At 32.7% G+C, this 144,179-nt stretch overlaps 6 protein-coding genes, 1 long non-coding RNA gene, 1 other non-coding gene and 2 pseudogenes across 12 annotated transcripts; 4 read left to right on the top strand and 6 right to left on the bottom strand.

Moving 5' to 3' along the window:
* Window positions 1-2,543: 2,543 nt before the first annotated feature.
* LOC114397798 lies at window positions 2,544-2,634 on the top strand. The gene has a single exon (XR_003663422.1). It is a non-coding gene; the product is annotated as a small nucleolar RNA R24 (small nucleolar RNA).
* A 10,299-nt stretch (window positions 2,635-12,933) lies between these two features.
* On the bottom strand, window positions 12,934-17,480 carry LOC114397308 (disease resistance protein RPM1-like). Its single transcript, XM_028359378.1, has 2 exons — window positions 14,859-17,480; window positions 12,934-13,089 (listed from the first exon to the last, which is right to left on the bottom strand). The coding sequence occupies exons 1-2, from the start codon at window positions 17,478-17,480 to the stop codon at window positions 12,934-12,936; spliced, it is 2,778 nt and encodes a 925-aa protein (XP_028215179.1).
* A 17,152-nt stretch (window positions 17,481-34,632) lies between these two features.
* Window positions 34,633-36,221, top strand: LOC114396447 (universal stress protein PHOS32-like). The gene is made up of 4 exons (XM_028358422.1): window positions 34,633-34,949; window positions 35,045-35,154; window positions 35,269-35,387; window positions 35,961-36,221. The coding sequence occupies exons 1-4, from the start codon at window positions 34,778-34,780 to the stop codon at window positions 36,031-36,033; spliced, it is 474 nt and encodes a 157-aa protein (XP_028214223.1). The 5' UTR covers window positions 34,633-34,777; the 3' UTR covers window positions 36,034-36,221.
* Window positions 36,222-38,002: 1,781 nt separating this feature from the next.
* LOC114396446 lies at window positions 38,003-43,625 on the bottom strand (annotated as a pseudogene).
* Window positions 43,626-69,069: 25,444 nt separating this feature from the next.
* On the bottom strand, window positions 69,070-106,406 carry LOC114396743 (annotated as a pseudogene).
* LOC114396745 lies at window positions 73,472-75,210 on the top strand. 3 transcript variants are annotated; one of them, XR_003663329.1, is made up of 3 exons: window positions 73,472-73,756; window positions 74,726-74,946; window positions 75,075-75,210. It is a non-coding gene; the product is annotated as an uncharacterized LOC114396745 (long non-coding RNA). The 3 variants fall into 3 exon arrangements; XR_003663328.1 differs by having other exon boundaries at window positions 73,482-73,773; window positions 74,726-74,825; XR_003663327.1 differs by having other exon boundaries at window positions 73,486-73,756; window positions 74,726-74,825.
* LOC114396740 lies at window positions 75,930-85,047 on the top strand. 3 transcript variants are annotated; one of them, XM_028358882.1, is made up of 7 exons: window positions 75,930-75,997; window positions 78,527-78,604; window positions 82,349-82,658; window positions 84,257-84,396; window positions 84,478-84,645; window positions 84,764-84,796; window positions 84,874-85,047. In XM_028358882.1, exons 3-7 carry the CDS (start codon window positions 82,353-82,355, stop codon window positions 85,007-85,009), a joined length of 783 nt encoding a protein of 260 aa, XP_028214683.1. In that variant the 5' UTR covers window positions 75,930-75,997; window positions 78,527-78,604; window positions 82,349-82,352; the 3' UTR covers window positions 85,010-85,047. The 3 variants fall into 3 exon arrangements, 2 of the variants coding, with proteins under 2 accessions (XP_028214683.1, XP_028214685.1); XM_028358884.1 differs by lacking the exons at window positions 75,930-75,997; window positions 78,527-78,604 and having other exon boundaries at window positions 82,139-82,658; XR_003663326.1 differs by lacking the exons at window positions 75,930-75,997; window positions 78,527-78,604; window positions 84,478-84,645; window positions 84,764-84,796; window positions 84,874-85,047 and adding exons at window positions 82,743-82,961; window positions 83,057-83,318; window positions 83,398-84,069 and having other exon boundaries at window positions 82,546-82,658; window positions 84,158-84,371.
* Window positions 86,616-94,217, bottom strand: LOC114396744 (cyclin-dependent kinase B2-2-like). Its single transcript, XM_028358885.1, has 5 exons — window positions 94,137-94,217; window positions 92,319-92,409; window positions 92,156-92,225; window positions 86,919-87,213; window positions 86,616-86,834 (listed from the first exon to the last, which is right to left on the bottom strand). Exons 1-4 carry the CDS (start codon window positions 94,173-94,175, stop codon window positions 87,165-87,167), a joined length of 249 nt encoding a protein of 82 aa, XP_028214686.1. The 5' UTR covers window positions 94,176-94,217; the 3' UTR covers window positions 86,616-86,834; window positions 86,919-87,164.
* An 11,035-nt stretch (window positions 106,407-117,441) lies between the features above and the next one.
* On the bottom strand, window positions 117,442-118,329 carry LOC114397306. The gene has a single exon (XM_028359377.1). It carries the CDS (start codon window positions 118,327-118,329, stop codon window positions 117,442-117,444), a length of 888 nt encoding a protein of 295 aa, XP_028215178.1.
* Window positions 118,330-127,437: 9,108 nt separating this feature from the next.
* Window positions 127,438-128,961, bottom strand: LOC114395080 (probable glutathione S-transferase). Its single transcript, XM_028356780.1, has 2 exons — window positions 128,536-128,961; window positions 127,438-127,947 (listed from the first exon to the last, which is right to left on the bottom strand). Exons 1-2 carry the CDS (start codon window positions 128,854-128,856, stop codon window positions 127,600-127,602), a joined length of 669 nt encoding a protein of 222 aa, XP_028212581.1. The 5' UTR covers window positions 128,857-128,961; the 3' UTR covers window positions 127,438-127,599.
* Between the last annotated feature and the right edge of the window lie 15,218 nt (window positions 128,962-144,179).

Here is a 144,179-nt window from a genome sequence, read left to right as displayed (position 1 = left end):
CAGGGTTTAGGACTTTAGGGTTCATCCCCTAAATATAGATTTCAATTTAATTCTAAACAACATTCGCAGTACTATAGTGTTGTGCAGTAAGGTTTTGGGCTTCAAACCCTAATTTTAAAATATTTTTCCGCAAGGATAAGAAATGATTTCCATTCACTCATTAGTTTTTGTTTTGTAATAAAAAAATATGAATAATTATTATAAGACTTGCGTTGTTTTTGGATAAGATATAATAAAACTTGCTTACGCGGGATTTATTAAGTTTATTATTGTTTTTTTGTTTTGTTATAGTAATATTATGAAGAAGATTTCACACAGAAAAAATGTTTTTGAGAAGATCTACCTCTCTTGTTTTTCTAAAACTACATAACTCGAAATTAATGTACAAGAAAAACAGAGGTTAAACCAATGAGTTCTTTTTTCAGAAACCGATGAGATTTTTTTTTTATCAGTGAAAAAGATTTATATTTGAAACGGTACAAGGGGTATAGAAACGTGCAAAAAGGAAAATATATGCTGCAGTTACACTCTTGTACTGCATATACAAAAGACCAGAGTATATTTGGTTGAATTGATTATTTCAGTTAGTTGAGCAAGATAAATTTAAATTGCAGACATATTATAAAGTCCTCCCATTTCAGTAAATTAGTTGGGTTTGGTCACGACTGGTATAAATTTAGGGCAGTGGATATGCGGTAAGGAAGGTACATTGTTGATTAATTAATCAAAGAATTCCAGTAAAAAATATTAATTATATAAATTAGTATCATAAAAAATTATATATATATATATATATATATATATATATATATATTATTTTTAAAGTATAAAAAAATTAAAGACACTCAGTAATAAATAATGAGTCTTAATCGAAAGGAAATATTGGTACAAAAACTAAGAATTTAATTAAATTACACTCACACTATAAAGATTTTTTTTTTTTTACCTAGGGTAAGTCTCTTGACATTTTACACTATTAGGACTAACATGTAAGATGATGAAAGCAAACTCACAAATTGTACAAGTAATGCCATGTATTAATAGAAACATTTTTTATTCGTGCAAATTGAATTAAGTATTCGGAGGTTAATTTAGAACAACTAACGCACATTGTTTAATAAATGAAAGATAAAATTAGCATTAATTGATGTAATTCATAGATTTATATTTTAACCAATGCAATAATCAAACAAGCTACTTACCATTGACGTCAAAGAACAGGTTGACAAGTAGTATTGATTAGTGATGTCTTTGCAAATGCAAACAGGAAACACTATTAGAAAAATGTAATTTAGCAATCAAAATTAGTGACCGAAAAATTTTGGTCTCTATTAGTGCCTGAATTAGCGATCACAGAGCTAATGTTGCAACTTGCGACTGAAGTTACGACCGAATTTGATCATTATGTTTAACTTATGTTTGCGACTGAATTAGCGACCGAAATGTAAGGTCGCTGAGAAATTCAATGGCTATTTTAGTTGCTATTTATGTAAAAACACAAAAGTATTTTAGCCACCGAAATAGCGATCGATATGTAACTAAAGATAGCAACCAAAGAGGTTTCGGTGGTTATATCAAGATTTTAGCGACCGAAAACATTTCGGTTGCTAACCTTATTTCTACTTTGAGATTAGCGACCGAAATATCCTTTTCTATATAAGTGAAGTAACAATTTTTTTTTATAAATCGTAATAAATATATAATATAATTAAATATATTTTATACTAGAAAAATATTGAATTAGTGTATTAGTAATATTTTTCAATTAAGAAAATAATATTTATATTATTTGATTAGGATAAATAAGTCATGCTTAACATTAGTCTTTTAATTTGTGTTTTTTTACAAAATAAATATTTAAAATGATAATAAATACCCTTTATATTCTGAAAATATATGATAATAAAAATTTATAAAATTAAGTAATTCAAAAAATAAGGTATAAGTGTAACACCAATGATTCATTAAGTTTTAATATGACATAAGTAAAATTTATGCATTGATGAAGATCCAATTTGACTTTAGTATAACATGTGCATTGAAATGGGCCCAATAAGATGCAATGCGTAACATATGCATTCACTAAAATCCTAAATTTACTTTAGTTTAAGGTTTAATTGCAAAATCTTTCCCCCTATTTTACTTATTTCACCAAATTGATCCTCCTATTTTTTTAATTTACTATTTGAGTCACTGATTTTAACTACGGGTGAGTAAACAGGCTCAGTCCCATGGATCGGATAGCAGGGCCTGTGATTCACGCAGGCCACAAATCATTTACTTGTTACGCTTGGCTTCTGAGATTTTAAAATTCAGAAGTTATTTCATGAATTCAATTCTTTTTGTAGGGTGGCATCTGTGTTATATGTTAATATCATGGAGTAAATAGTGTATAATTTCACAAAGCTGATTCCATTCTTACATTTTTTTATATATTTTATGAGTTGGCTTATTGATAAATGTGACAGTCGAAAACTTGTTCTGGTATATCAGGTTTTAAATGGAAACCATTTTTAACCTCTGCCAACATGAATGAGTTTCCAACAGCAGTGATGAGCCTCTAACATGTAAGAAGGAATCCCTAGTAGGATTACTTCAATGAAATTTACCTGTTACGCTTGGCTTTTGAGCTTTAATAATTTGTTAATATGATTCTGACCTCTCTTTCCTTTGTAAATTAACTATTTTCTCTTAATGCTACCGCCTGCCCTACAAATTACATAACAATACCCTCTCAATCTTCATTTGGTGTTTAATACGAAATTAGTTGTTTGGCTGCCACAAATATTTTACTCATTCTCGTAAATTTCTTTGCTGTGAATAAACATAATTTTCTTTCTCTGCTCTTTGAATGTTTGCTGCTTAATCTTGCAATGCCTATTAATTTTTTAAATTTACGCTATTAATTTTCTTGCCTTTTCCTCCTGCCTTGTGATCTGCTTTGCAGGTAGTAGATAACTACTACAGGCCTGATCTAAAAAAGGCAGCTCTGGCAAGGTTGAGTGCTGTCAATAAGAGCCTCAGAGTTGCTAAGTCTGGTGTGAAGAAGAGGAACAGACAGGCTGTGAAGGTCCCTATTCTACATTACTACCATCCTTTTCCTCCAAAACTAAAAGTTAGATTTTCGTGTTTTCAATATACAACAACTGGAACTATGTTATAGCTTTCAACTGAGTTGGCTTTTTTTTTTCAAGAGATGATTTAAGTAAGAAGGATGAATGCTCATATTATCGTATATCATCTGAAAAGGAAGGTGGAATCGCCACAACTAGACACAAATTTTATTCCTTAAACAGAAAAGGGTCGAAAATTGTTCTAGTTTAATTATGTCATCTTAGTTATGGATTTAAATTATATTAAACTTTCACATTTTGCACTTTATCAATATTTAATTAGAACTTTTTAATTAGATGTATTTATAGATTATGAATGTTCATTTTTATATATAAGTTTGATTATATAGTTTAATTAAAAATTATATTTACAGCTGGTACAGGTTAAAATCTAATAAATAAAAAAAAAAAATAATGGCATATTTTTTTTGAACAATTGAGTTGTTTTTTAATTTATTTTAAATTTAAAAATTAATTATTAAATTAGACCAAAAATATATAAAATATATTTTAAAATGTAAAATTAGTGACCGAATTAGCAACCAAAATTATTATAATTTTTTAACTTAATTATTTAGTAGTAGTCACTGAATTAGCGACCAATCTTTATTTTAATTTATTTTATAATTAAAATTTAATTTTTTATTAGCGACCGAATTAGCCACCGCGACTTATTTTAATTTATTTTATATTTAAAATGTAATTACTTGTTAGCGACCGAATTAGCTACCCCACCTTCGGTTGCTGATTTGGTCCTAAGCAAAATAACAACCAAATATCTAGCGACCGAAATTTGTGTGCTTGCGACTCAATAGTTTTGTGGCGAAATAGCAACCGAATAAAATTCGATCGCTGAGGGTTTAGCACTTAGATTTTTGCAACGTACATGATTCGGTCGCTATTTTGGTGGCTAAGAATTTTAGCGACCGAATTTAGGGATTTAGCGACCGAATATGTCGGTCGCTAAATCATGTTTTTTTTGTTGTGAAATAAGAAACACAAGTAAATTTGCAACAAATTAACTAGTATGAAAGAAAAAACCGAATTAAGAAATATTTGGAATAAAAAACGAGCTTAACATAGATTGTGAAGAGTTTAATTAACCACTATATATGGCAATAATGAAAAGGAGAATTGTTAGAAAACTATATATAAAAGTTCCTTAAATTAGAAAATCTTATGTTTTTTCTCTCTCGAATCTAAGATAGTTAAATTAATCAGCATGTTTTCATATTTTTACAAAATTTTTAATTAGGTCTTTGAAACTTTTAATTGGATCTCAAAACTCTTATTTTTTTAATTGGATCTTTTCGTCTAATTATCATTATGCAAAATTAATCACAAATATCAAATAAGTGTAGATAGTGGATTGATTTTGATGGAGATCCAACTAGCAAACCTAAGGACACGTTGTGTGACATTGGAGCTCCCATGATTAGGTCAAAGACTAAGAGAATGAAGCAAGCTTTGCAAGGCCTAATAATGGAGATCAAATCTCCTCAAGGTGAATTAGATGCTACATCACATTGGATCACTTTTCTACAAGTGGATGAAAATTTAAGTCCAAATTGAAGACAACAAAAAAAAGTCCAAACTCCCAACGCAAGAAACATTGGTGGATTGAAGTTTAATAAGTTTTGGTGTTGAGTAGTTAGTTATTTAAAATCTATTTTCTTATTTTCCATGTAATTTTTATGCTTATTTGTAAAGGAATAAGTTCAAATGTCTTTTAAGCTCTTCTAGGTCTGATTTGAGTGTTTTTTATGATATTTAGTGGGTTAGTGAGAAGTAACTTATGGCTAAAAATAAAAGCTTAGTAGGAAACAATTGTTATTAGGTAATTAAGGTCTAGTGGAAGTGTTAGTGGGAATTCACTACATGTGTATTAAGAAGGGTTGTTATGATTAGCCTATAAATAGGAACCTCTTGTAAGCTTCAAATGCAAAATATTCAAATTAATCAAATTTAATGTTTCTTTTTATGAGAGTTTTTCCTTTGTTATTGGGTTAAAACTTTAAAGCATTGGTTCTATCAGCTGGTCGCGATTAGGATCTTGCTTTCTTTTATAACTTTGGTTCTATTAGTAGATCACGATAAAGATTAGGGGTGGGTAAACGGGCTGCTCGCCTCGCGTAAGGCCCGCCTGCATAAGTCCGCATTGGTAGAGGACCGGATCAGCCCGCCCTGCATTCTTATATGGACCTAATACATTGGTCCGCCCCCGCCCTGCGGATCCCGCGGGTCAAACGGGCCGGTCCATGGGCCTAGTTTTAAAAGAATTTTAATTTCAATAAAAATGCAACACAATCAAATTAAGTTCACCACAAATGTAAATAAAATATCAACAATTAGTCAATTACATCAATAAAATAAATAATGTCTTAACAAAATAAAATCCAAGCAATAAATCTAAAATATGAAACTTAAACATCTCCAACAATAAATGATTCCATATTTGAAGTAGCTTGAACCTTCTCCATCTACACATCTTCATATTCTTTTCCTAAAACTCAAAACGATAATAAATATTAGAATCAACTCAAGTTAAGTGATTAAAAGACAACAATTATTACACATTATTTACCTTGCTCATCAAATCCTAGTAACCAATTTTTAGTACATATCAAGGCTTGCACATTTTCACCAAGAAGCCTAGATCGATATTTGTTAAGCATCCGTGAGCCAATACTAAATACCGATTTGGAAGCCATAGTTGTAATTTAGATGCTCAAAATATCATAAACCAAAATGAAAGATCTGGATTAAGCGGGATTCTTAAGGTGCTGTAGTTGGTGAGACTCTCAAACCATGGATTAAGCGGGTTTACGGGCAACCCGTGGACCCTGCGGGCCAAACCCGCATAGTCCGCGGGTTAAGCGGGACGGGCCAAAAAATATTACATAACCATGGACTGTTTAAAAAAATTGGTCCGCTACCCGCGCGGACCGCGGGCCCCGCAAGCCAGTCCATGGACCTGGGCTCGTTTACCCACCCCTATAATTTACATATATAATTTAATATGATTTTTACAAAGAAGGGTCAACATTCGATCTATTGTTTTCGAAGTGCTTAAAACAATGGACCAAAATTGTATCCATGAGACTCCAAACTAAAAGGCTTGCAATTCTCTTCAACTTAGGTGATTACTAGTCAGACTTTTACAATGAGGGTTTACTTGAAAATAAGAGAACAAAAAAGTGACGATAATTGAGAATTGGTTAAAGCATTTGCAGAATGAGTCATTGATCATTAAAGGATTGGTGAAGACTATAGAGAGTGTTATTCCTTTCAGAATTTGAGTATAACCAAAAAGACATCTTTATAGAATAAAATGATCGACATCCTGGAATTGGAAACAATATCTATACCATAGTCACATTAGGAAAATGTTGTCTTGTTAATTTTGTTACAATGATTTTAGTGTAGTGAATGGAAGCATACACGAGAAAACACTAGCAGAGGAAATTTTATCAAAATTAAAAAAAAAAATTCTCCTTATCTAGAAGTTATACAATGACAAATATTAGAATTAAAGACATTAATTATATTATGATATCATATCTAGTTATATTTTTGTGAAATGTTTTTCTTTCCATTTGTCAACTAAGAATGTGGGTGATATATATCAAGAGGAAATTTCAAAAGCTCCTGTACCACTTGTTGAACATTTTGCCATGGTATTAGGAAGAAAGTCAAACCATTCTTTAGGTGTTGGTAGTGCACCAATAACAAAGAAGTTTTCACACAAACAAAATATTCAAAATCAACTTGAAAATACATAAAATCGAGCAAATAATTTGGAGTTAGAAGTGCAAATGTTGACAAATATTACAAAAAAGCAAGAGGATGTCATTACTCAACTTCATATTGAAGTACAATCCCAACGAGAGTTGATTGAAACTAACCGAGAACAAATGAAGCAAAATCTTAAAAATGAAGTGAAGCGCCAAATTGTAGGTATATTGAAAGAATTGTTGACCTCTGAATCACCTACTAACTCAAGTGCTCATGTTAGTAATACGAAGCTCTTTTATTGAATATTTTCTTTTAGACTTATTATGTGGTCATTTTTCTAAAACCAAAATATCAATATTTTTTATTTTTATCTGATTTATTTTTTTATTTATTTGCAGGATTGAAACGTACGAAGATACTACTTAATATAGTTTTGGGATTGAAACTTATGAATATACTATTTTTTTATTGTGATGTCTACACTTCTATAGGTTCTGCACTTGGCTTTATTATTTTTATGAGAATCTAAATATTATATTAATGTATTTGATTTACGTATTTTTGGATACTATTGTTTTAGTTTATTGTTCAACATGTAATGACTTTGTTATATTTTAATGTAAACTTTGATTTATTTGATTGTTTTACCTTTCTTTCAAAATTATTTCAGCATTTAAAAATAATTTTCAATGCATTATTGATATATTTAAAAATAATAGTGATAATAAAACAATATTTTATTTAAAAATAGTAATAAAAATCATACTAATTACAATTAGTAACTAGTTGTCACGAAAAATTGACACTAATAATAATATTTTATCATTAATTATTTTGTCATTATAAACTCTTATAGGACATTGGTGACGATTACATAAAAATATTAGTGACAATATTTGTTTTCACAATAAAATAATATTTGTGTGACAACAAAAAATATCATCACTCCTACAACAGTGACTTTCATATTAGTGACGAATGATAACAAATCAAAATATTGTCATTAAATATTCCTAGTGATGATTTTTTAAGTTTTTGGTCACAACTTTTTTCATCACAAAAGATATATTTTCTTGTAGTGTTAAAGTAATACATCTAATATTAAATTAATTTTTTCTTTTAATACTTCCTTGGTTAAATTTATTATTAAAGTAAACAAACTAGAGAAATTTTGTTTGTTGTTTTAAGCTTTTATCATAATAAGACACCATTTATTAAAAATATTGTAATAATTTCACTTGTAAATCTAAATATTTTTATTAATTTATTTTTTTAAAAAGTAAATACTTGACTCCTTATCTGATTTGTAGACTAGCATTATTGAAAGTAAAAATTAATTCACATACCAAATTTTGTTTTGTCTAACTTTGTAAATTTCTCTCAGTCTCTCTCTTTATCTATGTATTCCTAAAATTAAATTTATGTTGAATGCACATCTAAGAAGGATTTTTTAAGAAAGAATTTGAGTCATTTAAATTTTAGCGAGTTCATATTTAATAGGAAATAAGGATGTTAACTATTGAAAGAAAAGGAAGTAATTTAATAACTTTACTATATATATATATATATATATATATATATATATATATTAATATCATGTTGTATAATGCTAAAATATTACTTATTTATTTTTCTAAGATCACAAAAGTGATTTTCTTTTTACTATATATTGGGGTTGATGGTTAAAAGTAAATAGAGGTTGAAATAGGTGAGATTTTTTTAGGGCGGAGTTTGCCTTAGGCTATAAAAGCATAGCATATTTTACTTATCATATGCCTTTTTTAAATGTCTAGTAATTAAAATAAAAGGTTTACATAGTGTATTCATTTGAAGGTAATTACTAATAAAAATATATTTTTATCATTTTTTATTAATTAAGATAAAATTTAGTTAAATTAGAAGATATCTTTCTATCGACGGTGAAGGATGGTCAAGGGAGTTAACTTTTTTTAAAAAATATTTTTTCGGTCAAGGAAATCTTTTTAAAATTATTAGACAATTGCCTTATAATAATAATAATAATACTTATTCCTTTCATTAAATTTAATTAATATAATATTAAAAAATTAGTTTTGTCCTTTAATGAAGAAAAATGTCGACAAAAGTTAAAGAAAAATGGATTTGAAAAATAAATTGGGAAAAAAGCAAATATAGAAGAAGTTGTTTGATTTGGTTGGAATTACTAAAGTCCCATTTATTTTACAATTAAAGTTCATTTTTTATATAAAAAATTGATAGTGAAATTGTTATTATAAGCAAAGATTGTTGTGTGTTGTTGAAACTTATACCTAAGTATTATGATTTATTTGATTTGGAATTTCATGTGTACTTTGAATGTTAAAAATATTTTTTAGTTTCTAGTTTGTGTAAAGTTATGATATTATGCTTCTTTAATATTATTTTATGTATTATTAAATTTTTATTATACATTAATTTATTAAGACTAATTACACATAATAGTTTAATGACCAATGAACCTTAAATTAATTGTAAAATAAGTATAATACTTTAGTTTCCATTTAACCAAATACCATGTTCTATATTTCCTTTTTTCCTGTAATTTATTTTTCAAATTCATTCTTCTTTTACTTTTGTAGAATTTTTTTCTTCATTAAAGGACAACTAAAAAAGTATGATAATCATATTAATTACATTTAATAATACTAATACTACTACTAGTCTACTAATTATTATTATTATTATTATTATTATTATTATTATTATTATTATTATTATTATTATATGGCAATTGTTTAATGTTTAATTTCAAATACCTTTTTTAAAAAGAAAAAAAACCTCTTGACAAAAAAAATGCTTTTTTGAAAAGGTATTCTTCCTTGACCCTTCTTCATCAATGATAGGAAATATATATTCTGAATTGAATAATATTTATATCCTTAATTAATGAAAAATATAATAAAGATGATACTTTCACTAGTAATTACCTTGGTATGAATACAATATGTGAAAAATTAAATTTAATTGTTAAACAAATGAGACTTTAACATCTATATAACCAAACACCTCATTTCATTTTTTTTCGCGTTTCTTTTAAATTCATTATTTTTTACTTTTTGTTGAGTCACTTACATTCCACCACTCTCCCTAATAGTAAAAGTGAAATCATTTCCATGATCTTAGAAAAAAAATTAAGTAGTTAGTCTTCAGTGTTATAAAACAACATGATATTATAATAATAAAAATATGTATATATATATATATATATATATATATATATATAATAGTACAGTTATTAAATTACCTTCTTTTCTTTGCAATAGTTAAAATTTTCTTTATTCCTTTAGAAAATAACCCCACATATTAAAAAAAAAAAATCGATTCTTTCTTCAAAAATAATATAAAAAAATTCATCTTAGATGTACATTTAACATTAAATTAAATTAAATTTAAGAATACATCTACATATAAAAATTTACAAATTTAGACAAATTAAAATTTAGTATGTCAATTAATCTTTGTTTTTAATAATGCTAATCTACAAAACAGATAAACAATTAATTATTTACTTTTTTTAAAATAAATTAATGAAAATATTTATATTTATAAGTGAAATTATTACAATATTTTTAATAAATGTTAGCTAATTGTGATAAAAGCTAAAAAAAAACAGGCAAAAAAAAGTACCTCTAGTTTAATAAAGCAAAATTGTTACTTTAGTAGTAAATTTAACAAAAAAAAAAAGCAGTGGAAGAGAAAATAAATTTAATATTAAATGTGTTACTTTAATCACCAAAAGCAGCAAATTTCCCAATTTGGAGTTCTTTTACAAAGAATTTCCCAAACTAGGGCTGTTTTGTAACTTATTCCCAACAGGTGTTGTTTTTTACGTACAAGGCCATGCATGGCGCCATTACCACTGGCGCCTTCGGGGAGGAGATGAGACGTGGCATGTCGCCACTGCAACTGGCGACACAGGCACTGGTATTGGCGCGTCGAGGAGGCTGCATGGAAGCGCTGGTTTGACCAGCGACTTCAACTTTGCAGAGCTGCAGGGAGGGTGTCGCCATCCGTGGTAGCGCGTTCAGCTTCAGCTTGGTGGATTTAAATATCCCCAAGTGCAAAGAGCGTGGTTGCGTTTCCTTGTGAAATACTTGTGTCGTGAAGGTGAAAAAAGAAGGTGCTTGCTTGTGTCGAGAGAGGTAGCTGGTGGTGCTGAAACTTTGTGTTCTTCCATTTTCTAAAAAGCTTGCAAGTTATATATTGAATATATTTTGTATGTTTTATTTATGTAGATGTTTATATTTTGATAAATGAATAGTTTTAGGTACTATAAGATAATAATTTTGTATAGTTTAGTTTGAATTCTTAATGTTATATGCTAGATTAGATTTAGGTTTATATGATAAATTAGGAATAGTTTTACATACTCTAAGTTATTTATTTTATATGGTAGATTAGGAATAGTTTAAATTCTTATTAATTTTATATTAGCTTTAGTTTAAATTTTGTATATGGTAGATTACATTTAGTTTAAATATTTGATATGATAGGTTAAGAAAATTTTTATGCACTGGAAATTATTAATTTTAAATTAGGTTAGAATGAAATTTTTTATATTACGTTAGTTTTAGTTATTATTAGTTTCATATGTTATGTTTAAATTATAATCGTTTTACGTATTTAAAATTATTGATTTTGTATGTTAAATTATTTTACTCGTAATTATTTAAAGTTATTAATTTTGTATATGGTAAATTATATTTAATTTAAATATTTGATATGATAGATTAAGAATAATTTTATGTAGTGTAAATTATTAATTTTAAATTAGGTTAGAATTAAATTTTTTATTTTACGGTAGTTGTAGATATTAATGAAATTATTTTACTCACTTTTTTACTGCCTTCAAATATTACACCATCATTATCTTCATATACCCTTTCATTGAAATACAACACTGTTATAACCGAATTCATCGTGTACCTACAAAAATAATATTTTAACACGTCAAATAAATTATAAAATAGGTATCACAAAAAATCATTACTGGAACTTCAAAATAAAACTTTATTTAAAAAAAAATAACTTCAAATCAATTTCACATTTAGACACTTTAAAAAAATTAACGATTTCAATGCAGTAATTTTAAACTAATCAAGATGTAATTAAAATTATAAAATTTCACATCAACACACTTAAATAACACAAACGATTTTATAAAACTTTAAATCAAAACTAATAAAATGTAATCACAAAATATCTCTTTATTGGAACTTCACATTCAATTTCTCTTTTAAAAAAAATTTAATTAACTTCAAATTAATTTCATGGGACAAACTTAAAAAAAATGAACAATTTCAAGATAGTCATTTTTAACACAAAATAAAATAATTCATGAACGAAGTTAGTAGTATAAATAATTAATCTTAACATTAATAACTTCAAAATGGAAAAAGGCAAATATAGTAAAATATTTGTAGTGCGAGAAAAAACAAGGCATCAAATAACACTTTCAAGTTCAATGTTTGTAAATTTTTAACACACCAACAAACCAACCTAATCTAATTAAAAAAATACTACAACTTCATATAAAAAAAATTCGTACTCAAAATACTTACTTCAAATAAATATCATCTATAAATTTTTTATTAAAAGTTCAAACATTCATCAACACCAACCTAATTTAATTAAAAAAATAATACAAATTTCATATTCAAAATATTTTATTTTGACTGAAAATATTTTCTTCAAATAAACATTCTTACACAATTTTTCTTTTTATTTTTGACATTTAAACACACACTAACAAGCCTATCAAACATAAAAGCTAATATAATTTTTTAAAAAATAAATACTTCATACCACAGAAATTTCCAAAACCACGAAAATGCCAAAGCCACAAAAAGGAAAGCAAAAAGTTTAAAGGGAAAGCACTGAAGAAATGAAGAAGAGGATGGGTATTTAAACACCCTCAAACGCCATCAACATTGACGTTTTCAGGTAAGTCGCAGGAACCAATGGCGCCTCCCTCTTGCAAATCACAACCACCAATGGCGCCTCCCTGAGCAACTATGCAGGCCAGTCTGCAACGCTGCAACCTAGGGCTAGGCGTTTGACTGAGCCATCACCAAATCGCCACTAGTGCTGGCGCTTCCAAAGCCACCTCAACAAAAGGGGACGCGCTAGTGGGAATGGCGCTTCCACAGCCACGTGGCTCGTCCCTATCGAAGGCGCCAGTGGTGGTGGCGCCATGCATGACCTTGTACGTAAGAAACAACACCTGTGGGGAATAAGTTACAAAACAGCCCTAGTTTGGGAAATTCTTTGTAAAAGAACCCCAAACTGAGAAATTTGCCCACCAAAAGCTACTAAGTGACTCTTAAGCCAACCAAATTTTGTGTATCTCAGTACTATGCACCTAAATTCCATCATTCTCCTCAATTCTTCACCTACTATGGTTAGATATAGTCATATGGACACATTCAAATGTCATATTCAAGAATCCAACTTCAAAAATTTGAGTTATTTTTATAGTCTTCAAGGAAAAAAAACGTATCTAGTTGTGAGTGTCACCATATATTTATATTTACAATCATATTTATGGCTCATTGATTTGTACAATTTTTGTTTTCAGATGGTCAATGATGAATGTATATATTATCAGCTATACCTATTTAAATAATTAATGTTTGCACTTTTTTTTTGAGAGGATGTTTGCACTTGTTAGTTTCTAATTTTTAGTATTTGTTCAACTATATGCAATGGTATATAGTTAACAAATCACAATTTTCATGTTATTAATTTACCGTATAATTTTCCTGGTAAATGAAGCTCCTAGTAATGCTTTCATTTCAGGTTTTCTTTTTTATTTCTTTTCAGAATAGTTTTAACCATCTGTGGAAATTTGTTTTATTGACAATTTACATATATAATTAATATAATTTTTACAGAAAAAGGGTCAACATTCGATCTATTGTCTTCGAAGTGCTTAAAACAATGAACCAAAATTGTATCCATGAGACTCCAAACTAAAAGGCTTACAATTCTCTCTTCAACTTAGGTGATTATTGGTTAAACTTTTACAATGAGGGTTTACTTGAAAATAAGAAAATAAAAAAGTGATGGTAATTAAGAATTAATTGGTAAAAACATTTGCAGAATGAGTCATTGATCATTAACGGATTGATAAAGATTAGAGAGTGTTATTCCTTTCAGAATTTGAGTATAACCACAAAGACATCTTTATAGAATAAAATGATGCACATTCTCGAATTGGACACAATATCTATACTATAGTCGCTTTAGGAAAATGTTGCATTGTTAATTTTGTTACAATGATTTTAGTGTAGTGAACAAGAAAACACTAGCAGAGGAACTTTTATCAAAATTAAAAAAAATAAAATTCTCCTCATCCAGAAGTTATACAATGACAAATTGATTCTCTCCTCATTCACAAATAGAAAACAAATTTCAATGAATAAGGTCTTACAATATGTGAAAGAGAAATTCTCATAGCATGGTGCAAACATGATGTATCTAAGAAGACACTGAATCGAAAAGTCAAATGTCTTACATCACTGCCAAATAAAACCTATATGTTGAAAGCTAATAGTATCTGCAACGGGAATTTTTTAAAGGGGTTTGTTAAGTGAAGCCGTTTCTTGTTGTTTCTCTTCTAGGAGTAAATCTACCGGACACAGTTTATTTAAAAAAATAAGATTTATATTTTTTTACAAGAAATTTGTTCTTAATAATAAAAAAAGTAATATTTATATGACACAGAAATAACAATAACAAATAACATCATAATTAATTGAATATTTTTTTTTATAAAAGTGAGTTACTTATATTAAAATAAAATTCAGTATAAATTTTTAACAATAACATAACATTTATATTCAGCATAAGAATAAAAAAAACACCTAGACTTTGAAAGACGGACCTCTTTTTCATTTCCCACTATCATTGTATTATCCATTGACGACGTTGTCCTATGTTGAGATGAAAGTTTTCTTTAAATTCAGCTGACATACCAAAACAATGGAAAACCTTAAGCTTTGGTAACTTGTCAATACCACGAGGCACCTCTGTCAGTTCTAAAATACGGACTAACTTGAGCTTTTCGAGAGAAGGCAATGCTCCATCTTCAATAACGATGGATTTCAATCTAATCAACTCTTCCAGTAGTATTTGCTTTAGGTTCGGAAACCCCCTGTTTGGAAACTGCAAAACTTCACCATAGTTTTCAAAATTGATACTAAGGTGCGTCAAAATTGGTAGATCTTTAAGCAGTGGCAACGGATCATGTGTCAACTGGGTGCATGACAAGTACAACGTAACAAGATTTTGGAGCTTGGCAACCCAGTTTGGGAACTCATTTAACATCCCCACAAGACGAACCTTCTGAAGTACAGGTGCAAATACATCAAAATGCAAATCCATGTCCATACCATAACTTGCAGTTGCAGTAATGGATAACTTCTCCAGGAGTTGCATCTTGTTTATCAAGGAGCACAGAAAACTTTTGAATCTTGGCTCAACTTCTGTCAAGCCCAACACCCTTAATTGTGTAAGTTTTTCCAACCCTTTTACTACTTCTTCTGTATTATGGCTTATGTCCACTTCACGTAGTGTTTGTAGGGATGTTAGATCTCCAATGCCACTATCCATTTGAAACCCGCCATATCCATCATTCAGAAGGTGTCTTAACTTTTTAAGCTTGTAGATCTCTCTTGGCATCTTACGCACACAAGTTTGTCTTAGATCCAATGTTTCTAGGTTGTGCAGCTCACCAATTAATTTTTGAAGATGGACTATGTTTAAACTTCTGAAGCTTAAGTGCCTCAAAAATGATAAGTCCCCCAAACTTTCAATGCGCCGAACATAATCAAACATTGGAGCACCTTCCAATTGAAGTACCCTTAATAACCTGTACTTTGTAGGCATACTCTTCACCAAGGATTCTGACAATTCTTGATCACCGAAAACATGAAGTGATCGAATGTTCGAGCTTTCGACACTTCCCGTCACATTGTTGGAACCAGATGCTATTGTTAGGTGACGAATCATCCCACTTTTGGACAAGTTCCCTCGCTCACTAGCAGAATGGCAAAAGCTTAAATCTTGATTCTTCTCGCGGATCATTTCACGTACTACATCATGAACACGACAACTTTTAATTTTGCCACACTTTGTAAATGAAGATACTTGAACCAAACTTCTTTGGATCAACTCATTCAAATATTTTTCTGCCACTTCTTCTAAAGTTTGTGCCGCTTCATCAGATTTGACAAACCCCTCAGCTACCCATTGTAGAATCAATCTCCCACACTCAACTTCATAATCTTCCGGATATATTCCGAAATACAAGAAGCATGGTTTGAGATGGTAAGGCAAATCATAATAACTTAAACCCAAAATCTTTGTCACGGGAATTAATTTGGGATGCTTTCCTAATTCTGAACTTAGATTCTCACTAAATCTTTGCCATTCACGTGCATCTCTACTTTTGCGAGATAAAAGGCCACCAGTGGCCACAATAGCTAGTGGTAAACCTTCACACTTTCTAACAATTTCAGTTGATATGTCCTTAAGATTGTTTGGACAATGCCCATCTAATTCAGATCCAAATGCCGTTTTACAAAACAATTCGAAAGATTTGTCATCACTTAAAGGTTGCAACTCATGCACTTGAACAAGAGAAGATGTCCTACAAGACTCTGCAACCTCACGGTACCTGGTTGTGATTATTATCCTACTTCCATTTTCAACATCAACTAAAGCAAATTTCATTTCCTCCCAAAAATTTTCATTCCACACGTCATCAAACACGACAACATACCTATTGCGGCTCAAGTGATTTCTCACCTCACTTATCAACGATGCTTTATCCATTGTAGAATAAACACTCTGAGAAGGATCCTTTCTTTTTTTTGCTTCTAGAAACTTAAGCAACAATCCTTCTATGGTGTATGACTGAGACACTGTGATCCAGACATGGCGAGTGAAGTGTGTCTGGACTTTATCAAAAACTTTCTTTGCAAGAGTAGTTTTTCCAAGTCCTCCCATTCCTACCACAGAGACAACAGTGAGCTTTTCCCGCCCCTCTATCAACCATCTTTCCAATGTATCTCTAGGGCTGTCAAAGCCCACAACCTCAGCCTCCTTAAGAAACAGAGGAGCCATTCGAAGGTTGTCAAACGTGATGTTTTGGTTTCCTCTAGAAGATTGAATTTGGGAGCAATCCTCACTCTTGTTCCTCTCCTTGATCCCTCGAAATTCTGATTTCACGTCCTGGTTCATGTATGCAAATTGAAGACGAGAGGCCCTAGTTTTGACGAAATCAATAGCCTTACAAGGTAAAGATGCACATCCAGGATCATCACCAAGCTGCCTTTCCTCATGGATAATGTATTCATCAACGATATCTTCCATGCAAAAAGATGTTTCCACCAGCAGCTTCACCTTTGCTTTGAGACCATCACGTGAGTTGCCTTCTTCAGTTGCTGCCATCTTGTCCACATCATGAATCATGGCTTGAATCCCATCAAGTTTGTCTTTCATGTCTGCAGCATCTTTTGGAACCTCCATGACTGAATTCACTGCTTTCTTTAAGGGTGGAAGCAAATAATCAACAGCCAAGGACACTGCAATTTCTTGCAATTTCTCCATCTTAGTCTAACTCTAGTTTCTGCTATTGTTAGGTGTTGAGATTGAGATGAGAAGAAAGTCAACTGTGTCGTTCAAGAGGAAGACTTTCACTTTCCCTTGTCATTCTTTAGTGTTCAATTATTGAGCAAGTAGCACGGGCATAGTCAGTGAGACTGTTAATGTAATTAAACAAATAAAAGAATTAATGAGGAGCAAGTTGCACGAGGAGCGTACCCAATGAGATTGTCATTGTAATTTACCAATAGAAAAAAAAATGTCAAACTTTTGCAAATATATGTAATTATTTTGCTTTCTTTATGGGTTTTATTTTACACTGGCCAAAACTTAGGAAGAACGGAACTAAAATCATTTTATGACTTTTATTTTTTTTCTTTTCTACTTTACGAGTTCTTAAATTATTTAAAAATTATTACAACTTGTCAAATTATTAAGTCGTAAATTTTTTTATAACTTTAAATTTAAAATTGATGAGATATCCTACGACTTACTCATTTTCAGTATTTATTTAAAATTTACCCATTTATAATTTTAAAAAAAGATTACCTTAAAGGTTCGTTTGCCCCAAAACTTGTATATAATTTCACATTTTTGGTATTGTCCTTTAATTAGAATTAAAGTTTTAGTTTGATAATCTATGTTAACTTTTAATGCAAACTTTTATTATGTTAATTATTGAAATAAATTATAATTTTGATTGGAAGAGAATACCACAAGTATCTATAGACTGCATCAACTTGTCCTTTTGCTGAATTGGTATATAGTATGAAATTATTACATTTGTGTAGTCCTAAGCCTAATTAATATCTAGGTGACTTTCATAAATTGAAAATCTTTAGCTGCATTTGTATATATTGGCCAGAATCATAGACATGTGACATCAGAATGTATAATAATTTTATTATTTTCAAAGATAAAATTGAACATTTATCCTTAAAAATATCTCCACTAGTGTCTCGTTATCTTAAATATATGCATAACCAATAATCATAACTAATATTAATTCCACGATAAACATCACACATTATACCATTCAGGTGACACATAAACAATTTTGTACAAATGGTCAGAGTGATAGTGCTGCTTATTATGAAGTGCATCTCAAAATTTTACCACTTAATGCTTATGATCAAATTCGAACTCCTATGCCTTCCTTCAACAAATGCTCTTTTACCAACTGAAATGTCCGTTTGGTTTGGGGAAACGTTTTGTTTTCATTTTTTGAAATGTGACCTTGCTTTCACTTTGTTCATTTTTAAAAAAAAACAAATTGTATAGAAAATAGTGAAAACAGGAAATAATAAGTTGTTTTTACTGTTTACCGTACAAACTTTTAAAATCAACAAAACAAAGTGAAAATAAAATAGCATTTTTGTAATTCAAAGTGAAAGCAAAAACTGAAATAAAAAACATTTTCTCAAACCAAATCATCCCATTTCTTTGTGGTATTTTTTAAAGATAAAGGGCTCTTTAAAACCGAAAATTGCCTAAATTTTTTTTAGATAATTAGACAAGTTATTAAAAAAGTAAAGTTTTGGTACTTTCAAAAAAAGAAAACAGTATCTTCTCAAAGAAGTTCTAAAAAATCCATATCATAAAATTTTTTGTTTCAGAACTTATCCAAACACAAACATGATAATAATAAATGAAAATAATTGATCCGTAACATAACATAGTTAACAAATCAAAATCATTCCCATCAGCATTAAGAAATTACCAAAACGGAAGCAATACCGCTTTCCTGTGAAAAAAATGCCGGCAGCAAGTGCTACTGTTTCATTTGTTTTATAGAACACCTCAGAGAAGTGTTGAGGAGCACCAGCACCGCTACTTGCAATAACAGGGATACTTACAGCATCTGATATCAACTTAATTAAATCTACATTAAATCCTTTTCCTTGACCTGAAACATTGACAAAAGTAAAAAGAAATTAGAATAAAAGATACATTTTATTAAATATATAATCAAATTACCCCAAAAAGTCTTACATTTTTTCAAATAAAAAAATGTTTATAAGAATAAAAAGAGGGAAAGTATAAATAGGAGGAAGAATAAAAGATCATACAGAAATAGGAAAATTTAGGCAAAAACATAACAAAGAATAAGAAAAAATTCATGAATGCAACAAGACACCCCAATCTCATTGCACATAAGAAATAATTAAAACAGCCTTAAGAATGAATCAAATAGAGGACATATCCATACCTATACTGATAATTAATCCTTATAACAAGTTGACGGTCAAGGTAGAGGACATATATCTTATTTTACTCCCCCTCAATTGGGAAGACTGGACTAGTAATGAGTCATGACACCTTTGAAAAGAGGTCAAGAAAAGAGAAAGTCATTTTTATCCACGTCAATTGTAATAATTTCACTTATAAATCTAAATATTTTTATTAATTTATTTTTTAAAAAAGGTAAATACTTGACTCTTTATCTGATTTGTAGATTAGCATTATTGAAAGTAAAAATTAATTCACATACCAAATTTTGTTTTGTCTAACTTTGTAAATTTCTCTTTGTCTCTTTCTCTACCTATGTATTCCTAAAATTAAATTTATATTGAATACACATCTAAGAAGGATTTTTTAGGAAATAATTTGAGTCATTTAAAGTTTAACGAGTTAATATTTAATAGAAAAAAAGATGCTAACTATTGAAAGAAAAGGAAGTAATTTAATAACTTTACTATATATATTAATATCATGTTGTACAATGCTAAAAAATTACTTATTTAATAAAAAAATACTTATTTATTTTATAAGATCACAAAAGTGATTTTCTTTTTACTATATATTGGGGTTGATGGTTAAAAGTAAATAGAGGTTAAAATGGGTAAGATTTTTTTAGGGCGGAGTTTGCCTTAGGTTATAAAAGCATAACATATTTTATTTATCATATGCCTTTTTTAAACGTCTAGTAATTAAAATAAAATGTTCATAGTGTATTCATTTGAAGGTAATTACTAATAAAAATATATTTTTATCATTTTTTATTAATTAAGATAAAATTTAGTTAAATTAGAAGATATCTTTCTATCAGCAAAATGATGTAGATGGGTCACTTTTACAAATTTTTTACCAAAGGAGATATGTTTTCAAACATTTTCTTGAGAGGGTCTGTTTGAAGGTGTTCCGCCATTCCTGTTGGCGAAACCCTTATTTCGCCATTCCCTCCAGCGAGACTCGCCCAAAGGATTCCCCCAATGCCACTAGCGAAATATCCATGCACCCATGCTTCCCACCATGTTTCCAGCACATGCATCATGCCATCCTATCCACAGCATGGGTTTCGCCATCTCCATTGGCAAAACACACATGCATGTGGTGTTTCGGGCTCCCCCTCCCCTTATATATATGAGGAAAGTTGAAGAGGAAAACACTACTACATTACTAACAACTACTACTTGTGTATTTTGTATTCCGAGTTTAGAAATTTGCTCTGAAAATTTATTCTGAAAATTGGTCCGCCCTTCAAGTTTTGTTATTTTCAGGTATGTTTTGTCATTTTAATATACATGCTATCTTTATTTTTAAATTCCTCACATCATTTATAATTTTTTTTAGAATTAAGATTTAATCTTTAGTATTTTTTTAGATTTAGATTATTTAATTTTGAAGGGATGAAAATTCGTACCAGTTAATGTTTTGTTAATTTTCGGTATGTCTCACATTTTAATATTGGTTGTATATTTTACTTTTAAATCCTCATATGATTTACAAATAGCGGAATGATTTATAATTTGGTGTATATTCTACTTGCAAAACAGCCTTATTTAAAGGGAAAGGGGAGAGGTTCAAATTTTCTTCTTTTCCTATTACGTTAAAAAAAAAATTAAAGCTGCTATTTGAAAACTGAAACCCTGAAAAAAAAAACCTGAGAATGCCAGTACCCAAACCCTCCAACGTTCAAATTTTTCTTCATTTATTTTCTCTGCAAAGCTGAAACCCTATACAACAAAAGCTGAAACCTAGCAAGAGGACAAACGCCTCCTGCATGCATCTCACCAGCTGGACTGGCGGTTCCTTCATTGCACACATCTCACCAGTGTTGCTGGCGGAACCCTCACGGGTTGCATCTCGCTAGTGATGCTGGCAGAACCTACATCATGCATGTTGGATGGATGACGCATGGATGGCGTATGGATGCATGGGAAGCAAGGGTATCTCGCCAGTGGTATTAGCGAAACCCTTTGGGTTGCTTTATGGATGGAGTTGACATGCAGGTGAGTCTCGCCAACAGGAATGGCGAAATAAGGGGAATAAGGGTTTCGTCAACAGGAATGACGGAACACCTTTAAAAAATAGACCCCCTCATGAAAATGTATGAAAACAGACCCCCATAGGTAAATTGTTAGTAAAAGTGACCCCTCTACGTCATTTTGCCTTTTTCTATCGATGGTGAAGGATGGTCAAGGGAGTTGACTTTTTAAAAAAATATTTTTTTTGGTCAAGGAAGTTTTTTTTTGAATTATTAAACAATTGCCTTATAATAATAATAATAATAATAATAATATTTATTCCTTTCATTAAATTTAATTAATATAATATTAAAAAAAATAGTTTTGTCCTTTAATGAGGAAAAATGTCCACAAAAGTTAAAGAAGAATGGATTTGAAAAATAAATTGGGTAAAAAGAAAATATGGAAGAAGTTGTTTGATTAGGTTGGAATTACTAAAGTCCCATTTATTTTACAATCAAAGTTAATTTTTTTATATAAAAAATTGATATTGAATTTGTTATTATTAGCAAAAATTGTTGTGTGTTGTTGAAACTTATACTTAAGTATTATGATTTATTTGATTTGGAATTTCATGTGTACTTTGAATTTTTAAAATATTTTTTAGTTTCTAGTTTGTGTAAAGTTATGATATTATGATTCTATAATATTATATTATGTATTATTAAATTGTTATTATATATTAATTTACTAAGACTAAGTACACATAATAGTTTAATCACCATTGAACCTTAAATTAATGTCTAGAGTAGTTCAATAACTGGTCCAATTTTAAAAAACATTTATTTTAATTGTAAAATAAGTATAATACTTTAGTTTCCATTTAATCAAATACCATGTTTTATATTTCCTTTTTTCCTGTAATTTATTTTTCAAATTCATTCTTCTTTTACTTTTATAGAATTTTTTTCTTCATTAAAGGACAACTAAAAAAGTATGATAATCATATTAATTACATTTAATAATACTAATACTACTACTACTAGTCTACTAACTATTATTATTATTATATGGCAACTGTTTAATGTTTAATTTCAAATACCTTTTTTAAAAAGAAAAAAAAACTCTTGACAAAAAAATGCTTTTTTGAAAAGTTATTCTCCCTTGCCCCTTCTTCATCAATGATAGGAAAGATATATTCTGAATTAACTAATATTTATATCCGTAATTAATGAAAAATATAATAAAGATGATACTTTAACTAGTAATTACCTTGGTATGAAAGAAGTCGTGGTGGGATCAAAGAGGAGTCGTGGACGGCCACCAAAATCGGTGTCTCCGGTACCTATTAATCCTCCATCGCCGGTGGCTCCACCGGAAATGGAATCAGAAATTCATGACGAAGACGAAGATGGTGATTTGGCTAATAGTAAACAAGGACCTGCTAATGGAAGTGAAACGGTGGCTCAAGAAACCCTAATCGAAGACCAAGATGGAATTGGGCGTAAACTCTGGGTTGACGTAATTAGTGGAAACAGAAATCTAGCTAAGGGTAGAGTTATGCAGTATGTGGCTCCCAAGGTGGTAGATGGTGAAATAGATGTGAAAATTGAGGATGAGGATGTTGCCCCAGAATTGAAATTTTGGGAAACTACTTTGATCTTGTATGTCTTAGGTGGAGATATCAATATGCATATGCTGAAGAATTTCATGGAGAAGGCTTGGAACTTTGTCTCCCTGCCGGATATGTACTATCACGATGATGGATATTTCATGCTTTGCTTCAAATCTCATGCGGATATGGATGCTGTTTTGATGAAAGGGCCTTATACAATCAGGAATATGCCTTTGATTTTGCAAGAATGGAGGCCGGATTTTGATCTCAAGAAAGACATGTTGAGCACCATCCCTATATGGGTGAAATTGCCAAAACTTCCTTTGCATCTATGGGGAGAAACTAGCCTAAACAAAATCGGTAGTGCCATTGGAATTCCTCTGGTGACAGATGAATGCACTACACATAGGCTTAGAGTTTCATATGCCAGAATATTGGTGGAAGTTGATATTACCCAGAAGATGCTTGATGAAATTACTATTACAGATAATAAGGGTTTAAAAAGAAAGCAACCTATTGAATACGAGTAGAGGCCAAAATTTTGTGAGAAGTGCCAGACAATTGGGCATCAATGTGATGGAGCTGCTAAGCATAAGTTTTGGAAGCCTAAGCCGAAGAAAGTTGATCCTGATAAACAGCCGAAAGCAGAAAAGAATAGCACTCTGGTGAAGACTCCAATTAGAGACAAAGGTCCCAATATCATTGATGTTGAAGACAGTGGTTGTTGGACAGTTGTTAACAAATCTAGAGATAAAAGAAAAGGTAAAGATGCTGCTGAATCATCCTCTACATTACAATGTCTGAATGGCTTTGAGGCTTTAGGGGCTTTGAATGGTCCACAAGGCCCTTATGACAGAGGCCCATGTTAGTCTCTTGGAATGTAAGGGGGCTTAATAAAGCTGGCAAGCTAAGGGAGATAAGCTCCCATCTCCTTAAGCTTCAGCCTACTATTGTTGTTTTGATTGAAACTAGGGTTAAACAAGAAAAAGCTCAAAAAATTCGAGATAAACTCGGCTTGAAGGGTAGATACCTGGATAATTACAATCATCATGAAAATGGTAGATTGTGGATAGAATGGAATGATAACAAGGTAGATGTTAGATATGTTAGGAGTACTAGTCAATTTATTCACTGTGGGGTTTATGATTTGGCTGGCACTTTTAAGTTTTGGTTGACAGCAATATATGCCCACAACCAACTTAATGAGAGGAAAAAGCTTAGGAAAGATTTGGAGGAAATTCATGATATGCAACAGGGGCCTTGGTGTGCTGTTGGAGATTATAACAATGTGGCTAAAAGTCAAGACAGGGTTGGAGGTAAACTGGTTACTGAGGCGGAATATGAAGATCTTCAAGTTATGATGGATGCAACCGGTTTGAGTGAAATGGACAGCTCTGGGGAATTTTTTACCTGGACTAATAAACAGGCAGACAATCCTATCTATTCTAGGATAGATAGAATATTGGCTAACATAGACTGGTTCCAAACTCATAGTGATGCTAATCTAACTATTCTCCCCCCCCCCCATGTATCTGATCATAGCATCCTTTATTTGTCTGAGCCTCTTCATGTTAGAAAAAGAAATTAGTTCAGATTCAACAACTGCTGGGTGGATGCAGTGGGTTTCTATAATATTGTGGAAAGAAGCTAGAACCAACCTGCTAGAGGCACTCCAATGCAGAGGCTGTGGTATAAACTTCATAGGCTTAGACCTCATCTCTTGAAACTTAATAAATTTACTAATGATATTCAAAAGAATAAACTTGCAGCAAGAGAAAAGTTGGACCAGGCTCAACAGGACCTTAGAAATAACATCATGGATGCCTCCAGAATTGAGGAGGTGAAAAGGTTGACTGATGAAGTGATCCACTGGAATGAAATGGAGGAAAAAATGTTGATGCAAAGATCCAAAATTGACTGGATTCGGGCTGAAGATGGCAATAATGCATTTTTTCATGCATATCTGAAATCCAGACAAAATGCTAAAAGAATTAAAGTTATCCACAAAGATGATGGCACTATCCTCACTACTCAGAAGGAAATTACTCAAGAAGTGCTAGCTTTTTATGGGAAGCTCATGGATCATGATAGTAGAAGCCTCCAACATGTTGATATTGATGCTTTAAGAAGAGGAGATCATCTCACCATGGTTCAAAGAGAGGATTTAGTGAGACCTGTCACTGTTAAAGAGATTGAAGATGCTCTAAATGGAATTAGTGACTTAAAATCGCCTGGAGTTGATGGCTATAGCTCTAAGTTTTTTAAGTCATGCTGGAACATAGTGAAAGAGGATGTGGTCAATGCTGCTCAGGAATTTTTTGCTCAAGATCAATTATTCTTGCCCTTTAATCAAACTATGGTGACATTGGTTCCAAAGAGTGATAATGCAAGTACTGTTAAGGAGTACAGACCAATTGCAGTTTGTACAACTTTCTACAAAATCCTGTCCAAGATTCTCACTGCTAGACTGAATAAGGTGCTCCCTAGTGTGGTTAGCCTTTCTCAGGCAACTTTTATCCCAGGTCAGGTTATTCATAACCATATAATGCTTGCTTATGAACTATTATATGGTTATGCTAGAAAAGGAGGTACCCCTAGGACAATGATCCAACTTGATTTACAAAAAGCATATGATATGATAGACTGGTTTTCTTTAGAGACTGTCCTTAGGGAGTTAGGTATTCCTGGCAGATTTAGTAGTTGGCTCTTGATCATGGTGAAGACTCTTACCTATATTTTCAATATCAATGGTGATCTCTCTGATGTGATGCAGGCCAAAAGAGGCATTAGGCAAGGGGATCCTATTTCCCCCTTGCTTTTTGTAGTGATGATGGAATATCTTAACAGGCTGTTGGTTAAATTACAGCTGGACCCTAATTTTAATCACCATGCTAAGTGTGAGAAATTGGGGATCATTCATCTTACTTTTGCAGATGATGTACTCCTGTTCTGTAGAGGTGATGTTATGTCTGTGGAAATGATGCTTCATGTGATAAATAAGTTCTCTGCCACTACAGGCTTTGTGGTTAATCCTAACAAATGCAGGATTTATTTTGGGGGGGTAGATGGTACTACCAAGAGTAAAATCCAGCAGATTTCTTCTTATGAGGAGGGCCAGCTGCCAGTTCGTTATCTTGGGGTGCCACTAACTAGTAAAAAGCTCAATATAAAATACTACCTGCCGCTGATTGATAAGATTACGACTCGAATTTGACACTGGACTTCAAAGCTGCTCAGTATAGCAGGGAGAGTTCAGATGGTGAATTGCACCATTACTGCTATCGTTCAGTTTTGGATGCAGTGTCTACCTATTCCTATGAGTGTCATAAAAAAGATTGATAGCATGTGTAGAAGTTTTGTTTGGTCAGGGAGCACTGAAATTACTAGAAAAAGTCTTATTGCCTGGAATTTTGTCTGCAGACCTAAAGGCCAAGGGGGTCTGAATATTTTCAATCTGAAGGTTTGGAATCATATTGCCATGCTCAAGTGTCTATGGAACCTGTGTAAAAAGGCTGATAATCTATGGGTGAAATGGATCCATGCTCACTATATAAAAAACTCCTCTGTTATGAATACTATGATTACAAATAATTTTTCCTGGGTGCTGAAGAATGTGTTAAGTCAAAGAGAGTACATTCACACATTGCAGCCTGTGTGGGATGAGTTGCTGAATAGTGAAAGATTTAAAATGAAAAAGGCTTATGATAAAATGATGGAGGCTGATAGAGTGCATTGGAGCGGTCTGGTGAGGAAAAACTGTGCTAGACCTAGAGCAATTCACACAACATGGCTTGCTTGCCATGGTAGATTAGGGACCAAGGATAGGTTGGTCAGATTTGGTATGATCACTGATAAGATTTGCAGCTTGTGTAAGGAGGTAGAGGAAACTCAAAACCATATTCTTTTTTCTTGTAAAATTGCTACTGATATTTGGAGTAATGTTCTAAACTGGATAGGAATTGATCATGTCCCTCAGGAGTGGCCGTTAGAACTTGACTGGTTGCTGAACTTGACTAATAGGAAAGGTTGGAGAGCTTATTTGCTAAAACTTTCAGTCACGGAGACAATTTATGGCATATGGATCCACAGAAATAGTAAGATTTTTGGAGATAATACTTATAGGAATACTAGCAAAGATGTTAGTGATGGGATTATAGAAAACATAGTGTATAAAGGCTGGGGATCAAAGAAGCTGAGAAAGCATATAGCTTCTTTGATGATATAGTTTTTTTTGTCTCTTGGGTAGGTTGGATCATTGGATCACCTTGTACTCACTTGGCTTTTGAGAAGTAATAATATCTTTAGTTAAAAAAAAAAAAAACAAATTACCTTGGTATGAATACAGTATGTGAAAAATTAAATTTAATTGTTAAACAAATGAGACTTTAACTTCTATATAACCAAACACCTTATTTCATATTTTTTTTTTCTCGTTTCTTTCAAATTCATTGTTTTTTACTTTTTTTTGAATCACTTACATTCGACCACTCTCCCCAATAGTAAAAGTGAAATCATTTCCATGACCTTAGAAAAAAAAAATTAAGTAGTTAGTCTTTAGTGTTATAAAACAACATGATATTATAATATATATATATATAGTAAAGTTATTAAATTACCTTCTTTTCTTTGCAATAGTTAAAATTTTCTTTATTCCTTTAAAAAATAACCCCACATATTAAAAAAAAACTTGATTCTTTCTTCAAAAATAGTATAAAAAATTCATCTTAGATGTTCATTTAAAATTAAATTAAATTAAATTTAGGATTACATCTACATATAAAAATTTACAAATTTAGACAAAGTAAAATTTAGTATTTCAATTAATCTTTGTTTTTAATAATACTAATCTACAAAACAGATAAGCAATTAATTATTTACTTTTTTAAAAAAAATAAATTAATGAAAATATTTATATTTATAAGTGAAATTATTACAATATTTTTAATAAATGTTAGCTAATTGTGATAAAAGCTGAAAAAAGAAACAGGAAAAAAAGTACCTCTAATTTAATAAAGCAAAATTGTTACTTTAATAGTAAATTTTTAAAAAAAAGCATTGGAAGAGAAAATAAATTTAATATTAAATGTGTTACTTTAATCACTAAAATCTACTAAGTGACTCTTAAGCCAACCAAATTTTGTTTGTGTATCTTATTACTATGCACTTAAATTTCATCATTCTCCTCAATTCTTTACCTTCTATGGTTAGATATAGTCATATGGACACATTCAAATGTCATATTCAAGAATCCAACTTAAAAAATTTGAGTTATTTTTATAGTCTTCAAGGAAAAAAAATGTATCTAGTTGTGTCTGTCACCATATATTTATATTTACAATCATATTTATGACCCATTGATTTGTACAATTTTTGTTTTCCCGTGGTCGATGATGAATGTATATATGATCAGATATACCTATTTAAATAATTAATGTTTACACTTTTTTTTTTTTTTGAGGATGTTTGCACTTGTTAGTTTCTAACTTTTAGCATTTGTTCAACTATATGCAATGGTATACAATTACAAAAATCACAATTTTCTCATTATTAATTTACCCTATAATTTTCCTAGTAAATGAAGCTCCTAGTAATGCTTTCATTTCAAGTTTCCCTTTTTTTCTTTTCAGAATAGTTTTAACCATATGTGAAAATTTTTGTTTTATTGACAATTTATTTAAAATCAAATTTTTCCTTTTGTCCTTTACCTGTTTTCAAGACTATCCGTTTGTAGATTTATATCATATGCTTCTAGAGTGTTTTGTAAGAACAATTGAGATAATTGTGAGAGTTCCCACAGAATTTCAACCTTCTATATAGCCAAACAATTGTGAGAAGCTTGTGAAACAATATGAATTAACTTGTAGAAATTGAAAATCTAGAAAAATCGTCCACAATTAACTCAATTGCGCTTAAAACATGTCTTAGAAATAGCAATCCACTATTTGTACCTCTAGTTAACTGTCTATGATTAAATTTTCATAACAACAATTAGAAGGAAAGACCAAATTAAAAATAAATAAAAGCATGGGATCCAATTAAAAGAAAAAAAATTCAGGAATCTAATTAAAATTTTAATAAAAATATGGAGACATGTAAAATAATTAAACAATTTGAGACACTTTTATTTTTTGTGCCCCAAATTTTAAATTTTTTTTATCCGTCCAATTCGGAAAATGCTATTTCTAGTTTCTCTTCATGGACGCTGTTAGAGGCAAGGCACACGTGTCAAACGATATGCAATTTGTAGCAAATTTTAATCATTAAAATTTCATTTTATAATTTAATTTTTAGAGACAACCAGAATAAGTAAGGAAAAAAATAATTTTTAGCTACAAAGAAGAATCTATTAAATTATAATTATGTAATAAATTAGAACTAAAATAAATATTAAAATATTATTGAAAGTATTTTATTAAAATAAATGCTGTAATATCAAAGCAGTTGCAATTAATGAGAATTTTCGTTAAAGTAATGGGACCTGAGAGTAAAAATGAAAAAGAAAATTATAAGTTCAAACGCTATTTTAAGTAGCATATAAAAAAAGTGGTATAGGTTAATGATATAAATTTATTTAGCATCTACTTTTCTCACAGTAAATTTAAAAACTAATCAAATAAGTTATAAGTTATCTCTATTATAATTAGTAGCATATGAAAAAAGGTTATAATTTAATGAGATAAATTTAATTAGTTAATATCTATTTTTTCAAATAAATTTATAAACTAATCAAATATGTTATAAACTAGTTCAAATCACTTGTCAAACATTTTTTTTATATTATTTTAATATATACTTATAAGAAAAATGTAAACCTACACGATGGCTAAAATTTAAATCTCAATATGAACTAATTCAGATGAACACTTTAACAAGCAATTATGGGAACACTTGTTAAAACTCTTGTTAACTTTTAAATAAAACTCTAAACTATCAAAAGTAGCTAGGATAAGTGATTTGATAATTAGATTCTTTAATTAAGATCTGAAGTTCAATTCTTGATTTGGATATCAATGATGAATCCAGATCTTTAAGCTAGTAGGGATAATTTGTTTTAAAAATATTTTTATTACTATCATATATATAAAAATATAAACATAAAAAGTGAAATAAAGTGTAATGAGCTAAAAAAAAATGAGATGTCTGGAGTTGCAAAATTAAGAGCATTTATCCCTATTCTATAAATCACATTTATTACAAAAAAATACAATAAATGGGTTGTTTTTTTTATTCTTACTTTTTTTAATATATATTGTTATATACTGATATTCATATATAATTGAACGGTAAATTAGATAGATCTAATTCAAATTATAAAAATAGGAGATGCAAAGAGATAATAATAAAAAGTATTACTTTATCCCAAATATGGGCTAATTTGGTGGGAGTAGCATTACACCTCCTAGTTATAAAAAAAAACTTTATAAAGTTATCAAAGTTTTTTTTTTTTTATAAAAAAAAACATATTTATGTTAATTGAAAAGTTCTTACAAACTGAGAGGTAATAACCCAAAGTGTATCCGTATATAAGAACGTAAAAAAAAACATTTGCTTCCATACTAAGTATCCAGTCTCAATGCTCATGTTCAATTGTGCTGGAATTTGATTGGGTTTTGGACCAACCTTTTGTAAGTGCAAAGGTCAATATCTTGGAAAGGATATTGAAAGACATCATTAAGATTTTGGCTTCGTGATAGAGATTATATCCTTCATTTTTTGGTGCAGAACATTCTTGATACAATTGGGGCCCCTTAATTTTATTATTATTATTATTAATTGATGTGCTAGCTCACAAGCCTTGATATCCTTTTCTCTCTAGCTCTATACTATATGTGATAAATTCCATGCATCATTTTCAGAATAGAAGAATCAATTCCACCACCTAATGTTAATTGCTAACCACCCTAAATTGTGCATTCCAGTTAGGGGATAATACATTGACATTTCAACCAACGTTACTAACCTCAAACGAAGAGAATGGCCTTTGCATCTACTTTGATAAATGGGTTATTCCTCTAAAAGATTATGACTGATTTTGTAGATGCAAAGTTATACCACATTATAGGTATATCGGTTAAAGATGCAAAATCTACTCAACTGAATATGTGTTCTTTGACTCGGTACTACACACTTGTTTTAGCACGTACCTTTCCACGTGTGGAAGTGGTTCACTTCCTAACGCACTACTACAGAAAAGAAATTCAACAAGGCTCACGAGTTTTACTAATAAATTTCTTTTGCTTATAAAAAAAGAAGTAAAGCTCACGAGTTTGGTCTCTAGGTTGTTCGGCTATTTAATTTTTTATTTGGTCTACCTAGGTTGATAAATCCATACACAAAGTGAGCCCATTTAATCTGGGTATGGCCCAACATGACAATGATTACCCGAAGAAAATAATTAGGAGCTTGCCATTCCCACCTACTTTTTTTTTCTTTTTTTCATCCCACACTTCAAAAAAAGAGTGAAAACTACCTCTATCCCTATTCTAATTTTCTACACCCCTCCCCTCCCTTCCCTTGGTGATGATTTGTTTTTCTTTTTATTTTATAACTTTTAGATTCTATGGAATTGTGATTCTATTGTGTATTCACACACAAGAGAATCACAAATATGTTACCTATCTAGACCCAAATTATAATAGAGTTGTGATTCCTTTATACTTTTTTAATTATTTAATATGGGGTTTTCGTTTACTATTAAAAAGATAATTCATATTATAATTAGTTTGATTACTATTACAAATGGTAATTTTTATATTAATTAATAATTCAATTTCATAAAAAGGTGATATGTATTATCCTTAATTTGACTACAATTTAAAAGGGTAAATTGTATCATAATTAATTTAATTTTAATTAAAAATATAATTTATATTACTATAAAATGGAAATAGGTTCCAAATTAATTATGATACAAGTTTGTATTATAATTAATTTCATTTATATTAAAAATAAATTTCTATAATATTTAATTTGATTACTATTATAAATAGTAATTTTTGTCATAATTTTTTAAAATTCAATTCAAAACTTAACCATATTATACGTAATTTGACTAACATTAAAAAGATAAATTGTATCTTAATTAATTTACTTTCTATATAAAAAAGATAATATATAACATCATCATTTGATTACTTTAAAAAATAACTTATGTCTAAAATATAGTATAAATTACATAATGGGAACGCATTTTCATTTTTTTAGAATTTAACACAGTGAAAACACACACTTCTGTTGAAAAAAAATTCACAATGCAAATGTGTGTTTATGATGTTAATGGGTTGCAAACTTATTTCATAACGAAAATATGTTTTTATTGAGTAAAATACATAAAGAAATGCATTTTTGTTTTGGATTGTGTTTGCACCCCATTAAGATAACATATATGTGTTTCCGGTTGTTAATTTTTCTGAACAAAAATTCATTTCTGTCAGGGATATTTTTTGAAATTAAAGATTACCATACAAAAACTAGGGTGAGAAGAGTAAAAAGTTGGGGAAAGAACAGAGAAGCCCAAATCTAAGCGGAAATTGAGTCCATATTACAGGTCTACCTAGGTTAATGATCCATACACAAAAATCCCATCTACTCTGGGTAAGGCTTAAGATGACAATGATTACACGCACACACATTGAGAATAATTCCGTTTAAAAATGCATAACAATTACATATAAATATTCAAAATTAGTAAGTGATTATATAATTATTTTAAAAATCATTTATTATATAATTATTTTAAAAATCATCCATCTATTTATCTTGTCAGTTTGATCATGAAATAAGATCTTATGTAATTGGATATCATAGAATGACTTTCAGAGCTACTCGGAGAACAGATTTTATGGGAAAGAGGGGCCGATACTATGAACGACTATTATTGTCTTTTTTAAAATAAAATGTTTGGTCCTATAAAATTTTAAAATTCCATTCTCATAATTTTTTTAATTAATTTAATCCATCTACAAATAAAACATATTTTGGTTAGTTCTCACTCATTTGACGTTAGCTTCGTTAGATAACCGTTTAACAAAATTAACACTAAGAAGTAAAAAAAATATATTTTATTTTTAAAAAGATTAAATTAATAAAAAATGTATGAAAACAAAATTAATATTTTTTAAATTTGTTAGACAAATATTTTACTTAAAAAATATCTTCTTGTGTATTTGATTTCGGAGATGAGAGTGCTTCAATCAACTTATCAATATTTTTTAAGTCTTTTATATTATTAGGGATCATTTAATAGTTAGAATAAGATATAAAAATTAATACAATAGGATATAATAATCAAATAAAATTATTTTATTAAACTTTTAACAAATCAAATTTCCTATAAAAAATCAAATTAATATATTATTTTAAATTTGAAATAGTATGAGAAACTCTTATAATATTTAATGTATGAGCTATTGAACTCCATCCGAGCTATTGAAGAATAAGAGATTTATAGGATGTCACATGTCCAACTTGAGTACCTTCTCGTTTCAGTCGAGAAGCTTGACATCCTGGATCGGCTTATAATGTTCTTGAAAGCGATCAACTTGGATATGAATAAACACCCGATTTCATGGTCCATGTTATATGAATATCTCAGTTTGCTTGATACTGAGATTCTACTTCCAAAATAGTTGCGCTCAAGTTAGTGGCTTCTTTATAGAAGTTGCTAACTTATGCTTTACTCCATCCGAACTACTAGGGCATCTTGATTCTTATGGGATGTCACACGTCCAACATAAGTTCCTTTCAGCCTAGAAGCTTGACGTCTTAAACTGAGTTATAATTAACCTTCTCTGAAGCGACCAATCTAGATAGGGATAAACATCACATGATGTCGAGATTTTACTTCCATAACAATAAATTTGTTGATTATTAAGTGAATCTATTTCAGTTGATTAAAAAATGTATGTTTTGTTATAAATTTTTAGTATTGAAGTTCGATCATCCCTTTAAATAAAAAATAATTTATTTATTTTTACAACAATTAACTTAAAAATCATACTAATAAACATCTAATTGATTGATAATATAAATATATATTTTACTTTCTCAACTTTATTTTCTTTTTGAATAGTAATAGCGGCAACCATATACACACATATATTTCTCTGCCCACCTTTAACATATTTGTGCCGATGTTGTTTAGGAGTAAGTGAGAAGCAAGAAATTCGATAGGAGAAGTATTGGAATATAATTATCTTCCGATATAAATATATCAGGTCAAATTTCTTAACTTCCATAAAATTATTTTTCTTACTATATGTCATTATCTGCCACACACACATGCACCAACTTTATACTTAACCTTTGACAAAAAAAAAAAAAAAAAAAAGACCAAGATAGTCTACAATTGTTAATAAATGGCATAAATCTGATCCTTTGGGGGATCTATTCCTGCCCACAATCATTATTCTGTTTTGAGTGTTTTCTTTTTAGCATCAAATTCTTCATTCTTCATATTTGACTCTTCAAACTCACACCAAAAAAAAGAAGAGCTAGAAACCATGGTAAAGGATAGGAACGTTGGCGTTGCATTGGACTTCTCCAAGAGCAGCAAGATTGCTCTCAAATGGGCCATCGAAAACTTGGCTGATAAAGGCCAGACCTTGTACATCATCCACGTCAACCCTAATTCTTCTGATGATCGTAACCAGTTGTGGGTCAAATCTGGTTCTCGTGAGTGTTTTTCTTTTTCTATGCTTTTATGTCATCCTCTGTTTCCCCCTGTTTTGCTATGATGTTCTTAGATTTGATTTTGGTTCTCTTTGCAGCTCTTGTTCCTTTGACAGAGTTCAGAGATGCAGAGGTTACGAAGCACTATGGCGTGCAAACTGATGCAGAGGTTCTTGATTTGCTTGACACTGCTGCCAGGCAAAAAGAGGTTTCTTACTTTCTTTTGTTTCCTCCGTTTCTATCTGTTTGAGTATAGATTCTTGGTTTTGCTTTTGCCCATGCTCTTCTTTTTGTGAACATTATTTTGGTTGTGGTTTTGTAGGTCAACGTTGTGGTGAAATTGTACTGGGGTGATGTAAGAGAGAAACTTCTAGATTCCATTGAAGATCTGAAGCTAAACTCTTTGGTCTTGGGAAGCAGAGGTCTTGGAACAATTCAAAGGTGACTGTTTCTTCTGTTCTCTTGCTTTTACTTTTCTCGCAGATGTCACTGAGTATTTTTTTATTTATAAAAAAAAAACTAATTTGATTTATGTTTGAAAAACAAAACAATGAAAGACAAGTTACACTGACATTTTTTCTGACACACTTAATTAAAATTTATTAAAAACTATAAAATCATAAATGAGGCTGATTACATAAAGAAGAAACTCATAATTTTAGGATTTTATCAAATTTTAGCTAACAATAAAGAATTAAAAAATATATTAACAAGAGTGAATTTTCTAATATTTTCTTCGTGATACTTTCCCTTAAAAACGCAGAAGTTTTCCCCTTAATTTTAATCTAGTCTTTATTTTTTGTGATATGGATCTCTTTAATATTTTTCTGTGTAATTGTGCTTAATCGTCAAAAAACTAGTTTATTTTATGTAAATATCAGATTGCTCTCAGTAAATATCCTTTTAATATATCATTACTTGTTGGGGGGAGTGAGGGAACTTTTTCTTAATCTATCCGTCTTTGTTAATTATGATTTGAGTATCATGAAGATGGTGTTTGTGTTGAAAACACAGGATGATATTGGGAAGTGTTAGCAACTTCGTGATGACTCATGCTCCATGCCCAGTGACCATTGTCAAGGAGTAGCAGTAAGTAGAGTAGAAGATCAATTTGGGAGAACATTCACGTCTATTATACTTTTTCATGCAGTGTACTTGGGCTATATTAAATAATGATCTTTATTTTCATAAAAGACAGTGATATTTTATATTCAGTGTGACTTATCAATGAGTTCTATTTCAATTAGTTAAATAAAATGAGTGAATTATTATAAATTTTTTGATATTTTTTTTTATTTCTGCTCATAAAAAAATATGAATTGTGACTTAGAAATTGTGAAGTGGTGTAATCTTTCTATGAAAACTTTCTCATGCAAGAAGAAGAGAGTCTTATTTCTTCGAATAATTTTTCTTTTATTATAATAAAATAATCATCTTATTTTTTATTAAATTATTTATTGTGATAAAGATATTGTGTAATTTTTTTATTTTTAGAAAATTTATCTTAAAAATCCAGTGACCAGAATTCATGATTTTCAGAAATTATAATTATCCGACATGAAAAACTCTCTCCCTACAAACATCCTCTAAAATAATTCTGTTTCATGTAATAGAATCGTCCTTGAATTTATGATGCCCCTAGAACCTTAACGACACAAAGTAGCTCATTTATGTGGATACAGCCAATTAAAAAACAACCACGCCTTATGTGCTGCATAAAGCAAATTTGTTTTTATCAGCACAACATTGTGTAATCTCCACATGCTAACTGCACAAGGATCAGCGCTACACATAGTGTAACATTTGAATGACAATCTGCTGAGATAAATACTGCTATGCTGCCCAACTAACACCAGTAACATATTTCTAGCCAATTGCCTACTGCTCACCAACTATTTGATAAATTTGTTCACTGACTATGATCCTCTAAACTGACAAATTTGTGTAGTAAGTATCTTCCTCTTCTCCGCCACTACCTCGCATAAGAGATTGTGTCCATTTTCCACATCCTTAAACCCATCAGATCATCATGTCGTTGTATCCGATCCACCCCAAGCTTTCGAAACTCTATATCAAACAATCCCTTGGGAAATCTAACCAACATTGTAAAGGATATTGGGAATCACAATTAGCTTTTATCCATTACCAATATAACAGTTTCGCCTCCTCCATAGCTTTGAGCATGTTGAGAATCCGTTGGCATTGGATTTGGATTGAACGTACATTGGCAAACGGATATCTCCCTCCCTTCTCCGTTCATCCGTTGGATCTGCCACGGAACGCACATTGCAGCAAAACAAACTGGGAAACAAACATGCACTTCACGTGTCTCCTTCCGACATGCTGAAAAAACAAGATCATTTCTATTTTTACATATTGCACAAACAAAAGTGAGCCAGACTAGCTGCCAAACTCTGGTATTTTTTGAATTCCCAGCAACCAGCCACCTAAACTGCAAAAAAATTATTTTGGCATCATTGTGCAGAGCCCCTTTTATCCCCCATCATAAAGGGTTATTAAAATTGTATATCTTGTTTGGCAATGGCAATTGTCTTATGTTTAATGTACGGTAAAGAAGAATACGCTGCCCTAATTTGATTTTCAATATGAGAATCTTGACCTAAAGCAAAGCCAAACCAGTTCCATGGCATGAGTTTACAGCATCAATTTCCATACGACATTGTCCTTCATAATCTGGCAAATAAATTCCGACGATTGCAAAACACCAGCTTGCTACAAGTTTCTAAAGCATCGGGAGTAAGAACCTTGAGAAATAGAAAGATGTTATATAATTTATTGGTTTAATTATTCATTTAGTCCTGTAATTTTAACACTTATTTTTTTAATTTTTATTATTAATAAGTAAATTTTTTAGTTTATAAATTTTTTTAAAATTTTCAGAAGATTCTTACTGTTAAAATTCTTTAACTAACTAAGTTAAAAAAATTTAACGGTTGAGATCTTTTAAAAATTAAAATATAAACATCAAGGACTAAAAAATTTACTTATTAAGTATAAGGATTAAAAAAAATAAATTTATAAACCACAGGAATAAATGAATAATTAAACTTAATTTATTTATTGAAATAACAAATGTCAAGAACAACCTTGGATTTCTTTGACATGGAGAAATCCTATATTACAACTTACTAGCATCATTTTGAAATGAAATCTTAACAGCAATAATTAATTGATAAACAAGTAGTCCACACCACACACAATTTTCCTCGGAAATTCTAAGTCTCACAAACATGATTCTATTTTGAAGCAGTGAGACTTTCATAGAATCCTTTGAAAAATGCAAAAACTGGGTCTCTAGGGGGCAGACATTCTTTTGGCAACTGGATGGTTCAGAATTTGTTGGCTCCACTTGTAGAGCTTAGGAAATTTCTCACTTGTAAATAACTCCAACCCCGCAATTTCTTGAAACATAGGAATCCAAAATGCTAAGTAGACAGCAGCAATATCTACCAATCCAACCTCCTCTCCTCCAAAGAACTTCTTGTCCTTTATCTCATTCTCAAGAAACTGCAGAGCCTCATGTTCTTCCTCAACATTCTTCTCACGCTCTTTCTCATCAGCTGTGAAAACAGCTTTTTGTGCAGCACCAAAAACCTGATTTCATAAATCACAGCATTTATTAGTGCTTATTTTATAAAATAATTAGGACAAACTTAACTGAGTTATATGTAGCATAAAGGGTAGTGCTAACAAAACAATCTCTACACTCTTTCTAACAACAAAACCATTAAATAAAATTAATAAAATTTATTGAAAATTACAAGATTCAGAGAGATTTAAAAGTGTAATTCATTAAAAAAAAATTTATGAATTTCAGCTAATAATAGAATGGGTTTAAAAGAACATGTTAAAGATTGTGTTGCTAATATTTCTGGTACAATAAAATATGACACGCAATACCCCACCCCATTAAATTTTTTCCATAATCCTATAGATAAAGATTACAAATCATGATAATCTGAAGTAGTTCTTAAATGAACTTGATGAATCATTAGTATGATTTTAGACAAATTTGGTACAATTAATGAATGGAGTATATTCAATTATTTTCATGCTTCTCACTTTCTCTAACTTATTCCGAGATTTCACATATAGATCTCATGAAAGGTGATGTTTTGGAGACAAATAAGCACAGTCAAGAAAAACTAAGGAGATATTTGACAAGTTGAGTTACCTTGTCATCAATGAGTTTGGACCTAAAACGAGCCAAGGCTATTTGGTAAGGATCAGAAGGCAAGATAGGGTTGTTTTTTCATGTCTCATCAATATACTCAACAATCACAAGGTACTATGGGCTTCTCATTGTGAATAAACACTGGAACCTTCTTGTGAACTGGGTTGGATTTGTGAAGCAGTTCACTCTTGTTGACCAAATTTTCTTCCACATATTTGTATTCAACTCCTTTCAACTTGAGGGCAATCTTCACCCTGCAAGCAAACGGGCTTCCAATAACTCCCAAAAGCGTTACCTCTTCCTGACTTGAAGCCATTGTAGCACTTTATTCCCAAAGACTTAAGACAATCAATTCCAAAGACTTGTTTTGCTCTCAAATTGCTAAGGCTTCTGGCTTTATAGAGCTAGAAAGATTTGTCTTGATCAGCAAATAGAAATTTTATTAAATCACTAAATTCAGTACAAGGCGTGCCAAACTTAGTTTATAGAGCTAGAAAGATTAATTGAGTTCTATAATACTATAATACTCAGTGTAGGCGTTGTTGACTAAAAGAAAGCGGAAAAGAGAAGTTAATAATTGAGAATTATTTTTTTCTACAACTTTTTATAACACTTCCTGTGATATTATTCACACACGACATCGTCAAATTTATGGGTTATAAGTTAGAAGTGATGTAAGGGATTATATTAGCAACATCGTAATAATAGAATTGAGCCGTACAAAATGAAAATAGTACACAGTAACGTTGCTTCACGTGATATACGTGGGCAGGTAATTGTTACAAATTTTCCTTTCTCCTCTTCTCTCTTCAATTATGAAACCAACCTTATAACTTATGAGATCATGCAACACCTTATCTACTCTTGTTTTTTTTCCATGGGAGGGACCGAGGGTTGAGTGTAAATCTTTAATTATTTATCACTTTTATTCGAGTGACACTAAATTTAATTTTTTTAAATAAGATTTTAAGTTTGAGTTTCTGGATGAAAAAAACATAATTAAGAGGAAAGATTTCGTTAAAGATTATCAGTCAAATTTTATGATGAAGACTAATTATCAGCAAATCAATAAATATTGGATACCAATGACATGTTAAAAAAAATTGCTTTTAGTGGGATTAGTTTTTTTTGTGGCTGATGATTGTGATGTGGGGTTTCTGGTGCTCTCGGTTGGCAGTGGCGTGGTGTGTTGGTTGTGGGGTTCGAACTGCGAAGGGGTCTGAAGCCTGAAGGTGCTTGTGGGATTACTGTTTTCATTTTAATTTCTGGATTAGCATTCTAATTTCTCATTCCAAGTTCTGGTTAGAGATAAAATTCTGGTATCAGATTGGCCTCAAGGTCTGTTAGTTTAATTTCTTTTTTCATTTTTATTTCTGAATTAGTTTGTTGGTTTCTCATTTCAAGTTCTGGTTTGAGAATAATTTTGGGTTTCACATTGATCTTAAGTGCTGTTATTTGACATTTTTGTCGTCATTTTAGTGTCTGCATAAATTACACAAATTAGAGGAGAATTGTATTTATGCTTATTTGCTCGGGAAAAATTGTATTGATGATCTTTGATTTGTAACGTTCCCCCTCAAAAATTCTGAACCAAATATGAAAATTTAGAAAAATGTCTTCCTTTCCCTCTAACGAAACCATAGAGAGATGACAAATAATTAGACCACTTTAGTTAGGAACATTTGATATTCCACCATTTTCTGATATTCTCATCCAGGTAATAGGAAGATTACATTAAAAAAAGAAAACGAAATCAATATGAAGAGTTTCATAGGCTTGAATCAAGGATTAATAGACTGTGGTTTGCACATGAAACAAGAAAATGAACTTTACTTCCATGTAAAAACCATCATACAGGGTTTTTAAACAAAGGTAGAGAAGTAGGGGTTTTTAAGTAAAATATTAATGACTTGTAAGTTGAAATAAATGAAGCGGAGAAGAATGAATTAAGTGTGTAATCTCTTATTTCATTCTTTATATTTGTATAAAATATCAAATTAATTTTATGTTAACGGGTTCTAGTTAAATTTTTAGAGTTGTTTGATTTAACTTTAAATACGGTTAACATTGAGACTCCAAGTATTGGAATTATGTTAAGACTACTCCTGGTAGAATTTTGTTAATGTATTAATTCATTGTTATTTATTTTACCTTTTTTATATTTATTTTTTTTGCCATATTTATCATATCAATGGATCATATTTTATTCGTTTTTTTCAATAAATCTGAGTGTAACAAATCTGATTACAACAAAATTTATGGTAAAAAATTAATTTATAGAAAATAGCTGTAATTTAGACTGTTATAATACGTCTAGTTAGAGAATAATTTGTTTTAATTTCTATTAGTCTATTTTAAAATATTATGTTGATGATATTAAATGAATCAATTTTATTATTTTTGTACATTTGATAATATTGTATTAACTCTATTTAATATTTGGATGAATCATGATATAAAAAAGTAGTTGTAAGACAAAATCAAATTTAAATGAATAACCTGTTAGCCCGAACTGTTCATTAATGGGTTCGGTTGAATTGTTTTCAAAAAAAAATTATAAAAACTAAACCGATTCAAACCGATCAAATTTGATTTGATTAAGTTCTAAATTTGATTAAAATCAATGCAAACCTGTCCACAAACACTTCTATGGAGAAGGGTGAAGAAAAATCAGAGAGATCACCCTCACTAACATTTTTAACAAAATTAACAAACTAACCGATAAATAAAAAGTCTCATCTCTGGTTTGGCGATGACAAATTATGTTTAATGCACGGTAAAGAAAATAAATGTAACCTCTGTCCTAATCTGATTTTCAATATGCGGATATTGACCTAAAGCAAAGCCAAATCAGTTTCATGGCAAGCAAGAGTTACAGCTGCAATTTTCAAACTAACCTGTTCATAATCTGGCGAAGAAATTCCAATCATTGTAAAACACCAACTTGCAAAACAAGTATCTAAATCATCAGGAGTAAGAACTTTGAGTAATAGAAAGATGCCACATAATTTATTTATCGAAACAGCGAAATGTCAGGAACAACCTTGGATTTCTTTGACATGGAGAAATCCTGGATTACAACTTACAAGCATATCCTTTTGAAACGAAATCCTAACAGCAACAACTCAATGATAAACAAGTAGTGCACATAATTTTCCTTTAGAAATTCTGAGAGTCTCACACTACATCAAATCTATCTTGAAGCAGAAAGGCTTTCATAGCGTCCTTTGAAAAAGGCAAAAACTGGGTCTCTAGGGGGAAGACCTTCTTTGACAATTGGATGGTTCACAAATTCTTGGCTCCACTTGTAAAGCTTAGGAAATTTCTCACTGCTTAATAGCTCCAACCCTGCAATTTCTTGAATCAAAGGGACCCAAAATGCTATGTAGACACCAGCTATATCTACCAACCCAACCTCTTCTCCTCCAAAGAATTTCTTGTCCTTGATCTCATTCTCAAGAAACTGCAGAGCCTCATATGTTTCTACAACATTCTTCTCACGCTCTTTCTCATCAACCGTGAAAACAGCATTCCATGCAGCACCCACAATCTGATTTCATAAATCATACTATTTATTAATGATTTTTTTTTTTATAAAATTATGAGGACAAGCGTAATCGAGTTACCAACGCACTCTCTAGCATATTCTTTTTAACACATGCTATACTAATATTACAAAATCTGGCGAGCCACCTTAAAGTAAAAAGTGTGATCTATCAAAATTTGTAATTTTAAATTAATTTCAGTCAATACTAAACAGTGTATTGCCATCATTTTTGCTATAAACAAATATGTCACCTAATACCTTCTAAGTTCTAACTCACCCCCAAAATACCGAGTCCATAAGGATTACACAAATCATAATAATCGGAGGTAGTTGTTTAATGAACTTGACCAATCATTGGTATGATTTTAGACAAAGTTGATACAATTAATGAAATTTTTTTTTTTAACTTTTTTCAGGGTTCTCTAAACTTATTCAAAGATTTCACATCTAGATGGCATGAAAGGTGATGTTTTGGAGACAAATCAAATCAGCACAAATCAAGAAAAGTAAGAAGAAGATATTTGAAAAGCTGAGTTACCTTGTCATCAATGAATTTGGACCAGAAACGAGCCAAGGCTCTTTGGTAAGGATCAGAAGGCAAGATGGGGTTGTTCTTCCATGTCTCATCAATGTACTCAACAATCACAAGAGACTCTGCTATGGGCTTCTCATTGTGAATAAAAACTGGAACTTTCTTGTGAACTGGGTTGGATTTGAGAAGCAAATCACTCTTGTTGGCCAAATTTTCTTCCACATATTTGTATTCAACTCCCTTCAACTTAAGGGCAATCTTCACCCTGCAAGCAAATGGGCTTCCAATTACTCCCAAAAGAGTCACCTCTTCCTGACTTGAAGCCATTGCAGCACCTCAATTACAAAGTCTTACAACAATCAATTCAAAAGATTTATTTTGGTCTCAGAATCCTATCGCTTCTGACTTTATAGAGCTAGCATGATTAATATAAATATAATATAATATTCAGTCCACGCGTATAAAAGAAAGTTGTAATGGGGCGTTAATAAATTAAAATTATTATATTCTAGAACCTTTTATAATACATTCTGTAAGTATTATTTTTTAGTGTTTCCACACACTAATGTCATATCACAAACTTCACTTTTTTCTTTTCATTTCTTTTGTGTTAAAATTTGTTGTACTGAAAGTACTTTTTTGAATAAATTAATGCTTACAGATATGCAAATACTATATATAGATATCGCGCATGAGAATAATCCGCAAAAAGAAAAAAAGAGAGGAAAAAGCAGTGTCGAGATGACTCCATTTTACACAGTAACAATGGTTCACATTATATAAGTGGGAACGTTATCTTGTGGTACAATTCTATTGTTTTCACGTGTCGGCAGAATTGTGATAAAATATTCTACCTATTAGAAAGAAATTATAATTACCAAATTAAATCCTTTAAAAAAACACCAAATTAGACTAAATGATTTGTTTTATCTTTCATTTTGTTTCGATCATTTTAATTTCATTTTTTATCTTTTTTTATTTAATTTAGTTCTTTATCTTTTAAAAAATTTCTTTTAATCATTTTTTTTCAATTTAATATTTCAATCTATTTAGATTACTTTAAAAATAAACTTCTTTCACTAAAAAATGAAGTGGATGGAAAGGAGAAAAACAAAAAAAAAAAGTTCATTTTTTAATGATTAACAACACCACTCTTAAATAAATTGAAAGGTCAAACTAAAAAAAATCAATTGAACTAAAAAATAAAACAAAAAAATTAATTATTCGGAGATGTTGAAGGCGGTGGTGGACTTACTTACAAGTAAGGGTGCATTTTTTGTTGTTGGTGTAATTAGAAAAGTGCACTCTCTCTGGCTTTGATAAAATATATAAATAAATTATTTTTTTTGTATTTTATCTCCTTTATTTTTATATATTTGAATTCATTGATACAATTTTTCATTCTTTTTTAAGGTTTTTCTCTTGTAAAATACCCTCTCTCACTATCATATGAAAGTTAACCTTTTATAGGCAAGTGAAAGGAAAGGAAAAATGAAGTTTGAAAACCAGTTGCAATAATTTGAAACATGTTTAATTGATTTTTTTTAATTATAATTTATTACTTTGATCTTCAGAAGGTGTATGTTAATAAATTATAATTACAATTAATCTTAAATTATATCAAGTGTTACTTGTTAACCTATTTCTTCTAAGAAATAAATGAGTATACATTAACAAATAATTATGGAGTTTGCTAAAGTAGACTCATTTTTCAAAAGGTATACAGTACATTAGTAAACTATAAGTACAATCGTTCTAAAATTATACCCGGATTTAAGTTGTTAACATAGCTTCTAAAAAACAAGTGAGTCTACATTTTCCTATGTGCGAGAGAGTTTTCTTATTTCTTGGATTAAATTTTTTTTATTCTTATCAAAGAAACATTTTCTTTTGAATGAATTCTCATTCGACTTATCAATCGAGTTTTGACAGGGACGTCGTTTTCATTTCTATCTGTTTGGATTTTTTCTCTTCACCTCTTTGATTCCGTTTATTTGAGTATTGATGCTGAATTTCTGATCCTACAAGGGATTTCATCAACAACAAATAGGTAAATCCATGATTTGCTTCAAAATATTTCACAGCGCAGTTGGATTTTTTATTTTGGTTTGATCTTTTGTGTATTATTTGTTGCTATTGATTTTTTTTTTCTTTTCAATATCTTTTTAATTGATTGGAATGTTCTGAATATGTAGTTTTAGCTGGTTTCCATGGCAAGATGCTGGTAATAGAAGGGGTGATTTTGATGGTAGTGTGATTGATAACTACAAATAATTAATTTGAATCATCAAATATTACATTAATAAATTTAATCAATAACTCGTTGATTCGAGTGATCATAGGCTTGATTCTTTTAAGTAAGATCTCGAATTCGAGTTTTGTGGATGAAAAAAAAATAATTGAGAGAATAAATTTCAACTAAAAATAGCTAATCAAGTTCCCAAGATAGATATTAATCATAAATAAAATTGATAGATATTCCATGCCGATATTGTGGTGATAAAAAAATTTTAATAAATCTTTTTGTCTTAAAATACAGGTTCATTATACACCATATAATTTAGGAGTTCACTTTAGTCGTGGTCATAAACTTTACTTCCATGTGAATAAAACTACTAATATACATATCATACACATTTACCAATATATAATGTATGTTTTTAGTCATCAAATTTGAGGTTGTATCTTTTTTAGTTCCAAATTCAAATATTTATTTTTTAAGTCTCTTAAATTGTTGTTTTTAGTCATTCATAGAGTAAAAATCCAACACAAATTGCAAAAAAAAATTGTTAGGAGAGACTAGAAAAGTATTTTATAAATTTGAACTAGAAATACAAATTTTAACTTGAAGAATTAAAAAAAGATTGAATATGTTTGAGAACCATGTAAATTTGAAAAATATTAATTTCATTCTCATAAAATTTTCTATATTAATTTTATCCTTGTAAAAATAAAACATATTTTTCCCATTTTTTAGTGGTAATTTTGTTACACATAGTTGGAAAAGAACTACAATGTGCCTTTTGATGCTTATAAAAATAGAAATAAGAACCGGAAAGAGAATTCATAACAAAGATCCTCCTCCTTGTGCCGTCAATCTTTGTGATGTAAATAAGAATTTGGGAGATCAAAGAAAGAGTGGTTGCTTCTTAAGCAAGTAGGGAATTAGTGAGTGCTTTCCTAGAACCCTAAGTGTTTTGAATTCCAAGAAAAACCATAATTTCTTTGTTAGTCCAGCCACATTACAAGCTTAATAAAATCCTTAGTGACCCATGTTGTGAATGTGTAATTGCATTTAATGAGATGATGTGCAAAGTCGGGATTTGTGATTCCAATCGGGTTTGAATGAAAGACACATAACTGAAATACTTGTATACTCAAGAGAAACATTGGCCTTGAGAGGAGAGAAGCATGGTTTGCTCTTTCCTTGATAATTGTCATGATTTCTAACCTCTCTAAACTCTGAGTACATTCTTTGTATGATGTCATCATGTAAACCATAACAAGTGTGATCTTGAGGGTTGGGAATTGAAATTGTTTTGGAAAGTATGTAATTATCTCAGTTGTTGTGATTAAGTTTCATCCCTGATGTTGTCATTAATCTAACCTAGCTTAGTATTAGTTTACTTTTTCTTGAGGACAAACAAAACTTTAAATTTGGGGGAGTTTGATAATTGATATGCATACTTAGTTTGTACATTTAAATTACATAGCAATTATCTAATTTCTTCTCTTTTAATGCTTCTTTTGACTTAAAAAGATAAGACTTTAGCTTCTAAGTTTTTATCCCAAGAATGTTAAACTTAGTGAATTTACAGTGTTTTGATTCTATTTTATTTTATTTTTTGTAAAATTTTGACACAACAGAAGTTTGGAAGATGTTGAAGAATTAGAGCAGCACGCTAGTGCATGCTTAGCAGGTGAAGCCAAGCTGGAAGCCAACTGTATCGAGTATGAGCGCTAAGCGCACGCTTGGAGGCTTAGTGCGTGGGCACTTAAGACCGCTGAACTTTGCATGTGTGCTCAATATGCACATGTAGGCTTAGCGCACATTCATTTTCGAAAAGCATGACTGTCTAGTGTTTTGAAGATTATAAAATGGTGGCACTATGCTTTTGGAGGGGTTAGTCATCAAGGGCACAAAATAGAGCAAAATACTTACTTTGAAGCTCTTCTTCTTCCATTTCCTTTGTTTCATCTTTTGGTTTTGAGTCTTTCATGACTATGAGAGACTAAATTATCCATTGCTGGGGCTTGGATATCAAACACTCTTTGATATAATGATCTTTACTATCCATTTAATATTATTTCAATATTATTACTTCCTTTCTAAGTTTATTGTCTTGTTTATGGTTTAATCATTCATTCACATGTATGTTATAGGGTTTTAATCATTGGAAAATGTTTTTACCCTAAGAATTTCAAGGTACTTCTAGGTAACCCATGTCTAAGGATAAAATTGTGTTATTTAGCCATGTTTATGCATTTTTATTCTTAATACAAATTATTCGATTTAGCTCTTAAGGGATTAGGAGTAAAATTAGATGATTTAGACTCTTTCATATGAGGGATCATGATTAAAGTAATTTAGTTAATGAAGGTAATAGTTGAAATAATTTTAAATAGTGACAAATCCTTAACATTGCATCAAAAATAATTTTTGTAGGTCAAATACCCAACATTTCCCCAAATATCTGCACCAAATATCATTTTTCACTTTAATTGTTGTTATGGTTGAAATTTATGTTTTGGCAATATCACTTTAAAAAATATTTAGTTTAGTAATTTATTCGCTTTAGATTAAACATATACAAACTCTAAGGATAATCGAAGTCTTTCTAAATTTGATATTCAATCTTATCATTTAAATATTACTTTAACAAATTGGTACACGACACAAATGGGTTTCATGAGCTCCCAAAAGGGTCACCTCCTCCTGACTTGAAGCCATTGCAGCACTATTCCCAAAGACTTAGGAGAATCAATTCCAAAGACTTTTTTGCACTCAAATTGCTAAGGATTGAGACTATAGTGTTAGAAAGATTATTTTAATATAATATAATATTCAGCCTAAGCGTTGTTGACTAAGAATTATTTTCTTTTTCTTTACCTGTACAGTGTGGAAAGAGGCAAATTTACTGTACAGGGCTTGTTTTACAAACAATTTACCAAAGGGGGTTCGTTTTAAAACAAATAACATGCAGGGTCTGTACAGGGCTTGTTTTAAAACAAATTTACTGTACAGGGCTTGAACCGCCAGTGCCAATGGCGGTAAGGTGGGTACCGCTAGTCACAGTTGCGGGACATGTGCTGAGCAGGAGAGAGGGGTGAGGGTGTGCCGCTGTTGCTGCTGGCGGGAGAGGATGAGTAGGAGAGAGAGGGTGGGTGCCGCTGATGGCGTCTGCGGGACAGGGTGGTGCCGCCAATGCCAGTTGCGGGACACCTTCAGCTAGCAGTCCCGCAATTAGAGCTGGCGGGACAGGCTTGATGGGACGCGTGAGAAGCCTGCACACCTAGGGTTCACATGACTGAAACATGCACTGCACCTAGGGTTCACATGGGTTTACGTTGAAGGCTTTGCAGATTTGCATTCTGAAAAGCATGTGAACGTTAAAAAATTTTGAACGTTGGGTTTAAGTTTTCAGCTATAAAAAAAATGTTGAACTCATTCTTTACTTACATTTTTCCCTTACTGAGTTTGCTTTGTCTTTCTTTCTTCTTCACTTGAGAGATTATTGTACTGTGTTGTGGTTGTTGTGCTGTGTTCGTCGTGGTTCAAATTTCTCTAAAATTTAGTGCTTGTTGCTGTGCTTTCATCCTTCCTTAAAGTGCCCTTAGCCTTATCTTGGACATAAATTCCTGGTAAGTAAATATGTTAATATATATTATAAGTTTAAGTTAGTTAGTATTAGTATTAACAAATATTCTAAGTTAAGTTAGTATTTAAATAGTAGCTTAGTTATTATTAACAAAAGTTCTAAGTTTAAATTAGTTGGTATGAGTAGCTATTCTGTTATTATTTTTTAAGTATTAATAGATATTTCAATGTTAGGTTAGTTAGTATGAAAATATTATTTGGTTAGGTTAATTAGTATAAAAATTTTATTTGGTTAGTTAGAATTAAAATTTTATTTAGTTATTGTTATTGTATATATTGTTAGATGTTATTTGGTTATTGTATATAATATTTTAGTATTAGTAGTAATTACAGCATAGCATAGAATATTATTATTAATTTTTTTTTATCAAAGAATGAGAATTTTATTATGAATTCTAGAAATATCTGTAAAATAAAATATATTCTAACTCAAGAAATATAAAGTTTTCTAAAATAATTATTCTTTCTTATCAACTTGTTTCAATTATTTTTCTAAATTTATTTTATTTGTATACTACATATGTTGTATAGAATCTAAATTAATTGTATTCTTAATTATTGGTAGAATTAAAATATATGATGTACTTTTGCATGGGGTTGACAAACTAATTATTCTTATGAGTTTTAAATAAGAAATTATTTTATAACTTAATCTCTCGTAAAAAAATTGTATAAATAAGTATAATTGAAAAGAATATTATATATTTGTTTAGTTAGTATAAAAATATTACGTGTATATATATTTAGTTGTTGTGTATATTCTTAAATTTTATACATGTCATATTAGCTTTGTAGTATTAGACATATATTTAGACGGATGATAGTTTAGTCTAATAAATATATATACATGCATGATACACATACGTAATATTAGATTTTTTAGTATTAGGCACAAGTTAATATTAGCTTTAGGTATATATTTATAAATTTTAGACACACGTAAATTTTTAGTTTTTGTAATATTAAATATTTGACACTTAAATAAATAATTGTAATATTAGACACTTGACACACGTAAATTTATCTTTTTAGTATTATAATTTTGTATTTTAAATAAATGAGTTGATAATTTAATATTATTTGAGTTAATTATTTTTTAGTTAGAATGTTATATATATTATTTGTTAGTTTTAATTTGTACATTAATATTATTTGTTTTAGAAAATTTAAGTGATTGAATATATGATACATTGTATATTATTATTATTTTTGTATATATATTATTGAAATGATTTTTTGCATTTCAATATTTGTTTGTATTATAAATAATTTGTTAGTCCATATTTTATTCAATTATTTATTTGTTAATTGTAGAAAAAAATTACTAATAAATCAAAGTTTTCTTCACATGTATTTTAATTTATGTATAGAATATATTAAAAATTGACCAGTTTGATTTTTTACAAATTTATTGTTATATATTTAAAGTTTACTAATAAATTAAACTTTTCTTCACATGTATTATATTTTATTTTGCAGTAGCAATGACATCTTCATCATCATCTTCATCACATATTAACATTAAATCTGGCCCCATCGATACTGATGTTTCAGAACATGTTTGGAATGGGGAAGAAGAAAGGAAATTACATATCAGACGAGCTGTCCCCACGTATCAAGGGGAAGAACAAATTCCAGAACAAATTTTTCATTTTCTTCAACAATCTGGTTTCGGGTGGATTATGAAGATGGGTTTCTTAAAAATAAATGCCTCACTAATTAGTGCTCTGATAGAAAGATGGAGGCCGGAAACACATACGTTTCACATGAGATGCGGAGAGTGTACTATCACTCTACAAGACGTCTCTGTGTTGTTAGGTATAAGTGTGGATGGTTTACCATTAATCGGCCTAACAAATCTTGATTGAGCTGATTTATGTGAGGAATTATTGGAAGTCAGACCACAAGAAGGTGAAATTAAAGGTAGTGTAGTTAAATTAAGTTGGTTGGCTCACCATTTTGATCAAATTAATAATGACGACGACGAAGAACAAGTACGAAGGTTTGCCCGTGCATGGATACTGAGATTTATTGGAGGTGTCTTGTTCGTTGACAAAACCAGTAACAGAGTTTCGGTAAGGTACCTTCAATTTTTACGTGACTTTGAAGAATGTGGCAGATATGCATGGGGAGCTGCCGTACTTAGTTTTCTATACAGAGAGATGTGCAGTGCCACCGATTATAAAACTAAATCAATCGGAGGTATGTGCATCTTACTACAATTGTGGGCATGGGAACGATGTCCCACGTTGGCTCCAAAGAGGACTCCTTCCCACATAGAAAATACACCACTAGGGCACAGGTCAGTCATTTTTAACAGCGTCTTTCATTTTAATAGAATAAATGGTTTTAGGGTATATTAAATTTTATTCTTTGTAGGTGGCTGCGACGTGGAAACCAACATATCGGCAATGATGATGTGAAAGTTTTTCGTCGCAAGTTTGATATTATGAAACGTCATGAGGTAAGAACCATGCTATTGTATTTGTAAAATAAAAAATTATATGTCTTATTTTACTACAATGTTCACAACTATGTTGTTATATGCAGTTTGTGTGGGAGCCTTACCCATCAACCGTTATGTCATTGTTGTCTCCCGTTTGTTTAGTCGGAAGTCTCGCGTGGTACGCGGTGGTGCCACTAATTTGTTTCCAAGTTATTGAGTGGCACCAACCGGACAGAGTCTTGAGACAATTTGGGATGCAACAACCAGTTCTAGAGTCTCCTTCACAACCCCTAAACATTCATGGCATAACATTAAAGGGGAAACATGACGAAAATTGGGGGCAATTGTTCGCCCCAATGATTCAGCAGTGGAATAATCGCCATGCATTTAGGGTCGACGCTTATCCCCGACAAGAAGGCCTATTGAGTTTTAACTCGGACTACATGGTCTGGTATAGGCGAAAGACAAAGATGTTTGTTGACCCAGAAAATGCAAAGACGACTACATTGGTATTTTTTAATTTTTTTTCAAATTTTAACTTGAACTTTTATTTAATGATGGCCATTAATTTTGTTACCGTTACAAATGCAGGGTGAAGTTGCGGAGGCATTACAATACATGGTGTCTCCTCAAGGGAGGAAAACATGCACATTTGATGATCTCGTGCCTTATGTGGAAAAAATTACAATTTTATCCGAAGAGCAAGAGAGAGTCACTGAGCCAGTGTCACATGGTCCCGCATCAGAGCGTCAATTTCCCGCACAACAGTTTCACATGCTTCAGTCAAGTATTGAAACTCAGGGGATAGCCAGAAGAAGGGACACTGTTGAAGCGGAAGAATATTCCCAACAAATGGTGGAGCGTGGCCATGGAATGTATTACACGCCACAAACATTTGCTGAGTATCCGACACAGATGTATCAGTATCCTTTTCAGGGTCATGACACTGATACTTCTGCAACCCAGCAATCGTTCGGTGGTTTTGCGGAAACACAAGCTCAATTTTCATGGCCCACAATGACCCCTTCACAGCAATATCATAGGCCAATTCCAACACCTAATGCCCCGTTAGAAACACAATGGAATGTACCGGGACAAATACCTAATACGGGTGACTTATTCGGTGTTGATTTGCGTAACGCATTTTCTGCGGAGGCTGACGAAGAAGAAGCGGGGAGGCATTGGGGCAGAAGAAATCCTGATCGCCAAGCACGAAGATGGGATCGACCATGTGGCACATCCTCATGGCATCACGGACACCAAAGTGAATGATTTGCATGTCTCCGTTGATTAAGGCTTTGTTGTATATTTGTAATTTGACATTCATGGCGTAATGTATGATATTCAGTTTATTAAGACTTACTTATGGATAGAATTTATGTCGCGTAGCAAACTATAATAATCAATGAACCCTAAACCAAATAACAAAGGTAGCCAAAGGGAAAAAACTAATGTTTCTAAGTAACGATGAACTTCAATGTGAACTAAACCCTAACCCATAAAACATAAAAAGTATCCCATAACCCTTAAAGATGAAACACTAACCCTAACCTATAAAATATAAGCACTTAGCCCTTAACTGTTCCGAACTAAACCCTAATCCTAAAATAAAAACCTAACCCTAACCCCTAAAAATTAGCCCTAACCCAAAAATGTTCAGCACTAAACCCTAACCCAAAAATAAAAATAACCTAAACCTCACCCATAAAAATTAGTCCTAAACCCTGAAATTTTCATAACTAAACCCTAACCCTAAAATAAAATAACTAAGCCTAACCCTATAAAATAAAAACTAAACCCTAACACTAAAATAAAAACCTAACCCTAACCCCCTAAACATTAGTCATAACCCTAAAATGTTCATAACTAAACCCTAACACTAAAATAAAAAACCTAACCCTAACCCCCTAAACATTAGTCATAACCCTAAAATGTTCATAACTAAACCCTAACACTAAAATAAAAAACGTAACCCTAACCCCCTAAACATTAGTCATAACCCTAAAATGTTCATAACTAAACCCTAGCCCTAAAATAAAAAACCTAACCCTAACCCATAAAAATTAGTCCTAGCTCCAAAATTTCATAACTAAACCCTAACCCTAAAATAAAAAAACTAAGCCTAACCCTAAAAAATAAGAACAAAACCCTTACCCTTAAAAAAAGTAATTTTATTTCAACTTCTAAATGTAATTTTATTTCATTAGAAGTACACATTAAAAAAAAAGAAATTTTATTTCAACTTCTAAATGTAATTGTATTTCCCTAAAAAATAAGAATTAAACCCTTACCCTTAAAAAAAATAATTTTATTTCAACTTCTAAATGTAATTTTATTTCATTAGAAGTACACATTCAAAAAAAAGTAATTTTATTTCAACTTCTAAATGTAATTGTATTTCCCTAAAAAATAAGAATTAAACCCTTACCCTTAAAAAAAAGTAATTTTATTTCAACTTCTAAATGTAATTTTATTTCATTAGAAGTACACATTCAAAAAAAAGTAATTTTATTTCAACTTCTAAATGTAATTGTATTTCCCTCAAAAATAAGAATTAAACCCTTACCCTTAAAAAAAAGTAATTTTATTTCAACTTCTAAATGTAATTTTATTTCATTAGAAGTACACATTCAAAAAAAAGTAATTTTATTTCAACTTCTAAATGTAATTGTATTTCCCTAAAAAACAAGAACTAAACCCTAACCCTTCAAATAAAAAACTTTGCCCTAACCCTAAAATGTTCAGAACTAAACCCTAACCCTAACCCCTAAAAATTAGTCCTAACTCTAAGATTTTCACAACTAAACCCTAACCCTAAAAACAAAAAACCTAACCCTAACACGTAAAAATTAGTCCTAACTCTAAGATTTTCATAACTAAACCCTAACCCTAAAATAAAAAACTAAACCCTAACCGTTATACATGAGTTAGCCCTAACCACTAAAATAAAAAAAGTAACCCTAAAACCTAACATAAAAAGAACTTAACACGAACCCCTAAAAAATAAGCACTAAACCCTAAAATAAAAAATAAGAACTAAACCCTAACCCCTAACATATAAGAACTAAACCCTAACGCTTAAACAAAAAAACTAACCCTATCCCTAAAATATTAGAACTAAACCCTAACCCCTAACAAATAAGAAGTAACCCCTAACCCCTAAAAAAATAAGAAATAACCATAACCCTTCAAATTAAAAAAATTAACCCTAGACCTAAAATAAAAAAAATTAGCCCTAACCCATAACATATAAGAAGTAACCCCTAACCCCTAAAAATAAATAAGAAGTAACCCTAACCCTTCAAATTTAAAAATTGACCCTAGACCTAAAATAAAAAAAATTAGCCCTAACCCATAACATATAAGAAGTAACCCCTAACCCCTAAAAATAAATAAGAAGTAACCCTAACCCTTCAAATTTAAAAATTGACCCTAGACCTAAAATAAAAAAAATTAGCCCTAACCCATAACATATAAGAAGTAACCCCTAACCCCTAAAAAAATAAGAAGTAACCCTAACCCTTCAAATTTAAAAATTGACCCTAGACCTAAAATAAAAAAAATTAGCCCTAACCCATAACATATAAGAAGTAACCCCTAACCCCTAAAAATAAATAAGAAGTAACCCTAACTCTTCAAATTTAAAAATTGACCCTAGACCTAAAATAAAAAAAATTAGCCCTAACCCATAACATATAAGAAGTAACCCCCAACCCCTAAAAAAAATAAGAAGTAACCCTAACCCTTCAAATTTAAAAATTGACCCTAGACCTAAAATAAAAAAAATTAGCCCTAACCCATAACATATAAGAAGTAACCCCTAACCCCTAAAAAAATAAGAAGTAACCCTAACCCTTCAAATTTAAAAATTGACCCTAGACCTAAAATAAAAAAACTTAGCCCTAACCCATAACATATAAGAAGTAACCCCTAACCCCTAAAAAAATAAGAAGTAACCCTAACCCTTCAAATTTAAAAATTGACCCTAGACCTAAAATAAAAAAACTTAGCCCTAACCCATAACATATAAGAAGTAACCCCTAACCCCTAAAAAATAAGAAGTAACCCTAACCCTTCAAATTAAAAAAGTTAACCCTAGACCTAAAATAAAAAAACTTAGCCCTAACCCATAACATATAAGAAGTAGCCCCTGGCCCCTAAAAAAATAAGAACTAACCCTAACCCTTCAAATAAAAAAACTTAGCCCTAATCACATAGTTCTAAACACTAAAACCTAAGGCTTAGACCCTAAACACTAAACCAAAATACTTAGACACTAAACCATAATGACTAAGTCCATAGTTTGTCATTGTAGATAGTTAAAAAAACTAAGGTAGACAAAATACTTACACACTAACGTTTCTAACTAACGATCAACACCAATGTCACTCAACCTCGATTGATCCACTCCATTTATTTAAACTTCTAAATGTAATTTTATTTCATTAGAAGCACACATTCAACCAAAAGTAACTGACGATTTCATTGAAGACCAACAAGTAAATACATTGAACAAAAACCTAAAGCAATACAAGTCAGTCATGTAACATACATAAATCAATTAAATGAATTACTCCCACGGTCAGATTGCATTGGACATCGGTGCCTATTGTGCCCTTCAACTCCACATCTACTACATTTTTTTCGGTGGTCAGATGGTTCGACCCAATCCATCTCATTCCTTATCCTTGTTGATTTTGGCCGACCTTTCGCACGAATTGTAGTTGGGTCAGGGATTAGTGTCCATGCCTCATCAGAAGGAGGAATTGCCGCTTCATTCCCAAGAGGCCACCACTGTGCGGAGTATGCTTTTAAGATGTGTTCATTGGTGTAAACAACATCTATATATTGGTAGTAGTTCATGCTCACGTAACCACAAGCTGCAATAATGTGTGAACATGGATAGTGAAGCGCAGAATACCTTCCGCATTGACAATAATGGCCATTCAAGTTAACTGCCCATTTTTGTCCGCCACGTTGCGTGATAGGATTGAAGGTCTCCTCTACTTCAAACCTTGTCGAGTGGATATCGTACACACGAACGATGTGCGAACAAGCTTGTTCTTGATTTTTCCTAAGTTCTGTAACAAGCTTAGAACAATAAACTTGGCCTTCTCTTAATTGTCTTTGGGCTTGGCGACCACGATCAACAAAGTACTTTCGGCACCTACTATATGTTGACTTGACCAACGCTGTTATTGGAATGCTGCGACAATCTTTCAACACCTTATTCACACATTCTGATAGGTTGGTTGTCATGTGACCATATCGTCGTCCAGATGTATCGTAAGCCATGCTCCATTTTTCCTTTGAAATGCGATCAATCCATCTTGCTATGGCTGGACTCAGTTGACGAAATTTTTCTAAGTTTTGATCAAACACATGCTTGCAAGGAGTGTATGCTGCATCAAATTTGTTATCATCAAAAGTTGTACGTAGACATCAAACTCAAATTAAATTAATGTATAAAATCAACCTTACCCAATTTCTTGAACATCTCTTTTTGTTTCGCGTTGTTGAATTTGCGATTGAAATTGTTGGCTATGTGTCGGACGCAGTACACATGATAACCGTGGGGAGGTTGCCAACCAAGATGTTCGTTAGCGACAGCAGACTTTATACTCGCGTGACGATCATATATTAGACAAATTCCATTCTTATTTGTGACGTGTTCACGCAAGTGGGCCAAAAACCATGACCATGCTGTTAGCGTCTCGCCTTCGACCACGGCGAATGCTAGAGGAAGAACACCACCATTTCCATCTTGCGATGTGGCCATTAACAGGGTCCCACGGTATTTGCCGTATAAATGTGTGCCGTCAACTTGTATGATTGGCTTACAGTACTTAAAAGCCTCTTTGCATTGACCAAATGTCCAAAATACTCGATGAAACTGACGATGTTCGCGACTTACCCTATTACCAACAATAAAATCGTCATGTAGTATTTGAAAGTAAGAGCCAGGAGAATGATTTTGCATGTGTGTTAGCCATGACGAGAGTTTCGCATACGACTCTTCCCAATCGCCATATTCAATTGCAATCGCCTTTTGTTTGGCCATCCATGCTTTTCTGTATGAAACCTTATAGGAAAATTCACTATTTATCCTTTCTTGAATCAAAGAAATTTTTATTGATGGATCTTCTCTGATCATGCCTGTAATTCAAATACTAAAATAAAATTACAAATTAAAATAACAAATAACACAAAAGTAGGATAATATGAACATAAAAAACGTACCTACTACGCAAGTCGCAATTAAATTTGAATCAAGCTTCTCATGGTCTTGTGTCATAGTCATATTTAGACATGTGTGCGGTCCACCCCATTGTGTCACTTTCCATGCATCAGTTTTTTTGGATAAAATTGCCCTCATATAAAAAGGGCAAGGAGACTCTTCGGTGTTGTTGGGGCAACAAACGATATATTTGTGTGATTTCGTTTCAACAACCTTAAAAGTTTGATGCACCTTCATCACATATTGTTTCAGTGCATTTTTTACCGCATCTTTACTGTCAAAATCCATGCCAACATATAATTCTTGTCCAACATTAAAAGTCGTTGGCATGTCCAGACCACAAATGTCCTCCTCGTCCGGATGACTCCAATTGATATTATTATAATGCATAGCATCATTCCAAAATGGATTTTGAATTTGTGGTACACCTAATAATTTTAAAAAAAATCATGTCAACAAACTACTCCTATTTAGTTACCATTAAATACAATTCTCATAAAAAGATAGATGTATTCAACTAATTTTGTATTTCACAAACATTTACCTTCGGTTGGGTGAACAATTGAAACTGGTTCAACGATGTCAGTGACATCATCGTCTGTATCAGATATTCCATCATCACTATCATCTTCATTGAAAGACTCTTCAACGTATGAGTTAGATGCAAGGTAATCGTCATCATCATCATCTTCATCATCATGTAAATTACTTATATTTCTTGGCAGTTCCGATTCATGATGAGATACATTACGTCCACATGACGTAACAGAATTTGCAGCATGAAACATCGAACCACCAGCAACATCCTTTTCTACGTACAATTCTAGAACTGACATTTGTTGTTGTTGTTGAAAACTTTCGATCATAGTTTCAACATCTTCGTCATCACAAATTTGCAATGCAACATATTTTCCTGAAACTAAAAATCTACAACTTATAGTAGAAATAATTTCATTATTTTCTAACTTTACCTTATCTCCAATTTTTTTTTTTCAAAGCATTGAAACTAATTTCGCGTTTAATCTGAATGGCCTTTTTACTGCCTTCAAATATTACACCATCATTGTCTTCATATACTCTTCCATTGAAATACAACACTGTAATAATTGAATTCATGATATACCTACATCATCAAAATTAATAATAATTAATCATAACAATAGGAGTTTTAAAATAAATAATTACTCATACTAATTTTATAATAAAAATTCTAATTAAAAAAATTAATTCACTTAAACTTTGCCTTCAAATATTAGTCTAACAAATAAAATCATTACTTCAATTAAATATCAAATATTTATTTGCTTCCTCTATTAAACTTAGACTTCACATTCATACTTTATTCTAAAAAAAAGTACTCTAATTAAATAATTTATGAAAAATTCCTCAACTTCAAAAAAATTCCAGACAAACACAAAATGGAAGGGTTATAAATGAAAGGATTACACTTAAAAAAATTTCAGACGGAACATGGCCAACACGCCTAGGCGCCCCCATATTTGTATCTTCGAAGTCGTTTTTCAGTACTAATTAACGAGAACAACTTACTTAACTCAAATGACATATATTCGGTAATGAAGGATATATCATATATATATACATATGACAAAATTAGTAGGAAAGTATACTATCTATATATAGGAATGGAGGACACAGACAAATAAGGCGTAATTTTTCCTCCATCTCTACTTAATAGTCTCAATGGTTAATTAATTAAATTACATGCGCGTATATGTAAGGCAAAAAATACTCGGTGAACAACTAATTTGAAACTTAGTGAGACAAGGAGATAAAAGAAATATATACAATCCAACTAAACTTCTTTTATGATTATTAAAAATCAATAAATTACTAATAAATATAGTAACAAAAAATTGTTATTCCCATGTTAGTAAATTTAAATGACGGGACTTTTAAAATTGGTAATATTTTTTTAATTGTTTTTATAATTAAAATTAAAATTTCTTTTTGTTAACTTATACTAAATTTCATTACAAGTAAAATAAAACTTCGTACTCAGAACAAACAACAAAATACTTAAGAAATAGCATGTAATTATTTTTTGTCTTAAATTAAATTATATGTCAAATAATAATTCAGACGCAAAAACCATTAACAAAAAGGCTTACAAATAATTACTACTAATATTTTTTAAATTTAAAATGTAATTTACAAAATTAATACACTTAAAGTTGAGCTTCAAATTTCATTCTAACCATAATATTTGTTACTTCAAAATAAAAAATTTGTACATCATAAATAAACAAAATGAAAGAAAACTTTAATTAAATAAATATAAAACATCCTTACTTACTATAGAATCAAACTTCAAAACTCTTTCTTCCTCTTTCACAATACTCTGGTCTCAAATTTATGCAAGTGTGCAGAGTGTGATTGAAATTTGCTCTATTTAAAGAATTTTTTTAGCAAAAAGCTACGTACGCAAATTTATACACCATTATTAAAGTAACTCTGTATAGAAGTCACCTCCTAGATGCCTAGCTCTTTAAGCTGCCATACATGCATGTGATTTCTGATTTCCCTATCCAATACAGTGCCCTATTCTCCTCCCTAGCCTGCATAAAAAAAATTTCAATGCATGTGAACCGTAGCTGCATCAGGCTTGAGTCTCATCATTCAAGATCACTCTCCAAGCTTCAGTCCCATCAAACCTATCACGTGGAGTGGTTTAAAATTATTATTATTATATACAAAACTGTATGGTTGATTTATGGGAAAAAAGTGTAAGAAGAGAAAAATAAGGAAGGAAAAGGAATATAAAATATATAAATGATATTTTTTTTTCAAATTGTATGATAAAAAAGAAATAAAAGATAACAAAATTAATAAGAACTGTGTTTAAAATTATAAAAAAATTTAAAACAAAAAAGATAAAAAAAATGAGAAAAAATTTGTTTAATTTGTGCCTTGAACCCTAGCTTCAGTCCCATCACGTCAGTGCATGAGAAGCCTGTCCCGCCAGCTCTAATGGCGGGACTGCTAGCTGAAGGTGTCCCGCAAGCAGTATTGGCGGCACCACCCTGTACCGCAAACAGCATTGGCGGCACCAACCTGTCCCGCAGATGCCATCAGCGGCACCACCCTCTCTCACCTGTCCCGCAGATGCCATCAGCAGCACCCACCCTCTCTCACCTCTCTCCTATTCAGCACATGTCCCGCAACTGTTACTAGCGGTACCCACCTTACCGCCATTGGCACTGGCGGTTCAAGCTTCCCGCCAGTGTCAATGGCGGCACCCACGTCGGAAACAGACCCTGCATGTTATTTGTTTTAAAACGAACCCCCTTTGGTAAATTGTTTGTAAAACAAGCCCTGAACAGTAAATTTGCTGTGGAAAGACGAATTGTTTTATTTTACAACTTTTATAACACTTCCTGTGATGTTATTTTTTTAGTCTTTTCGACACATCAATAACCTTGTAACAAAATAATAATAAATAAATAACACCACCAACCTTGTAAAAAACATTTTTTTTATTTCTTTTGTGTTTTAATTTATTTTGCACTAATTTAAAATACGAGAACAATCTAGAAACAAATAGCAAAAAAACAACCTTCGTTGTCGATAAGATTTCGTTGTTAATTAATGGCAATATCGAAATAATAGAATTGAACTATACAAAATGGATGTTGGACAATGGCAAACTGAAGCCACAATTGTTTCATTGTGATGTCCCACATCGGAAATATAATATTCCTTTTCTTTATTCCCAAATTTCCTAACTGATTTTAATCAGTTTTGATTGTTATTCTTTTAACAAATATTTCCTTTTTTTTTTAAATGCTCTTGATTAGCTATAAACCAAATAGCATAACCTCCACTTTATTAGCAATTCTCTAACGGTCATTTTGTTAAATGTGTAGCTAATAAATATGATTTGTGGACAGGAAAAGAAAAAGACGTTTTTCATGGTTTTGCTATTAAAAAGAGGACTGTCATAGTCTTGCACGGTTGGGCACAGGCAGAAAATAATTTTCAATTCTTTTCTTATTATCTACTTCTAAAATTCTGGGCAATTGTTCTGTGATTTCCATAGCCTAAGGCCACGAGTGCACGTGTTCATAGGCTCGTTGTGTTAACCTTGGGGAGCAGTCGGCAAGGTCTAGCCGAATTTTGCTTTCAAGGCAGTGATTTTTCACAGCACAACAAACCTCAAATCTGTGTTATATTTTTCTGTTTTGTACTTCTGACTTCTAGTTTTTTCCAACATTTTGAAAGCAAAAAGGTTTATTATTTCCTTGCATCAAGTACTAAACAGAAATGGCTGGAAGTCTATCAAAAATCATTCCGGATATGTCGAAAATAGAACCTCTAGACGGCTCAAATTATAGGAGATGGTCTCAAAAACTGTTGATTTTGTTTGAAGCCTTAGAGGTTGATTATGTGCTATTTGAAGATCCTCCCGCTGATGTCAACGCTTCTGAATCATCTACTCCTGAAACTCCTGCTACCCCTGTCGTCACACCGCTTCCTGCGGAAACACAAGAAGAGGGACTTGTCACTTCAAGAATTAATAAATCATATGAAGACAGAGGAGGCCAACCGACTTAAAGATAAGCATGTTTTACATTCTGTAAATTCAGTTAATGCTAATGTTGTTGAGTTTGCTGATCAACACAGGTCAAAAGGAAAAGAAAAACGATTTCAGAAAAAAAAAGGACAAAAGAAAACACTCACTAATATCAACAAAGGTGATAACAAGATTCAGAAAAGAAAGGGTGAGTGCTATGTTTGTGGCAAAACAGGTCATAAAGCTTATGAGTGCAACCTGAGGAAGGGACAACAATCTAACAACTCGAAACCTGCTGCACCACATGCTCCTCATGCACATCTAGCAGAAAAATAGCTGCTGTGGTAGTGGAGGCAAACATGGTCGACAACAAGGTGGACTGGATTCTAGATACCGGTGCTTCTAAACACTTATGCGCCAACAAAGAGCTTTTTCACCAGATTGAGGATGCTGATGACGGAGAATGTGTTTTCATGGGAAATTCAGCTACAACTGGAGTGCTTGGTAAAGGAAAGATTCTCCTTAAACTTACTTCTGGAAAAACATTATCTTTGAGTGATGTTTTGTATGTTCCCTCTCTGCGTAGGAACCTAATTTCTGGTAGTTGTCTAAATAGAGCTGGATTAAAATTGGTTTTTGAAGTTGACAAAGTAGTAATAACTAAAAATGGGAACTTTGTGGGGAAGGGATATTTAGCTGATGGTTTATTTGTATTGAACACCATTCTTAACACATCTAATTCTATATCATCTGCTGGTTCTGTTTACATTGCTGAGTATGTTAATTTGTGGCATGGTAGACTAGGACATGTGAACATGGTAGACTAGGACATGTGAATGTGAATTCTATCAAGAAGCTTAGAAATATGAATCTAATTAATGTGCTAGATATAAATAACTTTTCTAAGTGTCCTATATGTGTGGAAGCTAAGTATGCAAAGAAGCCTTTTAAACCTGTCAAAAATAGAACTACGGAACTGCTTGAATTAATTCACACGGATTTGGCTGACTTCAAAACACAGTAAGTAGAGGAGGTAAAGCATATTTTATTACTTTTATAGATGATTTTTCTAGATATGCCAAAGTTTATCTTCTAAGGACAAAAGATGAGGCTGAAGAAATGTTTTTAAAACATAAGGCAGAAGTTGAAAACCAATTAGATCGTAAAATTAAAAGACTTAGGTCTGATAGGGGTGGTGAATATGGAACTATTTTTCTTAAGAATTTTTGTGAAAAGAATGGGATTATCCATGAAACTAGTGCCCCTTATACTCCTCAACAAAATGGCATAGCGGAAAGAAAATATAGAACACTTAAAGAAATGATGAACGCTATGTTATTAAGTTCTGGTATGTGGGGGGAAGCCATTTTGTCGGCCTGTTATATACTAAATAGAGTTCCCCATAAACGACTAGATAAAACTCCCTATGAATTATGGAAAGGATTTGCGCCAAATTTAATTTTTTTTAAAAGTATGGGGATGTCTTGCTAAGGTAGCTCTACCAGATATCAAGAGGACTAATGTAGGTACCAAAAATTTTGATTGTGTGTTTATTGGATATGCTCAAAATAGTGCTGCTTATAGGTTCTTGCGTTTGAATGATAATTCTATTTGTGAATCTAGAAATGCAGAATTTTTTGAACAAGAATTTCCTTTAACAAAACATGTTAATGAATTGATTTCTTCTTGTAATACTACTTCAGTGCCTTTACATTTGCGTACTTCTTCCTCTGTAACAAATGAACAAGTCAATGAACCTAGAAGAAGTAAAAGGAAGAGAATAGAAAGTAGTTTTGGACCAGATTTTGTTACTGCCTTCATGGTTGAAAACAATGATGTCGATAAAATAAATGATGCTTTTGTATCTACTTTTCTCATTGAGGAAGATCCTAAAACTTATAATGAGGCTGTAACTTCCTGTGATGCCAACTTTTGGAAAGAGGCAATTAATAGTGAATTAGATTCTATCATGTCTAATCATACTTGGGATTTAGTTGACTTACCTAAGGGAAGTAAACCAATTAGATGCAAATGGATTTTTAGAAAGAAATTAAGAACTGATGGAACCATTGATAAATTTAAGGCTAGATTAGTAGTTGTTGGTTACACACAAAAGAAAGAAATTGACTATTTTGATACATATTCTCCTGTTACTAAAATTTCCACAATTCGTTCTCTTGTTGCTTTGGCTGCTATTCATGGACTTATAGTGCATCAAATGGATGTAAAGACAGCTTTTCTTAATGGTGACTTGAGAGAGGAAATTTATGTGGAACAACCTGAGGGCTATGTGATTCAAGGTCAAGAGAACAAAGTGTGTAAGTTGAGAAAATCATTATATGGCCTTAAACAGGCTCCCAAACAATGGTATGAAAAATTTGACCAAACTTTGGTAAGTGATGGTTATATTGTGAATTCATCTGACACTTGTGTTTACTCTAAATTGTTTGGACAAGAATGTGTGATAATATGTTTATATGTTGATGACATGTTAATTTTCGGTACTAATGTGACTGTAGTGGAAAAGACCAAATTATTCTTATCTTCTCATTTTGATATGAAAGATCTAGGAGAAGCTGATGTGATTCTTGGAGTTAAAATGAGAAAAAGTGATAATGGTTTTTCCTTGTGTCAGTCACATTATATTGAAAAGATACTTAAAAAAATTTAACTGTTATGATGAATTACCTGTGAGAACTCCCTATGATCCTAGCATACATCTTAAGAAAAACAATGGTTCTAGTGTTTCACAAACTGAATATGCTAAAATCATAGGGAGTGTTATGTTTCTCATGAATTGTACTAGACCTGACATAGCATATGCTGTGAGTAGACTAAGCAGATATACTCACAATCCAGGTAATGAACATTGGACTGCACTTCGTCGCTTACTCAGGTATCTTAAAGGTACTATGGATTGGTGTTTGCATTTTCATAAATTTCCTGCTGTGTTAGAAGGATTTTGTGATGCAAATTGGGTTACTGATAATGATGAAGTAAGTTCCACTAGTGTATATGTTTTTACTTTAGGTGGAGGTGCCATATCATGGAAGTCTTCCAAGCAAACTTGTATAGCACGTTCAACTATGGAATCAGAATTTATTGCTCTTGATTTAGCAGGTCAAGAAGCTGAATGGTTGAGAAACTTGTTGGCAGATGTGCCATTGTGGGGGAAACGGTCTATACCAGTTTCTCTTCATTGTGACTCTGAAGCAGCTATTGGAATTGCTAAGAACAGTGTTTATAATGGAAAAAGAAGACACATATGCATTAGACACAGTTCAGTCAGAGAATTGTTAAAAAATGGTGTGATCTCATTACAGTTTGTTAGATCAGAGAACAACTTGGCAGATCCGTTCACTAAAGGTCTAACAAAGAAAGTTGTACTTGAATCGTCGAGGGGGATGGGGCTTAAGCCTTTGTGTTGAGGAAAGTATGGTGGATACCATCAATGGTCAAACGAAACCATATGATTACTCTATTGTATTACATTTCTCATCTCCATGACATGTGGTAATACATTGTGGATAGGTTGAACTTTCAGTTCTTAATGAGTGCATAGCCTTAATTATTAGGTGGTCCATATGAATTGGACTTGATGGACTCACCGCTTGTTATTTTGAAAGATGAGAATTTTTTGCTCTAAATGAATCCATAGCCTCTATGGTGGTGCTTTTGAGACGCACTTGATGGATTCAACTTCGTGAGAGTGAAGGTGGGCCGCCTTCTATGAAAGAACTAGGCTTTCTTTCTAGAGCTCTCATTAGTATCCAAGGTGTGCGCATGGCCATTAAAAGCGTTGGTTTGTAATATCGCGGAAATCACAAATATTAGAGAAATACATGTGTTGTAAGGGTCTCAATTGAAAACTTGGTAGTTCAAGAGTAATTCACTACCTAGACACAATTGTTGCCTTACTTCACTATGTATCAATTCAATCATTATGATATTGATACTTAAATGTTACTCTCTCTTTTGCCCAGAAATTGTTTTTTTTTTAAACTCCAGCTTTACCATTGGTGGGGGATTGTTGGACAATGGCAAACTGAAGCCACAATTGTTTCATTGTGATGTCCCACATCGGAAATATAATATTCATTTTCTTTATTCCCAAATTTCCTAACTGATTTTAATCAGTTTTGATTGTTATTCTTTTAACAAATATTTCCTTTTTTTAAAATGCTCTTGATTAGCTATAAACCAAATAGCATAACCTCCACTTTATTAGCAATTCTCTAACGGTCATTTTGTTAAATGTGTAGCTAATAAATATGATTTGTGGACAGGAAAAGAAAAATATGTTTTTCATGGTTTTGCTATTAAAAAGAGGACTGTCATAGTCTTGCACGGTTGGGCACAGACAGAAAATAATTTTCAATTCTTTTCTTATTATCTACTTCTAAAATTCTGGGCAATTGTTCTGTGATTTCCATAGCCTAAGGCCACGAGTGCACGATTTCATAGGCTCGTTGTGTTAACCTTGGGGAGCAGTCGGCAAACTAGATTGCATCAAGGTCTAGCTGAATTTTGCTTTCAAGGCAGTGATTTTTCACGGCACAACAAACCTCAAATCTGTGTTATATTTTTCTGTTTTGTACTTCTGACTTCTAGTTTTTTCCAACAATAAAAATAGTATACAGTAGTACTGGTCCTCGTACGTGGGAACGTTATTACATGTTATGATTTTTCTCCATATATCGTTTTCACATGTGGCAGAATTGTGATGAAATATTCAAGCTATTAGACTTTATGATCAATTTGATTTGTGGGAAGAAAAATAAGAGAGAAAAATGAAGTTTGAAATTTGAATTGGAAACAAAGTTTAAAAAAATAAAACAATTTTGTTTTTGTTTTTAGAAGTTAATTGTTTTTCTTTCACTTTCTCTCTAATCAAACATATCATTAGGTTGTAACTAAAAAAAATACCATTAGGGTTATTTTGGTAAAGGAAAAAAGAAGAAAAATAAAGGAAAGTTTTCAAAATTTTCGCTAATGTCATCTAAGTAACTAAAAATATTAAAAGTATAGTCATCAATGATGCTAGACTTTTTCACATGAATAATACAAAGATTTTTTTTTTACACAGATGATACAACTTTAGATTTATTTCCCTGACGATACAATTCACTCTTGCTATTAAGAAATCGGTTCACCCTTAACTCATTTCTCATCTTTGTTTTTTTGTTTTTTTTAACGTTGAGAATTCCGGTTACTGAATTTCTCAACATTGTTTTTGTTTGTTTAAATTTTTTATTTTTATAATTTTTTATTAAAATAAAATACAAATTAAGTTAACATGAAAAAAATGAAAATGACAAACAATACAATATATATATATATATATATATATATATATGATTAAAATTAGCATTGCTAACTTAAGCTTACGTTTCCATCACGACGAGAACATTTGCTTTTAGAATGTCCTACGTTTCGACAAATGAACATGTTTTTTGCTGACCAGTTCCCTTATAATCATTTTGGTATGTATCATGGGGAGATTTTGGACCAACCTTTGTATTTCTTAGCATGTCTGGATTGGACCAGATTGGTGGTGATTAATTATTTGGAAATATTCAAGGTATAATCTATCTTTCGCATGTATGAGTAGAAGAAGAAAAAGAGGGATCGAGAGAAAATAAAAAAAAAATGAGAAAATAATAAATATGATACGTGATGTATAACATATGACATGATTCATCCTCCTAAAACATATTAAAGTCTATCAGAAATAGTATTTTCTTTCTTCTCTCTTGTAAGAAAACCATATGCGTCAAATTTGTTGGCGTAATCAGCTAGCATTGCTTACTTAGGATATTATATGATTATTTGACATTGATTAGTTAGGATATTATATCTCAAATTAGTCATATATTTTTCTCATCTTTTCTTGTACATATCTGTCTCATAATTATATTTCAAATGTATATATATCCTTGCACCTCAATCAATAAAATTGACTACCCCAACTATCTATATTCTCTATAAAATCAAGAGAAAATAGTGATTATATTATTACACATGAAATGCAATGTAGGGTTCAGATGCTCTTTGCTACCAAATTTAAGTGATGTCTTGGTTTCTTCTCCTTTAGTGATTAGGAAGTCTTTGGGTAAATTTCTCTAGAAGCATTTTTAGGACAAGAAAATAAGAAGAAAAATAAAATAAAATGAGTTTCTTCTTAAGTTAAATTAGCTTTATATTAATTAACCATTAACAAAATTATAAAAACTCTCATATAACTTTTCTAAAAGATGAGAAGACAACTATAAATTAGTAAATGAAAAGTTAATTTTAGCTTATATATGAAGAAGTTTATTTTGTTTTTTTTTTCCTTTTAAAAGTGCTTCTAAAAAAGTTTATCAAGCATGCCCTAAGCCTTGCTAGCGGCATTTGCATACATTAGGGTGATGAATGACATATGAAGAAATGGCTTCCAAGACAATATATGTACAAGGGAGTGGTAGTGATTGATATGTTTAAATCACAAATTTCTACAACTCATTTGTTTATTTTATTGATTGAATTGAAATAGCCAAAATATCGGTGGAAAACCCGTTTGCAACTGGTTCTTCATGGTGACAAATCTGGTCACAAGCTTATTTAGCGACCGTATTTAACTAATTTGTGACCGATTGTTGTGGTCACTAAATGATGTTCTTTTCCTTGCAGTGAATGCCAACAATATCCTTGAGTTTTTTTTGGCATGGAGAAATGCAATCTTGAAACCTCCATGGAAATTCTGAGTTTCACTATTTAATTCTTTCTTTTAGCATTAGGAGCAAGGCTTTGAGTCTGAGCCTTGAAATAGGCAACAAATTGGTCCTTAAGTAGGCATAACTTCTTTGACACCTGCATGGTTGCGAAAGTCTTGGCTCCATCTGAAGAGCTTAGGAAATTTCTCACATGTGAACAATTGCAGCCCATTTATATCTTGAATTATAGGTATGAATACAACAACAATATCCACATAACCAAACTCCTCTCCACCTAAAAGCTTGCCCTTCAACTCATTCTTATACGAGATAAAGTACTTAGTTAGACTGAGGGGACACTTGACACACTCAAACTAAGTACCCCCTTTGACAACATATTCACATATTTTATACAGCACGTCTTGACCCTCAACATATACGGACAATGAGAATCACTCAGCCGTGATTATCACCAATAAACTCACTTAAGGATAATTACTTGATTAGAAGTGTCTAAGCATGATTAGAAGGTGTATTACACAACTGGTAATCAGCCATTGCAGCAGCACTTCACTTCTCTTTTGACGTATGCAACTATCCAACACTATTAGAAAATATGCTTTCTACATCGGTTATTTATGACTTTCAACATCGGTTTTTGAACCGATGTTGAAAGTACCGACGTTGATAGTATTATCGTTAACATTGGTTTTTTAAAAACCGATGTTAACGGAAATTACCAACATCGGTTATATAAATAACCGATGTTGCTAATATGAATTACTCCCAAAAAAATGTATATTAATGTTGAAAGTTAACATCGGTTTTCTGTAAAAAAAAAAAACCGATGTTAACGAATGTGTTAATATTGACAGTTAACATCGGTTTTTTGTAAAAAACCGATGTTAAGGAATGTGTTACTATTGACAGTTAATATCGGTTTTCTGAAGAAAAAAAATCGATGTTAACGAATGTGTTACTATTGACAGTTAACATCGGTTTTTTGAAATAACCGATGTTAATTAATGTTAACATCGGTTTTCTGTAAAAAAAAACCGATGTTGTTTTCAAGAATTTTTTTAAATAATGTTTATGTTTATACAAAAAAAAAACCAAAATTTAACCTATAAATTTAAAATCAGACCACACAGCACACAACATATATCATTTGCATTCTGCTTTCAAATAGGTTTTAGCAAAAAACTAGCTATCAACAAAGGTTATTCAATGTTAAAATGAAACAACAATTGTAAAAAATGTAATGCAAAGTATGTAAACTAATTAAGTAACCTAAAGTTACATAGTTGCCTAACATCCTATGTTTGATTTCTAACTTTTAGATAATACTATGCCTACTGGATGCGAAGCGCCTTGAATCTCTCTGCTTCCAATGGTCTAACTTCATTAAAATACTGCATGATCAAATAAAAAAATAAATTAATAATGTAATAATAATTATAAGAAAACCAACTTTGTTTGAAATAAACAATTACCGTCTCTCAATTATTCCTGAAAGATCCTAAGATTATCGTGGACATCCAGTGCATCACGTAGTAACCACAATCAGTGATTCCTTTTTGTCTATTACACTAAATACATAATGAAATTTGGATATTAATTAAACGTTAACTACAATTAGTGTACACACACATAAAATATATATAAGTAGAAGTTTTATTTGAATCACGTACCTTAACAACAATTCACTTAGCAACAGCATTGGATTTAGGTTGTGGATTATCAAGTCCTTTCAAAGCACTAGTGTTGAATATGAGGAAAATTAAAATATTGATGTTGTTGAGTTATGCCAATGAAAATGTATTGAAAACAATACTGACCTGTTAATTATTCTCTTAAGGTAGTTGTCTGGCCTGTTATATAAAGAACAAAACCAGACAACTTGGTTTTTCTTAGGCAAAATGACGACCATTTGCCAGTGTCCGCTGCAGTAGAGACGAATATGGGTAATTGCAGTAGTATAGATTATTTAAATTCAGTTGTTGTGTTTGACTTACCCATTCAGGTAGGCTCCAAGGTAAACATCTGATTTTGAACTCTGTATCAAACTCTTGATGTAACTTTCGGATTCAAATTGTGATTGCCCAGATCTCTGAATGGACTGTAGCTCGAGGAATTCATACACATCAGAATTCTCCGCTCACACACTTGTCTCAGTCAGATGGCTGTGTTGGTAAGCCAAAGTTAATTATGTATGAATTTAAAACAATTACTTTGGTAATTAAAAGTAATCTAAAATGGCTTATAGAATCCACAACTGTATAACAAATATGCTGAGACATTGATCACCATGTGCAATTTCAGAGAAATCTTCGTGCTTTATATACAACGGGAAGTTTTGATTAAACACCCCGAATATGGTAGCATCCCACATAACCTGGAGAGGCTTCAAAAACAGTTGTGAGATGGTCAATGTCATCAGGTACAGGGGATCATCGACCTCATCATCCGGGCTTTCTGGAGGTTTTGCTGGAGACACAACTGCCTATTGATCAAACATAGTTAATTAACAAGTTTTGATTACATTGAACAAATTAATGGAAAAAAATAAACATATAATCAGAGTAAAATATTTGTTCTAATAAACGCTTCACATGATGTGTTGGCCAAGAAAGGAAGGTGTTAAGTGCCTGTCCCACTAAGGTAACACTACTACAAAAAGCAGTTTTAACATCGATTTATTAACATCGGTTTTGGACAAAACCGATGTTAAGTTAAACACAGTGGCATATTTGTAAATAAAGTATTATTCTTAACATCGGTTTTCCAAAAAACCGATGTTAATGCATACACATTAACATCGGTTTTTGAAAAACTGATGTTAACATCATTAGTTAACATCGGTTTTTCAAAAACCGATGTTCACGTATGATATGTTAACATCGGTTTTTCAAAAAACCGATGTTAATGCATACACGTTAACATCGGTTTTTCGGAAAACCGATGTTAACATATCACGCGTTAACATCGGTTTTTGAAAAAACCGATGTTAATATAAACTTTTTTTAATTATTTATATATTTAAAAAAATATATATTGCGTTATTAATTATATTTTAATTAAAAAAATAATAATTAATAAATAATAATAAATTCAAAAGGTAAACATTTAAAAATTAAACTAAATTTTTAAAATGAATTTCGTAATTTTATTTTTATTATTTCATGATTATCATTTAAATATAACACACATTTATATAAATTATTTGATATTAGTTAATTTGAAAAAAAAAACTGTTTTTAATAATAGAGTTTAACTTTTATAGAATTTTTATAGAATGTTGGTAAAATCAATTATATCGTAAAAAAAATAAACTTTATTACTAATATATTTTGATTTAATTGTTATAAAAATAAAAAAAAATCTTCATAAAAAGGTAAATGGAGAATATTGTTTAAAAATTCTATGAAATCCTACTATATTTATGTTATCGTATTATCTTTAAATTAAAAATAAATTAAAATATTTGTATATATTAATTTGATTTATTGAAAATATATGTTACTGTGGATTAATTTAAATAATTATAGTTATCTCATATATTTGTAGGATTTAAAAAAAATGATATTTTCATTATTTCTAAACAAAATAAAAAGGCAAATAAAGTGACCATGATGATAAAATAACACTCAGACGTGCATACGAATTCTTTTAATTTATAATTGTTGATAATTAAATTATCGATACCAAAACAGTTTTTTAAATAAGTAAAGAAACCCGATGCTTTGCATCTTAAACGGGATGTAGTAGTGTAGCTGCTTTAGGGCCACCAAAAGGAAGGGGCATGAAAGGAGAGATAATGTATTTTTTGAAATAATTAGCATTCTATTTATCATAAAGAATTAAATAAAAGAGATAGAATTATTCAAAATAAGATACATAATCATTATGTTTATGTTTTTTTGGGTGCATAATCATTACCTTTGTGAATTTAATATAGGAAGTCGATATTTAAAACTTAAAATTCAATACTACATATTTAAATTATATTTCAATTAAATTTCAATAATAATTTTTGAAGAAAAAAACAGTATCCTTAATATAAAAGGAGTTACGTAGTTTAATAAAAAAATAATTGTTAAAAAATTATTCAATTAAAAAAATCAAATCATATTTTCTTTTCTTATATATTATTATCCACACATTTCCTTCTTTTACATTAATGGCCATTAATGGCTTTATCTAAAATACTATTTCAGTATATAATACATTTATCTTCTCTCATATAAGAATTTGTGTGAAAAATAAATCACTCACTCACTTTTTAGTATAATAATCATAAATTATATAAAGGGAATTGATAAAAGCCAACTTATTATTATTATATTAATTAATTAATTGTATAGAAGTAATGTAATTCTATAGTTTAGTGGCAAAAGGGCGTGAAACTTCCAGATCCATATTTGGAAACTATCAAAATTCTATCAACTTACTCAAGCCATATTCCAGATCCATATTTTCTGAATTTTTAAAATTAAAAAAATCCTGAAAGGATAGGGAGCACGTTATTCCCTCTTCAGTCTCTCCGTTCTTTCACGCGACTTCCCTCTTCAACAACGCCACTCCCTTTATCACGACGGAGGTGACGACCGGAGGACGGCGCTTCCTACTTCGTTTTCTGGCACGGTCCGAGTTCTCTCTTCACTCTTCAGTCATCTCTCCCCCTTTTCCGGCACTGTCCGAGGCGGTCTCACTTCTCTCTCCCTTTTCCGACGAGGTCACCATTGTTTGTGCGTTTTCCGGCGAAGTACTCTCCGTGATTTTCTCTTTTTGCGCTCGATTTCTCTGCATTTTATCTGTTATGTACTTTGAAATTTGATTTCTCCCCTGTTTTTGAAATTTGATATAAAAAAATTGATGTTGTGTTATGTTTTGTTATGTTTTTTTATGTTCTGACTTCTCAGTTCTCATGTTCTGTTTTCTTTTCTCATTTCTGATGTTGTTATTATTGTGTGGTTGTGTTGCTTGAAAAAATGTCTACAACTGTTGGAGGAGAGGGTCAGTTCTAGTGCTACTCGTAGATTTGCTTCCTCATAACTGTAGATGATCATATTTCCAAATCCATAGCTACTCTCCGTAAAACCCTAACCAACACCACAATCTCTGTCAATCGAAGCCCCAAACGCCGTTTTGCAAACGCGTCGTGAACTGACGCACGACATCCTAGCCCAAAGCCTTTTTTCTTTTTCTTTTTTTTCCATTCGTTTGGGGTGTGTTTGGTTTAGACCAGAGAAATAAAGTAGATAGAAATAGAAGGAAGATAATTTGAAAAAGGAAAAATAAATTAGAAATGTAATGATATGATTGTGTAGAAAGATTGGCCTTGCACTTTTAGTCTTGTCTTAAATAAGCGAGTTTTTTTTTATCTGTGGAGTTACGATTTCTTATGCAGGTAGGAGCTACTGCATCAATGCTGGTAAGATGCCCCTTTGAATATCAATTTGTATCACTTGTAATTTGGGTTCTCGTAAGTCACTAGATCACAACTGTAAAATAGTTACTAGTATTCCTTTTTGCTATGGTCTTTTTTTCTTTAGAGCTCACTCATTTATATAATGTTTTGTCTGCAATGGATTAATTAGTTGTGTGCATTTGGTGAAGCTTTATTGGCCCTCTTATTTGACTTGTTGAGTTGTTATGCATTACAGATGCATGTGAATCTAATCTTGTTAAACCGTTGTTTCTTTCTAAATATATAGTTTTGATGGTGAGTAGAGTCATCAGCTACTTGTAATTCATTGGTGTCTCTGGGTGAGCTTGGGCGAGGGACACTGCAACTTCTGATGGGCAAGCCATTGCGTAAGTGTCTATTGGGAGATTAGTTGGATATGTTTTTGTCCCTTATGGTTTCAGTATTCGTGATTAATTTTATAGCTTCTGGTGAGACCGACACTGCAACTTCTGATGGGCAAGCCATTGCGTAAGTGTCTATTGGGAGATTAGTTGGATATGTTTTTGTCCCTTATGGTTTCAGTATTCGTGATTAATTTTATAGCTTCTGGTGAGACCATCTCCTGATTTGTCTTTCGTATTTCAAATATTTGACAGGGATTCAGTATTAGAACATCTTGTGCGGATGGTGCAGTGTCGCGGATTGTTTTCTACCCACTATCATCGATTAGCTGTTGATTATCTCAAAGATCCAAAAGTATTACCAGTTTTTTATCCGGTGTAATCATCAGTGGTAAATTTTCAGTCTAAGTACCTTAAATATGATTTAATAATTATATTATTCTAAGTATTAATTTTTTTAAATTATATGACAATTAGATAATTCGTAAATCAACGTAAAAAAGGGTAATTATTATTTTTGGTAGCTGATAGTTGTTAACAAGATTGAGTTTCCAAAATAAAAATATATATTGTCAAAAGTTTATCAAATCTACTTGAGAAATTTTTTGATTATTTAAGGGGTAGCAATTTCTAAATCTTAATTGTTGGATTTTATGTTTAAATCACAATATTGTACAATTTATATAAATAAGTTTCCTTTTGATATATTGGTAGTATAAAAAATTGTATTATTAATTAATTAAAGGTTACCTTAAATATGACTTAGTAATTATATTATTCTAAGTACTAATTTTTTAAATTATATGACAATTTAAATTGGATACTAATTAGATAATTCGTAAATCAACGTAAAAAGGGTAATTATTATTTTTGGTAGCTAGTAGTTGTTAACAAGATTGAGTTTCCAAAATAAAAAATATATTGTCAAAAGTTTACCGAATCTACTTAATTTTCTGATGATTTAACGGGTAGCAATTTCCAAATCTTAATTGTTGGATTTTATGTTTAAATTACAATATTGTGTTTACTTTTTTAGCTAACCATACAATTTATATAAATAAGTTTCCTTTTGATATTTTACCAATGCAAAAGAATATCTAATTTGTGCATGCCGATAAAAAATGAGTTTCTACTCATCAATATTGGTCTTACGTCCCTCATTTTTTGTCATCCTACTGGTATGTATCAATTCGAGACCTTTTTATCCACACTTCTTATTTTTCTTATTAAACCATGGTGCTAACATCAACTAGGGGGAGAAATAAATTATGCAACACATAAATTGTTAGTTTATTTAATCATTTTTATGTTTTTTTTTCTCTCACCAAGAATATGTTTTGACCAACCAATAATTAGAGACTAATTTTTTGTATTCACATTGTCAGGGATCAATTAATATTTTAGTTATTTTTTGTTGTGTACATATTTTACAATAGAAACCTTCCATCTAAAAAACAAAATCTCACGTTCAACGTGTGAACAGTCATGTGAGGCTTATATAAGAAGGTAGATTGAATATTGAATAGAAGGAATCAGATTCGACTATGGGAAAATGATATAATAAGAGAGAATATGCAAATTGGCCAGCATAATTAAAACTGGGGGGTCTGATTGACTAACTGCTATCTTTAAAATATTTTTTACTAAGCTTCCCTGTCACTATTATTTGATTATTCCATAAGGTTTCCCAGAGTATTCCATTCATACATCCTCTTAAAAGGACCGGGTGTGATTAACTTATTTTTACGTATAAAAATTTACTTATTAAAATGATAGAGTCTTTAATCAATTAAGAGGTGATTTTTGTAACAAAATAAGTTTGGCAGAGAGCCGGTTTATTAAAGTAAAAGGATATGATGCTATCCTACCTGTTCGACTAGGGATGTGATTTTGATTTAAAATTAATTTCAATTAAATAAAAAATTAAACTGGGGATTTGGTTAGATTTAAATTAATTATGAAATCCAAACTAAATCAAACTAATTTTTTTCTGGGTTTGTTTGATTCGGTTTTTGCGATTTTTAAAATTTTGAGAGTAAATAATAAAAAAATGCTAAAAAAAATTGTTATTAATCAAACATAAATTAAATAATAACTAATTAAACGGTATAAATGGACAATAAAAGTTCAAAAATTTGAATAGAAATTAAACTAGAGTTAAAGAATAGAAATTAGAAAGTGCCTAAACCAAAACACGCATAAGCATTGACATTTTGTATAAATTATATACTGTGCATAAAATATAAACACACTCAAAGCACTTAAACGGATCGATTTGGTTTGATTTTCCAATCTCAAATGGTGAACAGAACCAAACTATGCGGTTTCAGGAGAAAAAAAAAAGAAACCAAACATAATCCAATAAATTCTGATTTTAAGCCGTTTGTAATTTTTTGGATTGATTTTTTATTTTCACTTCGATTTAGTTTGATTTTAAAAACCCCATGCTCAGTCAGAAAGATTGACAAATTTTAAATATTAATTGATTTCTGAAACACGTGATCTTATTGTGGCAGCTAGTTAAAATTCAGAAAAAGAGGGAATGTCGTTTAATCAAATGGACAATTGAGGTTGTCTCACCAAGAATATGTTTTGACCAACACTTAATTAGAGACTAATTTTTTCTGCATATGGTTGTCTCAATTTTTGGTGTTCTGCTTGTAATATGAAGAAGAACCAGATTTTTTAACATTTTGGTTATCCTTTTTCGGGAATAAGTTTCAATTCTAAGGTCTCTTTTTGAAAGCTATCTTAACTAAGGTTCTACTCGGTGTATATAGAGAACCAATTACTTACTAATTCATAAGAGCAACAAACACACTCTTTACCACTACAGCTGGCAATTAGCAAAATTCACTTGGAATATGGATATTTCTAAGACGATGAAGAATATTTTATATTGAATTTTCATTTTTTTGGTACATGGAAATGAGAATATTTATTTTAATTTTTTGTCTTGTATACAAGGACTTGGTTGGCCTTTGATCGTGGCTCACGATTGCTCTGTAACAATTTTTTATTTTATTTTTTATAGTTATTTCAACGAATAGAAATTGATTAATTAATTAATTAATTAATTAATCATACTTGGTTAAACATGCTATCTGTTGAGAAGCTAGCTTCCATTGTGCTTTGGAAACTCTCCACTCCATGCAGCTATACTGAAACGGAATCCTGATATTCCTTCTAATTCACACCAAATTACTAGCTTGATTTTTTTCCCGCACATTAATGAATATATATATATATATATATATATATATATATATATATATATATATATGGTATTTTAGTTTAACTAAGAACTTAGTTTATAACTTATAGAACTGGATTTATGGTATTATTATCTGATTTTGGTATAAATCCTATTGTAATTGGTGATCATTTTGGCATTTTGAGTTTATTTAATGAAGAGTTAAACTGAGTGCGTTATTTCAGGGGCTGGTACATGTTTCCAATGCTTTCTCATTCCATGTTTGGATACTTTGTTTTGAATGGTAAAATAGTTAGGTGCTCTACTAGCTAGGATATAAAATCGACATGTTTAAAGAGCAACCAATATTGTATGTTTGCACTTCCTTTTATGTCTCATATCTTTAAGAACTCTCCTTTCTAGAATAAATTTAATATAATTTAGAATAAATTGTTCTCATATCTTCTGAGCGCTTATTATACTTAATCTTACTTCTTTTTTTATCATACGCAAGATTGTCTTATGTAGGTGTTCATTCAATTATTTCTTTGATTCTTGCTTTCATTTTGGACCGTGCTGCTCATCATCACAAGTACAAATGTTTGTTACCAATGAATATTTTTATTACGTGTTCACTGTCATTAATGACAATTGATATATGCTCTACAAATTGTATTCATGATGAGTGAACCTTAGATTCCCGTTTGAGATTGGATGCAATGATTCTTGCGGACAGTTTGCATTAATCATTGTATTCAATCTTGAATTGTCCGTTTGGACAGTTTGGGGAGACTGATATTTTTATAGTAGATTCATGTGTTAAGGTTAAAATTATTTTGTTTAATTTGATGAAATTTTGGTAATGCTTTCTAGTTGTTCTCTGAGTGCATACTTGATTATCGGGAAGTTAATTTCACCGATTTCATGTCGTGTACTTGGAGACCAATGCGAAATGTTGCCAAAATTTTGTCAAATTTAACAAAATAGAATTAACCCTGATGTATGAAGCTACCATAAAAGACGGTCTTCCTGAATGGGATAGGGTCACACCTTTAATAAAAAAGTGAGATTTTCATGCATCGAATAACTTTGAGAGTATGACCGAGTTATTACTTAGATGGATCGAAGTTGGATGAATGAAAGTCGCATCAGCCCAGAATATGAGGAAGGCATCGAGCAATTCTTACAATTTGCTTCACAAAGAGGTCAACCGGATGAAGATGGAAAATATTATTGTCCTTGCATCAATTGTTTGAACGGAAGACGACAAATACTGGATGACATACGAGAGCATCTGTTGTGTGATGGAATTAAGAGAAATTATACAATGTGGATATGGCATGGTGAAATGACAGACATCCAGAGTGGGCAACAATCCGAACCGTTTGATGTAGAAATGGGAGATCGCTTGGAGGATATGATTCGTGACCTTGGACAAGAGTCTTTCCAGCAAGCACATGCCCCTGTGTATGAAAGATTGCAGGGTGACTCAAAGAAGCCTTTGTATCCGGGGTGCAACAATTCCTTGACGCTATTGTCGGCGGTGTTAAGTCTGGTTAATGTCAAGGCCAGATATGGATGGAGTGACAAAAGCTTTACTTCATTGCTTCAAATAGTGCACGATCTGCTTCCACAGGATAACGCATTGCCTAAAAGCTACTATCAGGCAAAGAAGATATTGTGTCCGATGGGTATGGAGTATCACAAGATTCATGCTTGCCCTAATGATTGCATACTGTACAGACATGAATTTGAAGAAATGTCAAAATGCCCTAGGTGTGGGGCGTCACGGTACAAGGTGAAGGATGATGAGGACTGCAATTCTGATGAAAACTCAAAGAAGGGCCCTCCAGCGAAGGTGTTGTGGTATCTTCCCATCATTCCAAGGTTTAAGCGTTTATTTGCTAATGAGGACGACGCAAAAGATCTTACCTGGCATGCAAATGGGAGAAAATCTGATGGAATGGTCCGTCATCCAGCTGATTGCTCCCAGTGGAGGAAGATTGATAGTTTGTATCCGAATTTCGGCAAAGAGGCAAGAAATCTTAGACTTGGACTAGCCAGTGATGGAATGAATCCATATGGCAATTTAAGCACTCAACACAGTTCATGGCCAGTTCTACTAGTAATTTACAATTTTTCGCCTTGGTTGTGCATGAAGCGAAAATACATGATGTTGTCTATGATGATATCAGGCCCAAGACAACCAGGAAATGACATTGATGTTTATCTAAGTCCGTTGATTGAAGACCTGAGAAAGTTGTGGGATGAGGGGGTTTTAGTGTTTGATGGGTTTTGCAAGGAGACTTTTCAAATGCGTGTAATGCTATTTTGTACCATTAATGACTTTCCAGCATATGGGAATCCCAGCGGTTACAGTGTTAAGGGTCATCTTGCATGCCCCATCTGTGAAGAAGACACAAGCTACATACAACTGAAACATGGTAGAAAAACAGTGTACACTAGACATCGCCGTTTTCTAAAAGCTCATCACCCTTACAGAAGATTGAAAAAAGCTTTTAATGGAAGTCAAGAGCACGAAACTGCGCGGACACCGTTAACTGGTGAGCAGGTCTTCCAGCGGGTTGAACACCTTAATACTGTATTTGGAAAGACACAAAAGAAGGATAAAAGTAAGAGTTGCATATGGAAGAAAAGGTCCATTTTCTTTGATCTTCCATACTGGTATGATCTAGATGTTAGACATTGTATTGATGTTATGCATGTAGAGAAAAATGTATGTGACAGTGTCATTGGGACACTCCTTAACATTCAAGGCAAGACGAAAGATGGTCTAAATACCCGTCAAGATCTAGCTGACATGGACATACGATCGCAGTTGCATCCAAGGTCTGATGGTAAAAAAATATACTTGCCTCCAGCTTGTCATACTTTATCCAGAAAGGAGAAGATCAGTTTGTGCCAGTGTCTGCGCCAGGTTAAAGTACCACAAGGATACTCTTCAAATATTAAGAGCCTTGTGCAGTTCAAGGAGCTTAAACTGGTGGGGTTAAAGTCTCATGATTGTCACGTGTTGATGCAACAATTGTTAGCCGTGGCCATACGAGACATTTTGCCTAACAAAGTCAAATTAGCCATAACTCGCCTGTGCTTTTTCTTCAATGCCATATGTAGCAAAGTCCTTGATCCGGTCAAGTTTGATGACTTAGAAAACGAGGCTGTAATTATACTGTGCCAGTTGGAGATGTATTTTCCTCTTGCTTTCTTTGACATCATGGTCCACTTAATTGTTCACTTGGTCAGAGAAATCAAATGTTGTGGTCCTGTTTATTTGCGCTGGATGTACCCGGTTGAGCGTTACATGAAGATCTTAAAAGGGTATACCAAGAATCTACATCGTCCAGAAGCATCTATTGTTGAAAGGTACATCGCAGAAGAAGCCGTTGAATTTTGTTCAGAGTACATTGAAAAGGCTAAACCTGTTGGCCTTCCTGAGTCTCGCCATGACGATAGAGTGGGCGGTAAGGGTTCAAGAGGACTACATGTTATCACTCCAAGTGTAGAAGATTTGTTACAAGCTCACTTGTATGTATTGAATAACAGTAATGAAGTTTTGCCATACATAGTTCAGCATGAACATTTAGTCAAACAAAGTAATCCAAAAATGTCAAAGAACTGGGTCTTGAAAAATCATAACAAGACTTTCTCTGATTGGTTTAAAGATACAATCTTTGCTGACAAAAATGCTTCTGAAACATTAAGAAAGCTAGCTCATGGGCCTAAAAGAAATGTTATAACTTGGCAAGGATACGACATAAACAAGTATTCCTTTTATACAAAAGCACAAGACGACAAAAGTAAAATGCAAAACAGCGGGGTCACCCTAAGGGCTGAATCTCAACACTTTGCAACTGTACATGATGACAATCCCTGTGTAGCTTCAATCCCTTACTTTGGCTTCATTGATGAAATATGGGAGCTTAACTATGTCAAATTTACTGTTTGTGTTTTCAAATGTAAGTGGGTTGACAGCAACACCCGTGTGCGGACTGATGATGTAGGATTTACGTTGGTAGACTTAAAGAAACTAGCTTACCAGAATGACCCTTTCATCATGGCAGAACAAGCTAAGGAAGTATTTTATGTGCTAGACCCTTGTGATGAAAGGTGGTATGTGGTTCTAAACGGGAAAACAATTGGTGTTAATGTAGAAGATGATGATTCATACATGGACACTTATGTTAGTCCTTTGTCTACACAAATGACTTCTAACAACGTCGGAGAAGAAGAAGCTGACGACGTTCATGCTAATCGTAATGATCATGATGAATGAGAATTAATTAACATCGTCTAACTCAACTTTTTCTCTTTAAAGGACCATGGCTACTCCACCTGCCTTGCCTCCTCCTCCTCTTCCTCCTCCTCCTGTAGACGCTGATGCGTCTCCATTTACGTTGAAGCGGACACGCAAGGCGACACGGCTACGATCATTGGCCACTAGACCACCTGGGGCAGAAAGACCTGTGGTCAACGTCGATCCTGCTACCGGCAAGGCCGACGGTCCCCACAAGAAGAAATTAAGAACATATTTGGGGATTGTCGCTCATGATAAGGTTGACGTGACATATGACACCTGGAAGGAAGTCCCTACTGCTCAGAAGGATTTGATATGGGAGGATATTCAGGTATTTGAGTTTTCTTCGTTGATTTTCTTTAATAGTCTAAATTTGTTATTTACTTACAATAAAACCTAATTTATTATTTGTCAGGCGGAATTTCAAATCCCTGAAGCTTTTGACAGTAGGACAAAGAAGAAAATTCTTCAGATTGTCGGCGAGCGCTCGAGGCAGTTTAAATCTGACTTGACTAGGAAATGGGCACTTGCAGTCGACAAGGACGGTGTGGACGAAATTGTCTGTGAAAAATATGGCATTAGCAAGCAGAAATGAACTCAGTTTTATCAGACCCGTAGAGACCCCTCATGGGAGGTATGTACTTTGTCATTTTAGTTGTTTTCCACAACAAAATCACTTCTTATAATTTATTGTAATAATCATTTTCATTAATGTTAAACTTTTGCAAGATGTACGGAAAAAGGCACAGGCCTCCCAGAAGCAAAACACTGCCCCCACGTATTGTCTCGTGGGGGTTATGAATATTTAGAAGAAAAGCTCATGGTTGAGAAGACAAAGAAAAGACTGGAAGAAGTTGCCCAGTCTGGAAGCACTGAGGGCATCATTGACCCTCCATCTCCCATCAGACACCACGTGAAATGGAAGATGGCCCGCACGAAGAAAACTGGACAGATGACGTCTGAGGCAGCAAAGGAAATAGCTGACAGGATTGTAAGTCATTTTTAATTAATAATTGTAATTATCTTTGTGTATTTTGTGAATTCCTTGGACAAATATGTGTTCGATACAGGACTCTTTGGACGAGCAGGCGTCACAGGGATCGTTCGTCCCCCATGGACGTCAGGATATCCTGACTTCTGCCAATGGGCGACCAGAGCACCCTGGCCGTCTTCGTGCTGTTGGAACCAGTGTCATCATAAAGCAATACTTTGGATCAGCTTCACGAACATCCCGCAGTTCTTCCTCCATGCCTCTTGAAGACCTAGAACAGCTGACCCAACAAATCAGAGACCAACTGGAGGAGTCAATCACAGAAAAAGTGACTCAAAAGATGATGAAATCCTTCAGCCAGATGCAGTCTCAGTTTCAGTCTCAGATGCAATCATAGGGAATTGCACTACCTCCAGAGCCAGAGGTTGGTCCCTCAGGTCCTCGTGTCAGCACAAGGGAGAGTTGTGTTGCTCCCTCAGGGAACGATCCAGGGACGGGTGACTCAGACAAATGCGGCCTATATATTGAAGAAAATCCTTCTCGCTTGGTTGCCCTAGGAAGACTTTAACAGGGATCCACAACAGTTCACAATATCCCTTTGTTGCATGGCCAAGTCAAGGTTGGTGTTGAGGAGGTTAAAGATACAGAGGCTCTCGTTCCTGTACCCACTGACGAGGTTACCTTAGTGGGGCAGGCACTTAACACTTTCCTTGCTTGGCCAACACATCTTGTGAAGCGTTTATCAGAACAGGTATTTTACTCTGATTATATGTTTATTTTTTTCAATTAATTTGTTCACTGTAATCAAAACTTGTTAATTAACTATGTTTTATCAATAGGCAGCTGTGTCTCCAGCAAAACCTCCAGAAAGCCCGGATGAAGAGGTCGATGATCCCCTGTACCTGATGACATTGACCATCTCATAACTGTTTTTGAAGCCGCTCCAGGTTATGTGGGATGCTACCATATTCGGGGTGTTTAATCAAAACTTCCCGTTGTATATAAAGCACGAAGATCTCTCTGAAATTACACATGGTGGTCAATGTCTCAGCATATGTGTTATACAGTTGTGGATTCTGTAAGTCATTTTAGATTAATATTAATTACCAAAGTAATTGTTTTAAATTCATACATAATTAACTTTGACATAACAACACAGCCATCTGACTGAGACAAGTGTGCGAGCAGGGAATTCTGATGTGTATGGATGCCTCGAGCCACAGTCCATTCAGAGATCTGGGCAATCACAATTTGAATCCGAAAGTTACATCAAGAGTTGGATACAGAGTTCAAAACGAGATGTTTACCTTGGAGCCTATCTGAATAGGTAAGTCAAACACAATAATTGAATTTAGATAATCTATACTACTACAATAACACTGGCAAATGGTCGTCATTCTACCTAAGGAAAACCTAGTTGTCTAATTTTGTTCTTTGCATAACAGGCCAGACAACTACCTTAAGGGAATAATTAACAGGTCAGTATTGTTTTCAATACATTTTCATTGGCATAACTCAACATCAATATTTTAATGTTCCTTATATTCAACACTAGTGCTTTGAAAGGACTTGATGATACTCCACAACTGAAATCCAAGGCTGCTGCTAAGTGGATTGTTATTAAGATACGTGATTTAAATAAAAGTTCTACTTATATATATTTTATGTGTGTGTACACTAATTGTAGTTAACGTTTAATTAATATCCAAATTTCATTATGTATTTAGTGTAATAGACAAAAAGGAATCACTGAATGTGGCTACTACGTGATGCACTGGATGTCCACGATAATCTTAGGATCTTTCAGGAATAATTGGGAGACGGTAATTGTTTATTACAAACAAATTTGGTTTTTTTATAATTGTTATTACATTATTAATTTATTTTTTTATTTGATCATGTAGTATTTTAATGAAGTTAGACCATTGGAAGCAGAGAGATTCAAGGCACTTCGCATACAGTGGGCACAGTATTATCTAAAAGTTAGAAATCAAACATAGGGTGTTAGACAACTATGTAAAAAAACCGATGTTAACTGTCAACAGTAACACATTCGTTAACATCGGTTTTTTATAAAAACCGATGTTAACTTTCAACATTAATATAAATTTTCTGGGTGTAATTCATATTAGCAACATCGGTTATTTATATAACCGATGTTGGTAATTTTACGTTAACATCGGTTTTTGAAAAACCGATGTTAACGATAATACTATCAACGTCGGTACTTTCAACATCGGTTGAAAAACCGATGTAGAAATCATATTTTCTAATAGTGTAACATCGTCAGTGGGTACAGGAACGAGAGCCTCTGCATCTTTAACCTCCTCAACACAAACCTTGACTTGGCCATGCAACAAAGGGATGTTGTGAACTGTTGTGGATCCCTCATAAAGTCTTCCTAGGGCAACCAGGCGGGAAAGATTTTCTTCAATGTATAGCCCGCATTTTTCTGAGTCACTCGTCCCTGAATCGTTCCCTGAGAGAGCAACACAACTCTCCTTTGTGCTGACACGAGGACCTGGGGGACCAATCTCTGGCTCTGGAGGTAGTGCAAGTCCCTGTGATTGCATATGAGACAGAAACTAGGACTGCATCTGGCTGAAAGATGCCATCAGCTTTCAAGTCACTTTTTCTGTGATTGACTCCTCTAGTTGGTCTCTGATTTGTTTGGTCAGCTGTTGAAGGTCTTCAAGAGAAATGTCGGAAGAACTGCGGGACGTTCGTGAAGGCGATTCAAAGTATTGCTTTATGGTGACACCGGCTCCAGCAACACGAACACGGCCAGGATGCTCTGGTCGTCCAATGGTAGCAGTGAGGACATCCTAATGTCCATGGCGGACGAAAGATCCCTGTGACGCCTGCTCTTCCAAAGAATCTTGTACCGAACACATATTTGTCCAAGGAATTCACATAATACACAAAGATAATTACAATTATTAATTAAAAATGACTTACAATTCTATCAGCTATTTCCTTTGGTGCCTCAAACGTCATTTGTCCAGTTTTTTTCGTGCGGGCCATCTTCCACTTCACGTGGCGTCTGATGGGAGATGGAGGGTCAATGACGCCCTTAGTGTTTCCAGACTGGGCAGCTTCTTCCAGTCTTTTCTTTGTCTTCTCAGCCATGAACTTTTGTTTTAAATATTCATAACCCCCACGAGACAATACGTGAGGGGCAGTATTTTGCTTCTGGATGGCCTGTACCTTTTTCTGCACATTAATGAAAATGATTATTACAATAAATTATAAGAAGTGATTTGTTGTGGAAAACAACTAAAATGACAAAGTATATACCTTTCATGAGGGGTCTCTGCGGGTCTGACAAAACTGAGTTCATTTCTCCTTGCTAATGCCATATTTTTCACAGACAATGTCGTCCACATCGTCCTTGTCGCCTACAAGTGCCCATTTCTTAGGCAAGTCAGATTTAAACTACCTCCAGCGCTCGCCGACAGTCTGAAGAATTTTTTTCTTTGTCCTACTGTCAGAAGCTTCAGGGATTTCAAATTCTGCCTGACAAATAATAAATTAGGTTTTATTGTAAGTAAATAACAAATTTAGACTATTAAAGAAAATCAACGAAGAAAACTCAAATACCTGAATATCCTCCCATATCAAATCCTTCTAAGCAGTAGGGACTTCCTTCCAGTTGTCATATGTGACGTCGACCTTATCATGAGCGAAAATCCCCAAATATGTTCTTAATTTCTTCATGTGGGGACTGTCGGCCTTGCCGGTAGCAGAATCGACGTTGACCGCAGGTCTTTCTGCCCCAGGTGGTCTAGTGGCCAATGATCGTAGCCGTGTTGCCTTGCGTGTCCGCTTCAATGTAGATGGAAACGGTTATGCGTCTGCAGGAGGAGGAGGCGAGGCAGGTGGAGTAGCCATGGTCCTTTAAAGAGAAAAAGTTAAGTTAGTTAATATTATCAAAAAACATTGTATGAGTTATGTAAATGAATGTACTAAAATGAAATACTATATTAGAAAATTACGTTAGACGATGTTAATTAATTCTCCTTCATCATGATCATTACGATTTTTATGTAGACAAAGGACTAACATAAGTGTCCATGTATGAATCATCATCTTGTACATTAACACCAATTGTTTTCTCGTGTAGAATCATAGACCACCTTTCATCACAAGGGTCTTGCACATAAAATACTTGCTTAGCTTGTTCTGCCATGATGAAAGGGTCATTCTGGTAAGCTAGTTTCTTTAGGTCTATCAACGTAAATCCTACATCATTAGTCTGCACACTGGTGTTGCTGTCAACCCACTTACATTTGAAAACACAAACAGTAAATTTGACATAGTTAAACTCCCATATTTCATCAATGAAGCCAAAGTAAGGGATTGAAGCTACACAAGAATTGTCATCATGTACAGTTGCAAAGTGTTGAGATTCAGCCCTTAGGGTGACCCCGCTATTTTGCATTGTACTTTTGTCGTCTTGTGCTTTTGTGTAAAAGGAATACTTGTTTATGTCGTATCCTTGCCAAGTTATAACATTTCTTTTAGGCCCATGAGTTAGCTTTCTTAATGTTTCAGAAGCATTTTCGTCAGCAAAGATTGTATCTTTAAACCAATCAGAGAAAGTCTTGTTATGATATTTCAAGACCCAGTTCTTTGACATTTATGGATTACTTTGTTTTTCTAAACGTTCATGCTGAACTATGTATGACAAAACTTCATTACTATTGTTCAACACATACAAGTGAGCTTGTAACAAATCTTCTACACTTGGAGTGATAACATGTAGTTCTCTTGAACCCTTACCGCCCACTTTGTCGTCATGGCAAGACTCAGGAAGGCCAATAGGTTTAGCCTTTTCAATGTACTCTGAACAAAATTCAACGGCTTCTTCTGTGATGTACCTTTCAACAATAGATGCTTCTGGACGATGTAGATTCTTGGTATACCCTTTTAAGATCTTCATGTAACACTCAACCGGGTGCATCCAGCGCAGATAAACAGGACCACAACATTTGATTTCTCTGACCAGGTAAACAATTAAGTGGACCATGATGTCAAACAAAGCAGGAGGAAAATACATCTCCAACTGGCACAGTATAATTGCAGCCTCATTTTTCAGGTCATCAAACTTAACAAGATCAAGGACTTTGCTATATATGGCATTGAAGAAAAAGCACAGACGAGTTATGACTAACCTGACTTTGTTAGGCAAAATGTCTCGTATGGCCACGGCTAACAGTTGTTGCATCAACACGTGACAATCATGAGAGTTTAACCCCACCAGCTTAAGCTCCTTGAACTGCACAAGGCTCTTAATATTTGAATAGTATCCTTATGGGACTTTAACCCGGCGCAGACACTAGCACAAATTGATCTTCTCCTTTCTGGATAAAGTATGACAAGCTGGAGGCAAGTATATTTTTTTACCATCAGACCTTGGATGCAACTGCGATCGTATGCCCATGTCAGCTAGATCTTGACGGGTATTTAGACCATCTTTCGTCTTGCCCTGAATGTTAAGGAGTGTCCCAATGACACTGTCAAATACATTTTTCTCTACATGCATAACATCAATACAATGTCTAACATCTAGATCATACCAGTATGGAAGATCAAAGAAAATGGACCTCTTCTTCCATATGCAACTCTTACTTTTATCCTTCTTTTGGGTCTTTCCAAATACAATATTAAGGTGTTCAACCCGCTGGAAGACCTGCTCACCAGTTAACGGTATCCGCGCAGTTTCGTGCTCTTGATTTCCATTAAAAGTTTTTTCAATCTTCTGTAAGGGTGATGAGCTTTTAGAAAACGGTGATGTTTAGTGTACACTGTTTTTCTATCATGTTTCAGTTGTATGTAGCTTGTGTCTTCTTCACAGATGGGGCATGCATGATGACCCTTAACACTGTAACTGCTGAGATTCCCATATGCTGGAAAGTCATTAATGGTATCCGCGCAGTTTCGTGCTCTTGATTTCCATATGCTGGAAGACCTGCTCACCAGTTAACGGTATCCGCGCAGTTTCGTGCTCTTGATTTCCATTAAAAGTTTTTTTCAATCTTCTGTAAGGGTGATGAGCTTTTAGAAAACGGTGATGTTTAGTGTACACTATTTTTCTATCATGTTTCAGTTGTATGTAGCTTGTGTCTTCTTCACAGATGGGGCATGCATGATGACCCTTAACACTGTAACTGCTGAGATTCCCATATGTTGGAAAGTCATTAATGGTACAAAAAAGCATTGCACGCATTTGAAAAGTCTTATTGCGAAACTCATCAAACACTAAAACCCCCCTCATCCCACAACTTTCTCAGGTCTTCAATCAATGGACTCAGATAAACATCAATGTCATTTCCTGGTTGTCTTGGGCCCGATATCATCATAGACAACATCATGTATTTTCGCTTCATGCACAACCAAGGCAAAAAATTGTAAATTACTAATAGAACTGGCCATGAACTGTGTTGAGTGCTTAAATTGCCATATGGATTCATTCCATCACTGGCTAGTCCAAGCCTAAGATTTTTTGCCTCTTTGCCGAAATCCGAAAACAAACTATCAATCTTCTTCCACTGGGAGCAATCAGCTGGATGACGGACCATTCCATTAGATTTTCTCTCATTTGCATGTCAGGTAAGATCTTTTGCGTCATCCTCATTAGCAAATAAACACTTAAACCTTGGAATGATGGGAAGATACCACAACACCTTCGCTGGAGGGTCCACACCTAGGACATTTTGACATTTCTTCAAATTCATGTCCTCATCATCCTTCACCTTGTATCGTGACACCCCACACCTAGGGCATTTTGACATTTCTTCAAATTCATGTCTGTACAATATGCAATCATTAGGGCAAGCATGAATCTTCTAATACTCCATACCCATTGGACACAATATCTTCTTGTCCTGATAGTAGCTTTTAGGCAATGTGTTATCCTGTGGAAGCAGATCATGCACTATTTGAAGCAATGAAGTAAAGTTTTTGTCACTCCATCCATATCTGGCCTTGACATTAACTAGACTTAACACCGCCGACAATAGCGTCAAGGAATTGTTGCACCCCGGATACAAAGGCTTCTTTGAGTCACCATGCAATCTTTCATACACAGGGGCATGTGCTTGCTGGAAAGACTCTTGTCCAAGGTCACGAATCATATCCTCCTAGCGATCTCCCATTTCTACATCAAACGGTTTGGATTGCTGCCCACTCTGCATGTCTGTCATTTCACCATGCCATATCCATGTCGTATAATTTCTCTTAATTCCATCACACAACAAATGCTCTCGTATGTCATCCAGTATTTGTCGTCTTCCGTTCAAACAATTGAGCAAGGACAATAATATTTTCCATCTTCATCCGGTTGATCTCTTTCTGAAGCAAATTGTAAGAATTGTTTGACGCCTTCCTCATATTCTGGGCTGATGCGACTTTCATTCATCTAACTTCGATCCATCTAAGTAATAACTCGGTCATACTCTCAAAGTTATTCGATGCATGAAAATCTCACTTTTTTTATTATAGGTGTGGCCCTATCCCATTCGGGAAGACCGTCTTTTATGGTAGCTTCATACATCAGGGTTAATTCTATTTTGTTAAATTTGACAAAATTTTTGCAGCATATCGCATTGGTCACCAAGTGCACGACATGAAATCGATGAAATTAATTTCCCGATAATCAAGTATGCACTCATAGAACAACTAGAAATGCATTACCGAAATTTCATTAAATTAAACAAAATAATTTTAACCTTAACACATGAATCTACCATAAAAATATCAGTCTTCCCAAACTGTCCAAACGGACAATTCAAGATTGAATACAATGATTAATGCAAACTGTCCGCAAGAATCATTGCATCAAATCTTAAACGGGAATCTAAGGTTCACTCATCATGAACACAATTTGTATAGCATATATCAATTGTCATTAATGGCAGTGAACACGTAATAAAAATATTCATTGGTAACAAACATTTGTACTTGTGATGATGAGCAGCACGGTCCAAAATGAAAGCAAGAATCAAAGAAATAACTGAATGAACACCTACATCAATCATCATTCCGAAAAAAAAAATATCAATATGAATGCTACACTCAGAAGCAAAACTCTATAGTATCGACTCATGTAATTGCTACTCAAAGTTAGTTTAGTTGCTAAGGATATAATTCATATTTCATAAAATCTATAAATACCTACTCAAAGTTAGCGAGAAGATTGATATATTCAACCTTGTGGGTATACTGTTGGAGTTGCCAAGTGGTAAAGAATTGATGAGCACTCATCTCTTTCGGAGTGGGCATGGCGCTGTATTTTGGTTAATTATTGTTAATGCTAATATATATGTATAAGCAATTTATTTTATTTTTTAGTCCATGTTGTTAGTTCTCTAACAGAGGTGTAAAATCGTCATAAAGTAGGAACACAGGAACTAAAACTTAAAAAAGATCCAGTCCAAGATCAGAAGTTGGAACAACCATTGATACTTTGAGGGTTCCATTGGGGGTTGTACTCATGCTAGTTCCTTAGTTTATTCAATCCTAGCCACACCTCTTCATTAGGAGTACCCAATGAAGATTATTAAATTAGAATTATATATACATAATGAAGCTAATTAAGCATGTGACACACATATCTAATATCGTTAATATCATTAAATGAGAGAGATCAAAGGATAAAATAACTAAAACTTAAGGTTTAAAAATAAATTACTATTAATTTTTATAAAACAAAAAAGATTACATAAACTAACAAAAAGGACTAACATAATTTTTTTAAAAATGTCTTAAAAATTACTTTAGACTTCAATAACCATTGAGTCACCTCTGTGCTAAACCATAAACCTTAAATATTGTACCTGAATATACGAAGGAGTTGTCGCAGCTCGGTATCACCTAGAAAGAGTGGTTGTTTGGTGACAAGTTCAGCTACAATTGAGATGCAATTAGTATTATTAGAAAAGCCTCTACAACTCTTCCTAATATACAAACCAGAAGATCCTTGAATCCTCATGTTCTTACCAAATATGTAGCCAACGGACCACTTGTTGACTGTTGAGTAATGGGTAGCTCCCAAGAGGACTTCAGGAGCTCTATACCACAGGGTTAGTATCTGAAAATAGATACATATATTGGCATACAAAGGTTTAATATTAACCAAGGTAGAGAAAAATAGACACAAAAAAAAAATTCTCTTTTTACCTCATGTGTATATTAATTGCTTGATTGGCACTGAATTTAAAATGTTTGAGCTAGTCCAAGATCAGCCATTTTAAGCATCACTATTTTTTTGGTCCGTCAAGAGCAAGAGGTTATGAGACTAGTCTTTTTTTTACCAATAAATATTAATTATTAATTTATTAGGTTTTTTTTTAGAAAAAGAGATCAAATCTATGAATTTTTCATTATTTTCTTATTTCATAATTACCAAATTAATCTTATATAAAATCGGTTGTTTCACTAATTGTTCTATTCTAAAGATGAATTTTAGATATGGGTGTAAAATTCCTAAAAAAAAAAAAGGAAACCTGAACAACATGGTTAATAAAGTAGAAAAATATTTTAATATAAAAATAGTTAATTAAAATAATTAATATTTAAAAATATATCAAATGCTTAAGAGAATATTTTATAAAAAAAATTGCATTTAAATTATATGTTATCATCTTAATGACATTGACCTCCATATTTGTATCTAAATTTCTAAATTTTGGCCACTGATTGTATAAGTCTATAAGAGTTCATCAACCAAATGAAAAAATTTATATAGTATTTATTAATCATGTTATTCTTTTATCTTATTCCTCCTAAATGAAAACTTAGATAAAAACAGTGGTAGCATATCTTGCCAGCCAACTATTTAGGTGACAAGTTTAGTACAGGTCAATATAATAAATATCGGTAAATTTTATATACTATCTTGTTTAATGAATCAATCATCATCTTACAATATGCATAGGAGTGTAACATAAATACCCTGCATCTCCATTCTTCTTTTGAAAATTGTTGAAATTGAAAGCAAGTCAAGTGACCAAAACATACTGATTTTTTTTGGAAGTTAAGTTGGGCGTAACATAAATTGTTCATGTATAGATTCTTTCTGCATAGGAGTGTTGTGGAATCAGATTCATTCTAGCATATATTGCCATTCAGCTACTTTCTAATGGCTGTGCAGATTCTCATTCATGCTATGCTTTTGGGTGTCAGAATATTACTTCTTTCAAGTGGCCAGGAGTATTTTATAAACATTAATTAGCCAGGCCATTTCATTATATATATATCTTGTAACTTTCAGAAATGCTTAGAAAACTTCCACTGGACCCTTAGAAAGTCCACCAATCATGTTCCAACTAGTAGCAATAAAATAAATCCCTATCCCCCTGCACTAACCCAGCACGTATGAAAGGCACCCAAAGCTACACACCACTAAACCTGATAAAAGCCACTAATTGCGGACATGTCCCTACACCAACGTGTATATCAATACTTTACAGCATCACCATAAAGAATTTGAATACCATTCATAGAAAGAGAAATGAAATCCCTTAAGTTTTGCATTTATCCAATCCCAAGATCTATATTTGATTTCAGAAGCCGCAGAACCAATTAGCTTCTTCGTCACCCAAGATAATCTAATTTTGTCTATATATAACATTCGAAAATCGATATATATAACATACTATTTACTTAGGATCAATCTAATCTCAATTATAACATTCGAAAATGTATAAAAACACAATGATGAAAGCATTAAGAAAATCGATATAACATTGTTCTAACTATATTATCGACGCAATTGGAATTAAAATGTGAGTTTGGAAGGTGCGGCTTTGCACTTACAAGACATTTGCTGCTGCTATGGCTGCACTCCGATTCCATCCACGTTACGGTGGCGGTGGATTCAGAAGAGGAAAAACTGAAAAAGCCCTAATTCTAAAACCTTTCATTTTGTTTTTATTATTTTTAAAGGGTTCATTGCGGGTTAACCCGTTAAACTATTTGACCCGAATAAATTCAACAAGTCTCATCTAATTACCCAACTGAGGAAAAATCATCACTATTTAAATATCATTTTTCTAATTTGCTAAGAAAATCCATCACTATTTAAATATAATTCTTTTTCTTTGTTTTTTTTCCTAAATAATTTTTTTTATTAAATTTATTAACAAAAAATTCACATAATTAACAAATGAGGTTAAAAATAATACAAAAAATGACAAATGTAATAAAAATAAATTACATGCGGATTATAATTAACTCTAAATTTAAAGACTTAAAACATAATTTTCGTGTCATGAAAATATTTTTATTTTTGTTCTGAAAAATTTGTTTAAAAATAATGAAAATATCATTTTTTTTAAATCCTACAAATATATGAGAACTATAATTATTTAAATTAAACCACTGTAAGATATATTTTCAATAAATCAAATTAATATATACAAATATTTTAATTTACTTTAAATTTAAAGATAATACGATAATATAAATATAATAAGATTTCATAGAATTTTTAAACAATATTCTCCATCTACCTTTTTAAGAAGAAAAAGGCTAATTTTTTATTTTTATAATAATTAAATAAAAATATATTAATAAATTTTTTTAATTTTTTTATGATATAATTGTTTTTACCAACATTCTATAAAAAATTCTATAAAAGTTAAACTCTATTATTAAAAACAGTTTTTTATATTTTCAAATTAACTAATATCAAATAATTTATATAAATGTGTGTTATATTTAAATGATAATCATGAAATAATAAAATTAAAATTACAAAATTCATTTTAAAAATTTAATTTAATTTTTAAATGCTTACCTTTTGAATTTATTATTGTTTATTAATAATTTTATTTTTTAATTAAAATATAATTAATAACGCAATATATGATTTTTTTTAAAATATAAAAATAATTAAAAAAAATTATATTAACATCGGTTTTTTCAAAAAATCGATGTTAACATATTATACGTTAACATCGGTTTTTCAAAAAATCAATGTTAACATATCATACGTTAACATCGGTTTTCCAAAAACTGATGTTAACATCATTAGTTAACATCGGTTTTTGAAAAACTAATGTTAACGTGTATGTATTAACATCGGTTTTTTGGAAAATCGATGTTAACATAACATTTGTTAACATCGGTTTTTGAAAAACCGATGTTAACGTGTATGCATTAACATCGGTTTTTTAGAAAACCGATGTTAAGAAGGATACTTTATTTTCAAATATGCCACCGCGTTTAACTTTAACATCGGTTTTGTTCAAAACCGATGTTAATAAGTCGATGTTAAAATTGCTTTTTGTAGTAGTGCAAGATACTTATTTGGAAAATGAATCCTATGATTCTGCAATTACTTGTAGACATACTAAATGACAAAACTAATTAAGAAGTCCTTGTATCTAGATCTAAGTGTTGTATAAAAATAGAATTTTACCCAAAAAATATGGTGGGTTCTCCAATGGACAAAAGGATATGGTCTACCATAGAACATTTTTTGTTTTTGTTTTTACGTATTGGTGCAAAATCGTGGCGTCCTTATGTGAGTGTTGTGTTGGTTCAGTCATCAGTTGCAGTGATGCAGCTCCCGTGGTTTCTCAAAATATAGAGCCATATATCAAGATCCCCAGTGTCTTGTGTTTTATATGATATCCTCGTATGGGTGAAACTAGTCGTGATTTCTAAATCGTTTCTGCAAAATGACTTAACATGCCTTTAGTTAGTTATGTAATATTGACATACATTAACATACAATTTAACATTGATACACAGATGAAACACCACAATCTCTATCTCACAGCTCGCTAGCTCTCTCAGGTCAAAATCTTTGGAAAATTAAGGTTATCATCACAATGCCATACAACATTTTTTTTATCATAACATTGATGCATAACATTCATCAATTTTATTAATGACTAATTTCTGTTAAAAAATTTGATTGACCACCTCCAATGGAAGTCTTCTTTCAAATCATATTTTTTTTCATTCACAAGACTCGAACTCAATGTCTTGTTTAAGAAGACTGAGTTCAGTTCCGACTAACTATTTATTGGTAAAAAAACCATAATTCAATTGCTCTAGTTAATTATTGCCTGATAAAATGAGTTAGTTCGGGGTTGGACTTTGCACGTATAATGAGAGGCCACTGTAATACATGTCTGCTCTAAAGAATTTTTTTTTTTTTGTACTTTTATTTAGGGATTAAGATATCCACTATACCTAGCATCAACTCAAGTGAAAATAGTGATTGTGTTATTACACATGCAATGCATTGCGGGGTCCTGATGCTCTTTGGTACCAATATTAATCGGACATGCCTTGGTTACTTCTTGTGCAATGATTAATGAGACATTTCGAATTGAAGAAATGGTTGCCAAGACAATATAAGTAAGTGGTAGGTTGAGTGAATATTGTCTAGGGTGGAAACTTTTTGGCAACATATATACTTTCACTTCAAAACCACGTCAATTTGGCTTGAAAAAAGTTAGGAAGCTACTCTTGGTAGCTTTTGCTTGGTTGTGGATCCAATCTCACGAACAGGGACAATTAACCACGCTGTGAATCGAAGTGTACTGATGAGAGAGAATTTTGGTGTGTCAGAACATGCGCATGTGAATGGGTGATTAATTGAAGTGTGTCAATTTTTTATGGCAAGAGAAAAAGGAGAGAGTATTTTTTTGTTGAGTATAAAAATTTAGGGAAGGGGATTAATTCTAGTTCAAGGTGTTCCAACTTTCGTATTCAAGGAATACTTACTGAAGTAGTCACATTTATCTCACCCCAAAAAAATAAGTCAGAGTTTGACATGCGACATGCCATATGTGAGACAGTATCTTATTCTATTCGCGCGGTTAATCCCTTGAGTTAGAGAAAACAGAGAAAAGTTACCTTAGAGTGCAAGTGAAAATAAAAAAGATAATGGAAAGATGCCTAAATAATGGGATGTGTTTGTGCCTCCCCAAATATGCGAGATTGTTATTTAATAAATTTTGGATAAAGATAAAATAAAGGAAAACAAAAGAAATACTTTTTGATTATTTTAGAAACAAAAGTCAAATGAAAATCTTGAATAGTAATTTTTTTTTGTCCAGATAACCAGTGTCTTAAGGTATTAGTTAAAAATTAAAATGAAAAACTATTTAGTGTAAAAATAATAAGAGAACCTAAAAATAATACCACTACTAAATATATTTTTCTACGATGGATATTTTGAATATTCTACATCACTTATCAATGTTGTCGTAGCTAACGTTGTAGAAAACTCTTAGAAAAAATATTCTTTTAAAATAGTTTTTAGTTGAAAATTATCTTAAAAAAATAGACTTTTTAAAATGTCTTAAAATGTATTTTTTTAAAAAAATATAATAAAATAAAATATACTAAAAATTATAAAATATATTTTTTAATATATATATATATATATATATATATAATTCTAAGACGATCTTATGAAAAAATTATTTTAAAATATAGATATTCTAAAACATTTTTTTTAAAATGTTTTTTATTTAAAAAAAATCAAAAAATCATTTTCTTTCATGCGTACTCTTCACGAATGAATATAAAATTCAACTAGTGCCAAGGTTGTACCGCTTCCGAATAAAGATTCTTGCATTAAATTTTGATTTCACCATTACGTTTTAATGTTTCAAAGTCTTAAATAGTTGTCTCACTTTTTCTCTCTCAACTGCTACCCTGCATTTTATGTTCCCCAAATTTCCTTTTATATTCCCAAGTCTGAAAAAGCATCAATTACTTTTTATATCTCTCACCTAAAGTCTATTTCAAACATTCACTATCCTCGATTCGACCAAAATATACGTAAAATATAACATTAAAAAAATGTACAAAACAAAAACAGTAATTTCAGTAGATTTGTATAATTAAAAATATGTACAAAATAAAGACAGTGAATACCTGCATATAATCTCTATACATGCTAATATTTTCACGTTACAATTTTTAATTAAACGTAAGCTAAAATTATAACTTGTTGAATATATATAATTCACGTTAATGTTTGGGATTTAGAAATAAAATTAGTTATATATAACTTGTTGAATATATATTTAAATAGTTTAAAAGATAAATAAAATAAACAGGTTAAGTTGAGCTAAGAAAACATTTTGAATTTATTGGAAACAAAATTATATATCTAAAGTTACATCAGTATAAAATCCTAACCAAGATGTTGCTTATTACTAAAATAACGTTTATCTTTAATTAAGATTCTTGAATTAAAATGTTAATTAAAAGCACATGATGAAAAACCAAAACAAACGATAATAATAACAATATAATAAAATCAATTACAACAAATTAATTTACTCTAATTGAAACAATCCTAACTACAGTACTAGTTACAGTAATGGTAATGAATCTTATAAATTAATTTGTGATGGATGTGACGATACATCATGAAAATAAATTAAACAATCTCACGTATATCACAACCAAGAAAATGTAGCTTAGATCAACTAGACCTTACCTTATTGACATGTAGCTTAGATCATCTTCCAGCTGTATGCGTTTTCCCCTCCAAAATCAGTGGAACCTTACCTTATTGACATGTAAGCATTATTGAAGTGAACGTATATGCCCTATATGAAGTAGATTCAAAAGTGAATTACAGAACAGTTCAAATTTCCTAAGAAAAAGATTAAATGAGAACACCAAATATTAAAATGCTAAGTTGTATGGTACAATAGTTTCCGATAATCAATAAATAAGTATTGTTGAAATGATATATCAAACAGCTTAGAAACACAGGATTGAAGAGGTTCTCGGCTTTCTCATAATAAGCAGTTTTCCACACACAATTCAAACACCATGAGTAAGACAATGAAAAAAAACAAAATTAATCATACAAAAAAAAAAGAGAAACAGAAAAAGATCTAATATTTGTTGAAACTCAAAATATGCGAAGTCTCACAAGAAAACGTTTGTGGACTGGTACGTTTATTCAATGCAAAGCATGACTTATATAAGCCTTACAAACTCTCAGAAACAAACTAACTGACACGACAACTAAGTGGCACTAAAATAGGAGTAAATAAAGCAACTAATAAAAAAACCATTCAGCCCTATAATATAGGAGCATTATTGACACGTAAATAACTAACATTCCCTCCCTTAAGCTTTAGCTTATTTCAGTAATTTTAACTACAACAAGCATGTGTCTGAACTTCTCAAATTGATCGAGCTTCACAGCTGTAGTCATCATGCCAGCCACTTGTTCATTAGTATTGTAGTATTTCAGTTGAACTACTTGATCATTCACCAGATCTCTGAGAAAGTGGAATCTCACTGTAATATGCTTACTTCTTCCATGGAGAACATGATTCTTGGATAGTTGAATTGTAGACTTGTTGTCACATAAAATTTCAGTGGCTTCTTTTTCTTCTAACCCAAGATGCTCCAGAATTCTTCTAAGCCAAATGCATTGACATGCACAAGATGTTGCAGCAATGTATTCAGCCTCAGTAGTAGATAAACTAGCTACAGGCTGCTTTTTCGAAGCCCATGATACAGCTGCAGTTCCCATCATAAATACTGATCCAGAGGTGCTTCTTCTATCATCTAAGTCTCCTGCATAGTTGCTATCACTGTAGGCTGAGAGACCAATTTTCTTTCCTTTTTGATAGAAAAGACCATGCTCAATAGTGCCTTTTAAATACCTGAAAATTCGTTTTGTTGCAGCCCAATGTGACTCCTTTGGATTAGTCATGTATCTGCTGATTAGACTTACCCTAAACATCAAGTTTGGCCGTGTGACTGTCAAATACATGAGGCTACCAATAGCTTGTTTAAACTTTGTAGCATCTACTGAAGCTCCTTCATCATCCTTGGACAATGTAGTTCCTGGTACAATGGGATTTCGAACAGAGTTACACTCTATCATGTTGAACAGAGCTAGCACCTCACGTGCGTACTGTCTTTGACAGATGAAAATTCCTGCCTTACTCTGTATTACTTCTATTCCTAGAAAATGCCTCATTTTACCCAAATCGGTCATGTCGAATTCCAGCTGCATTGAACTTTTGAACTCTTCACATATATCTTTGCAATTTCCAGTAAAAATCAAATCATCAACATAGAGACTAACAATCAAAACATTATCATGAACCTTTTTCATGAACAAGGTGTGTTCACTAGAGCAACGTACAAACTTTTCTCTGGCAAAGTAGGCTTTTATCTTACTGTACCAGGTTTGTGGAGCCTGTTTAAGTCCACAGAGAGCTTTCTTGAGTCTGTATACATGATTTTCTCTGCCTTTCTTGATGAATCCAATAGGTTGTTGAACGTACACCTCTTCTTGAAGTTCACCATGTAAGAACGCGCTTTTGACATCAAGCTGAAATACTTCCCATGAACGTTGAGCTGCCACAGCTAACAACACTCTTATTGTGTCAAGTCTAGCCACAGGAGCAAATACCTCTATGTAGTTGATTCCATACTGCTGGGCATAGCCTTTGGCCACTATCCTGGCTTTATACTTCTCTATCTGGCCATGTTCATTGAATTTGGGTTTGAAGATCCATTTTACGCCAATGGGTTTAACACTGTCTGGAAGATTTACAAGTTCCCACGTCTTGTTCTTTTCAATTGCTTTCATCTCAACATTCGTTGCTTCTCTCCAGTGCTGACTCGTGTAAGCTTCTTCAAAGGATTGGGGGTCTCCAGAATCAGTTATCATCATTTCTCTCAAGTGCTGACTCATGTAAACTTCTTCAAAGGATTGGGGGTCTTCAGAATCGGTTATCATCATTGCCAGTAAGCTCTCCTCTTCTACAGATAGGTTGGTTTCATAGTCAGACATCCATAATGGTTGTCTCCGGGTCCTGGTTGCCCTCCCTTCAACTGGACAATCAGCAGGTGCTGAATTTGAAGTTGGCTTGAGTGTGACTGGTTGATCATGGCTGACTGTTATTTGTTGGGATGCAGATTCTGCAGTTTCAATTTCCTCAACATCTTTGTCTCCCCAATCAAGAGCAGGGGTTGTACCTCCATCTACATGTGCATCCCAATTCCAGCTTTTGTCTTCTTCAAACACCACATCTCTGCTTACAATGACTTTCTTTGTAATAGGATCATAGAGCTTGTAAGCTTTTGTCTCATCACTTACGCCCAAGAGAATACATTGTTGGCTCTTTGCATCTAGTTTGCTTCTCTTTTGATCTGGAATATGAGCATGTGCGACACATCCAAATGTGCGAAAGTAGTCAACATGCGGCTTCACTCCACTCCACACCTCTTCTAGAGTCCCTTGATCTATTGCAGAGGTTGGACTTTGGTTTTGAACATGAACACACCACCGCACTGCCTCAGACCAGAAGGATTTTGGAACCTGCTTCTCATGAAGCACTGCTCTGACTACGTTCATGATGGTACGATTCTTACGCTCTGCAACTCCATTTTGTTGAGGAGTGTAGGCAGTTGTCAATTGCCTAGAGATACCGTGTTGATTACAAAAGTCTGAAAACTCCTTGGAATTGAATTCACCACCTCGGTCAGTTCTTAAGCACACAATGTGGGTGCCAGCTTCTTTTTCAACACATGCTTTGAAGCTCTTGAATGCATTGAACATTTCAGATTTTGCATGCAAAAAGTAAATCCACGTTTTACAAGAATGATCATCAATAAAACTCAGGATGTACCTTTTATTGCTATGTGAAGCTGGTGAAATGGGACGACATATATCAGCATGAATTAATTGGAGTTTCATTAATGCTCTCCATGAACTTTGCTTTGGTATGACATCTCTATGTTGTTTCCCCACGAGACAAATAGTACATATAGTCTTGGGAGTTTTCAGAGAAGGTAGACCAATCACCATTTTCTTATTTGCGAGTGTGCTAAGTCCCTTAAAATTGAGATGTCCAAATCGTTTATGTCACAGCAGAGTTGCCTTATCTGAATCATCTTCAGCTTGGAAGCACTGAGGATGTTGGGAAGTCATTGAGGCTGATACATAAAACATCAAATTTCCTCTCATGTTAGTATGAATGATCAATCCTCTATCTGGATGAAATATCTTACAGGTATCATTTTGGATTAAGATAGCTAAACCTTTCTCTTGAAGTTGTCCCAAACTTATGAGATTGGTCTTAAGCTCTGGAACGTAGTAAACATCGGATATAACATGAGTAACATCATTGATTTGAACCTGAATACTTCCTCTAACTGCAACATTTAGTGTTGTGTCATTTCCAAGTTTCACATTCTTATTGAGCCCTTCTTCATGTATTTCTGTGAACCACTGCTTATTACCAGTCATATGATGACTGCACCTAGAATCTAGAAACCAGTCTTCCTTCTGGACAGATTGTGTCATTTCTTCATATGCCACCAGCAGAATCTCATCTTCTGCCTCTGTTGCATCCTCAAATGTTGCATAATGAGCCTGCTTCTCCACTCCAGGACATTCGTACTGAAAATGTCCTAGTTTGTGACATTGGAAACATTCAACAAGTGCCTTATCGAAAGGTTGTCTCCCACGTCCTCTTCCTCGTCCACGACTTCCTCTACCACGACCACGACTTGCTCCCAAACGATCATCATGAGTAACTTTCAGCACTTGTTCATCAGGTTGAAAACTCTGCATTCTTTGCTCATGAACAAGCAAGCTGCCATGTAGTTCATCAAGGCTTAGGGTGCTCAAGTCGTTGGCTTCCTCAATGAAGCACACCACATAGTTGAAATTTTGGGTTAAAGATCTAAGTATCTTGCTGACCACTGTGCTCGAGTCTACTATTTCACCATTTGCTTTCATTTTGTTGACTACGCTGAGTGTACGTCCCAGGTAGGTATCAATCTTCTCACCATCTTTCATGATCAGCAATTCGAACTCTCGTTGTAGTGCTTGAAGTTGAGCACGTTTGACTCGTGTTGAGCCTTGGTATTTCTGCTGCATGGACCTCCATATCGCTTGTGACGTGCTTTTGTCTAGTATTGTTTCAAGAATCTCTCTTTCAATAGCCTGAAACAAGTAGTTCTTTACTTTCATATCCTTTAGATTCGCCTCAGCAGCACTCCTCCTCTGTGCCTCAGTGGGCGTGGCTCCCAACGTTGGTATGCCATCTTCTACTAGTTGCCACAGCTCCTTATTGCGCAGAAAATTTTCCATGGTCATGGACCAGAAATCATAGTGGCCATCAAATCTTGAAATGGCCGGTTGAACAAACTTTTCTATTGTAGACATCCTTACTCTCACACTTTTCACTTAGGTTGCCCACACTCTATACTAGATTGCTCTTCACACTTGACCTGGATATTTGCTCTCCACACACGTGTCTCACTCACTTACTGGATCAAGCCCCTTACGGAGCTCTGATACCAATTGTTGAAACTCAAAGTATGCGTAAGTCTCACAAGAAAATGTTTGTGGACTGGTACGTTTATTCAATGCAAAGCATGACTTATATAAGTCTTACAAACTCTCAGAAACAAACTAACTGACACGACAACTAAGTGACACTAAATAAGAGTAAATAAAGCAACTAATAAAAAAACCATTCAGCCCTATAATATAGGAGCATTATTGACACGTAAATAACTAACAATATTATCATCCAAGAATTTGCGCGTTAAATTAAATGAGCCAATAAAAAAAATCATAGAATGATACATGCATTGCTTTGGACGTACTCAAAGCTTGATCCTAATATTTTTTCTCCATACGCACCCAATCCACCTCGAATGAGTCCTGAACCAGTAGAATTAAATGCATTCAACTAAAACATAGGTAAAGTAAAACATAATCAGGTAAAGTAATCATCCACCTGAAACAACTTAAATAGGCAAAAATCAACAAAAATACATATAAAATAAAACTCTCATCACATGAAGAAATCATCCAACTAAATATACTATTAATTTTGAAGCCTATAGTTGTCCCTTGAAAAGTCAAAGTCATTGTAATACTATAGGGAATGTCAAGTTAAAATGTACGTGGTTCATCCTTTCATTTTCTTGGAAAAACACTTGGAACGTGTAATGGCAAAACATCAGTAGCAGTGTAACACAATAAAGTGACTACACTTTCATATGAACATTACTAAACTTTACCAACATTTATGAAATGATTCATACCTTGCAGGCTTTTAGTAAAGGTTGTAAGAATGACAATTTGGTTCAAGTATGATGTCCTAGAAAAATAAATATATTGCTTAGCATATGAAATAAGAGATCTGGTTCAGAAAGTTAATGATTCATATTAAGACTTATGCCGAAAAAGGATGAAGAGCAGCACCTATCAAAGAAACCTTCTTGTGACTATTTTCATTGCCCTGGACAGCATATGAATTGAACAAAAAGTTTATACAAGTATTGACCGGAAAAACAAGGATGCACAAACCATTCTTGACAATAAAAACAAGTATTGTCAGTTTCTTTCTAGATTGGAGAAAGAACATTTCAGAAGTACACATTCCATATTCAATAAACGTAAATTAATTAATCTCAACAAAACAAAAAGCAATTAATTAATTTTCTCATTTGCATCATGTTACGCCTCTCCTACTTTAAGTCATGCAATTCATTTTCTAGATACCACTAAGAGCATATACGAAATGAATGAAAATAAAGAGAGGGTGTAGATTCTTACTGCAGCACCAATAACAAAGATATAAAGGTCTGTTGGCTAGAAAATTATAAATTTTGAATGTGCTACACAAACATTAGTTGAGAACATAGATATCCGGTGGTGTTAAACTAAGTGATTATTTCTCTTGTTTGGTTCTTGGTCAAATTCGAGCATGTTTGGTTTACAGTTATACACTTATGTTTGAGACAAAAATAATTTTGTCCATAAATCAGAATTCATTTGTGATCATTGTACTTTTATCCATCGAATTTATATTGGACGTGTGTATCAGTATTTTCAAATATAGACCAATCATGCTCTTCATTTGTAACCAAAAGAAAGACTACTTAAAGGCTTTCTAGATGAAAACCATTGGACAGATTGTGTAATTATAGCAGAAGATTCAGCTTTTGCATTTCATTTTAGATTGCACCATTTCAGTGACCCACTTCGGTTTAGGTCCTGTCTCATGTTCTGTGTCCAAATTAAGAGCTTGCTTCCTATAATAAAAATACAAGTTAATATTAATATGCAAATCTTGACGTAAATCCAAACCAGTTAATTCCATGGCTAAAGTTACAGCTTCAATTTGCTTATTATATACGCGGTTTGCTTCAAGTTTCTTAATCATCATGAAGAACTTTAAAGAATAGAAATATGCTTTAATAATTTATTAATTGAAATAACAAAATGTCAACACAGGAACAACCTTGGATTTCTTAACATGGAGAAATCCTAGATTACAACTTACAAGCATCATTTTAAAACGAAATCTTAACAACAATAACAAACAAGTAGTCCTCACAATTGTCCTAAGAAATTCTGAGTCTCACACTACATCATCAAATCTATTTTACAAAATAATAAGCAAAAACAAATTTAGGTTGAGTTATAGCATATAGAAACAGATGTGGCACCCCACAAAAATACTTCAAAATTCTCCCTAGATTTCATACAAATCATAACAATTGGAGATAATTCTTAAATGAATTTGATGCATCATTAATATGATTTTAGACAAATTTAGTACACTTAGTGAATGAAGTTTCTTCAACTTCTCTGATTTATTCAAAGATTTCACATTTAGATGTCATGAAAGGTACTGTTTTAGGGACAAATAAGCACAAAGCAAGAAAAGAAGAAAAGTAGCTAGAGTTACCTTGTCATCAATGAATTTGGACCAGAAACAAGCCTAGGCTCTTTGGTAAGGATCAGAAGGCAAGATGGGGTTGTTCTTCCATGTCTCATCAATGTACTCAACAATCACAAGAGACTCTGCTATGGGCTTCTCATTGTGAACAAAAACTGGAACCTTCTTGTAAACTGGGTTGTATTTGAGGAGCAAATCACTCTTGTTGGCCAAATTTTCTTCCAAAAATTTGTATCGAACTTCCTTCAACTTGAGGGCAATCTTCACCCTTCACGCATATGGGCTTCCCACAACTCCCAAAAGCGTAACCTCTTCCTGATTGGTGGCCATTGTTTGTACGTAGCACTTCAAACCTTCACTCAAAAGTTACTTGTTTCTCTGTCTGTGATGGATTCCAAAGGTGTTCTCTTTTTATATATAGAGCCTGGATTAGTACATGCACACGTGATCAATTACAAAAGTTATGAAAGGTGAGGTTTAAATGATTTTTTTATATGAAATATAGTAGTATTTTGTTTTTTATTTTTAAATATTTTTTTTTCTAGACTTTGCAATATAGCGTTGCAAACTCCTCTAAAAATATATAAAAGTAAAGCAAAGTCAACTTCCGGATGTCTCACACTATGCAGATAAAATGTATAAAAAAATATACTACTTTAGTATTTTTAAAACCAAAATACTCCCCTTTTGAACCTATATCCGTATATGATAAATAAGTAAAAAAAAATGGTGGATATATACCAGATGCTAATTAACATCTAAAGTGGGAAAAGAGTAAGAATTACAATTATGATAATTAATAGAATAATTATGTTTTTATTCTCTTTGTCAGACCCTAATTTTATGCGGATCCAAAAATAATAAAAAAAATGAAAAAATAGAAGAAAAGAAAAAGTATTAAGAAAAAAAAAGAAAAGAAAAAAGAAATGAAAAGAAGAAGAAGAAAAACAAAAAGGAACAATTAAAAAAGAAAGAAAAGACAAAAAAAAAAGAAAAAAAGAGAAGAAATAACAAAAAAAGAAGACAAAAAATAAGAAAAAAGAAACCAAAAAAGTATTGAAAAAAAGAAGAGAAAACGTGTAAAAAAATATGAATGAATAAAAAAGAAAAAGAAAGTAGAAACAAAAAAAACAAACAAATGAAATAAAAAAAACAGTAAAAGTAAAAAAAAAAAAGAACATTAAAAGTAAAACTAGGAGGGAGAGGAATGCATATAAGAGAAAGGTTAGTGTAATTAATGCACATAGCAACACGAATATGAAGATGAAACATTGATCAATAAAAGAGTGACACTTGGCACTGTCGTCAGAGAAGGGAAAAGGATCTTCAGGTATTCCTCATTCCCTTCACGGTCTCTCTTTCTCATTATTTTCTTCTTTCCTTTTGCTTTCCCTTTTCCTCCTCTTCTTCTCTCGTTCTTTTCGTTCCTTCTTCTTCTTTTTTTCGTATCACTGCGCCACCCTCCATGGTAACTCCACCTTGGCCATTGGCGAGGCCTACACAGTATGGCCTTGTTATTTTCTTATTCCTTTATTTTGTTTGGTTATTCAAATGCTTCTTCTTTGATGTGTTTCCGTTTTTATTTTATTTTGCCAACTTGGGCGAGGCCGTGATGCCTCTGTTCACGTCGTCGTCACCATTTGTTGTTATCCCGTGGTAGTGTAGGAGCGCGGCCGTCATCATTCTCCCTTGGGCCCTTCGTCGGTGGCGTTAAGGGCCCTTTTCACCTTTGTTTTTTCTATCCTTTTTTTGTTTGCACCACCGCGAAACATTCACGCCACCGTCGTCATCACGCCGTCGCCGTGCCTGTATCGGTCTCACATCATCAGGCCTTGCCAATTATTTTACACATGCACTTGCTTTCATTTTGGGCCTAGCCCATTTCCTTTCAAAGTGAAATAAAATTAGTGATGGTTACACCCCATTCCTTTGAATATGTACCTTGCCACTTAGGATGGTGCTAGGTCCGTCATGTTAACATTCCGTCAGTGTTGACTAAGTCAAAGTCAACCAATTGACTTTGACAAATAATAATAATAATAAATAAAAGAAAATAAAAATAATTATAAATATTAGTGAATAACTCTTTATTTTATTTATTTCTTTATTGTCTCTATTGTTTATTTTATTCTTCAATGTGATTTTCTTTTTGTCGTTACCTTGTTAGTTAGTTTAATTAATATTGTATTGTAAATATCTCGTTATTCATTCTTTTTTCCCACGTTTCAATCTTGTATCCTTAATTACTAAGTGTAGTTCCCACTTTTATTATATCCCTTTCATACATGTTCAAACTCCAGTTTCACCCAATTTTAATTTATTAGAAAGCCAACTAGTGTCCTTTTGTCTCAGAATATGAACCTAACTGAGCAATAAACTTGGCAAAATATCCCTAGCCACACCAACTAGAGATATCCTACTCAGGTATACATGAAGCATTCATCCTGGACTATCGAGCCAAACAACTCAGGACCTTCTCAGTTTTCATTACACCCCAACATGACCAACAACGAGGAAAAGGATCTAAAGTAACAAAATGAAAAATAATTAAAATATCATGACTCAAAGTAAATGAAGTACTGAATTCATAATCACATAAATGTAAGCTAATCTTATGAAGTAAGGCACTAGTTACTCCCAAGTAAAAGACCGTTTGTGCCATTCTATTGGATTTGGAGTAGTATAACAGATTGGGGAGCGAAATTGCACAAAAGGAATGAAGTTGATGACTTCAATGAACCATTTTAATTTAAATTTCACTAAAATTAGGCTTCTACACTAACTTCTGGAAGGGATTAAAGACCAACAAATTTATTATCATCATAACAATTACCATGTCAAGCTAAGATTTAGCTGTATATGAACAAAGTTTAACATATGAACAAAATATCAAATTAATAAAACATAACCAATATATATATAAATATATTTTACTAATAAAACACCATACGAACATCAACCAGAGCTTCAATAAAAAAAACCCACTGACACGTTTGCAGCCCAGTCAAAAACGTATCACCTTCTTTACCAACAACTCATCGATGACATGCGCACGTCTTCCCTGCAACCACGATTAGCAAACATCACCATTAAAAGAAATTATATGGAACCCACGACCTTTATTCAACAGTACACGAACCACTTAACCTAACAAAGTTAGTAACTCACTAACCAATCTCTTTCTTCATGAAACTTCGAGCCAAGAAGTAGGAGCGATAAAGTCAACCTCGTCCAGTTCAATGGAAGAAGGGGTAGGGCTTCAATGTCAAAGAGTTGAGGTTCAATGTTCAATGTCAAAGAAAGGACCAAGCAGAAAGGTTGTTGAGGTTTTGGCAAGTGTACCAAATCGCTCTTAAGTAGTAAACCTCGGAAGTCCGAGTATCGTTTCCACAGTGATTTTATTGCACTTTATCGAATACTTCTCAATTTGTAAGTAAGAGTAAAATAATAAAAGCAAGAATAAGTGCAGGAATAGATTGCTATTACTAAATCGAATAGTTTAAACGGAAAGACAATTAATAAAACTGCCAAGACCAGACAAACCCAATTGGCCTACGATGCATGTAAATATGATATTCATTACCAATGTACTGGTATTAGTTTTACCCACATCTGCTAATTTTACTTGCCCCTGATGCCTCACGATGACATGCCTATTTTAACTACCTATCTCCCAAATGCCTTTGCGAAGATTCAATAATTAAAATGCATTAAGGTTAAGTTCTAGATGTTGCTAAATGCATGGGCATTGAGTCATCATTCTATGCCCAGCAATGCTAACCCAAGGATTCTTTTCTTAAGATGTTCTATTAGGTGTTACCCTTTCCCAAGTGTATAACCCCTAAAACCAATGCATGCATTAAATCTTAAACCCTTATTAGGAAATACCCTCTCCCGAGTGAATAAAACCCAAAAGAAATTCAAGAATGAATGCAAGATAACAAGAAAAGAATTAGAACAGAAAAACCTGGAATAAATCCTCTTTGCATTGATAATTCTTGAAGTACACCGTACATCGTTGGCTTTTTAGGCCTACCAGGCCCTAGCTAGGGGATTAGCCACTCATGGTCATTGAGGGCTTACAACTGGGGGTGAAAGAAAGAATAGGGATAATAAAAACAAAGAATATAGAGAGAGAAAGGAGAGCTCAGGCTGGGAGTGCTGAGGGAATTGCTCTGAGGCGTGATGTCGATTCCTTGGGACTGGCTCTCTATTTATAGTTGCTGAAGTGGACTTTTGACCTTCATAGCCGCGCTTAGCGCGACACCTCGCGCTTAGCGCGTTCGGATCGCGCGCTTAGCGCGACACCTCGCGCTTAGCGCGTTCGGATCGCGCGCTTAGCGCGCCTTGCAGGCTTAGCCTGTGCTTCTGTTGGATTGCGTGCTTAGCGCGTAGCTGGGGCTTAGCGCACGTAACGGATTCTACATCTTCGAGCTCAACGCCTCGCTTAGCGCCTGTCTTCTTTGCTTGCTTAGCGCGAGTGTTGGGCTGGGCCTGCTTCAGAACTCCTTCTTTTTCTTCATTTCTGTTGCCTTTTTGCTTAATGTAACCTCAATTTTCGTATCTGCAACCAGAAATTCAATTTAATTAATTTTTCAACTTTCAATTATAAATAACTGCTAAATAATTAATTCTAGGCCAAAATTTGATTAATTAACTACTATTAATTCACATTTATTTAGCAGTTATCAAAATCCCCCAAATTAAACTTTGTTTGTCCCAAAGCAAACCAAAAATAAAAAGTAAAGTAAATAAATTCTCAAGCAAGTTCTGATTGTTTCAACACTATCAATGGCTTCAGTTCCTCCTTCTTTCAGTGGTCCTTTCCGCATCTGTCAACATCTCAAAATGAAAGCATAAAACACAAGAGTGGAATTAGTCAGTCCTCTGGAATCTTAATCAAATCTGGCTTGCCTTACTTTCCTCACAAGGCTGGTGTTTCCCTCTGCTCACAAGTGTCTGGTTCAGTGTTTGCAATTTTACTAACAACCTGCAAGTAAGACTCCAAAGTTTTGCATTTCATCTCAATTACAGTTATCTTTAGTTACAAAAAATCATGGTTTTTCTTGGGAATTCAAACTTAGGATTAAGAGAGCAAAAATTTCTAATTCTTCCGAGGCCTTTTTCTTAACCCTTTTATTTCCCCACAACACTTTTCTTTTGACACCTCTCTTGCTCTCTTGTTTCTGCCCTTTATTACACACATTTTTTTTTTAGAATTGGGCCTACAGTTTGTAAAAGGTGTCTTACTATGTGTTGTACTATTATCTTAGCTACCTATTTCCCAAAATCCCCCAAATTAAGACCTTTATAACCCATTTTTGCTCTCTTATCATCCTAAAGGGTTAGGACTATCATTTTATTGGCTCAAGGGTTAATTCAAAATACTATATTGGCTCAATCATGGGTGCAAGGGGTAAAAATCATGTCAGGTTGGCTTTTTGGCTAAGTAGCTAATCATAACAAACATGGCCTTGATCATATCCACCTTAAGTAACTATTCTAACAGTTTAAGAATGATGCAAAACCAGGAACTTAAAAACAGGCGTTTTCTCTCACAATTAAGTTCACACTCTCACCGGGACTTAAGCAAGTATTTGGCGTACCAGTTATGACCTTGTTCCATCAGGCTAACCTTCCCACCTTGTGCTATTCATGTTCCATTTCTTGACCTGACTTGTGCTTCCAGAACCAGTGTTTCCAAGGATTAGTGGCATCTCAAGTGTTTGAACCTTCCAGAACAAGCTCAAAAATTATGACTGCTCAAGTTTACCATGCAATTATTACTCAGAAAACACATACTGAAATACTAATATTATTACTACTACTTCTTTTTAATACCCAAACAGACTACATAAAAGAAACATAAGAAAGAAGAAAACATCAAAACATAAAAGAAAACATCAAAATATAAGAGAAAACATCAAAATATAAGAGAAAACATCAAAATATAAGAGAAAACATCAACTGCCTCTGCCCAAGTCTGCCCATGGGCCCCAGTCAACGCTAGCTAGGTCAGCAATGAGGTCTTCATCGACTACAAGATCCTCAGCGGCTCCAGAAGGCTCTTCCCCCCTGTCAGTGGAGGGCTGGTCTCCTGGCCAGGCAACCTGCTGACGATAAGCCTCTAGAGTGATGAGCGGTGGGTCCATCTGCATATGTAAGGACAGTTTGTGCATATTCTCCATGATGAGCTGTTGTCCGATGTGGATGGACCTCAGCATCTGACCATGCATGTACAGGGATGCTGAGGTGGAGGCAGGTGGAGGTCACGGTCTCTGGGAAGAAGGCTGAGACGGAGGCTGGGTAGGAAGAGGGGCCTCTGATGCCGACGCCGAGGCTCTGGTGCGTGTGCGGCGAGTCCTTGGAAATGTGATCGATGGATTGGCGGGGTTCCAATAGTTCTTCTTCACGTAGGCCAAGTTGATCGCAAGGCTGAGTGACTCAAAGATCAGGGTATCAGAAACTACCCCCTGAATGTCACACAGCACTGTAATCAACGCTGGGAACCCGAGCCTCGAGGTGCTGGACTGGGCAATCTGACTGATCTGCTGAGATATAAAGCTGCCCACGTCCATATCCATCCGGCTCACCAAGCCGTAGATCAAGCGTGCCCTGTCAAGATTAACATCAGATGTGTGAGAAGTGGGTGCAAGATCATAATAAGAGAGGACACTCCATGTCTGAGCGAGTGTTGTCATGTCCTTCCTCAGCAGCTTCCAGGGAAGACCATCAGCGTTTAGAACAAAACGCCCCCCTAGAGTACATAGTATGGCGGCGATGGTGTCAGGATCGGGGTGAGTGCTGAGGTATCTGGTGTAGGCTGGGTACTCTTCCTCGTCCTCCAAGATGACTGGGGTGTCGAGGAAGTCATTAATCGTGTCAGCGTCAAAATGAACGACTTGTCCTCGCACCCTGTAGAATCTGGGACTGTGGTCCTTTGGATCATAAAGGTTCGAATAAAACTCTTTCACCAGAGCCACATCGATTCTCTTCTCTGGTAGGCGTGTAAGCACCTGGTCCCATCTGCGCCTCCTGAGTTCCTGGAGGAACTCATCAAACATCCCAGGCCCAAGTTCAACATTCCTCTCCGGAAGGATGTTCCGAATGTGAATGTTGTCTTGGTACCTGTGTCAAGCAATCTCTGAGGTAAAGCAGGAAGAGTCCCAGTTGGACGCTTCCCCTGGTGTGGGCACGGCACGACGTTTACGGGAAGCCATCTGAAAAAAAAACCAAAAACAACAGAACAGACTGCAATTAGTAAAAATGGGGGGTGCAAAAAGTAAAAAAACTAGGGTGTAGTTAGTAAAGAAGGGGTGCAGAAAGTAGCAACTAGGGGGTGTAGTTAGTAAAAAGGAAGGGGTGATGAGAGTGGAAATAGGGGTGTAAAGAGTAAGGCGCGAGGGCTGATGGGCCCTAAGGCCCAGCCCCGCGCTTAGCGCCAGTCTGCTGGTGTTGCTGGCACGCGCTTAGCACCACTAGCACGCGCTTAGTGCGTTCGTTGAGGTTGATGAGCGCGCTTAGCGCGACCGTGCTGGCTAAGCGCGTGCTTCGTGCTCGTTCCTCTGTCTTGCAGCGCCTTAGCGCGCTCCTCTTTTTGTTCTTCATATTGCCTGTTCCCGCTAAGCCTCTATGCAAGGCTTAGCGTGATGGTACCTGCAAAGAAGTATAACACTAGTCCAGATTCCCAGTCTCACCTTTTTGTATGCAATCTGCGTGAAATGGCACAGGGAAGCAAGTAGATGAAGAGAGAATGCAGAGAGAGGAAGAAGTAAAGAGGTTGAAAGGCGTAGAGAAAGGAAAATATGGGGTTCTGAGATTAAAAACCCCCTGGGAGGCAACTGAGGGGTTGGGGAGTTTCGAAAACTCCCCAAAATTTATGACGTTCGCGCTTAGCGCGCCTGTGGCCGCTAAGCGCACCAAAGGGAGTGTCCCTTGGTTGCCCCTCAGATTCAAAATTTCAAAAGTTTGAAAAATACATGGGCGCTTAGCGCGAGGTCGCGCGCTAAGCGCGTGGCTTTGTGCAGCCCACTTTACTTCTGCTATTGGCACCCCTCCTATTGCTGACTTCACCTGTTGGGCTTTTGCTTTTTGCACCTCCTGTTTTCTATTTGCACCTGTTGGGCTTTTTTTCTTCATAAAATAAATAACTACATTTTTACAATATATGTTGGGTTGCCTCCCAACCAGCGCTTAGTTTATTGTCTTTAGCTAGACAGTAAGCTTTCTCAAGGATCATTTAAGTAGATGATGGTCGTCAATCGCTCAAGTTGTCCTCCGTTGTACGGTTTCAAGTGTTGTCCATTGACGATCCATTTCTTCTCAAAGTTCTCTTCTCTAGGGTCCACCAATTCCACTGCTCCGTGAGGTCTAACTTCTTTTATGATAAATGGACCTCACCACTTGGACTTCAGCTTACCTGGGAATAGCCTTAGCCTCGAGTTAAAGAGTAATACTTGCTGCCTTGGCTGGAATTGTTTCCTCTGTAGCTTCTTATCATGATATGCCTTCGTCTTTTCCTTGTAAATTCTGGATGACTCATAGGTATTCAGTCTCATCTCTTCTAACTCCTGAAGCTGTAACTTCCTCTTTTCCCTGCATGCATTGTCGTCAAAGTTAAGTAACTTGAGAGCCTAATATGCTTTGTGCTCCAGCTCCACTGGTAAATGGCATGCCTTCCTATACACTAGCTGAAATGGTGATAAGCCGATGGGGGTCTTGAACGCTGTCCTATAGGCCCAGAGAGTATCATCGAGCTTCAAGGCCCAATCCTTTCTTGATGATGCAACTGTCTTCTCCAGGATTCGCTTGAGCTCCATGTTAGAGATTTCTGCTTGGCCATTTGTCTGAGGATGATAAGGTGTGGCCACCTTATGTCGGACATTATAGTGCTCCAAGACTTTCTTCAACTGATTGTCGTAGAAGTGCGTTCCCCCATCACTAATCAAGGCTCGTGGGACTCCGAAATGGGAGAAAATGTTCTTCTTTAGAAATTTAATTACTACCCTGGCATCGTCCTTTGGCGTAGCTATGGCTTCCACCCATTTGGAGACATAATCCACCACTACCAAGATGTAGATATTTTCATATGATGAAGGCAGGGGTCCCATGAAGTCTATGCCCCAACAGTCAAAGATCTCCACTTCCATGATATTCTGTAAAGGCATCTCATTTCTTCGAGATATTCCCCCTGTTCTCTGGCATTTATCACAACAACGCACAAACTCGTAAGCATCTTTAAAAAGAGAGGGCCAGAAAAAACCTGATTGTAGCACTTTTGCTGTTGTTCTGTCCTCGCTGTGATGTCCGCCATATGGTGAACTATGACAGTGCCAAAGAATGCTCCGTGCTTCTTCCTTTGTGACACATCTTCTTAATACATTATCTGCTCCTGCCTTGAACAAATGAGGATCATCCCACACATAGAAGCGTGCATCGTGTAGAAATTTCTTCCTCTGACTCCAATTAAACTGTTCTGCAATAACTCCCGTGGCTTTGTAGTTTGCTATGTCTGCAAACCAAGGTCTGGTGGTAACCTGCAAAAGAAACTCATAAGGAAATTCTCCTCTTACCTCTGGTTCTTCCTTGGTGACTTCTTCATTCTTTAATCGAGATAAATGATCGGCTACCACATTCTCAGATCCTCTCTTGTCCTTGATGACGATGTCAAACTCTTGTAATAATAGGACCCATTTAATCAACCTTGGCTTGGAGTCTGTTTTGGTAAGCAGGTGCTTGATGGCAGCATGATCTGTGAAAATGGTGACCCTCAACCCTATTAAGTATGACCTGAACTTCTCCCAGACAAAGACAATGGCTAGCATTTCCTTTTCTGTGGTTGCATAATTCAACTGTACTTCATTCAGGACCCTGCTAGCATAATAGATGGCGTGAAATACCTTGTCGTGCCTCTGTCCTAGAACTGCTCTTATTGCATAATCACTGGCATCGCACATTAGTTCAAAGTCTTTATTCCAGTCTAGTGCAATCATCACAGGTGCAGTAGTGAGCTTGTTCTTCAGTGTTTGAAATGCTACTGAACATTCTTCATCGAACTTGAAAACCACGTCTTTATTCAGCAGATTGCTTAGGGGCCTGGTAATCTTCGAGAAATCCTTGATAAACCTCCTGTAGAATCCTGCATGCCCTAAGAAACTTCTGACACCTTTAACATTCAATGGTGGTGCCAGCTTCTCTATGACGTCTATCTTCGCCCGATCAACCTCAATCCCTCTAGCTGAGATTTTGTGGCCTAGGACTATGCCCTCTCGAACCATAAAATGACACTTTTCCCAGTTCAGTACTAAGTTAGTCTCTACGCACCTCTGAAGTACCATCTCTAGGTTCCTCAAACAACTGTCAAATGAGGGTCCAAAAACCGAGAAGTCGTCCATGAATACCTCGATGCTTTTCTCCACCATGTCTGAAAAAATGGCCAGCATGCACCTCTGAAATGTGGCTGGTGCATTACATAACCCGAATGGCATCAATCTGTAAGCAAAGACGCCAAAAGGGCATGTGAAGACTGTCTTCTCTTGGTCTCTGAGGTCCACCGTGATCTGATTATATCCCGAGTATCCATCCAAGAAACAGTAGTACGCCTGCCCTGCAAGTTTCTCCAGCATCTGATCCATGAAAGGTAAAGGGAAATGGTCCTTCCGTGTGGCTTCATTCAGCTTGCGATAGTCGATACACATTCGCCAGCCAATGACAATTCGTGTTGGTATCAAGTCATTCTTCTCATTTCGTACCACTGTCATTCCACCTTTCTTAGGAACCACCTGTACTGGGCTTACCCAAGCGCTGTCAAAGATGGGATATATGAGTCCAGCCTCCAAGAGCTTGAGTACCTCCTTTCTTACCTCTTCCTTCATTGTTGGATTTAGCCGCCTCTGGGGTTGTCGGACTGGCTTGTAGTCCTTTTCCATCATTATTCTGTGCATGCAATAAGCAGGGCTAATTCCCTTGAGGTCCGATATATGCCATCCAATAGCTTCCATGTGTTTCTTGAGGACATCTACTAACCTGTTTTCCTCCTCTGTTGTGAGTGCGTTACTGATCACTACAAGTTTATCTTCCTCCAAGAACACATACTTTAGATGATCGGGCAATATCTTCAACTCTATCTTCTTCTTCTCGGACAGAACTTTCTTCTCTAGCGTCTCAAATCGGGCTTCTTCCTGAGGAATACTGTCTTGCCGATCTAAGTCTTCCAAGCAAGCCTTTAGATCTTCTTCCTCTTCACTGGTTAGACAGTCCAAAGCATTTACCATTGCTTTCTCCAGTGAAGACTGTGGTGTCTTGAGAATACTGACATCTTCCTTATCAATCTCCTCCACTCTGAAACACTTCCAACCCTCCTGTGGGTACTTCATTGCTTTGAAAAGGTCGAAAGTGATCTTCTAATTGTCAATACTCAACTCCAAGTTCCCATTCCCCATATCCACCACACAATTGGAAGTTAGCATGAAAGGTCTGCCTAAGATGAAGGGAATGTCTGTGTCTTCTTCGATATCCATTATGACAAAGTCCACCGGAAAAGTAAAGTGGCGTACCTTGACTAGGACATCTTCTACCACCCCGTATGGCCTTGTAATCGAACGGTCTGCTAGTTGAAGCGTCATCTTGGTAGGATCTATCTTCAAATTCCCGATTCTTTTACACATTGATAAGGACATCAGATTGATACTTGCTCCTAAATCAATGAGGGCCTTGTTCACCGTTTCCTTCCCTATAGTGCACGAAATGGTAACACTTCCGAGGTCCTTAAACTTCTTGGGTAGCTTCCTCTGTATTATAGCGCTGCAGTTACCCCCTACCACAATATTCTCATTATCAATGTACTTCCCCTTCTTGGTGAGGATGTCCTTCATAAATTTGGAGTAGAGGGGCATCTGCTGTAAGGCTTCCCCGAATGGCATAGTGATCTCCAGCCCTTTGAATATTTCCAAGAAACGTCTGAAGTAGCGTTCCTTGTTCTTCTTGGTGAGTACCACAGGATATGGGAGATCTTGTGGTAGGGCTGGTGGTTCTTCCTTCTTGGCTTCTCTTGCTTTCTGGCTCTTGGTTTTAGGTGGTGATGCCACCTTCTCTTCTTCTCCTGTCCTTTCTTCTGGTGTCTCTGTCCTTTCTTCCTCTGGCTGGTCTTTTTCTTCAACCTTACCTTCCTCCTTGCCTTTTTTCTGCCCTCGAGTCAGCACTGCCTTGCATTCTTCCTTCGAGTTTTTCTCCGTGTTAGCCCCGAAAGTTCTAGTGGACCGTTCGGCTTTGTCGTGTGCCAATTGGCCCATTTGAACTTCCAGATTCCGAATGGCTGCATCCGTGCTCTTTTGATAAGATCATGTCTCTGGGATGAATTGCAGCAGTAGTTCTTCTATATTGGTGGGCTTTTCTTGCTGATTCGGACCTTGGCTGGGGTGCCGGTATGGTTGTTGGTTCCTTTGCTCCTTATATTGGTTTCCTTGATTCCTCCACCCTGAACCTTGCATGAAATTTCTTCCTTGATTAAATCCTGGTGGCCCGTGATTGAATCCTGCTCCCCCTTGGTGGAATCCGGATGAGTTTCCCCTGGTTGTAACCCTGGAATCCGCGATTTGGTAATGCCCATATAGTTTACTTCTCGAGAGGTGTCCTGTTGGCTTACACATTTTCCAGGCTCGTGGGTTCCTCCGCATATGGGGCATCCTTCTACCTGCAAAACAGAAGAGTGGGAAGAACTTACCGCTTGTAGTTGTTGAGGTAATTTGCTGAGGGTTTCGGTAAGGGCTTCTATCTGCCTCGTCAATAGCTTATTTTGTGCCAAAGTCGCGTCCTGCGTGCCGAGTTCCAAGAGGCTTCTTTTCGTGGGAACATAGGTACGATCATGAAGGATTGCTTGATCGCTGGCCACCATGTTCTTGATGAGTTCCATCGCTTCCTCGGGAGTCTTCAGTTTGATCTTCCCTCCTGCGGATGCATCTAGTAGCTGTTTCGATTGAGGCCGCAAGCCATCGATGAATATGTTCAATTATACTGGCTCGCTGTAGCCGTGTGTCGGTGTTTTTCTTAACAAGCCGTGGAAACGCTCTAGTGCTTCACTAAGGGATTCATCCGGGAATTGATGGAAAAAAGAAATCTCCATTTTCCCTTTGGCGGTTTTTGACTCTGGGAAGTACTTCTTTAAGAACTTTTCCACTACTTCTTCCCAGGTTCTTAAGCTGTTACCTTTGAAAAAATGCAACCATCATTTTGCCTCTCCTGCCAGGGAAAAGGAGAAGAGGTTAAGGCGTACCGCATCTTCTGGGACTCCGGCTATTTTTATGGTGTTGCATATTTCTATGTATGAGGCTAGGTGAGCATATGGATCTTCGCTCGGAAGACCATGGAAGAGGTTCCCTTGGATTAACTGAATAAGGGAGTGCGGGTAGGAGATATTGGCTGCTTGAACCTCCAGTCTTGCAATACTTGTGAAGAACTGGGGAGTGGCGGTATTAGAGAAGTCCTCTAGTGTGACTCTTCGTGCCGGTTCCCCGTCCATTTTAGTGTGATGTGGAGAAAGAGGAGGTGAAGTGTAACTGCTTCCTTCTGTGTCTTGTTCCCTTCTTCTTCTTGCAGCGTTGTTACGCCGACAAGTAGCTTCAATTTCTAAGTTAATAGGGACAACGTCTCCAGATGCAGTTCTAAGTCGCATAAAAACAAAAAGGCACTACCCGTGCAATTATAGGAGAAAGAAGGAATAAAAGCGAAGAGAGAGAATACTAAGAGAATAAGCCAAGAAAAGAAGAGTTGGGCTTACAAACTGATATAGTATGGCAATTAAGTGCGAAAATAAAATCCCCGGCAACGGCGCCAAAAACTTGTTGAGGTTTTGGCAAGTGTACCAAATCGCTCTTAAGTAGTAAACCTCGGAAGTCCGAGTATCATTTCCACAGGGATTTTATTGCACTTTATCGAATACTTCTCAATTTGTAAGTAAGAGTAAAATAATAAAAGCAGGAATAAGTGCAGGAATAGATTGCTATTACTAGATCGAATAGTTTAAACGGAAATACAATTAATAAAACTGCCAAGACCAGACAAACCCAATTGGCCTACAATGCATGTAAATATGATATTCATTACCAATGTACTGGTATTAGTTTTACCCACATCTGCTAATTTTACTTGCCCCTGATGTCTCACGATGACAAGCCTATTTTAACTACCTATCTCCCAAATGTCTTTGCGAAGATTCAATAATTAAAATGCATTAAGGTTAAGTTTTAGATGTTGCTAAATGCATGGGCATTGAGTCATCATTCTATGCCTAGCAATGCTAACCCAAGGATTCTTTTCTTAAGATGTTCTATTAGGTGTTACCCTTTCCCAAGTGTATAACCCCTAAAACCAATGCATGCATTAAATCTTAAACTCTTATTAGGAAATACCCTCTCCCGAGCGAATAAAACCCAAAAGAAATTCAAGAATGAATGCAAGATAACAAGAAAAGAATTAGAACAGAAAAACCTGGAATAAATCCTCTTTGCATTGATAATCTTGAAGTACACCGTACATCGTTGGCTTTTTAGGCCTACCAGGCCCTAGCTAAGGGATTAGCCACTCATGGTCATTGAGGGCTTACAACTAGGGGTGAAAGAAAGAATAGGGATAATAAAAACAAAGAATATAGAGAGAGAAGGGAGAGCTCAGGCTGGGAGTGCTAAGGGAATTGCTCTGAGGCGTGATGTCGATTCCTTGGGACTGACTCTCTATTTATAGTTGCTGAAGTGGGCTTTGGGCCTTTATAGTCGCGCTTAGCGCGACACCTCGCGCTTAGTGCGTTCGGATCACGCGCTTAGCGCGCCCTGCAGGCTTAGCCTGTGCTTCTGTTGGATCGCGCGCTTAGCGCGTAGCTGGGGCTTAGCGCGCGTAACGGATTCTACATCTTCGAGCTCAACGCCTCGCTTAGCGCCTGTCTTCTTTGCTCGCTTAGCACTTGACGCGCGCTTAGCGCGAGTGTTGGGCTGGGCCTGCTTCAGAACTCCTTCTTTCTCTTCATTTTTGTTGCCTTTTTGCTTAATGTAACCTCAATTTTCGTATCTGCAACCAGAAATTCAATTTAATTAATTTTTCAACTTTCAATTATAAATAACTGCTAAATAATTAATTCTAGGCAAAAATTTGATTAATTAACTACTATTAATTCACAATTATTTAGCAGTTATCAAAGGTGAACAAACATGCACTAGGGTTCAAAGAAAGGAGCAAGTAGCAAGGTGATGAACAAACATGTGCTAGGGTTCCAAGAAAGGAGCAAGGTAGCAGAAAGGTGAACAAAAGAGGCACGAGGTTAAAAGCAAGCATTGCGCGGTTTTGCTTTTTTTATTTTGACAATTATGACGGGTTTTTTTACTAAAAACCGGCATAAATTTTATAAAACATAACATTCTAATGCGGTTATTGAAAACTGTCTTAGAATGTGCGTCGTAAAATGCAATTTGAAACACAATTATTACAAAAATGTCACCGCACCACTTTCTAAAGCGGTTCCTTGTACAATCGTCGTAAATCAGATGTCGTAAAAAGCCTTTTTTCTAGTAGTGTTGATTTCCTACCACTATGACAATTATTTATTTATTTTTGGAAATCCACATTAGCAGTTTTTAGTATACGCTTACACTCTGTGCACTCCATGCTGAGTCTTCGACTTGCTTGGTGGTATTTTTAATAACATGAGTAAATTTTGTGAATAACATGTTGGATCTCTGACTTGCCTAAGTTCACAAAGTTTACCATAAAACTAAAGTCTTTTCTAAAAATCCTAACACTCTCAGATATAAATGATCACTCAATTCTCCTTTGTCATGTTACACGTACTCTATGTTGGGTCCCCAACTTGCTTGGTGATGTTTTAATAAAGTGTGAGTAAATTTTGTGAATTGTCATGTTGGGTATCTGGCTTACTTGACTTCACAAAGTTTACTACAGAACCAAATTAAAATCTTCCAAAAAAATATAATAAAATAAAATCAACTCAACACATAAGCTCTTTTTCTACAAAGAACCACGTAAGTATGATTTTCTCATTGCACCTGGGGATACGATACGTAGGAGCGAGGGCGAATCCCTTGTCAACCCAAAAAAAAATTACAAAAATAAAAATCTTTTTTTGTTTCTAAAAATAAAATTTGATTTTCTTTTCTAAAGAAAAATATAACAAACACAATTGATGTTCTCAAAAGAAGATAATAATTAAAATATCACTTTATTTTTTAGCACACTTGATTAAAGGTTGTCGTCTTCATGACGGACTTGTAGAGTGCTAACATATTCTCTGTACGTAAACAACTCATAAATTCTTTTTTTCCTCAAATCGTAGACTATTCCTTAATTTTTTTGTTTTCTCGACGTTTTCCTTAAATAAATGTTGGTGGCGACTCCTCAAGTTTTTCATTTTTTGGAAAATAATCTATCTAATTTTATTTTTTTGTCTCATCGTGGTCCACATTGCAACACTCTTAAATATTTCAAAATGTTAATTTTAATCCTTATAAAACTATGTTTTCTTTATATGTTTTTGGATCCTGTATTTATCAAAATTGATAAGCTTTTAGTCCTTCATTAGCGACTTGAAAATATGTTTTTGCATAAATTCAAAAGCTAAATATTTATAGGGACTAAAACTAACCTTTTGAAATATTTTTAGGAAGCAAGGACATTTTATTCTAATTAATATATGATAGAATAAGAATAGGAAGCTAAGAGAAATAATAATAGTTTATAGAATAATTGATATGCTGACAAAAAAAAGTAGAAAAGAGTAATTAATAATTATATTATTTTATATATATCTTATAACTTATCCTAACACTTCTCCTAATACTACTATATTTTTAGAAAATAAGCTGTGTATTAACAATATAAAATAGTGTATATTCTCATCTAATTATATATATATATATTGATTTTTTTTTTACAATTACCTTAAATGCCATACAAAATTATAAATAGTAATTTTTTATTAAATAATAATATAAAATTATTTTATATTCTTAGTATGTAGTCATTAATTTTTTTTATCTCTTTTTCACACGTTAATTATCTTATCACAAAATTTTTCTGTTCTTTTAAGAGAATTTTTTCTGTTTTCAATACATTCTCTCGGTATACAAAATTTTGTAAAAGGTACAATTTCCCGATTATTTTTGTAACAGGTAGTATTAGATATGGCATATGACACTAATCCAGAAATTAAGAAAAAAAAAACTGTATTTGCATGCAGTAAAGAAGACTCCATCGTCAATCGTCATATATGACAAATTGTCAATGACTTAGAAATGATGTAAGAATCACGTCACCTCTACGTGGGAGCATAGCGTTAGCGTTTTACATTAATATAGTGGAATATCTTTTACTAGAATAGTTTATCTAAGAGAGATTTTATATGGGTTATCATTTTTTAGTTTCTAAGTTTTTTTTTGAATTTTTTTTAATCTAGATTTTGATATGCTAGAGTCCTTAAATTAGTTCACTATTAAGATTTTTAATATTTATTATCACCTATCAACATTAATTAATAACGTAATAATGACTTATCACAACATCAACAATAATACAGAATAATCCCATATGATTTTTCTGATAAACTTTACTTTTAGGCAGCATCTAACATGATGGACCAGCAAATGAATGATCTAATGTTAACCATTATTTGTGAGTTATTAGATTAATCTCATCTCATAAGTTGTATCCTGCACCTTTCCTCCTCAAGCTCTCTCCCCCAACAACACTCCTACCCTCAGAGGTAATTTCGACAATGGTGTTTTCGTAAACATTGCAAGCGGCAACTTTGCCTGAACCATGCCTGTAAACAAAGCCTCACCATCAACGTTGTTGCACAAATCCACTTTTGATAAAAACAGAATACAAAATGTGGTGGCACCTCCATAGGCCTCATGCCAAGGGAGTGCTTGGAAAGCCGCGGGAAGAGAAGAACTCGTCGTCGTTCTTTGCCCTTAGGCAGGAACGGATGTATGTTGGTAATAATGAGGGCAATTATTAATTTCTCTCTAACTAATTTTTTTTACTTGAATATTTTAAGTAATTGTTATTCTTGGTTTCATAAAAAATAAGTATTCTCCACATCAGATAATGCTTTTAAATAAAAAAAAGATAAAATATATTTTTAATTTCTTAATTTTTTTTAAAAAAAATTGTTTTTAATCCGTTAATTAAATGTTGATGGGTCTTAATCTCTAAATTATTTTTTCGTTTGATTTTTATGCTTGCACTCAAGTTTCCTGTTAAATGATAATTGATTTGGGAAAAAGAAGTTTGTGACGATTAAAAACTGTTCAATAATGCTTGGTGAAATATGTAAAATGTGTTGAATCATTTTCTAACAGTTAAGAAAATGTTTGTGATTAGTTTGAAAGATACTCTTGGATCTGTTCCTCTTCGCACAACCCAAAACCCAAATCTGAAAAATTATGGGTTGCTTTTTTCATTAAACATTTGTTGTTGGGTCATTTTTTAATGGGATAACTTAATGGTAGGTACTAAAATTAAACGGAAAAACAGTTTGGAGATCAAGCTCACTCAACATTTAATTGATAGACTAAAAATAAATAAATGATGGACTAAAAACAAAATCTTTTAAATAATTGAGGATCTAAAAACATATTTTATCATAAAAGATGTAAAACAGCAAATTGGTACTCATCTTTTAAAATTTGTAGAAACTTAAATATTTTAATTTTTTATTGTGATATTTTGTAAAAATTTATAATGTTTTTTGTTAGTGAAAATATTATGTACTGTTTCTTTATCCCATCTAAAGAACTTGTATGGATTCGTCACTGTCCTCAAGTCCAATGTGTTATGGCTCTGGCACGATGGTGAGATCTCACAACATCACAGAAGACCATAAGTGGTGAGGTCAACGACCCATCTATGGCGGTGGTAGGGCGACTCAGATGCGACTAACCCATCACGACAGTAGTTGCGCGAGGTGGATGATTTTAGATCTGTGAGTTTTAAGGATCTCAAATTTGAAGAATTGCTGACTCTAGTGGCGAATCTGAAGACATTGTGGAAATGGATGTTTTTCAAAATACTTTGTGTGCATCTCTGGGTTTGATGCTTTTTTCTAGGTTTTTCGATCCTAGGTTGGTTTGGTTTTGCAAGGCGGCGTGTGGTTGATCCACTAATTTGGTTCGGTATTGGTAAAGGTGCAATTTTTGTGTTGATTTTTTAAGACCCAGATTGTGAGAGAATATAATTACTTGGACATGGACAAAATTTCGAAACTCGGTAAATCTGGTGCATCACATTTTCTTTGAGAAGATGGAGCCGTTGTTTGATGGTGTTTGAATCTAGTGCAGCGTGGGTGTCGAGCTGCTGGAGAAGAAGTAGGTAAAAAGAAAAACAAATGGCGTTGTTACCGAGAATCACCTCCGGCAATGGCGCTGATGAAAAGAGAGGTTGTGGAAGGTGGTGAAGGAATTTGTTGCGTAGGATATACAATAATATTTTATGTCTTAGATCAACCCAAAGGTTGCAAATAATTAATAATGGTCCACAATAGACCACTTATCTTGTTGGTTCATTGTAAATGTTGTCCTAATTTAAATTCATTATTGATGGCATCAACTTTTTTTAACAAATTAGAATTTATAAATATAATTTATTAAAAAAATTATATTACTTCGGTAGACTCATTGATAATGTGACAAATCACTATGTTATCAACAATATTGTTATATTGTTATGTTATCACTGAACATTATTACTTAATAATACAAATTAAAAATAATAATGAAAAAAATGTTTGAAGAACTTTATTGATAAAAAATTTAGAATAATGACTAAAAGAAGAAATCCCACAAATTTTAAGTAAGAAAATAATATTAAACCTTTTTTAAAAAAATTAGAGTCATTTTAATAGATTGTTTTTTTATAGAGGGTTATTTAAATTAGAAAATTATTCTTTATTTATTTCTTTTCTTTATAGGAGTTCATAAGGTTGGTAGGATTGATTGTTTAAATTTTAGTAGGATTTTGCTTAAATTTAAAAATACTGGTTAAGGAATTAAAATGAGAAAGTATATATAGTGAATATCATAGAAGAATAAAAAAAATTTTGAATGACATAAATTTTTGGGTTTCAATAAAAAAAATTATCTTTAGTTCTTTAATTAGTATCCTAAGAACACTTTAGGAAATCCATTTAGCATTTTCCATTTGAGCACGTTACTTATAAAAAATAGATGTTTATGAAAAAAAACACAAATAATTTGTTGTTTAAAATCAAATACAAATAAAAAGAATAATAATATAACAGAGGTGTGATATATTATAAATTTGTATAGGTCCACAAAAATATTTTAATAAAATTATAAAAAAATCATTACATATTATACATTTGTTTTTTTATTTATATATATATTACTATAAGTTAATAATGCCATACCTTCACTACATTTCTATTAGTTTTTGAATAAAACTTAAAGTGATTTAGTTTAAATAATTTAAAAATTATGTGAAGATAAAATGCGAATAATTATAAGTAGAGAAACTAAAATTGTTGGTAAATTAAAGTAAAATAATTAAAAAAAACATGCAAGCTTATAATTATTTTTTTTTTTATTTTACACACTTTACCAAATACATTTATTTTTGCATGGGGCATTTTTTTAACTTAATATATTTCTTAGCGAGATTCAAAGAATAATTTATCGAAATATTAAAATTTATTATAAATGTTCAAAAAATATTTTTCTTATATATGAATTTGAAATCAAACTTTCAATTATAATTTAATAGACAAAATTATCAATCAACTTATACCATGTTAATATTTTCACATGTGACATAACATATATATCTTTAAAGAATGGTTGTATCTTTGCATCAAATCCTTATCTCTTCCGACACCAATATCCCTGAAAAGCATATCCACCAAAAGATTTATATGATGTGGGGAAGGGAAGTGACATCTTTTCCTTTTATTGATTGCGGTAGCCAAAATGTCAACAAGGCCAAGAGCCAAAAGGAGAAGGCATTGATTACAAAAGTTAAAAAAAAGAAATCACCAAATACTCTTTATTAAATACTTTAAAGTTTAAATCAATTATAATTGTTTAAATTAGTTATTTATTTTAATTACGTGATTTTATCATTCCACGTAATTTTAAATATTTTACACATAAAATTCATTCTAATATTAAAATTATTAAAGTAGGTGTTTGATGTAATTTTTTGAGTTCTATAATGTTTAAAAAACATGTTATTTATGACATAAATAATATTAATCAACAGTTACTTATAAAGTAACTTCATATCATCTTTTCTAGTGAAAAAAAGAGTCAACTAACAATTATTTAAAATTAGCCAACTCAACAAAAATATCTCACTCTATATGCTCTAACACGACTCATTCGTTTATTTTATTGATTGAATTGAACTATCTTTTGACATGGAGAAATCCTATATCACATAATTCATTGAAAAATGAAAATACAACCGCAATAACGAAACATAGACAAGTAGCTTTCATTTCATACAATACTGAAACCTCGATGGAAATTCTGAGTCTCACTATATTAATTCTTTCTTTTAGCAACGAAGCTTTGAGCCCGAGCCTTGAAATAGGCAAAAAGTTGATCCTTAGGAGGCATAACTTCGTTGACAACTGGATGGTTGTGAAAGTCTTGGCTCCATTTAGAGAGCTTTGGGAATTTCTCACTTGTGAACAATTGCAACCCTGCTATCTCTTGAATTATAGGTATTAACACAGCAGCAATATCCACAAAGCCAAACTCCTCTCCACCAAAAAACTTGCCCTTCAACTCATTCTCAAGAAAACTCAGAGCCTCAAATAACTCTTCTTTAGCCTTCTCTTTCTCTTTCTCATCAGTCATAAAAGCAGATTTCCATGCTGGAACCACACACTGATTTCACAAATTAAATTACTTATATGTTAGTAAAATACTAGTTGGCATAAATAGAACTATTATTTTTCTTGGATACGCATATAGTTGCAAGGAATATCTCTAATCATTCATAGAGACTAATCTCCTTCGAGAGATCTAAAGACACCCAATGGGGGGATATTTTCTTCCAACCAAGTTTCTTTTACACATAAGAGTCAAGATTCAAAAACCTGAGTCCATAATTATTCAAACCAACCACTTGTTCATCAATCAGAACTATATATGATTGAGCTATGTAGAAGTAAATAAAATTTGTTTATAGGATCCCCTTTCTGCTTAATTTTCTGCATTAAAGTGCAAGAAATATTTCTATAGTATTTCTGTTTAGAAATTTAGAATCGGATTAGTCACAAGTAGATATAGCACAAAATATTTCTTACACCAAGTTAAAAATTAGAACGAAATCCTATACAATTACATAAAAATTACAAATCATAACAATAATTCAAGGTAGTTCTTAAATCAATCTGATCCATGATTCACTTTAAACAAAGTTGATTAGCAAAAAGAAAAGAGTGAAAAAGAAGGGATCTAACTGAGAGTTACCTTGTCATCAATGAACTTAGCCCAGAAACGAGCCAAGGCTCTTTGGTAGGGATCAGAAGGCAAGATGGGATTGTTTTTCCATGTGTCATCAATGTACTCAACAATCACAAGGGACTCTGAAATGGGCTTCTCATTGTGAACAAGCACTGGAATCATTTTGTAAACTGGGTTATACTTGAGGAGCAAATCACTCTTGTTGTTCAAATCGTCCTCCAAATATTTGTATTCAACTCCCTTCAACTTGAGAGCAATCTGAACCCTGTGTAGAAATGGGCTTCCCACAACTCCCAAAAGGGTCACCTCTTCCTGACTTGAAGCCATTGCAGCCACTTCACTTCTTCTCTTGACTTATGCAACTACGAAGATACTTATTTGGAAAATGATGAATCCTATGGTCTTCACTCTTCTGCAATTAAATTATTATACAGATAGACACATGATGACAAAAGTCCTTGTCTCTAGACCTAGGTGTTGTATAAAAATGGAATTTATTACCCAAAAATATAGGGAAATCTAGAAAATAAAAATAAAAAGTTTACAATATGTATTACATAAAATAAGATTAATTTAAATAAAATTTGAATACTATAGACGTAAAAAAAAATTATATATGTAATTAATTCAGAAAAAATTAAATAAAAAACAAATAATTCGTGTAACTAATCTTGAATATACGATTTTTTATAATAAAAAAAGGGGCTAACTTCTTTTTATGTTTTGAGTTTTATTTAGTTTTTATTAATAATTGTATATAATATTTTTATTTTGGTTTTTTTTAAATATGTATACGTAGATTCATTATTTTCTTTATAAGTCTTTGAAATTATAAAATAAAGGAAAGTTGATGTGATTCTTTTGTAATTGTCAATAAAGAGCAAAGGAAAACAGGACAAAAAACGTATTGAGATGAAGCAAACCTAAGAAAAAAAATGAATAAGACAAAACCAGTAGATGTTTAATGTGCTTAGAAAACGTTTTTTTTAATATAAAGATGACCTTTAATCTTTAAACATTATCTTTTTTTTTTCAAAAATAAATTAGAGTTGAATTGTTTTAATTTTAAAAATATTGAACTGTCATAAACATTTTAGCTAGACATGATCTTTATTTATAAAAAGACTGTTATCTAAACAAAATAATTAGACAAGTACTCTAAAACGTATAAATTACATTCATAATAAGATGAAAATTCAAAAGTTTTACATGAAACTTGCTCAAATTTTATAGTAAAAAATATATTTTTAATTCCTTAATTTTTCATGATTTATGTTTGTAGTATCTCTTCTAATATATAATCAGTCTTGATTCCTCGACTACTTTTTTGTTTGGTTTTTAGTTCTTACCAAAAGTGTCATGTTAAATTATGATACGACTACTATTTTTAATTATTTTAAAATATTTTGTGATAATTTTTTTAAAGTTTAAAAATTACTATAAATTACTTGAATAAAAAGTATTAAACAATTAAAATAAAAAAATAAAATCATACAATTAAATGAAATTCTGATTGAAATTAAAATTGAGTCTAACATATAAATAATAAACTAGCATACAAGGGAAGAAAGAAGAATGAAGAAAATAAATGAAACCATGTATGGTCCCTCTCCCCACCACTGTTTTCTGCCATTTGCTATACAAACACACTTGCACATAATGAAGTGTAACTTCCATAGCCATGCATGCTGAAAATGTCTCGTACTTAGCACCATAAAACTTCTTGACTCATTACTAAGGATACCAAATCATCATATAGAATTCAATAAGAGATATTATTCCTACGAAAATTTGTGTAATATTTGACAATTTTTACAAACTTTTACCATTTAAACTAACAAATGAACAATGAGGATTTGAGCATAACATTCAACAATAAAGATAAATTAAAATAAAACTACAAGTTATAATATTTTTGGGATTTTAAATAAACAAACAATAAAATAATATGAAATTCAATGGACAAAAGTTATCGATGTTAGATTTCAACGAATCAAACTCTCTCTACACTAAGATAAAATAACTAACTTGTGAACTAATGTTAATATTAATCATAGTTAAAAAATGATATTCTAATATCCAATTCCATAGATGAAAAGACCTAAGTTCCTCCATTAAATGTCAATCTATTGCAATTTAACTAAGAAATCTGTTTTGAGTTCAATGATCAAAAGATAACCATTAACACTCATTTTATTCCTAGTTCCGAGGTTTAATAGACATTTTACCACTACTAGAAAATAGGTTTTTAACATCAGTTATTAAAAACTTTCAACATCGGTTACTAATTGATGTTGAAACTACTAATTTGAAAAATATCAACGTTAACATCATTTTTTAAAATCGATGTTAAATTAAACTATATAATATCGATTTTCTAAAAAAGTGATGCCATATAATAAGAAATAACAAAAAATGTAAAATATATACAAACCAACATCAAGTTTTAGAAAAATCGATGTTATTTTAGAAAAATGATGTTGTTTTTGCGCAACAACATGGATTCTTCTTATTTTTTAGAATTTTTTTTAATATCATGTATGCTTTTTAATTATCCCAAATTAACCTATAAAACCAATCCAGCTAGTTTTTAGATAGCTTTTATCAAGCAATTCAAATTTTGTCCATAATAATTGAATATTTACTATAAATTAAAAGAAATATTTAAAGTAATGAAAGTCAATACATAAAATCATTTGTAACTTAATCTAAATTATCATAACTCTACAATTCTAAAGTTATTTAAACACCTAGTGTTTCATTTTTAACTTTTAGATAATATCTTACCCACTGAATACGAATTATTTTCATTCTCTCTGGTTCCAATGGTCTTGGATCAATAAAATACTGCATGATATAATAAAACATAAGTTAATAAGTATAAATAATAACAATTATAACAAATTGAATTAGTTTTGAAGTAAGGAATTACCGTTTTCTAATTATCTTTAAAACCTTCTAGGATTATCGTTGACATCCTATGCATTGCTTAGTATCCGCACTAATTGTTTGCTTCCTTTTTGTTTATTGCACTAAGTTGAATAAGATATTTAGATATTCAAAGTTAACCAAAAATTAGTGTACAAAGTAATAAAATTTAATTCTTAAAGCATAAAACATTATTTAAATGACTTACTTTAACTATAATCCATCTAATAGCAGTCTTGAATTTATTTCTTTCACTCTCGTTGAATCCCTTCTATAAAAAAAAAATTAATTTACGACTTCAGTTAAAAAAAATAAAAAATCATAACAAGAGTTATAATTTCTAATTCAAAAATCATGTCATATCATCTGTCATGACTTATCTCCTTTTAAATAATTATTTAAAATCAATCTATTTAAAAAAATCACATAACAAAAATTGTGGAACAGTAAAAGAAGTCATTACAGGCACAACAAAATGAAATTATTTTTAAAGCAGACAGAATCAGAGTTTTTTATTTTAATTGATTTTGACCGGTTAATTAAAGCTGCCAGATTTTGTTTAATATTTTGTTCATGTAATTTCTGTTAATTAAATGTCATTTATGGAGAGTGTATCATCTCTTTGTTTGCCTTTTCTTTTGGCCTTTAATTCTTGTCCATTTTCCTGTCTTTTCTTTTCTCGTGTTTTTCCCGTTCATCTTTCTCGCTTTTTTATTTCCTTTTCTTTTATTTCTTGTCTTTTCCCCTCCATCTTTTCGTTATCCTGTCTATTCGTCGACTCCGCTGGTACTCTAAAGAGAAAATAATTCCACATTAATATTGTAAACAGTTTTTACCCGTTGTGAATCCAAGACTCGGAATCAGCGCAGGGGCAAATTAATTTTTAAAATAATAATAATAAAATCTATTATCATACGTACGAAAATAAATTATAAAATAACATAAAATATATTTTTAGTTCCTTTAAAAAAAGTTCAGTTTTAGTTTTTCTAAAATTTTCTTCATTTATTGTGCCTCTAATTTTGAAAGCCATCTAAATAACTTTTAGTCTCTCTCGTAAGAGTTATTTAAACCATTGATAAGTAAAAATGATACATTTAAAAATTAAAAGAACAAAAAATTGATAAAAAAAACTACAGAGATACTGTAACCGAACTTTAAAAAAAAAACATATTTTATCCTATAAAATAGAATAAAATGTTTGATTGATTAAGTGTAAAAGGAACAAAAAGATAAGAAAAGAAACAGTCAATAATGGACAAAAATAACAAGTCGGGTGAAATTATAAAATTGGGGGTATTATTAACAATTATTGAATATATGATAAGTTTGTTAATCTTATAATATTTATATTTACCGTAAAATTTGATTGATTTACAGTAAATGAAACTTTTTACTCTAATTGGGTATAGAAATTAAACTCAACTTTAAAATTTTATTTAAAAATGAAATAAAATTTTAATAAAAATATCCGATTATTTAGAAGTTTTTAAAATATTATTTATCACACTTTACCATTTATGATACAATATTATATTTTAAACTATAAAATTTATACTAAAAATTATAAAATCACTGTTTTTTATGCATTATAAAAATTTTAACATTAGTTTTAGTTCTTATAAAATATTAAAACCTTTTGAATATAATCTTGGAGCTGGCGACAAGGAGGCGATCATGATGATAGTCATAGTGGTCATGGTGGGTAAATTTACTGTAGAGGGTCCCATTTACAAACTATTTACGTAAATGGGTCCCTTTTCTAACAAATCACCCGGGGGGGGGGGGGGGTTCTGTTCTTACGGAGATGCCACCAGCAGAATTGGCGACATAGGTGTTCCGCCATCTGCAATGGCGAGAACGATGATGCTGACAGTGCACTGATGTCGCCAGTCCTTCCTGCGAGACACACTCCATGAAGGCCATGTCGCCATTGAGTCTAGCGAGACATGCTGACACAGCCATGCCTCCATTGAGTCTAGCGAGACATGCTGACGAAACCCATGCCGCCAATATGAATGGCGGGACATGCCAGCGTGGACAGTCCCGCCATTGGCTCCTGCGAGACCAAGGTGGCCATGACTCATGCTAAGCTAGGGCACGTTTTTGCTTTGGAGGAGACTAGGACACTGTTGTTGCATTGGTTAGGGCAATCAGAAGCATGCAGCAGGTCACATGCATTGCAGGTTAAAGATTAGGGTATCCAGGCTAGGCATGTAGGAGGTGACATGCAAACAGTTTTGCTTTAATGGCGTGTAAATTTACGTTGCAAATAGCTTAAGCTTTGGTGTAAATTTTCTTTAAATAGAGCACTTGCAATGACACTCAGCACTTGCAAAAATTTGACACTGAAGAGAGTAACAAAGTAGTGTGAAGAGAGGAAGAAAGTAGTGTGAAGAGAGGAAGAAAGACTTTCGTTTGAAGTTTGTTGATTCTATAGTAAGGATATTTTGTATTTATTTAAAGAAAGCCTTCTTTCCTTTTGTTTATTTATCATGCACAAATTTTTTTATTTTGAAGTAATAAATTTTATGGTTAGAATCAAATTTGAAGCTCAAATTTAAGTGTATTAATTTTGTAAATTAGATTTTTAATTTAGAAATTATTAGTAGTAATTATTTGTAAGCCTTTTTTTAATGGTTTTTGCGTCTGAAATTAATTTTCGTATTTGACATATACAATTATTTTGGTATTATTTGACATATAATTTAATTTAAGACAAAAACTAATTACTTGCTATTTCTTAAGTATTTTGTGGTTTGTTTTGAGTAAAACACGAAGTTTCATTTTACTTGTAATAAAATTTAGTATAAGTTAACTAAAAGAAATTGTAATTTTAATTATAAAAAACAATAACGAAACTACAAGAAAATTAAAATTAATGATATGCAGAATAATCTATATATAAATTTAATTTAAAAGTCCCGTCATTTAATTTACTAACATAAAAACTAGCATGGGAATAACAATTTTTCATTACTATATTTATTAGTAATTTATTGATTTTTAATAATCTTAAAAGAACTTTATCTAACTTGGACTTTTAGATTATTTTATACTTTATGGTAAATAAGAAAAATATTGAGATAGCAAACTAGCACTAGATCAGGTCTAATACTTCTCCACTTTTCGAAAAATAATAGGTGAATATTCTATCTCTCCAAGCAATCACTAGTGCAGAAAATTAAAAAACATAGTTGAATTAATTCTTTAACACTCACTAATTTTTTATCTCTTTGTTTTTATCACATATATAATATTAGTTATTATACTTTAATTGTATATATTTCTTTTAAGTGTAATCCTTTCATTTATAACCCTTTCATTTTGTGTCTGAAATTTCTTTGAAGTTGAGAAATTTTTCATAAATTATTTAATTAGAGTAATTTTTTTTAGAATAAAGTATGAATGTGTATTTTAAGTTTAATAGAGCAAGCAAATAAATTTTTTTTATTTGTATCATTGACAAAATATTTAATTGAAGTAATAATTTTTTTTGTTAGACTAAAATTTGAAGGTAAAGTTTAAGTGAATTAATTTTTTGAATTACAATTTTTATTTTAAAGTTAGTATGAGTAATTATTTGTAATCCTCTTTGTTCATGATTTTTGTGGCTTAGAAGAAATTTGACGTGTGACCCTTCCGATTATAAATATTATAGGTGAGTCTTTAAGTTTTTGAAGTTAAGGATTTTTTTTTGAATTATTTAATTGGAGTAATACTTTTTTTGTTAGAATGACGTATCAATGTTTACTTTAAGTTTAATAGAGGAAGCAAATAATTTTTTTTATTTTTATCATTCACAAAATATTTAATTGAAGTAATAATTGTTTTATTTAGAAACAAATTTTAACACGTGAAGTTTAAGCCTATTAATTTTTGTAATTAGGTTTTTTACTTTGAAGTTATTTTTTAATAATGTTTACTTATTTTAATTTGTAGTTTAAGTTTAAGTTTAATTTTAAGTTTAAGTTTAAGTTAGTAGATGAAGCAAGCAAATACACTTATTTATTTTAAAACTACTATTGTTATGATTAATTATTTTTAATTTTGATCATGTAGGTATATCATGAATTCAATTATTACAGTGTTGTATTTCAACGGAAGAGTATATGAAGATAATGATTGTGTAATATTTGAAAGTAGTAAAAAGGTCATTCAGATTAAACGCGGAATTAGTTTCAATACTTTGAAAAAAAAATTGGAGATAAGGTAAAGTTAGAAAATAATTTCTACTATAAGTTGTAGATTTTTAGTTTCAGAAAAATATGTTGCGTTGCAAATTTGTGATGACGAAGATGTTGAAACTATGATCGAAAGTTTTCAACAACAACAACAACTGTCAGTTCTAGAATTGTACGCGGAAAAGGATGTTGCTGGTGGTTCTATGTTTCATGCTGCAAATTCTGTTACGTCATATGGACATAATGTATCTCATCATGAGTCGGAACTGCCAAGAAATATAAGTAATTTACATGATGATGAAGATGATGGTGATGATTATCTTGCATCTAACTCATACTTTGAAGAGTCTTTCGATGAAGATGATAGTGTTGATGGAATATCTGATACAGACGATGAAGTCACCGACATCGTTGAACCAGTTTCAATTGTTCACCCAATCAAAGGTAAATGTTTGTGAAATACAAAATTAGTTGAATACATCTATCTTTTTATGAGAATTATTTAATGGTAACTAAATAGGAGTAGTTTGTTGACGTGATTTTTTTTTTAAATTATTAGGTGTACCAGAAATTCAAAATCCATTTTGGAATGATGCTTTGCATTATAATAATATCAATTGGAGTCATCCGGACGAGGAGGACATTTGTGGTTTGGACATGCCAACGACTTTTAATGTTGGACAAGAATTATATGTTGGCATGGATTTTGACAGTAAAGATGCGGTCAAAAATGAACTGAAACAATATGTGATGAAGGTGCATCAAAGTTTTAAGGTTGTTGAAACGAAATCACATAAATATATTGTTTGTTGCCCCCAACAATAGTGCAGAGTCTCCTTGCCCTTTTTATATGAGGGCAATTTTATCTAAAAAAACTGATGCATGGAAAGTGACACAATGGGGTGGACCGCACACATGTCTATATATGACTATGACACAAGACCATGAGAAGCTTGATTCAAATTTAATTGCGACTTGCGTAGTAGGTACGTTTTTTATGTTCATGTTATCCTACTTTTGTATTATTTGTTATTTTAATTTGTTATTTTATTTTATTATTTGAATTACAGGCATGATCAGAGAAGATCCATCAATTAAAATTTCTTTGATTCAAGAAAGGATAAATAGTGAATTTTCCTATAAGGTTTCATACAGAAAAACATGGATGGAAAAACAAAAGGCGATTGCAATTGAATATGGCGATTGGGAAGAGTCGTATGTGAAACTCTCGTCATGGCTAACACACATGCAAAATCATTCTCCTGGCTCTTACTTTCATAGAGTATTTTGGACATTTGGTCAATGCAAAGAAGTTTTTAAGTACTGTAAGCCAATCATACAAGTTGACGGCACACATTTATACGGGAAATACCGTGGGACCCTGTTAATGACCACATCGCAAGATGGAAATGGTGGTGTTCTTCCTCTAGCATTCGCCGTGGTCGAAGGCGAGACGTTAACAACATGGTCATGGTTTTTGACCCACTTGCGTGAACACGTCACAGATAAGAATGAAATTTGTCTTCGTCACGCGAGTATAAAGTCTGTTGTCGCTAACGAAGCACTTGGTTGGCAACCTCCCCACGGTTATCATGTCTACTGCGTCCGACACATAGCCAGTAATTTCAATCGCAAATTCAACAACGCGAAACAAAAAGAGATGTTCAAGAAATTGGGTAAGGTTTATTTTATACATTAAGTTAATTTGAGTTTCATATCTACGTACAACTTTTGATGGTAACAAATTTGATGCAGCGTACACTCCTTGTAAGCATGTGTTTGATCAAAACTTAGAAAAATTTCGTCAATTGAGTCTAGCCATAGCAAGATGGATTGATCGCATTTCAAAGAAAAAATGGAGCATGGCTTACGATACATCTGGACGAAGATATGGTCACATGACAACCAACCTATCAGAATGTGTGAATAAGGTGTTGAAAGATTGTCGCAGCATTCCAATAACAGCGTTGGTCAAGTCAACATATAGTAGGTGCCGAAAGTACTTTGTTGATCGTGGTCGCCAAGCCCAAAGACAATTAAGAGAAGGCCAAGTTTATTGTTCTAAGCTTGTTATAGAACTTAGGAAAAATCAAGAACAAGCTTGTTAGCACATCGTTCGCGTGTATGATATCCACTCGACAAGGTTTGAAGTAGAGGAGACCTTCAATCCTATAATGCAACGTGGCGGACAAAAGTGGGCAGCTAACTTGAATGGTCATTATTGTCAATACGGAAGGTATTCTGCGCTTCACTATCCATGTTCACACATTATTGCAGCTTGTGGTTACGTGGGCATGAACTACTACCAATATATAGATGTTGTTTACACGAAGGAGCACATCTTAAAAGCATACTCCGCACAGTGGTGGCCTCTTGGGAATGAAGCGGCAATTCCTCCTTCTGATGAGGCATGGACACTAATCCCTGACCCAACTACAATTTGTGCGAAAGGTTGGCCAAAATCAACAAGGATAAGGAATGAGATGGATTGGGTCGAACCATCTGACCACCGACAAAAATGTAGTAGATGTGGAGTAGAAGGGCACAATAGGCGCCGATGTCCAATGCAATCTGAGCATGGGAGTAATTCATTTAATTGATTTATGTATGTTAGATGAGTGACTTGTATTGCTTTAGGTTTTGTTCAATGTATTTACTTTGTGGTCTTCAATGAAATCGTCAGTTACTTATTTTTTAATGTGTACTTCTAATGAAATAAAATTACATTTAGAAGTTGAAATAAATGGAGTGGATCAATCTAGGTTGAGTGACATTGGTGTTCATCATTAGTTAGAAACGTTAGTTATTTTCTTTTCTCTACCTTAGTTTTTTTTTTAACTATCTACAATGACAAACTATGGACTTAGTCATTATGGACTATCTGGAACAAGGACTAAACCCAACACAATAAACATTACAGAATAAACCCTAAACACTATAGAATAACAGAACAAAGTAACACCTAAGCCTTAGGGTTTAAGGATTAGGGTTTATGGGCCTAAGCCGTAGGGTTTAGGATTTAGTTTTTAGGGCTAAGGGCTTAGGGTTTAAGATTTAGGGTTTAGTGTCTAAGTATTATGGTTTAGTGTTTAGGGTCTAAGCCTTAGGGTTTAGGGTTTAGAATTTAGGATTTAAGAGTTTAGGGTTAAGGGGTTTGGGTTTAGGGTTTATAATTTAGTGTTTAGGGTTTAGGGTTTATAATTTAGGATTTAAGGTATAGTTTTTATATTTTAGGGTTAAGGGTGTATGGTTAAGGGTTTAAGGTTTAAGGTTTATGGGTTAGGGTTTAGGGTTAAGGATTTAGGGTTTAGGGTTTAGGGTTTATTTTTTGTATTTTAGGGATTTATGGTTTAAAATTTAGGGTTTAGGGTTTAGTATTTAGAATTTACTGCTTAGGGTTTAGGTTTTAGAATGTAGGATTTAGGGTTTGTGGGTTGGGGTTTATTTTTTATATTTGAGGGTTAAGGGTTTAAAAGGTAGGGTTAAGGGTTTAGTGTTAATAATTTACGATTTAGGGTTTAGTTTTTATATTTTAGGGTTAAGGGTTTAAGGTTTAATGTTTATGGGTTAGGGTTTAGGGTTTAGTTTTTATATTTTAGGGATTTAGGGGTTAAAATTTAGTGTTTATGGTTTAGAATTTACTATTTAGGGTTTAGGTTTTAGAATGTAGGATTTTGGGTTTAGGGTTTATGGTTTATTTTTTATATTTTAGGGTTAATGGTTTAGGGTTTAAATTTTAGGGTTAAGGGATTAGGGTTTAATATGCATGGTTTATTGTCTAACCCTTGTGGTTTAGAGTTTAGGGTTTAGGGTTTATAATTCAGAGTTTAGGGTTTAGGGATTAAAATTAAGGGTTAAGGGTTTAGGGTTAAGGTTGTAGGGTTTAAGTTTTATGGTTTAGTGTCAAGTCTTAGGGTTTAGTGTGTAGGGTCTAATCTGTAGGGTTTAGGATTTACGGTGTAGGGGTTATGGTTTAGAATTTAGAGGTAAGGGTTTAGGGTCTAATCCGTAGGGTTTAGTGTCAAGTCTTAATGTTTAGGGTTTAGGGTTTACGGTTTTGAGTTGAAATAAAATTACTCCAGACTCATATGCATCTAATGAAATAAAATTACATTTAGAAGTTGAAATAAATGGAGTGGATCAAGCCAGGTTGAGTGACATTAGTTATCCATAAGTAAGCCTTAATAAACTGAATACCATACATTACGTGTGAAATTCAAATGAGAAATATACAACAACATATTTAAACGGAGACATGCAAATCATTCATTTTGGTGTCCGTGATGCCGTGAGGATGTGTCACATGGTCGATCCCATCTTTGTGCTTGGCGATCATGATTTCTTCTGCCCCGATGCCTCCCCGCTTCTTCTTCGTCAGCCTCCACAGAAAATTCGTGTCGCAAATCAACACCTAATAAGTCACTCATATTAGGTATTTGTCCCGGTACATTCCATTGTGTTCCTAATGGGGCATTAGGTGTTGGAATTGGGCCATGATATTGTTGTGAAGGGGTCATAGTGGGCCATGAAAAATGAGCTTGTGTTTCCGCAACACCACCGAACGAATGTTGGCTTGCAGAAGTATCAGTGTGATGACCCTGAAAAGGATGTTGATACATCTGTGTCGGATACTGAGCAAATGTTTGTGGCGTGTAATACATTCCATGGCCACGCTCCGCCATTTGTTGGGAATATTCTTCCGCTTCAACAGCATCCCTTCGTCTGTCTATGCCCTAGGTTTCAACACTTGACTGAAGAATGTGAAACTGTTGTGCGGGAAATTGACGCTCTGATGCAGAACCATGTGACACTGGCTCAGTAATTCTCTCTTGCTCTTCGGATAAAATTGTAATTTTTTCCAAATAAGGCACGAGATCATCAACTGTCCATGTATTCCTCCCTTGAGGAGACACCACGTATTGTAATGTCTCCGCAACTTCAGCCTGCAATTATTAGGGTCAGAAAATTAATGGTCATAATTAAAAAAATGTTCAAGTTAAATATTAAAAAAATTAAAAAATACCAATGTAGTCGTGCTTGCATTTTGTGGGTCAACAAACATATTTGTCTTTCGCCTATACCAGACCATGTAGTCCGAGTTAAAGCTCAATAGGCCTTCTTCAGTCAGATAAGTGGGGACAACTCGTAGAAAAAGAAAAATTTGCTCTGAAATTTCTTCTTCCCCTTGATAAGTGGGGACAACTCGTCTGATATGTAATTTCTGATCTTCTTCCCCATCCCAAACATGTTCTGAAACATGCTTAGGTTACATCCATAATACATCATCATCGATGGGGCCAGACTTAATTTTAATATGTGATGGACATGACGATGAAGATGTCATTACTACTGCAAAATAAAATATAATACAATAAATTTACATATCAATTTATACATTATTTCTAGATAATATAAATTAAACTACGCACATTTATAAAAACGTTATTAAGTATATATTATATAAATATAAATAAATAACAAAATATTATTATTTCATAACAAAATATATTCTACAAATAATAAAATTTAAATATATTCTACAAATAAAAAAAATTTAAATATATTTTACAAATAATTTCAAATACATACACACACAAATTTAAATAATTAACATAATATATTCTACAATTAACAAATAAATTAAAATATAAACAAATATTGAAATGCCAAAAATTATTTAAACAATATATATATAAAATAATAATAATGTACAATGTATCATATATTTAATAACGTAAATTTCCTAAAACATAGAATATTAACCTACAAACTAAAAATAAAACCTACCAGGTACTAACGCAAACTACCCTATCATATATATATATATATATATATATATATATATATATTAAAAAAATTCAAACTAAAAATAACTAAATCAAATAATATAACTAATCAACTCATTTATTTAAAACTCAAAATTGTTTAGCCTAATATTATTACAAAACCTAAAAATTATTTACCCTAGTATTAACAAAGCTCAAAATTTACGTGTGTCTAAATTTTAGGTATATATACCTAAAGCTAATATTAACTTGTGTCTAATATTACAAAAGTTAATATTGTGTATGCCTAACTAAAGCTTATATGTCTAACTAAAATATCATACATATATAACACATATAATATCTCATAATATATATTTAATAACGTAAATTTCGTAAAACAAAAAATATTAACCTACAAACTAAAAATAAAACCTACCATATACTAACCTAAACTACCCTATCATATATATATATATATATATATATATATATATATATATATATATATATATATATATATATATAATTTAAAAAAATTCAAACTAAAAATAATTAAATCAAATAATATAACTTATCAACTCATTTATTTAAAACTCAAAATTGTTTAGCCTAATATTATTACAAAAGTTCAAAATTTACGTGTGCTTAAATTTTAGATATATATACCTAAAACTAATATGAACTTGTGTCTAATATTACAAAAACTAATATTACATGTGCCTAACTAAAGCTAATATTACGTGTGTCTAACTAAAATATCATACATATATAACAAATATAATATCTCAGGTTATATATAACAACCAAATAATATTTTCATACTAACTAACTAAATAAATAATATTTTCATGTTAATTAACCTAACCTTCAAATACCTATTAATACATAAAAATTAACAATAGAATACATTTTAAAACTAACTAACCTAATATTGAAATACCTATTAATACTAACTAATCTAATCTTTTTATAATATTAAGAACAAAATACATAAATATTACACACTTCAAAAAATACTTACCAGGGATTATGGAGGAGAAAAAGCACACACGAAAGTTGAAGAACAAAGGAAAGGGTAGCACACTGGAGGAGAAGCTCAGGAATTTGGGGGAGGAGAAGCTTTGTAACTTTGAAATGTAAGTTAACTTTGTTCATGGAGTTTTTTTTTATAGCAGAAAAAGAATGCTCAACGTTCAAAAACGTTCAAAAGCAACGTTCAAAAATCACATGCAAACCCTGCAAGCCCTAGTTCCTACAACACTGAAGCCTACCCTGGAACACTGCAACCCTAAAACGCTGGGCAAACCCTGTCTCGCCAATGGGATAGGCGTGACCCTCCAGCTCAACACTTCTCGCCAATGCAGTTGGCGGATCCAACGTGGAAGATTCTCGCCCGTGCCATTGGCGGCACCCTCTAGCTCAACAGTCTTCTTGCCATCTTCAATGGTGGCACCCAGCCATGTCAGCAGCTTTCTCGCCACTGGTGATGGCGGTACGACCTTCTCGTCAGTTCTTCTGGCGGCATCCTTGCAAGAACAGACTCTCTTTGCAAATTGTTTAAAAAAAGACCCTCTTTGATAATTAGTTTTTAAAAGTAGCCCCCTACAGTAAATTTGTCTGCCACGGTATTGTCGGTTGTGACAATGATACGATCATGAGAGTGATAACTATCATGGTGATGATAAATTTATGGTATTTTGAGATATTATAATTTAAATTTTTTAATTATTTTGTTTTCTATTTGATAAATCTTGTATAGACTTTATTGTTAAATGGAAATTTAAATTTAAATTTAAAATGTTTTCTCACAATACAAATAAAATCATACTAATTATTCATAATATTACTATTGCACATACTTTTTTTTCATCTTGTGTACATTTATTTTTATTTTATTTTAAAATCACTAATTTTATTACTGTTCATTAATTTTAACAATATAACAAATTTACATAAAAAAAATCAAACCTTGCAATAAAAAAAATCCACCTTTCAAAACTTAATTACTCCGTATTTAATAAGATTTATAAATACCCATATATATCACATACATGCATAAATTGTACTAAAAATAACTATAACTGCTTTAAACAACCAAATCATTCAACAATAACTTAATAAAAAAAGTTACCAAAGTTAATACTTAATTATTAGAAAATAAAAACACACTCAAATTCTATCATTTAATTTTTAAATACTTTTTAAATATTTTTTTTTTCATACTTGTAAATTCATAATTTAATTTCATTAATATATATTATCTAAAAATTCACTGTGATACTCATAATAATTTAGTAAATTAAATATCAGAATAAATAAAAAAATTCATTTAATAAATAATTAAGAACTACCATTAAAAATTAATAATTAAGAACTAAATTTAATAATTTAGTAAATTACATATCAGAATTAATAATTAATTAAGAACTGCCATTAAAAATCAATAATTAAGAACTAAATTTGTTTGCTTAAATTTACTAATTACACTTATTGTATTACTTACATATACAATAAATTACCTCTTCATACTTAATTTGTGCCTGTGTAAATTGTTACAGACTACTTCACTTATTTTTAATTTTTAATCAATGATTAAAATAAAATATTTTAAGAAATAAAAACTATATTATATTTTTTAATTCATTATCCTGCAAAGATATTCATTTTTTTATATTTAATGTTAAATTTAAAGATAATAGTATTTGTTTTCTCTATATTTAACGTTCATCAATAAAAAATAATAATTTGTAAGACTCTCTCAACTAAATTT

The sequence above is a fragment of the Glycine soja genome, chromosome 18 (assembly GCF_004193775.1).
Source record: "Glycine soja cultivar W05 chromosome 18, ASM419377v2, whole genome shotgun sequence".
Lineage (NCBI taxonomy): Eukaryota > Viridiplantae > Streptophyta > Magnoliopsida > Fabales > Fabaceae > Glycine > Glycine soja.
This window is presented reverse-complemented; position numbering and strand designations above follow the sequence as displayed.

Bases quoted from the DNA above. Each gene is read 5' to 3' on its own strand.
- LOC114396740 (XM_028358882.1), top strand. From the start codon at position 82,353: ATGGCTACTCCACCTGCCTTGCCTCCTCCTCCTCTTCCTCCTCCTCCT. The intron at 82,659-84,256 runs GTATTTGAGTTT...CTGTTTTTGAAG, and splicing joins TGATATGGGAGGATATTCAG to CCGCTCCAGGTTATGTGGGA. The intron at 84,797-84,873 runs GTCAGTATTGTT...ATTCAACACTAG, and splicing joins CTTAAGGGAATAATTAACAG to TGCTTTGAAAGGACTTGATG.
- LOC114397306 (XM_028359377.1), bottom strand. From the start codon at position 118,329: ATGGGCCAATTGGCACACGACAAAGCCGAACGGTCCACTAGAACTTTC.
- LOC114397308 (XM_028359378.1), bottom strand. From the start codon at position 17,480: ATGGAGAAATTGCAAGAAATTGCAGTGTCCTTGGCTGTTGATTATTTG. The intron at 13,090-14,858 runs GTTTTCCATTGT...TATTCCCCACAG, and splicing joins ACAAGTTACCAAAGCTTAAG to GTGTTGTTTCTTACGTACAA.
- LOC114395080 (XM_028356780.1), bottom strand. From the start codon at position 128,856: ATGGCTTCAAGTCAGGAAGAGGTGACCCTTTTGGGAGTTGTGGGAAGC. The intron at 127,948-128,535 runs GTAACTCTCAGT...TTGTGAAATCAG, and splicing joins CTAAGTTCATTGATGACAAG to TGTGTGGTTCCAGCATGGAA.
- LOC114396447 (XM_028358422.1), top strand. From the start codon at position 34,778: ATGGTAAAGGATAGGAACGTTGGCGTTGCATTGGACTTCTCCAAGAGC. The intron at 35,155-35,268 runs GTTTCTTACTTT...GTGGTTTTGTAG, and splicing joins CTGCTGCCAGGCAAAAAGAG to GTCAACGTTGTGGTGAAATT. The intron at 35,388-35,960 runs GTGACTGTTTCT...TTGAAAACACAG, and splicing joins GGTCTTGGAACAATTCAAAG to GATGATATTGGGAAGTGTTA.
- LOC114396744 (XM_028358885.1), bottom strand. From the start codon at position 94,175: ATGGAATCGGAGTGCAGCCATAGCAGCAGCAAATGTCTT. The intron at 92,226-92,318 runs GTAAGAACATGA...TCTCAATTGTAG, and splicing joins GTCCGTTGGCTACATATTTG to CTGAACTTGTCACCAAACAA. The intron at 87,214-92,155 runs GTACAATATTTA...TTCTCTTTAAAG, and splicing joins CAACTCCTTCGTATATTCAG to GACCATGGCTACTCCACCTG.